The sequence below is a fragment of the Hyaena hyaena genome, unplaced genomic scaffold (genome assembly GCF_003009895.1).
Source record: "Hyaena hyaena isolate Hyena2069 unplaced genomic scaffold, ASM300989v1 scaffold_121, whole genome shotgun sequence".
Taxonomy (NCBI): Eukaryota; Metazoa; Chordata; class Mammalia; order Carnivora; family Hyaenidae; genus Hyaena; species Hyaena hyaena.
The window spans coordinates 2,183,442-2,327,620 of NW_024080753.1; the positions used below are offsets into that span (position 1 = coordinate 2,183,442).

Consider the following 144,179-nt stretch of genomic DNA (forward strand, 5'->3'; position numbering starts at 1 on the left):
CATCATATCTGCCATGCGGAGGCAAAAGCTACATTAGTGGGGAAAATCCTCCCTTGTTTTTTTTTTTAAATTTTAAAATGTTTATCATTTTTGAGAGAGAGAGACAGAGAGCAAGTAGGGGAAGGGCAGGGAGAGAGGGAGACACAGAATGGGAAGCAGGCTTCAGGCTCTGAGCTGTCAGCACAGAGCCCAACGTGGGGCTTGAACTCACAGACCGCGAGATAATGGCCTGAGCTGAAGTTGGCTGCTTAGCCAACTGAGCCACCCAGGTGCCCCTCCCCCCCATTATTTTTCTTAAAAAGTATCAATGAGCTATATAACACAAAGGGGCTGCTCTAAGACCCCTTGAAAACTTCATCAAATCTGAATGCATTCAGATCAACCCATACCTCTATTAAGTCCAGAGCCCTCCAATGATGCCCCAGTCAGTAGGATTCCAGAACTGCTCCAGCCAGTGGGACTCATCCCAGAAATAGAAGAGCACTGGGTATGGAATCAAAAGTCCCAGAGACAAGCTTGTTTAGTCCAATAATATATTTATAACCTAGAGGATTCACTGGTTATTAATTGTCTTATATATAAGAAAATGCCATCTACTTACTCTTTAGGACTTCTGTGGGGATTAAAGAGACAATTGTGTCCACCTTTGTTGTTGCAGTAGGTTGATAATTTAAGTAATTCTTTTCATGAGGTTCAGCCATCTTTGTGGGCAACTCAGACTCACTGCATGACTATAGAAACATTTATTCTACTGATAACAATAGAAACTGGAAGAAAGAACCCTCTGTCCTGTTAAGATGTTCTAACAACTCATCCCAATGTGTGTGTGTGTGTGTGTGTGTGTGTGTGTGTGTGTGTGTGTTAGGAGGTCCCTCACTCCACCAAGGTGCAATTCTGCAGACAGTATCTGTGTGTTCTATAGTTTAACTCAATTCTGACACTATCTACCTGAAGATAGCATCAGATCTCACAGGTTAAGAGCTCAGTTTTATAGGACCGCCCCTTGCCCACATACACAAAACTTAAGATTCCAATTGCAAGCCCAGGTTGTTTCCTATGCTTCTGAACAACTGGCTATAAATCAGAGGTTTCCATGTCCTCCTCCTTGCATTTGGTTAATTTGCTAGAATGGCTCACAGAACTCATCGAAACACTTTGTTTCATATAACTCAGGGACAGCCAGATGAAAGGTGTATGGGCATAGAGCATAGGACAGGGTATGGGAAAGGAGTGCAGAGTTTTCATGTCCTTTCTGACATCTCTCTCCCCAGATCTCCATGTGTTCACCAACCCAGAAGCTCTCCAAATTCTGTTATTTCATGTTCTTATAAAGGCTTTATTATGTAGGCATGATTGATTAAACCATTGGCCATTGGTTATTGAACTCAACCTCCCTGGGAGTCAGAGGTGAGGTGGGGAGCTGAAAGCTTCAATCTTTTAATGGTTGGTTCCTCTGGAAATCAGTCCCCATCCTTAGGTGAGTTTCAAAAGGCACCTCATTGACATACATAAGACATCAATTAGGAAATTCTAAAGGTTTTAAGAGCTCTGTGTCAGAAGTGGGATAACAACCAAATACATATTTCTTGTTATAAACCACAACATCAGACCTGTCCTACCCACCGTAATCTCAAGGAGACCCTCGTTTGTACCCTTACTTATATCCACCTCCATTTAGCAGCCCTGAATCTGCTGGCCTGCCTAGACCATAGGTCTTGGCTGAAGACCAACTAGTTATTTCCATCACCAGTGAAATGACAAATGTGAAACACCCATTATCTATCCAATCACTTTTGGCTGACTTTGTTTCTTCTTAGAAACTGTTTACTCAATACGGCTCAGAAATATGAGTTAAGATGTCTTTATGGCCCATCCAGAAGAGATCCAGTGGGTAGCCTGGAAATCCCAGATACAAGGCAAATACCTACAGAAGCTTAACCCCCAGAAACAATCAAATTCCATTCTTGTTCCCATCCCTTGAGTATAATCTCCCTGAAGTTTCTGGCCAGTGGTTGCCCTAACTCTGATAACAGAAGGGTGGAGGTCCCAAGGACTGCCTCACCAAAACCTCTGAGGGGTCAGTTTCTTAGGATGGTCACTCAGCAGGGACACCCAGCCACTTGATGCTGGGCCACTTCTTCCCTGCTCCACGCAACACTGTCTTCTGCCTTGCCTCTACAATCCAGGAAGAGTTTCCTCTAGACTTTAGAGCTGTTGGAGCAGGTCATCAAATCCTACCCAAATCCTACACCTTCACTTCATCTCGCGTCCATAGTTGCACTGGCTTCCATTGCCTCCCAAAGATAGGACACCTTCAACAGCTTCAGCTATGAGCTTATAAGTGCAGCTTCCTAGATCTCACCTTAAACCTATTGAATGAGAATCTTTGTATGTTGGGTCCAACAATCTGTATCTTAACTCAAAGAGCAGTATATCCTGCTCTATGTATAGCATATATGTGTGTGTACATATAGCTATATGTAATGCTCATAAACTGCAGACATTCTGTTTGGTTCCAGACTAGTGCTAGGGGTGGCAAGCTTCCTGAGGACATTGCAGCCCATAGAAAACCTAGTCATTGGAGTGCCTTCCATGCTTTGTATGGATCATGCGGGACCAGAGTCCCAAAGACCCTGTCTGGCAGCATTAGAGACCATGTATTAGATCAAGATTTTACAAACTGATGGGACCATAGGACAGTTTTAAAATCATCATGACTTATTAAGTCATTGATAGGCTATCAGGAAATGTGGGTGCACTTAGATTAAAATAAACAGCAAAAAATGGACTTGTTAATCAATCATTTGAAGAAATAAGCAAACTCTTATTTATGATTTTTTTAAAAAGAAAACCATTATATTAGAAGAAAAAGCAACTATTTAGGAAAATTAAATAATGTATTTTATTAAGAAAAGAAAGAAATAAAACAAACATGCTGCCAAGCTTAGAGCATTCGGCAGACAGCACACTCTCAACTAGCAAGCCCAGCTCTGTGCTCAAGGAGCTGGGCTTTCTCTTCTCTCTTGCTGTCACATCCAGGAAAGGCTGTCACTTCTTAAAAGCATCCATTGCATAATAAAAGAACAATAAAACAGGTTAATGTCTTCCATACGTTTTAACAAATGCTTTTCAAAGGGGAAAATGTTACTAGCATTGTTTTTGCCGCAGACCACATGAACCAGTCTTTAGTGAGTGCAGGAGAGTGCCTATTGCTCAGTGGTCATAGAAACAAGAGAGAGGGCAGGATGGGTAAATCTGGGATGGTGATCGTGGTGGTGGTGGTGGTGGAGTAACGCTTTATAAGCTCATGGAGGGCATAGCTTGACCCTGAGGTGCCGGGAGGAGGGTGGAATAAACAGCCTCCCCTAAACTTCCACAGGGCAGTAAGACTCTGGGAAGAGCTCAGTGTGAGTTATTAAGGACAGAAGTGGGCGAGGAGGCTGTTCTAGCACCAGAGTGTGAGTTAGGAAAGAACTGGAGGGAGAGGGCCAGTGGGCAGGCTGTTACTTCTCTGTGGTGATGTCCACTCTCATAAGAGTGTAAATTCTTCCTGAAAAAGAATGAGAAGATGGAATTCCCCTTTGGGTCCCTGGAAACTACCAACTTCCGTCGATTCACTCCAGAGTCCCTGGCGGAGATTGAAAAGCGAATTGCTGCCAAGCAGGCAGCAAAGAAAGCCAAAGATAAGCCCAGAGAGCAGAAGGGCCAAGAAGAGAAGCCTCGGCCCCAGCTAGACTTGAAAGCTTGCAACCAGCTGCCCAAGTTCTATGGTGATCTCCCTGCAGAGCTGGTTGGGGAGCCGCTGGAGGATCTGGACCCCTTCTACAGCACACACCGGGTAAGGGTGACGTGCTTCAAAGGCTGTTCTCAGCTCTGGGAGAGGAAGCCCCTGCCCCACTCAGCCTAGGGGGTTCTCCTGTGCCTGGATGATGGGGCTATCAGCTAGACTCAGTTAATGACAAATATATCCGACTCCCCTCTTTGGCACTCTTTGCATTTTTATAGTATTTATGGTAGGGGCTAATTAAACTCAAAACCTCAAACGCAGCAACGGGGTCCTGAAATCAGAACATTTGAGAACCACTAGTTTAAGTAAGCGCTGCTTTATGACCATTCCCCTGTTTGTATAGTGTCTTAGCTATTCCCTCCCGGGGAAGACAGTGTGCATATTTGGGAGTTGGGAGGAGCAGGAATTAGCCATCTCAGATCTGGTTTCTAGAGCAAATAAAAAGGCACTGGAATGTCTTTCTCCCTCCTCTCATGGACCAAGAGCCCTTACCTTCTCAGATGCTCACAGGGAACCAGTAGAGGGTTTCAAAAGCGAGACAGACGTAGGAAGTGGAGGGTAGAGGGAACACCCCAGCACCAGGGATGACCCGCTAAGCAGAAGAGGAATTTAGTGCAGCCAGACCCCACCTTCCTGCTGCCAGGATCCTGGCCGTGGGCCTGATGCATCTTACCAGCCCCAGGTCAGCTGCCTGCCCACTGGGCACTCTCAGTGGGCTAATCCTGATGCACAGTCAAGTGACTGTGGGTCTTGCTAGGGGGTGAGGATATGGCTTTTAGTCCCAGACGCCACTAACTCTGCCTCTCCGCTTGGCTCTCCGCTGATGGATGCGTGGTTCTCAGAGCGTTTCTTGCTCATAAGCCTGAGATGACACCTTCGTGCTTGACAACATGGCTGTGCGAGGCCCATGCTTCTCACTGTAGGCCCACCTTCTGCTTTGTTTTGTTGTAGACGTTTATGGTGCTGAACAAAGGGAGGACCATTTCCCGGTTTAGTGCAACTCGGGCCCTGTGGTTATTCAGTCCTTTCAACCTGACCAGGAGAGCCGCCATCAAGGTGTCTGTCCACTCATATCCTTTGCACTGTCGCTTCTCCCACACGGTTCCTTTTAGAATCAGGCTTTGCCCTGTGTCCAGTACCTTCTCCAGAGCTTAGCAATAGAGGTTTTCTCTGACTGAGCCCTGAGACAACGAAATCATTAAGTCGAAAGGAAAAAATGCTGTGGCTTTCATGTGTCCAGGACCCCAAAGCAGCCCGAAGACAGAGGAGGTGCTCGTGCAAGCCACAGGTGGGTTGGGGTTCACCCAGACTGGTCGGGACACACCTGCGCATGCATCACCCAGAAACCGTCCTCCGTATGAAGGAGCTTTGCTGATGTAGAGCCTGGCACACTTTTACCATATGAGGCCTGCTCATCTCACGACATAATAACCACCCAGAGGGCCCTGGGGGTTCTTGGGGCAGATGAGACAAGCATGGGCTGTTACCCTGCGCCTTAGCCATGCTGGGAAGTGGCAAAAAAGCAGTACCTGCCAGAGGACAGAGGGGACAGGCCACAGTGGGTGGAGCTAGATTGTGTCGGTGGGACCACGCTGGTCACTGGGCACTGCCAACCTCCCAAGTTACCCCCAAACTGCCAGCAGGTTAGAAAGGTCAGCAATGCAAAAACAACAACAGAAAGAAACCTGTCAACGGTGCGAGGCTCATGCCACTGGGGCGTGTAGTACTGATTAGAGACACATCAGTCAAATCCTGTGTTCTATTAACTGCTCCTAGGTAGCTTCGGAATCTGCCTTCCGTTTTTGTTTTGTTTTGCTTTGATTTTCAAGGCAAGCCAAACCAGGACGAAAAAGAGACTTTGGCTTGGTTCCCAAGGATCTTCCCTGGTGACTGTCCAAATTGGAAGTTCCTAATGACAAATTCAGCCCTGGCTTCCGGGAGGTTGGTTTGCAGGAACAGCCTTGCCTCAGCTGCCTGACAGATGGTAGCCAGCCCCTTCTTGGGAGGCTCTGGTAAAAGGAGCGCTCTCCCTGCCATTCTGCGCTGCGGGACAGCGCTCGGTGAGCTGGTAGCTCTGGCCCGGGCTCGCCCCGGTATGAAACCTTGCCGCCCCTTGTACTTGCATTACGTTTCCCTTCACATGTTTGATCTTTATGGCCAAGCAGTGGGGGTTATATTTCTTAATTCTATCTTGGATCTTCTGATCCTATATGTAACGATAATAGTAGGCTACCATTTGCTACATACCTCCTCACCGTCACAGGTACAGAAATCTTTGAAGAAGGGGTTAGCATCCCCATTTTACAGATGTTGAAACTATTACTCAAAGGCATTAAATAAGTTGTCCAAGGTCACACAGCCAGTTAAGAGGTCCAGCCTGCATCCTGCTTAGAACAATATCAGCAATAAATAAGTAGGCAGTTAATGGAAATGAACTGAGGTAATTTATTCTCTCAGTATGTCATCTCCACTTGGGTGTTTTTAAAATATATATATATCCAATTACATAAAAACTACAAATAAAGAAAAGCAGCAAATATACAAACTCCTCTCCATGCATCCTGGATGAGTTATGTCTCAATTAGCCGTAGGAAACACCTAATTAGAAATAAAATCCCTTTAAAGAATCAAGTGACCAGTGAATATTCTATTCACCTTGAGATTTGATGAATCATAATTGCCAGATGGAGTCATAGCTGGACCAAAAAGCTATTTAGTGTCGGCTTCTCACAAAAGCCCGCATGTGTATATTGAAATGTTATGAACTTGGTAGCTCGACTCCCAAAAGATACTCTTGAAGCTATGGAATTCTCGGTGTCCTATTATTAATATTTCACCAAATTAGTAATTCTAATCAACTTTCCTATGCATGTTTCCACAAGTAACATTATACCTAAGACATTGCTTTTAAAGGTTTGTGGAGTTGGAGATATGATTTTAATTTAATCCTTGGGTTAACATTTCCCCCCATGTGAACATATTTCCTAACTTAATTGCAAGTCAACAGGAAAATGTGGCTTAATTAGCAGAATTTCCCTTTTCAAAATAGATGTGTTCCTAAGTAACTGCAAAACAGGGCACATTAAAGACAGTTACAGAAAACTATAATAGCTTTAAAATACCTCTGCTCGAACTGAAATTATGAAAGATGAGTGGCTCGCGCTCTCTGTAGGTCAAGCTTATCTTCAGGCTTTGTTTTTCCTTTGCAAGTGATTGTTAGGAGCCCATGCTCGTCCTGAGAAAAATGTCCACTGGAAGAAATTTCTCTCTGGGCCTCCCTCCATCTATTTAGCCCTTTCCACTCACCTTCCTCACGGTCTCCTTCCCTTTGAGGTCATCCCTTGCCTCAACCTCGGAAACTCTTCCCTCTGGTTACCCGGGTTCTCTACCACAGCCCACTTGCATCTGGAGTCTCCCTTCCCCGCGCCTGCCCCCGCCACTCCTGGCCCGGGCTCCGCGTCCTCAGTGTGGCCGATCTCAGCTGAGTCGGGCAAACGGTCTGACTGAATTAATTCCCAGGAAAGCTGGCAATCCTCCCTTTACCTCTAACTTCTGAGGAGTATTTTCTTTGGCTTTTAGGAAAAAAGAGACCTTTGCTGGATGTAATTCCAGGCTGTATTGTAGAGGGAAACGAAGGCGTCAGGGCAGCAGGACATTTTGGAGAAAGGGTCCTTGTTTCTTGCCTGCTGGCTCAGGGTTCTGCTATCAGACAATCCGAGGACACATCTCAGCACCATGGCTGACTGGCTGTATGACCTAGGAAACCTTACGTAAGCGTTTTAAGCCTATTTTCTTGGGTCGGGCACGTAGATTGGATATCTACCTCTAGGTCCAGCTGTATTAGAAACAACGTGGAGTAGCCAGCCCGGGATAGGCGCTCTGTAAATGTTAGCAGCTGTTACGTGACAAAGCCGCAAAGCTGATCCTACCTAAAAGCTATGAATTTAATTGTTCAGCAGCAAGATGACGTCAGGGAAATACGGCGACTCTCAGCTTTTCCTTAACACAGTGCTCTCAGGTGGTTCAGTTTATTTATTACGGTCACCATTTTGGTCAACTGTGTGGGCATGACTCAGAACGAGCTTCCGGAGAGAATCGAGTAAGTAGACTTGCTGTCACTCTCATTCCTGTGCATCCTCTTCCTGCTCACTCCACCTCTCCTTCCTCTCCGTGGCTTTTTCCTTTTTTGCTCCTGCTAGTGAACTTTGAGGCTCGCAGACCTCATGATGGTTAGGTATTTCCTTCTCTGTGGACTTTGGTTCATAAGCACACATGCGATTCTCAGCTTTGAAGAACTGTAGATGGGTGGTGCTCAACCTTGGGATCCCCTGGGGAGATTTTTAAAATATTAATGCCCGGGTCTCAGTCCCAGAGGGTCTGACTTCGTTAGTCTGGGGTAGGCCGGGCAGATGAGGCTCCCCACCACCCACTCCCCACACTCACCTGCCAGGCACACAGGAACCAGGTTCAGGGAAGGCTTACTCTGAGAGGCAGGAGCAAAGTTGAGACAGAATGAAGAACAAATGGTTCTGGAACATATTCAGAAAATTACCCATGAATGAAGCTATTTATGTTATCATGGCTCATACACTTCAAAGTGCCCTTAATAGTCCTGAGAGTATTCTATTTCCCTGGGTTAGCAGAAGGAAACTCTGTAGTTTCAGAACCTAGTGGGGCCTTTCCAAAAGCACCAAAAAATCCAAGAGAGGTTCCCCCAGCTCAGCGCAAGACTGACATACCTTTGGTATAATAATGGGAAGTCTGTAGAGCTTTGTCTTTTCCACCTTATAAATGAAAAAAATATATTTTTGCTGATTATAACATTAAGACATGCCACGATAGAAAATACATGTAACCCTTAAACAATGTAGTAGTGGTGTGGGTCCACTTTTTACATGGATTTTTTCAATAATTATAATACAATATTGTAAATGTATTTTCTCTTCCTTGTGATTTTCTTAATAATATTTTCTTTTCCCTAGCTTACTTTACTGTAAGAAGACAGTCTCTAATACATATAACATACAAAATATGTGCTAATTGATGATTGATGTTATCGATAAGGCTTCCTGTCCACAGTAGGCTCTTAGTAGTTAAACTTCTCGGAGTCAAAACCTATATGTAGGTTTTTACTGTGCAAGGGTCAGTGCCTTTAACCCCTGTGCTGTTCAAGGGTCCACTATATGTTTTATTTCTATGACTAGATTAAAGAGAATAATCATGTAGTCATCTTAATTGATGCTGAAAAATCATTTGATAAAGTTTGGTATCTGTTTGTGATTAGAAATACCTAGAAAAAGAAGGAATCTAAAGGAATTGCCGTGCTCTGATGAAGGGCAATTACACTGAAGGAGGTAGCAAATATCATGCTTATTTTTTAAAAAAATTTTAATGTTTTTATTTATTTCTGAGAGAGAGAGACAGCGTGAAGAGGGGAGGGTCAGAGAGAGAGGGAGACACAGAATCCGAAACAGGCTCCAGGCTCTGAGCTGTCAGCACAGAGTCTGACACGGGGCACGAACCCATCGAGCAGTAAGATCATGACCTGATCTGAAGTTGGATGCTTAACCGACTGAGCCACCCAGGTGCCCCCAAACAATGGTTTTTAAAAAATACCATTTACACTGGCATTTTACAATAAAAGTATCTAGAAACAAGATTATCAAAGTATGAGTAAGATCTCTACCAAAAAAATTATGAAAAATAGCAAGTGAGATGATAGAAAATCCAATACATGGAGAGATGTATTATATTCCCGGATTCAAAGTCACAATATTCTAAGACTACTCAAAATGACTGAAGAACTTCATGTGAGCCCAATCAAGATTCCAACAAGTTTTTTTTTTTATTACTCAATGAATTGACTCTAAGATTTCTATAAAAATGCAAAGAGCAAATTATAGCCAACACTTTTGAGGAAGAAAAAACAAGATGGGAGAGGAAAACTGGCCCTACTGGATGTTAGAATGTACCGTAAAGCTCCAATAGTTAAACCATGTGCAGCGGAGGTGAGATTAGTCAGCCTCGTGGGACAGAATATTTGGCTCGCGTACAGCCATTGAATTTGCACCGCAGCACAGTGTGGAGAGGGCAGTCCTCAATAAATGGTGCTGAAGAATTCGGTATCTTTTTTTTTTTTAAAGAATGAATAATCCATTAAAAAAATTTCTTTTTAATGTTTTTATTTATTTCTAGGAGAGAGAGAGACAGCGTGACCAGGGGAGGGTCAGAGAGAGAGGTAGTCACAGACTCTGAAACAGGCTCCAGGCTCTGAGCTGTCAGCACAGAGCCCGACGCGGGGCTCGAACCCACGAACCGCGAGATCATGACCTAAGCGAAAGTCGGACACTTGACCGACTAAGCCACCCAGGCGCCCCGAAGAATTCGGTATCTTAATAGAAAAATTACTTTGAACATCCAACTTTCTGCCACATACAAGAATCAACTCTAGGTGGATGAATAGTTAAATTCTTTTATAAAAGACAAAAACAAAGCTTTTAGGGAAAAATAAAAGGAGAATTTCTTCATGACCTCAGGTTAGGGAAGGATTTATTACATATGGCACAAGAAGCACTAATCATAGAGGAAAAAACTGATACATTTTAGCATGCTAAAATTAAGAATTTCTGTTCATGAGAAGACAACTTTGTAAGAGTGAAAAAGCAAGCCTCCTGAGTAGGAGATATTTGCAACACACGTACCTAAAAAATGTTTCTATCCAGAAGAATGAGCCCCTACAAATCATTAGAAAAAGATCGAGCAACCAATTTTGAGGTGAGCAAAATATTTGTATAAGATACTTCACCAAAGGGGCGCCTGGGTGGCTTAGTCGGTTAAGCGTCCGACTTTCGCTTAGGTCATGATCTCGCGGTTCGTGGGTTCGAGCCCCGCGTCGGGCTCTGTGCTGACTGCCAGCTCAGAGCCTGGGGCCTGTTTCAGAGTCTGTGACTCCCTCTCTCTCTGACCCTCCCCGGCTCACGCTGTCTCTCTCTCCTAGAAATAAATAAAACATTAAAAAAAAAGAAAGATACTTCACCAAAGCAGAAACCCAAATGGTCAATAAACATATGAAAATATCCTTAACCAAAGAAATGTGAATTAAAATTACACTGAGCGGTTGGGACAGCTCAGTCAGTTACGCATCTGACTGTTGATTTCAGCTCGGGGTCGTGATCTCATGGTTTACGGGTTTGAGCCCCACGTGGGATTCTTTCTTTCTCCCTCTCCCTCTGCCCCTCCCACACTCTCCGTCTCTCAAAATAAATAAATAAACTTTAAAAATTTTTTTAAAAGTTACACCGAGAGGGGCGCCTGGGTGGCTCAGTCGGTTAAACATCCAACTTCGGCTCAGGTCATGATCTCACGGTCGTGGGTTCAAGCCCCATGTCGGGCTCTGTGCTGACAGCCAGCTCAGATGCAGGAGCCTGCTTTGGATTCTTTGTCTCGCTCTCTCTCTGACCCTCCCCTGCTCATGCTCTCTCTCTCTCTCTCTCTCTCTCTCTCTCAGAAATAAATAAAACAATTTAAAAATTATAACCGAGAGATGATTTAATTGTGACAATACCGAATATTAAGAAAGGTAGGGAGCAACCGAAACTTGTATACTGCTGGTGGGAACGTAAATTTGTACAACATCTTTGGAAATCAGCGAATATCCTCAAATAAAGGTGAAGACACACATATACTTTGATCCTTAATTATACACTCAACAGAAATATGCATAGGCACCAGGATATAGCTACAAGAAAGTTTACAAACACTGTCCATAAAGCCCCAAACTGGAAACAACCCAATTGTCCAAAACTTTTTGAATGCATTAAATATCTCTCTTATATTTTAAAAATAGGATAATGTATAGCAATGGAAATGAGTAAATTATTGTTCCAAAAAACAAGGATGAATAAAGTCAGACATAAAAGATTATGTAAGTATGATTCCGTTTATACAAAATTTAAAAACAAGCAGAACTTAACTATTTAGTTTAGAGATGCTTACTTAGGACATAAAAATATAAGTACAATCTATAGGGCAGAGGAGGGAGGACATAGTTGAGAAGGGGCTTGTGGGGTGCTCATGATGTTCCATTTAGTGACGTGAGTAGTTGTCACACCGCCACTATTGACTGGATTATGCCCCCCCCAATCCATATATTGAAGCCATGTGACTGTATTGGAGAAGGGGCCTTTAAGGAGGTGACAAGGTTAAATTAGGTCAGAAGAGCAGAGCCGTGACCCAGGAGAACTGGTGTCCTTGTAAGAAGAGGAATGGATTTCAGGACTCTCTCTTTGCCATGTGAGGATGTAGCAAGGAATCAGTCCTTAGCAAACCAAGGAGAAGGCTCTCACCACAGCCTGGCCAAGAGACACCTCAGCTCCCATTTCCCGCCTCTGCAACTGTGAGAAGTCAGCTTCTGTGCTTTGACCGCTCTGTCGATGGTGTGTTGTTGTGGTAGCCCGAGCTATGTGCAAGCTTTCATTTTACAATTAATTTATGGTCCGTATGTGTTTTTTATTATGCACATTACATATCATAATAAAAAGCTTAAAAACAAAATAACTTTTAAAAAATGGCCACTGCATAAAATACAGACTACTGAAAAATATAAATCAGAAAAGAGTTAACTAGGTCGAGAAATCACTGTTGATATTTTAGCTTATTCTCCCTCTCCTTCTCGCTCTCTCTCTCTCCCCATATATAAAAAGTTGGAGATCTAATTGGCTTTATCAAATGATTCATGAACCAGGCAGCAGCCCATCTAGCAAGTAGAGAGGAGGTGTACAAAATGGAAGGTTTTATAGGTAGGAACGTAAGGGTAAGAAAGTTATTAGCAAAGGAAAAGGATTCTTCCAGAGGGGGCAGTTTGCAAGGGGAAAAAGCGAAGTGTCTTCTCATGTAGATTACCTCAGCTTTCTTTTGGGGATGGAGAGGACCCAGGTGACAGACTCTTGGATGAAAAGAATAACTTCCTGACTGACCAGTCAAGGCCACATTTCTGGGGGAGGTTGAAACTACCAAAAGATTGGGTGTTAAGCCCCGGTTTGGGAACTCACTAAGTGGCACCATTTTGGGCCTGCGGTTTTCTTAACTATATATAGGCTGAGATCATATAGCATGTAAAAATCTCTATCCTTATTTTGAACTTTTAAGGCAAAGCATTTCTTTCAAAAGTAAGAGTTATTTGGGGATTCTGGTTAAATATGGAAGATAGCATGCATATGTTTTACCCCCACCCTCTCGGAACGCCAATAAAATGACAGCAGGGGAATAAGAATGGTATAAATACACAAGAACGAAAAGAAGGAGAAGCAAAGCACAGAGGACAAAGATGTCAAAACAATCTGGGAAGGACAAGGTGGGCGGAGGCCTGGCAAATGACTCGCACATCAGGACTTACTAGAGGGGTGAAGATGACAGTCGAGGCATTTTACCCCCTAAAACCACAGAGGCCCTGAAGCTGTGGACATGATCCAAACAGCAGTGACTGGGAGTGGAAGGAGGAAAGGACGTGGGAGCAGAGGATGCTCACTTGCTGCTGCTTCTATAATAGCAAGAAGTGAAAGAGTCGTCTTTCAAGTAGATAAATCAAGGAATGGAAATAATTCTACTAAACGGTATAAAGGTAAGCCCCCAAACTGCACCCTTAAGTACAATCAGGTGATGCGTAAAGTGGAGGGGCAAAGGAAGAGAGTTGCCAAATCGAAATAAGACATATTATATAGATAGTACACTAAGGACAATGAGCTACCCGGCTTTAGTTATAATTACGAATTTATACTTATAAAGGCAACCAATAGAACTAAAATAAACACTGTTTTAAATTTAGAATCATACACAAAAAGCAAATGATACATATCAGGTAAAATATATTTTTAAAAAATGAGGAAATACATGACTTATAGTTATATAAACAAAGATCAAACAATTCTCTTATGCCAATAAATATAAATGGATTTGACCCATCCGTTTAAAAAAATTCACACATACTCATATATTACAAAGCAACATCCAACGTTCTGTTGAATAAACAGTATACTGCTCCAGGTCATATGGAAAAATCAACATTAAAGAACGCTGTGTCCAACATCAAGTGTCCAACTCGTGATCATGGGTCATGAGCTTTAGATCCACGTGTGGCTCTGGGCCACCAGCTTGGGGTCCTCTTCCCCCCCGCTCTCTGCCCCTCCCCTACATGTTCTCTCTCTCAGAATAAATAAATACACTTAAACAAAAAAGAATGTATAAAGATATACGCAAAGGCATACAGGAAGAGAGAGAGAGAGATGAGATGTGAATATCAAAGAAGGTGAAATTTGAGCCAAAAATCATTAAACGGGATAAAAATGACACTTCATAGTGCAAAATAATCCAAAACAGTCATGTATGTCTTTGAAACAAATAATGTGGCAACAGTGTTCCGAAGTCAAAAATCACAAGAATATAAAGGTAAATAGACAAAAACATTACAAGGATCAGAGGGTGTAATTAATTTCAGCCTATGACAGGTCGAGTGTATAAAAAAGTATGTAAAGGTATAGATGACCTGAACATGTAATTCCTAAGACACATCTGGTTAATATGTATCAAACTATATTCCCTGAAAAACAGAGAATATACTGCCAAACAAATTGACCAAGTGTTAAATCACAACAAAACTTCAACAAGCTCCAACAAGCAAAAATAACACAAGAAACATTCTTCCAGCACACTGTAATAAATAACAAAATTAGAAGGGGAAAAAAAGGCCTCTCCATTTGGTAATGTTAAAATCCTTGAAACTCTTAGATTAAAAAATACTACAAACTTAAATTATAGAATATTTAAATCAGTGCAAAATGAAAAGAATTATTTAACCACCCAGTATAAAGCTAAAAGAAGAAAATAAATGAAAGGAAAATGAATTAATAATTTAAAAGAAAAAATAGCAAGGTAAGAAATAGGAAAACAGTAGGAACGATAAGCCCAAAAACTGTTGTAAAATATATATGTAAGACATTTATACTGAAAGATGACAAAACACTACTGAGAGAAATTTTAAAGTATAAAATAAATTTAACAATATCTCAGCGTGTCTGGGTGGCTCAGTCGGTGAAGCATCCAACTCTTGGTTTCAGCTCAGGTCATGACCTCATGGTTTGTGGGATCGAGCCCCACATCGTTCTCTGCACTGACCGCGCGGAGCCTCCTTGGGATTCTCTCTCCGCCCTTCTCTGCTCATGGATGCACATGCGCCCGCTCTCTGCCTGTCTCTCTCAAAAATAAATAAATAAACATTTAAAAACTTAACAATATCTCATGTTTAGGGATTAGAAAACTCACCAGCTGTTACAATACCAAGGCTACCCAAATTGATCTATAGAGTTCCAATTTACTGAAGTCTGAATAAAAATCCTAGCAGCCTATGTTCCGTGGAAATGGAATAGATTTCACTACATGGATGAAGCAAAATCTATTTAACTATTATCCTGTTACAGACATTTATGTTGGCCCTAATCAACACAACCCTCATATTTTGTCACCATGAGTCTTCAGTAAGTACCCTTCCTTACTCACGTATCTTTGCACAATAACGTAGATGTATGTGAGGGATGGATTCTCAGAAGCGGAATTACTAGGTCAAAGGGACATGCAGTTTTAATTTTTGAGGTATCACCAAACTGTTTTCCAAGGTCATACCAGTTTCCATTCCCACTATTATTAAATTCATTCTTTATCAGATTTTGTATGAACTGAATTGTTGAGAAAGCTTCTTTTATAAACCCAGGTGGAAAAATATAGACATAAAAGATAAGTCTACGTATCTGGTTTTATTTCTAGAAACTTATGTGGCAGGTACTGGAGGATGTTCAGCATCCTTGGCCTCGGGAAAATGATCAGAATGCAGATTCCATTTTTGAAATGCAAACTTATAACAGCCATTGGTTGCTGGGAGCCCAAAGGAAAAGGGTAAATGTCTGTGGGATACACTGGGGCTACAAAGATCACGCTGTGTATTCTTTTTTTTAAATTTTTAATAGTTTTTATTTATTTGTTTGTTTGTTTATTTATTTATTTTTGAGAGAGAGAGACAGCGTGAGCAGGGGAGGGGCAGAGAGAGAGGGAGACACAGAATCCGGAGCAGCTCCAGGCTCTGAGCTGTCAGCACGGAGCCCGACGCGGGGCGGGGCTCGAACCCACGAACCGGGAGATCATGACCTGAGCCGAAGTCGGAGGCTTAATGGACTGAGCCCCCCGGACGCCCCTACACTGTATATTCTTGACGAGAAATAAGATCATAGCCAGCGAGGAATCAGAAGCCAGTTCCTATCACCATGTTCTTGATACAATGCTTTGGACACAGCAGTTCCCATCTCTGATCGCCCTTCCCAGACATTACACATCCCTGAAACATTAGCTTTATACTGCTGCCTGCTGGCAAAGACTGCCTGCCTGCCTCTCTGTCTGCTTGTTGCATATATACATATATATATATATATATATATATATGCTGAGAAAGAAACTGCAGGGGCGCCTGGGTGGCTCAGTCAGTTAAGCATCTGATTTCAGCTCAGGTCATGACCTTGCAGTTTGTGAGTTTGAGCCCCACATCAGGCTCTGTGCTGACAGATCAGAGCCTGGAGCCTGCTTCCCAGTCTGTGTATCCTCTCTGTCTGCCCCTCCCCTGCTCATGCTCTGTCTCTCTCTCTCTCTCTCTCTCACTCACTCACTCAAAAATACTTAAACATTAAAAAAATTTTAAGGAAATTAGGGATTCATTGCGGTCACAAAGGGGAAGAACATATCAGACCGGGCCCCAGTTGGAGATGAAAACCGCAGGGGAATGTTCTACTGTCCCTGCCTCCTAGGCTCATAGAGAGTCACTCAGAAGGCCCTGTGATGGCCCTAAGATGCCCATCACTAACCACGCTGAGAATCTGAAGAAGCATTTGACAAAATACAGCAATCTGGTTGCAGGGACAAGCACAGTGGAAGATAAATATTTTCTCACCTGGAAAAAAACACACGAAGAGAGACTAAACCCATGGCAACAGGGGAATGCGTACCTGGCCACGCACTTTCCAAGTGAACACGAAGGACGCCATGTTGTGTGCACACTTCAGCTGATGCTTTTTTTTTAATTTTTAAAAATTAAAAAAAAAATGTTTTTACTTTTTAATTTACATCCAAGTTAGTTAGCATATAGTGCTATAATGATTTCAGGAGCAGATTCCAGTGATTCATTCCCGATGCAACTCCCAGTGCTCATCCCAACACGTGTCCTCCTTAAGGCCCCTGGTCCATGCAGCCCATCCCCCCCCAGCAACCGTGTTTGTTCTCCGTATTTAAGAGTCTCTTCTGTGTTGTCCCCCTCCCTGTTTTTATATTATTTTTTCTTCCCTTCCCTTATGTTCATCTGTTTTGTATCTTAAATTCCTCGTATGAGTGAAGTCACGTAATATTTGTCTTTCTCTGACTGATTAATTTCGCTTAACATAATACCTTGTAGTTCTGTCCACATAGCTGTAAATGGCAAGATTTCATTCTTTTTGACTGCCAAGTAATACTCCGTTGTATATATATATATCTTCTTTATCCATTTATCTGTTGATGACATTTGGGCCCTTTCCCTACTTTGGCTATTGTTGATAGCGCTGCTACGAATGTTGGCGTGCACGTGCCCCCTTGGAACAGCACACCTGTATACCTCGGATAAATACTTCGTAGTGCGATTTCTGAGTCGTACCGTAGTTCTGTTTTTAATTTTTTGAGGAACCTTCATACTGTTTTCCAGAGTCACTGCACCAGTGTGCATTCCCGCCAGCCGTGCAAAAGAGGTCCTCTTTCTCTGCATCCTCGCCAACATCTGTTGTTGCCCGAGTTGTTAATTTTAGCCATTGTTACTGGACTGGGGTGGTATCTCATTGTGGTTTTGATTTGTATGTCCCTGATGATGAGTGATGTGTCTGTTTTTCATGCGCATTTTTTCATGTGTCTGTTAGCCATCTGGATGTCTTCTTTGGAGAAATGTCTATTCGTGTCTTTTGCCCATTTCTTTACTAGATTGTTTTTGGGGGTTGAGTTTGATAGGTTCTTTACAGATTTTGGATACTAACCTTTTATCTGATGTCATTTGCAGGTATCTTCTTCCATTCTGTTGGTTGTCTTATTTAGTTTTGCTGATTGTTTTCTTTGCTGTGCAGAAGATTTTTATTTTGATGAGGTCCCAATAGTTCACTTTTGCTTTTGTTTCCCTTGCCTCCAGAGATGTGTTGAGTAAGAAGTTGCTGTGACCAAGGTCAAAGAAGTTTTTGCCTGCTTTCTCCTAGAGGATTTTGATGGCTTCCTGTCTTATGTTTAGGTCTTTCACCCATTTTCAGTTTATTTTTGTGTGTGGTGTAAGAAAGAGATCCAGGTTCGTTTTTCCACATGTCGCTGTCCAGTTTTCCCAGCACTACTTGCTGAAAAGACTGTCTTTATTCCACTGGATATTCTTTCCTGCTTTGTCAAAGATGAGTTGGTCATACGTTTGTGGGTCCATTTCTGGGTGCTCTATCCTGTTCCGTTGGTCTGAGTGTCTGTTTCTGCGACAGTACCATACTGCCTTGATGAATTCAGCTTTGTAATACATCTTGAAGTCTGGGATTGTGATGCCTCCAGCTTTGGTTTTCTTTTTCAAGATTCCATTGGCTACTGGGGGTCTTTTCTGGTTCCATACAAATTTTAGGATTGTTTACTCTAGCTCTGTGAAGAATGCTGGTGTTATTCTGATAGGGACTGCACTGAATATGTAGATTGCTTTGGGTACTACTGACATGTTAACGCTATTTGTTCTTCCTACCCAGGAGCAGGGAATATTTGTCCATTTTTTGAGTCTTCTTCAATTACTTTCATAACCTTTCTACAGTTTTCAGTGTATAGATTCTTCACCTCTTTGGTCAGGTTCATTCCTAGGTATTTTATGGGTTTTGGTGCAATTGTAAATGGGATCAGTTCCTTGATTTCGCTTTCTGTTGCTTTGTTACTGGTGTATAGGAATGCAACCGATTTCTGTGCATTGATTTTCTATCCTGCAACTTAACTGAACTCATGGATCAGTTTTAGCAGTTTATTGGTGAAATCTTTTGGGTTTTCTATATAGAGTATCATGTCATCTGCAAAGAGTGAAAGTTTGCCTTCCTCCTTGCTTATTTGGATGCCTTTTATTCCTTTGTGCTGATTGTTGAGGCTAGAACTTCCAATACCATGTTGAATAACAGTGTCTAGCTGATGCTTTTTAGAAATCAATATTGTGACTTCGAGATTGCTCTAAATGGATACATGTAGACTTATTTCTTTTATTTTTTTACTGCTGTGTAGTACTCCATAAAGGTTTTCTGTATTTTCTTCTAAGCATCATACTATTTCTTCCTACATTTAGATATTTCACACCACCCCCTAGACTTTAAAGGCATACACACATGGCTTGAGGTAGGCTTCTAATATTTTTCTTTATGGATTATCCCACCACCATTTTTAATGGATCATTGTTTCCAAAGCGATCCCTTCTACTACCTCTGTCATGCAGCAGGCTCTCATGCACTCTCAGGTCTGTTTCTCCCATTATTTATTTGTTACTCTGTCAGTCAACGCCACACTGATTTAAGTGCTTCATAATAAAATTTGATCTGGTTGATCAAAACACTCTTCCTTATTTACCTTCCTCAAAATCATGAGTTCTTGGGGCATCTGGGTGGCTCAGTCGGTTAAGCATCTGACTCTTGGTTTCAGCCCAGAGCATGATCTCATGGTCCATGAGTTCGAGCCCCGCGTCCGGCTTGGCGATGAAGCTGCAGAGCCTGCTTGGGATTCTCTCTCTCCCTCCTTCTGTCCCTCCCCATCCCTCTCAAAATAAATAAACATAAAAAAATAAAATCATTAGTTCTTCCTTCTCTTTACTTTTCTACATCAGTTAAAGGGTCATATTTTCAAGCTTTTTTCTTACCAATCTGTTGATTTTCATTGTAGATCCACTGAATTTATTTATTTCCACTCAAAGAATCACCACATTTATATCAAGCCTTCCCTTCCATCAGCATGGGGTATCTCCCAATTTATACAGATCTTCTTTTATATTCTTCTGTAACATTATGTCTTATGTAAAGTACTTACATTTCTTATCCCTAGGTACATTATCATTGTAGTTGTCCTTTTGAGTATTTATTTAAAATTTTTAAAAAATATTTATTTATTTTTGAGAGACAGAACACAAGTGGGGAGGGGCAGAGAGAGAAGGAGACACAGACTCAGAAGCAGGCTCCAGGCTCTGAGCTGTCAGCACAGAGCCCGACACGGGGCTCAAACTCACAAACTATGAGATCATGACCTGAGCTAAAGCCAGACGCTTTACCAACGGAGCCACCCAGGCGCCCCTGAGTATTTATTTTTATTGCTAAAACACGTCAATGTTATTAGTGTCTACATATTGGTTTTGTACCCAACAACTTTGCTGAACTCCTGAACAAGTTCAACGTTTTTCTGTAGATTCTCTTGTGTTTTCTATTGAAACAATTATATCATCTGCAAATAGTGATGCACGGGTTTTTCTCTTTGTGAGTCTTATGCCACTTGTTTGTTTTTCCTGTCTTACTGAACTGGCTGGGCCTTCAGCACAATGTTGAATTGAAGCAACAAAAATGAGTATATCTCTTTTGCTCTTGATTTTAAAGAGTATGCTTCTAAATTTCACTATTATGATGATTATGGGATTTTTTTAGAATTAGCCTTTATCAAGTTATGGAGATTTCTTTCCACTTCTGGTTTGTTAAGAGTTTCATTATGGGGCATCTGGGTGGCTCAGTCAGTTAAGCATCCAACTCGGTTTCAGCTCAGGTCATGATCTCGAGGTTTGTGGGACTGAGTCCCATGTGGGATTGTGCTGTGAGCACAGAGCCTGATTGGGATTCTCTCTCTCCCTCTCTCTCTGTGCCTCCCTTGCTCGTGCTTTCTGTCTCTCTCTCAAAATAAATAAATAAGTTTAAAAAAGAGTTTTGCAGTATGGAGGCTCCTCAAGAAATTAAAAATAGAACTACCCGATGACCCAGTAACTGCACTACTAGGTATTTATCCAGAGGATACAGGAGTGCTGATTCTTCAGGCACATGCACCGCAATGTTTATAGCGGCACTGTCAACAACAGCCAAAGTATGGACAGAGCTCAAATGTCCTTAGACAGATGAATGGATACTGAAGGTGTGGTATACACACACACACACACACACACACACACACACACACACACACACTGGAATATTACTCGGCAATCAAAAAGAATGAAATCTTGCCATTTGCAACTACATGGATGGAACTAAAGTACATTATCCAAAACTAAATAAGTCAGAGAAAGACAAATATCACATGACTTCACTCATATGTGGAATTTAAGAAACAAAACAGATGAACATAAGGGAGGGGAAGCAAAAATAGTATAGAAACAGAGAGGGAGACAAGCCACAAGAGCCTCTTAAATATAAAGAACAAACAGGGTTTCTAGAGGGGTGACGGGTGGGGGAAAGGGCTAAAGGGGGTGGGCATTACGGAGGGTATTTGTTGGGATGAGCACTGGATGTTATATGTAAGTGGTGAATCGCTAAATTCTATTCCTGAAATTATTATTATACTATACGCTAATTAAGTTGGATTTAAATTTTTAAAAAATGAAAAGTGTCTGAAGAATATTAAAAAAAAGAGTTTCATTATGAATGGGTCTTGGTTTTTATCAATGTTTCTGTTTTATTAAGATGGTCCTTAACTCTTTCATGTGTTAGTATAGAAGGTACATTAATAAATTTGCCAATCTAGTTTTAGTGGCTCCAGCTTGATCATTGCTGGATTCAACTTGCCAGTATTTCATTTGATCTCTCCTGGTAAATGAGGCTGACTTATAATAGTCTCTTGTAAATGATCTATTTGGGTTGCTTTTCCATGTCGCCGCCTCACCGTCTTCCTTCTGTATTGTTCCCAGAAACTCCAAATTCTTCTCACTTTGTTTTGCACGGTAATTCAGGTCTCTCCCGCCCCTACAACGTTTCTCAGTAAGTTATCCAGGGATCTGTGCTGGTCACTAGTCTCAAAATCATTTGACAGATGGAGAAAGAAAAGCAATGCAATCATTTCATGCACAGATAATTTAAAAGTCTGAAATGTAAGACTGACTATAATTTTCATAGAATTTCTGTCTTTCATGTTCTTAAAAACTGACAGTTCTTACTGGTTAACATGGACTTCATCGTGGGTAGTTTATTCCACCTAATGTGTTTGTTGTCTGACAGTCACTGTGTACATTTGCTGGACTTGCACTTGTCGTTACCATCGCATTGCATGACATCAGTTCAAAGAAATGAGTCATTTCAAAAGCAGTTTGCAGAAACACAACCATAGTGGTGCAAATAGAGAAAGTAAACCTCACAGTATGAAATAAGGTCACAGATGTAAATAAGGAATGGACTCTGTCATGAATTCAGAGCTGGGACCTTCAGGTCATGAGACAAGTAGACGATGGATGTGGGTAATCTCACAAAGGCAGATAAAAAACAAGTAAGAAAACAGGCAGCGTGACAATGAGAGGTGACCACTGAATGTCATTGGATCAATGAACCTTTGGCCCTAGTACCCAGTTTATTATCTGCTAATAACATTTTCATCAAATAATAACACACAGCTACCAAATCTGCCGTATCATTTTCCAATGAAGCTTATCGACCTCCCTTTTAAACCAGGGGACTATTTCTAGTACAAAAGCAAAATTAGGTTTTCCAGTACAGATTGCCGATTTGATGTTAGAGGTTGAAAAGAATCGAAACCTATAGTGTCCCCGTTCCTCCTCATAGCAAAAACAAGTACAATTATACCCTTGCTGGTAAGACACGAATCCAGCTTCCAAATCAATGACAATATTGTGTTGGAAAGAAAGCAGGAAAAGATTGGTAGAATTCCTTTAACAGAACCACTGGATTTCTTATAACGTTATTGCCATTTAAAATCAATGACTGTTATGGGGGCGCCTGGGTGGCTCAGTCGGTTAAGCTTCTGACTTTGGCTCAGATCATGATCTCACCACTTGAGAGTTCCTGCCCCGGATCAGGCTCTGTGCTGACAGCTCAGAGCCTGGAGCCTGATTAGGATTCTGTGTCTCCCTCTCTCTCTGACCCTCCCCTGTTCACGCTCTCTCTCTCTCTCTCTTTCTCTCTTACTCTCTCTCTCTCTCTCTCAAAAGTAAATAAACATTAAAAATTTGTTTTTTAAGTCGATGACTTATGTACGTAAACAAGCAGTTTACTTTACAGTTTAATAACACTATAGTATATCAGTTTTCAGTAGACATGTACCATATATGTGAGAGAGAAGGGCTCAATGACTTTTTGTCTTATTCACCATATGAAGCTAATTTTAAAAGAAGAGATTTCTGGCTTAATTAATTACAGATCAGCTTGGAAACTTAAAAAGGTATGTTAGCTTGTACACCGAGGTTCATAGTGGCATTGTTCATGAGAGCCAAAAGACGGGAAGCAACCCAAATATCCATCAACAGATGAATGGATAAACAAAATGTGATATATGCATTGTATGGACAATGGAATATTATTCAGCATTACAAATGAATGAGATTCTGATACATGCTACAGCATGGATGAACCTTAAAACGTTATGCTGAATAAAATCAGCCTGACACAAAAGAACAAATTGTATGATTTGTATAATTCCATTTATATGAGGTACTAGAGTAGGCAAATTTATGGAGACAGAAAGTAGAATTGAGGTTGCCAAGGAGGAGGGAGGGAGGGGTGAGGAGCGGTTGGGGGGGGTACAGAGCTTCTGTTTGGGATCGTAAAGGAGTTCTGGAGACGGAGAGTGGTAGCGATTATGCAATATTGTGAATGTACCTAATGCCACTGAATTGCATACTTAAGATGGTGACGGCAGGAAATTTTATATTATGTATATTTCACCGCAACTGGGGGGCAGGGGGAAGCCACACTGAATTGGTATTGAAGAAGCTCCAGCCACGTGGCCGGCAAGGAAAGACGTCACTGCACAAATAAAAGATGTTGCTTCCAAAGGCAGTACACCCTTTATCCGTGGAAGACAGTGGGGGCCCGTAGCATGCGTTCAGACCCTGCCTTGCCTTCGAGTGAAACGCCGGAAATCGTGAATACAAACTAACCGTGGCCACTGAGTCTGAGTCTCCTCAGCCCGCAGGGCCAAGACGAAAGTGAGTGTAAGTGTCTGCGTTCCCGCACTGAGTTGCTCTGGCTGGCAAACCAAAAAGGCTTATAGTGTGTTTTAAAATAAGCAATAAAACCTTTTAAAGCTTCCGCTTCCGCAAATACACGGTGCGTCTCAGTAATACCTTCAGGATTTTGAAGTTTGGATCTTTGACATTAGGACCTAATACCAAGGTGTTTTAATGATTAGACACCAGGATATCTTTTTTTAAAATGTAATTTATTGTTAAGTTTGTTTCCATACAACACCCAGTGCTCAGGCACCAGGGTATCTTAAAACAGCAGTGGAGCAAAGGGCTCCATGGCTTAGAGTTTGACTTTTTCTCAACACCCAGTGATTTTCTCCCTTCATCAGGAATATCTCCTGCATATTAAAAATCACATCAAAATGCGGCAACAGAACATGAAGAAATACCTTCGGAGCCAGTGCCACCAGAAAGAGGACGCGACTCCGTCAGCTACTGTCCCCGAGTTGAGACCTTTATCCGTCCAGCTTTGGGTGGTGTTGAGCCTCGGCTGGCGTTCTCTGGTGAAGCACTGAAAATAGTCTTCAAAAAAAAAGTCTTCCATAATTTCTGGATCTGCATTTGATCTGAAAAGCCAGAAATATCCGTCAAAGCTTCCCAACAACCTATAATTCTGAGTTAAGATTTTCTAATTTAGAAAACATAAGGGGGGGGCCCACAAGATATGGAAGCTGACAGCTCAAGAGCCATCCAGCCAGATACAGATTTCTTCGTGAATAATTTCACTCTTTCTCTTGCGCAGATATGAAAAGGCATGACTGCTATTCTCTTTTTAATGCGATTTTTACTTTTATGTAAGATATACAGGTTTATGGTTTAAAAGGTCACAGAGTTCTACGAAGATTCTAACAAAAACACCAATTTCATGCTCCTCGCCCCTTTACCCCTAATCTCGTATTTCCAGAGGCAAGTCCTCTCAGATTTTTTGTCTCTATATTCTGATACCTCCCTATCTCTAGTAATATGCTCATACTGCATGTTTTTATTCTTCCATTTTGGGTGTTATTTATTGGCTTTCTGTTATGGAAAAAAAGAATTAGGTCCATATACCCACACTCTTTTCCTCTCACACTTACCTTCCTACTGCAGTTATATTATCATTTTGAATTAGGTAATCAGACAAGACGTACATCGACTGACTACAGACATGGTTATGTAATAGTTATTGCTGAGCAAATGACATGACAGCTGTGTCATGCAGTGTCCTTTGATGACATTTTCCTTTAGCACAACATTTTTGCTCTCTCTGGAGCCAGTAAGGATTTCATTGCTTCATTTGCTCAGCTTTCTTTGCTACCAAGCTACTACTTTGCTCCTGAGCTCTTCTCCAGAGGTTTAATCCTTGCCTCAATTTATTTGATCGTATCAGCTTATCCATCGGTTCCCATTTTTCTTGGGGAAATCACTCCTGAGTCCTCCATTTCCTGTCTCAATCTGGCCTCGGTGCTCTCGAACATGATGTACAGCTCTCTTCTGGAGCTTTTTCCTTCTCTATTTTCTTTTGGATTCCACTGGTCTCTCCCTTGCATCCCCAGATCTTCCTCTTTATTGGTTGCTTCCTTATGTGGGTGTAGCGTCCTATGGTAACTTTCGTACGTGGAAAGCACATTTTCTGAGACTTTGCATATCTGTAATAGTCTTTATTTTACCCTCATCCTAATAGTTGAGCTTGGGAAGAAATTCTATACGAGAAATTTTGAAGGCAGTTTATTCCATTGTCTTGTATCCTCGAAAGTTGCAATTGAGAAATCTGATGATATTTTGATTCTTATTCCTTTGGCTATGACCTGTGATTTTTCACTCCCTCAAAAGCAGTTGGGGTCTTCTGTCTGTGCACAACGTTCTGAAATTTGGTGATCTTATGTCTTGAAATTCATTTTCCTGAAATTTGTGGGTGTTTTTTACCTGAATACTTTAGATTCTTCAGTTTGCAGAAATTTTCTTGAATTATTTCTTTGATAATTTTCTCTTGTCTCTTTCTGTGTCTATTTTATTCTAGATCTATCAGTCAGATAGATTGTACCTACTGGTCTGATTATCTCTAATTTTCATGATTTTTAACCACCTCTCATCATTTCCCTTTATCTCACTTCCCATGAGATCTTTCACCTTTATTTCCAGGTTTCCTGTTAATGGTTTACTTTCACTGTCATATTTTTGTTTCCAAAAGTTCTGTTTTGTTCTTTGAATAGTCTTTTGAGCCTTCTGTTCTTGCTCTGTGTATCTGGTATCTTCTCATCTCTTAGCACTTTAAAAATATTAATGATAGTTTTTTCCCAACTTTTCTTCTGCTCCCTGTGTTGTCCTTTTAGCTTTCCGTTCTTTCCTGTTTGGTTGCTTTAGTCTGTGGTGCTAGAAGCATCCTTCCAATTCCTGATGCTCACATTGGCTAGCGGTTTACATTAAAAGTACAGCACGTGCTTGGGCTATTAGCCTGACTACAGGCTTCTAGGAACTAACTAAAAAGCAGAAGGGAGCGGGTGGGTGGGAGGGCTGTGTGCCTTTCAGTATATAAAGTTTCCTTTCTACTCTTGTTTCAGCATGCAATGTCTCTTTCTCTGTCTCTGTCTCTCTCTCTGTGTCTCTTATTCGACTCTTGCAAGAGTGAACATCCAAAAGAGGTTTCCACTGCAGAAGAGGCAGTTCCTCACTGCATGGCTGCTTCTTGTAAAGGCTTTCAAACAGTATCCAGCTCCACCTGATACCCTTTCCCCAAATCCCACTTTCAGAGAGAGGTAGCGTCTCTAAGTCCCGAGCAGTCCTGCGGTGTGGGCTGCTTGCTGCCGGGAACGCCTCACTTCCCGGCTCGTTTCAGCCTTCTTGGGTCCGCGTTGTCAGCTACTACCCATCCGTCTGCTCCCTAGTTTCCAGAATGCTGTTGTTGTGTTCTCCGTTATCTTTGTCCTAGTGGGTTGATGCTTTCAAAAAAATCCTTCTGCCAACATGTAAGAAGCATTTCAGAAAGGATAGGGGTAAATACATATGTTCAATCTGTCATGTTTAATCAAATCGTTCCCTTTTTAATGCCAGTGTTTATGTTTATGATTTTATAATTTAAAAAAATTTACTGTACCCAAAATTACGTGTGCGTCTGAATCGCTTTGGTCCTAGAAGGGTAATTCCCTCAAGCACTAACATCAGCTGGGGACGCGTTAGAAGTGCACATCCTTGGGCCCTACTCCTGACTTACTAAATAAGAAACCCTGAGGGTAGATTCTAGAATTCTGTGTTTGAACAAGCCTTCCAGGTGGTTCATATTCTTCCTAGAGTTTGAAAACTACTCCTCAGTAGGTCATTGAGGGATTCTAAACATGTCAGAAATACTGCTCAGCTCCAGATCTGTCTTCACCTCCAAACCCACAAGTACCCAGCAGACTCAAGGACTGTGTGAGATGACTTCCTCTGGCAAATCCGTCCTCCGGAGAAAATGTTTGTGGATTCAGACGCTTTCTTCTTCCATGACGTCTAGCTGTTTCCCACCTCATATGGCTCTTAGCCTGGGATTCCCGAGTCCAGAAACGTTTGCAGGCCCGGCGTGGGGGGAGAAGACACCGTTGGCAGTTGACAAGTGTGGCGAGGAGGGTGTGGCGGCGCCTTATCCTTTCCCACGTGTCAGCCGACAACAGGTTGGGAAAGGGGCCGCCAGCTTCCCGCCGGGCGCCTCAGCGAACAGCAGCACCCTGTTCTGGACCTTCTGGCGGTTCTGCACCTGACACTGCTCTCTGCCCACCTTCCGAGCTGAAGATGCTGCCAACCATCTCAGCCACACCCATCTGTCTCCAACCCCCATCTGCGTGACTCCTGAGTCCCCCCATCTGTGTGTCCCCTCCTTACCTTACCTGCTTCCCTTTCCCGGCCTCGCTAATGGTGTGTGCGTGTTTTCCTTTGGAGCCATTCCAGGGGCTCCCCTTTGAGCTCTCTCCATGGCACGGTAACGCTCCTTTCCACCTTCCCTCTCAGGTATGTCTTCACTGTCATTTATACCTTTGAAGCTTTGATAAAGATACTGGCAAGAGGATTTTGTCTAAATGAGTTTGCTTACCTGCGAGATCCTTGGAACTGGCTGGATTTTAGCGTCATTACCCTGGCGTGAGTATTTCTCCATGCTGATGTTAATGTTGGCATGGGTGCCTCGCACTCTGCTGATACCCCCTCATCTCGGTCCAGCTTCCTCACTCGGAACTGCATGGCCCCGGGTTTCCTTGCCACTAAATGTTGCTTCGGGAGTCACTTTCTAGAGTTAGTCTGATACCTTCAGGGAGAAGTCAGAGCCCTCAACTCTGAGCCTATAAATGGCCTATCAAAGTGAGCAGACACAGCTCAGCCTTGCGCCTACCTGACCTAGACATGTTTGCCTAAGAAACCAGTGTCTGAGGAGACTGGAGGGCCAAGTCCACGTGCTTGACTACTCACCCACACACGTAGTACACAGAGGGGTCCAGATCATAATGCGGCTTCTCGCAGGGGCCATTCTAAAAGATATCACAATAATTAAATCTGCGTGTCAGTCTATAGGTGGATGTGCCCTTAGATTTTGTGTCTATTCTGGATCCTACCTCAGTAGGCTCTTGTTACCCCAAATTGTCATTTATGCTGCATGTGTTCCCAGGACCCCCTCCTTGAAGAGATACTGACCGACTTCTGGTTCTACAGATACATCGGTGAAGCGATAGATCTCCGAGGGATCTCAGGCCTGCGGACGTTCAGAGTCCTTAGAGCTTTAAAGACCGTCTCTGTGATCCCGGGTGAGCAGCTTTCACCCCCTCGTGTACTCATAGAGCGTACGCCGGTTTCCACAGCCCGATGCCCTTCTTTGATTTTTGCAAGAGCACATAAAGCGCCGGGGCATGAACTGTGGTCGCCTTTAAAAGACCAAGGAACTGAGGCCCAGAGACTAGAAAACACAAGCCCAAGTCTTTGTCACTAGTGAGAGGCCAAGCGTGACCTGAAGACCCGAAAGTCCCGATTCCTAGCCCAGTGTCTGTGTGCAGCACCTCATGGTCTCACATCGATAAATGACAAGAAGGTCATGTCCTCATTTTATGCTCCTGCTGTGGGGTTCAGACAAGCTCCAGTTGGAGGTTCTCGTTTACATCGTAAACCAAGGGCCTAAACTCAGAAATAGGGAGGAAGGGGGTAGGCAGTCCCAGGCTCTAGTGAGTGTGTTTGTCATTTCCATATACCTGAAAGCTTGAGCTTCAATTCTATCTTTGGACCTACAGAGAAGAGAATTGGGCAATTCTTGATCAGAGAATTCAGAATCAAAAGCAGCCCACAGACCTCATCTTACCTCTAGACCTCCGTTGTCACCGGTATCTCAGGGGCAGGCCTCATCCTCCGCTGCGCTGGTACGCGATAGTGAGGCCAGAGACCAGGAAAAGCATTGAGACAGCCCCCACCCTGCAGCCTGCTGGATTATCTCCCTTCCCTCACCCCTGAGAATCCATGCTCTCTTCTGGAAACCAGAAACGCTCACGCGATGGGCGAAGTCCTTTCTAGTGTTCTCTGTCCAGCTCTGCAGGGAACGGTTGGGAAGTCTTCGCCAGCTTCTGCTGGACAAGCTTCCTCACTTAGTGCTGCCGCTTAGTCCCTCTCTCACCTAGTCTTAGCCAGGAAAACCCGGAGTCTTGTTTATAAGACCCGTTCTGTCCATGCTCCCTGTCTTGTCTCATCTCTCTCCGATATCCACCTTGCATAGTGTTCTAGAATCTACTGTGGTTCTACAGATACGCCTGCCTCTGCTCCTCTCCCAGCCTTTGGCCGTGCTGCTCCTCTACCAAGAGGGGGCTTCCTCTCTTCACTCAACTAATACTCCTTCCTCAGTGCTCTGCCAGGGTTTGACTTTCTCAAGGAAACTCTCTGGACTCCCCCAACTTCCCCACACTCCATCCCATCCCATCTCATCCCCACCCCACGCTTCAGTTAGGGTTTGCCTCTATGGGTGCCCACCTGCTCGATAATGCTATGGCATTTCCCCTCAGTTGCCAGACAATCCCACCACATGCCAGTGCCTTAGCCCCTGCTCAGCGCCCTCCCCAGGGCCAACGCAGGTAGTGCTCAATGCGTTATTTGTCAACCAAATAACAAGACAAGGTTCAGTGTCAGACTGCTTCCCTCTTCAGAGCTCTTTCTGCCACCTGTGAAGCTGCTCTCTCAAAGAAGCTGATTTCACTTGCCATGGCCACAAATCCTCCCTCCTTAAACAAGCAGGGACCCCAACTTTACAGTCAGCTGTGCTTGTCCCTGAGGCAGCTCCTTCTGACTCTCTGTTTCTGCCTTGCAGCTCTCCCTCTCCCTCTCTCTCTCATTGCCCTCTCTCTCTCAACACACACACAAAGGTCCACGTGTCCCCAGCCTCAAGCTGCCTCCCAGAATTGAAGTGAGGGTAGAAAAACAGATGCCAAATTGCTAGAGTCAGGTTAGTAGCCTCATGTCTGGTTTAGTGCCCCGAAACATACCAGGTATTCAACAATTATTTTTAAAATTGAATTGCTACCATCAGAAGCGTATTAGCCTTATGATGATAAGAAATCTATCAATTGGGTCTCAGTTGTCTCATCTTTACAATGGGACAATAATCTCTGCCTCCCTCTCACGGTTATTGCAAGGTTTAGATGGGGGTCTGGGCTTGGAACTGCCCTAGAGTTTGTAAAGGACCTCACACCTATATGTAGTCAAGGGATAGGATGGTTAAGATGCAGACATGCCGCACGCTGCGTGTGTGGTCCCTCATTCATGTGGAAGTGTTGCTATCATCTTCCCACAGGGCTGAAGGTCATTGTGGGAGCCCTGATCCACTCGGTGAAGAAACTGGCGGACGTGACCATCCTCACCGTCTTCTGCTTGAGTGTCTTTGCCTTGGTGGGCCTGCAGCTCTTCAAGGGCAACCTCAAGAACAAATGTGTCAAGAATTGTACAGCTCTCAATGAGACGGGCAATTACTCCTCTTACAGAAAACACGAGTGGAATTTCTGCCGTGAGGATGAAGGTAGAAATATATTTTGATTCCTCTTTCCTGCTTAAATGGTCCTCTTGAGCTATATTTTACTTTTGGGTCCCCATTTTCTGTTGCCCATATCCTATTTACAAAAAATGAGCTATGAACCTGGTGCAAGTCATTCTGCTGGGGGAGGCCCAGACTGAAGTCACTGCTCAGCTTTTCTCTTCCAAGATGGAACTTTTCTCCTTCTGAATGTCCCAGGGTACCCACTGAGGGCACATAGCCAAGGGAACGCACCTTTTGCTCAGGCAAAAGATTTAACAAGTGTTGCCTTTACCACACAAGGCGTGAACTAAAGGGTTCAGAACCATATGCAAGGCTTTCATTTCTTCCTCTCTTCTGCAGATTTCTACTACAACAAGCCGGGCACTTCCGATCCCTTACTGTGCGGCAATGGCTCTGACGCAGGGTGAGCGGCCATCCCGTGAGAAAGCACCAATGCCCAGCAGTCCTTTCTCTTTGTCATTACCATTTCCTAGATAGGGGCTGGTTTTCCGATCCCAAGGAAAGTGTAGAAATGAATAAGTCATGACTTTAGTCATCCCAGGCTCATGGGGAGGGAGTGTATGAGTTGGCATGTGCCATGTAACAAATACCCCAAGATTTCTGTGGCTTAAAACACCAGCCATTTACTTAGCTCAGGACTCTGCACATCAGCATGTTGAACTGAGATCAGCCTGCTGTTCTGGCACTGACATCTGCAGAAAATGGACAGATTAGCAGGGGCCAGCAAATCTAGCTGGTTTCAGCTGGAATGGCGTCTCTGTTCCATGTGCTCTTACACCCCAGCACGGTCTTATTCTCATGGCAAAGGCAGAGTTCCAAGAGAAGAGGGCAAGTATGCGACGTCTCTGGGGACCCACGTTTAGAAGAGACACAGCGTCACTTCTGCTGCGTTCTATTGACCAAAGCAAGTCGCTGGTCAGTGCAAACCCAGGGGATGGGGAGATAAACTGCACCTCTTGATCAGAGGAGCTGCAGCATCCTATTGGAAAGGGATATGGATACAGGCAAGGAAACAGTTGTGGCCATTTTGGTAATCTACCCCAGGAAGAAACTGATACTTATTAAATATGTTTTGTGTCAAATGTTTTACATGCAATCATCATAACTCCATCACATGGGTTTTATTATCCACACATGACAGAGGAAGAAGCCCATGTATCAGCCTTTGCCATTTCAAATTCTTACAGAGGCCAGAAACACGACAACAAATGAGAAAAGAATTCGGCTGGGTAGGAACCAAGCGATGATAGTTGTGTCCCATCTGAAAGAGCCAGCCGCCACTCAAGGCAGCTTTTGGTTGCCACGTGGAAATGTGGGTCCATTGCCTCCAGCTCTTCTAACTCTTAAAAGAGAGATAAGGAATTTAGATTTTTATGTGAAATCTCCCAACTACAAACATTGGCTACCAATTCCAAAAAATGTCTACATATTGTGGGCCAAACAAAATATTTCTGCAAGCCAAATTCAGCCTGCAAGCTGCCAGTTTGTGAGCTCTGATGCATATACATAAAGATGGTACCCTGTGAAGAAGCAGTGCTGTGCTCAGGCTCCGTGGGCTGGGGAAACAAGTAAGGCGATGGTGGGGGGCAGGGCAACAGGTCAGGGAGGGTTTCCTAGACGTGGTGGTTGAGTTGAGCCCTGAAGGGCAGGCAGGGTGTCTCCCGTTTGGTTGGACAAGAGATGGTTTGGAAGGAGGCCATTCCAGGTGGTAGAACAGAATGTGAGACAAAGCAAAGGGCCAGTGGTGCCTCAAGCGTGCCTGCTGCTTTGACCACTGGAGCCTGCGTGAGCAGCAAGAAGAGTTCAGGTGACAGATCAGCAAGGCTCATCTTTCCCATCTCTATAGTGGGGGATCTGGAGCCCTGATCCCAAATGACCCCACTCCCTGAATGGCTAACAACTCCATATATTGCCCAAGTGGAGCTGGGTGATACTAGTATAGAGCTTTGCCTTAACCTGCTCACTAGGAAAAGCAATCTCAGATACAGCTGAAGGATGGAGAGAGAGAATTTGATCAACATCAGCTCCTTGGCCTCTTTCTTCACAAATGCACATGGCATTTGCTCCTTTGGCTCAGGAATAGCATTGTTCTGATACCATTTACCTTTGGCTTCTAACCTGAAGACCCCCTCAATTCTTTTTATTGTCTGGATAATGGCATTTCTTACAGCAATGGCTCCAGAGTAGCCCAAGCACTATCTGTGGTAAAGTTATGGGGTCTACCTAGGGCCCCCAACGCAGCTCCAAAAAAGGCCAGACATCCAGCTGGGCAGGTCCTGGTCGGGAGATCAAAGGAATGGAAAGGTCTGGGAAGGCAAGAGAGGCCAGTTCAGGGTGGTGGGTGGAGCGGCCCTGAGGGGCATCCTGTGAAAACGGAACCTGCGTCCTGTGCTGGGCCACAGAGAAGCCAGAGCCCTGAGCGAAGGTCCGCGCTGACCAGTGGCGCCGTGAGAGGACAACTCGGGGTCTCAGGGTTGTACTCGAGAACAAGTACCAGGAAGCACTTCGTGATTCCCAGCATTCTTTCACGTATGTTCTTCCAGCCCATTCTTTTGGTCAATGCAATAAAAATAATGGGAATTTTAATCTGCATTTTACATACAATATTTATTATGCTGAAAGCGCCACACAAGAACCTTTGCACTGTGGTCTCATTTAATTCTCAGAGTGGTTCATTGTAGATGTGTAGCAGCTGTAGTGGGGTTTAGTGGAAGCCATAGGCATAAGGCTACCCTTGGCGTTAACTAGCAAACCTACAGGTAATAGGTTGATTAGCTCCTTCGGAGAGCAAAACAAAAGATGGTCTTTTTTTTTTTTTTTAATTTTTTTAATGTTTTATTTATTTCTAGGAGAGACAGAGAGAGAGACAGCGTGAGCAGGGGAGGGTCAGAGAGAGAGGGAGTCACAGACTGAAACAGGCTCCAGGCTCTGAGCTGGCAGTCAGCACAGAGCCCGACGCGGGGCCCGAACCCACGAACTGCGAGATCATGACCTAAGCGAAAGTCGGACGCTCAACCGACTAAGCCACCCAGGCGCCCCCAAAAGATGGTCTTTAAATGTGGGCCTAAAGAATCTAGGAACTCACAAATCTCCAACCAGATTGAAGATAAGAATTGGGATTAATTACCGTGAAGTTGCTGGGACCCTAATCAATTGTATGGGTCCCAGGATTGTGTGTTAGCAGGGAAGTCTGGGATAAGGACAGCCCCAGAGATTGATGTTGGTGAAGGCATCGTGGAGTGGTAGAATCCCATGCTCCAAACAAGGAATTACTGTTTTCTCAGCAGAGCCATCCCACTGGGGTGGGTGAGAGCACTTCACGTGCCTTGAGCTTAAAGATACTTCTTTCCAACAACTTACTTCCTTATCATGAGAGAGTAAAGAGTCAGTCCAGCACTGCCCACCTCAGTACTCACCACGAGGTCACCTTCAATTAGGCCTTCCTTCATTAGTCAGTCTCTATAGGCTATTTGACAGCTATATTTCTCCTTTTAAATAAATATATTGACATCTGTATGGTTTCAGGCAACTGACTTCCCTTCTCTGAACCTCAGTTTCCACATCTGTAAGAAAGGATTGTTAAGATAATTAAATTAGAGCATTTGTAGAGCACTTAGGAGAGAGGGAGGCACACAGTAAGTGCTCAGTAAATGGAAAGTGTCATTTTCATTATTACATATAATTGGGGAGTGAACTTGACTAATGTGAGTCCTGTGGTGGACAGGTTGGCAGGTGATGCCAAACGACTCAGGTTTTAAGTCTGCATTACTGATATTGACTCTCCCTCCCCTGGTATGAACTTGCAAAGAGTTTGCCACCTTACGGGATCAGGCCTGGGCAGTCAGCTGGCCTTCCCTGGCCACACCCCTCTGCATGAAACTCTGAAGTGAAAGTATTATCTACCCCATTTAAATATGCAAGAGAAACTGAGCCTTCGAGAGATCAAGGTCATTCAACCAATAAGAGGGAGGCCAGGCCTTACATTTCAGTCTTTGACTTGAAACCCTGTGGTCTTCCTAGGGCTCTGGGCTGCCTTGCCCCCAATAAACAGGGAGGCTGTGCAATTGATGACCTTCTCTATTCTTGCTGCAGCCACTGCCCTGAAGGTTATTTCTGTCTTAAAACATCTGAAAACCCAGATTTTAACTACACCAGCTTTGATTCCTTTGCTTGGGCTTTCCTGTCACTGTTCCGCCTCATGACACAGGATTCCTGGGAACGCCTCTACCAGCAGGTATCGAGCTGTACGTCCCCCTACAGACTTGGCTGGAGGCTGGGGAGTCAGGTGCATGCCTACATTTTTCTTGGAGAAGCCTGGCAACGTCAGGGGCCCGTGAACTCTGGATACAGATCTCTCTCCTTTCTCTCGAATCTGCAGACCCTGAGGGCTTCTGGGAAAATGTATATGGTCTTTTTCGTGCTGGTCATCTTCCTGGGGTCTTTCTACCTGGTCAACTTGATCTTGGCTGTGGTCACCATGGCTTATGAGGAGCAGAACCAGGCCACCATTGATGAAATTGAAGCCAAGGAGAAAAAGTTCCAGGAAGCCCTCGAGATGCTCCGGAAGGAGCAGGAGGTCTGTGAGGGGCGGACGCTTTGTGAGATCTGTTGCGGCTGCACATTCTTGGGCAGAGGCCTGGACAAGCCACTTACATTAAGGCTGTCATTCTAAGGAACTGTAAGAACGATTTATTGTACTTAAGCACCATCTTAGGTCGGGTTTTCTCAAGAAAGACCCTGAATCAAGATCCTGTGCAAGTGATTTATTGGGGGTGTTCTCAGTAAAAGGAGAAAGAAGGAAGCAGGATAGGACAGGAGATGAATTAACCAAGAAAGTGGCCTCAGCTGGAGGCTACTTTCAGCCTGACCCCATGCAGAGTCTGGGCCCTGACTTGTACCACAAAGTTAGCTCTGTCTTGAGGCAAGAGGCCTGGCATTTTATACCCTTGGACCCGCCCCAGCCAAATGCACAATCAAAGGAAATATTCTGCAGAACGCTGTAGCTGTGATCCATTAGCAGCTAGCACTCCGGCTGCTGCTGCTGAGGGTACTGAGCTGGTAAAAGGGGTTTGGGTGGGGCACCAGCGGGCATACAGGGTGTAAGTGAAAGGGACGGCCCAGAGGTGGCTCTCCCCGCCATGCCTCAACCCCACCACCACCCGGGTCCTAATCTTGACCTCCTCTGTTCTAGATGCCCTCATCTCTGTGACATCCCACGTCTGGGGGGCTCATTGATGCAAAGCTCAATCACATACTGCTGGCCGCAGCTGCTGTTGTCTCTCTTCAGGTGCTGGCCGCACTGGGGATTGACACGGCTTCTCTCCATTCCCACGATGGATCCCCTTTAGCCTCCAAAACCGCGGGTGAGAGAATGCACAGGCTGAAGCCACGGGCGGCAGAGGGCTCCACAGATGACGACAAGTCACCCCGCTCTGATCCTCACAACCAGCTCGGGATGGTAAGGAGCTCACGTTTGTGCTCTCAAGATTACCCACCTTGGCAGCTGCCACGGACCTTAGGTTGGACTGGGAAGAGGTTTGTAGCAGGGAGACAGCAGGAAGCTCTAGATTAGGAAGATTAGACAGCATGTCGACCCCCCACAAAATAGCCTAAACTAGGACAGGCCACTGTGGATACAGAAAAGGGGTGGATTCTGACTTTTACCGGGGGGAGGGTCACCGAGACCGGGAGTGTGGAATGTGAAAGACAGAGGAGCCCGAAATGACTCCCAGTGTCCAGAATTGGGCGCTGAGGTGGGTGGCGAGTCTAAGGCAGGAGCACGGGAGGGAGAGACCAGGTTAGTGGGGGGGGGGGGGGGGGGTGAGCCCGTACCGGGCATGCTGACCTTGAGGTGTCCGGGGCCTTGGACAGGACGCATTGGCTTCCTTCTTACACTCTGATCTGTGAGTCCATTCGTGGTGCTGAGATCATTTGCAAGCTTCTTTCTGACTTTTTGCCTCAGTCCCCACAACCCAAACTCTCACCTGTTGTTGGCAAAGAAGAGTACAGCCCCCATGTCTGTGATACAGTCCGGCCTAGGAATAACTTCAGGACCTCACCGGACCCCGTAACAATTCTGTCCACCACCCAAATCTTCTGCATCCCACATCTATACTCACCAAGCTTCCTTACACCACCTCTCTCTCCAAATGGACAAAAGAGGAAGTGTGTCTCCTTAATTCAACAATACTAGGTGCATGATGTAAAGAGATGACTAATGGTCCATTTCCCATTTGGTGGAGGAGGCAAATCTATAAACAACTGTGTGCTATATACTATATTAGGGAAACAGATATGGTATTTTGGGAATAGAAGAGGAAGCATCCACTCTTACGGGGGTGGAGGTGTATCAGGAAAGACTTCGTGGCGGAGGAGATCGTTGCAAAGAACAGTCAATAGTGAGTAGGGGTTCCTCTAATAATTGAGGACTGTGGGGGAGGGGGCAGGAGTATTTTCCAGGCCTAAAGTAGAATGTGTCTGTGCAAAAGCAGAGAGGCACCATTGGGGTACTTCTTTACTGCTAACTAAAGGACTGGAATTCATTCAGGGGCATCCCCTTCCTCTTTCCCCGGGTGCATTCCTGTGGTAAACAGACCATAAGCAGTTTTTGTATAAAGTCATTTTCTAAAGGGCAACAATGGGTGAGAGGTTGGGGGTAGCAAACTAGAGGAGACACAGCAAAGATTTCAGCGACCCCAGGACACCAGTTGACCTGCTTGGACGATGCGTTTTAAGTCAAGTCTTAGATTCAGAAGTCATTGCCCACCATTTGTCAAACAGGGAAATTCCGAAAAATATTAACTGGTGGCCAGGGAAGCACCACCTGTCAAACATGGGACCAAAATTTTCTTCTTGGTTTTTTCATTGGTTTGCTTACTGCCCAACTGCAAATAACTCGGCCATCCCCCCTTTTAATAAGGGTTTGTTAATTCTACTAAAGTAGAATTAACAAAAGTGGGAAGTACTTTCCCAAAGTGGGAAAGATTTGTGGGATTTTATGAGTTTCATAATCCTCGGACATATATTCTAGGCAAAGAACGCTCTGTTTATGGTATCAGGATTGCAGTGATAGTTGCTGAACAGGGTCGGGCTCCAAATAATCCAAAAAGGAAGCTTCAGTTGTGTGGGCTGGGGGACAGGTGAGGAGGGCTCCAATTGACAAGATGTCCCAACTTGAGTGGTTTGGTAAACAAGAGGAGTTAAGGAAGGCGGAACATTCAGCTGTATGACGAGGTTTGGTAGGAAGTCGGTGTGTAGATCTTTAGCTACAGTTCACGTGGCCTAGAACTGATAACTTGTTCTGGTCAGGCTCCCACAGTGGGGATGGGCACTCGCCAGGCCGGCGTACTCGCCCCCAGGGGCTCCGGGCCTGTGAGTGAGCTCCTTTTCTCTGGCAACGCCGTTCCCTCAGTGGAAGATTTTGATGGGAAATGTTTATTGATTTGGAGGGATGGCATGATTCTTCCAGGAAATTAGGCTGCAACTCTCCCCATTGTTGACTATTCAAAGTTTGCCTCAAGGGACCCTGGAAGCTCATTACATTACAAAGCTCTTGTCTCCTCACGCACAACACACTCTCACATTTGTATCGGCTGGATCTAATGAATTGCAGAACCTAATTTCCAGGCACTGAAGTGCACCTGTTCATTCAACGACCATTTCCCGAGCTTGTTCCGGTACTGGTGTGCATGATAGTCTCCTTGGGTCACAGCTTCCCCGTGGAGCAGGGAATCTGAGACAGCTTTGTGCGGTCCCGTGGGCCAACAGCTGACTCCTCTGGGTGACAAGATCGTCCTCTGACACCCTTGGCCATCAGGACCTATTTGCTGATCTTAAGCACCCTGTGATCTCTTGTCTGTCCTGGCCTTTTCCCAGGCATGTCAGAAATATTCTCTTCCCCTGTTCTCTTCCCATGTTTACCCAGAGTACCCCTTACATCTGTGTCTTTCATTTTTTTCTGCAAGTTCATGAGAATGAGGGCAGGGAAATAGGGGTGGGCGGAGCAAGTGTTGAGCTCCAGAAACGCTTGCGGGACGAGCTTCCAGCCTGCCTTTTCTCCTGCTCCCCCGGGGCAATGCCCAGTCCCTCCTAGGCATCACCTCTGGGAGGCGCCGGGCTAGCCACGGCAGCGTGTTCCATTTCCGGGCCCCTTGCCCGGATGCCTCGTTCCCTGACGGGGCCACAGACGACGGAGTCTTTCCTGGAGCCTGTGACAGCCATCGCGGCCCCCTGCTGCCGGGTGGGAGTGCCGGCCAGCAGGGTGCCCTCCCCAGGAGCCCGCTGCCTCAGCCCTCCAACCCTGGCTCGGGCCGCGGAGAAGACGGCCCCTCCGCAGTGCCCGCGGGCGAGCTTGGCCCGGGAGGCATCGAAGTCCCGGTAAGTCTGTCAAGGCCCCGGACTCTCTTGAGCTGCCCTCCAGGTGGAGGCCAAGGAACACCGAGGGTCACCCATGGAAGGCTCCCTCACACAACGTTGTGTCCAGCACTTCCCCACTACCCCCGTTTTACAGGCAGGGCAGGGGAGGGGCAGAGACGCTGGGTTTACCAGGGGTCAAACAGGTTTTCTGGTTTAGTCTTCAGTCCGATGATACAAATTATGTTCCGGCTGACCGCTGCCCCGTGGTTTTCAGTGTTCCTCTGTCTCCCCTCACCTTCACTGTTTTAGAGGCAGGTCGGCCTGTTCCCTGGATGGGTATGAGAACAAGGGAAGGTGCTTCTCTTTCCGCCTGGAATCTCTGCAGACGAGGCTGGGTTTGGCACCTGGGACCCAGAGAAATCCCGGGAGGTGCCCCGGACAGATATTAGCAGAAGCAAAGTATCCCTTGCTTCACTCAGTCAAGCAGTTAAGTTGCCAAAACGTACAAATTAGGCAACAGTGACTAACTGGCAAGCGCTGTTAATAGAATAATCGCGGAGTGCGATGGCAAACCAGGGACTCCTCGTTGGATTGAGAGCTGTGATTTAATTTGAGCTCTCCCTTTCGTTTCAGAAATGATGCTTCTAGTGTTTTTCATTTGCCCTCTGTGGCTAGCCAGGGACCCAGAGCAGTTTGCAAACAGACTTGTAAAGTGAGCAGGATGCGGCTCTACTGACTCGGAAAAGTCCTACAAGGTTTCCTTAGCTCCATCTCTGACTGGATGCCATGTCATCCCAGTAAGAAACAGATACCACTCGGGGCGCCTGGGGGGCTCAGTCGGTTCAGCGTCCGACTTCGGCTCAGGTCACGATCTCCCGGTTCGTGGGTTCGAGCCCCGCGTCGGGCTCTGTGCTGACAGCTCAGAGCCTAGTGCCTGTTTCAGAGTCTGTGTCTCCCTCTCTCTCTGACCCTCCCTGCTCACGCTGTCTCCTTCAGAAATAAATTTTAAAAAACATTAAAAATTTTTTTAAAAAAAGAAACAGATACCACTGCGACGGGCAGGTGGGCTCTGAACTAAGAAGGGACAGTGAGGCACTTAGAGGTGAGCAACGGTGGGTGGCTGCTCTGTGCTCACGCTGAAGAGCTGAGGAGAAGGACCAGGACCGGAGCCCGGCGAGAGCTGGGGGGTGGCACAGAACTTGCGACCCAAGTGGCAGACGCACCACAGCCCAGCAGGGAAGAAGCCCCTCTCCCTCCAGACCCGGGCTTTCCGTTTGTGCCCCCCGTTGGCCAGGCCTGACCAGGACAAGAGGGTACAGACCACCTCCCCCAGGCACAGAGCAGGGTAGAGAAGGTGGAGAGTGGGTCTCCAAGAGCCAACAAAGAGACATCAACTCAGAGCCCAAAAGTCAAAGCCAACCTGCAGGCCTCTCTTGGAGGGGCTTTAACGCTCTAGAAAACCCCTCACTCAGGAACTCCTCCCTAGATGACCACTTCCTAGGGATTCGGTCTTTGATTCATTTTAGTTAAGCTAGTCGGCTGGTGTAAGATTAACTCTTTAAGCCCTTCTGCGTCGCGTGGACGTGGATTTCAGTCACAGGGTTGCCAGTTACCAACTGAGTCACCTGTAACAAGCCCCTTAAGTTCTTCAAGCCTCCAGCTCTCCCATTAAAAAGGTTTCTAAATAGCTGAAGGGTTCAATGGAACCGTAAAGTGCCTGCACTGATACGCATTGGCTTGAAAATAACCAAAGCTGCTAGCGTCTCTTGTTGAGTCGTCATGGTGAAAATCTTCTGAACACTCTTCATATGTACTCAAGCGCTATCTCCCTGTGAACTTCGCCTCTGTGCTCATACCTGTTAAAATTGGATTCTGGATGTTAGTGCAGTGCCAGAATCAGCTGCTGTGGGCCCCGGACACCCCCATCTGGGGTAGTATGTGGCTAGAGTTAGGGTACTGAACCCAGACAGAACTTCCCGGGAGGGCCCGGGAAGGCTCAGAAGGATTGTGTCAAACAACTAACACCGGGGAATCAAGACACACAAATATGCCCTCAGAAAGAAAAGGACCGTGTGGAGTTGGGACTGAGTTGTATGCTGGGGAGAGAAATGGGCCCATCAGAAGGGAGGTCAAATAAGCCTGCTCTGGGAGAGGAATTCTGTGTGAGCACCACATGCACAGCCCAGACGGGGTCTGGGGCTGACCGCCTGACCGCTGCTCCTATCACTTCCCTTTAGTAGAAACCTCAGAGGCCCTGGAGGCAGCCCCGTTCCCACGCTGGTGCCCAGGGACTCTGTCCTCGGGCAGGAATTAGCAGGCCCTCAGGTGAGCCCAGGTCACAGCGTTAGCTACAAGCCTAAGCTCTGCTTGCACCCCCATATCTATGTCCTGGTCTCCATGCCTAAGCTCTTACCCCAAGTTCAAGAAGCAGCCCCATTTCCCAAAGCACAGCTGCAGAGGATCATAGCTTCACCAGGCAACTCAGCCACACGAGACGGGCCAGGAAGAGGCCGAGTGAGCCGTCTCTGCCACAAAAATCCTGACTGTTTGTGTCCCAGCAGGCATTTGATGCAGAACAGAAGAAGACTTTCTTGTCAGCAGAATACCTGAACGAACCTTTCCGAACCCAAAGGGCGATGAGTGTTGTCAGCATCATGACCTCTGTCCTTGAGGGTAAGTCCTGCTCTTTGGAACGTCCACAAACTGTGCTGTGATGAGTCTGCATTTGAGCAGCAGAGGGGACGCCCCAAACCTGTGTCAAATATGTCTCCCATCTGTGTCCCGGGACCCGACGTACGCCTCTTTTTTATGCCCTTGGTCCCGTCGCCCTTTATCAATGTGTTTTTCCTTGATGTGGATAATTTTTATAAAACAATAGAATCCAATGAGTTTGAGATGCTCTAGGCATCTCTTGTTTAAATGAGCCTCTTGAATGCTGAGAACACACTGAGGGCTGATGGGGGTGGGGGGGAGGGGAAAGGGGGGAGATGGGCATGGAGGGGGGCACTTGTGGGGATGAGCACTGGGTGTTATACGGAAACCAACTTGACAATAAACTGTTTAAAAAATAAATTAATTAATTAACGTCAGCCTGATATGTATTCATCAAACTAAATTTTAGAAAGTGGTCTGGCAGGCACCAGAGAATTTCAAGCTACCTCAGCTATGCAAGAGATGTTACAGTCCTTAATTTTCAAATATGGTGAAATTATCCTGTCATTTTTCATGGTTGTAACTCGGACGGTTAGAACTTTTCGTCTCAAGCCCACATTATGCTGAGCATTGGAAGATAATTTAAGTAAATTAATCAGTCAATTTAACTAAATTCTTGTTAATTCAGGGCTCGATCAATCAAATGGAAACCCACTCAGCCTCCTCAGGGATGTGTCTGAGTTCCAGATGCCTGCATCAGGCCAGGGGCTGGAGGAAGACCCTGGCACGGGGTCACGGTCAGCCGACACATGGGTTCCCAGAGCATGACTGCATCCTGTGTAACGCCTGGCTTCTTAGCCGGCCTTTATTTTGCCTCAGGGCGTGGAGAATTTGGTCTTCATCTTGTCCAGCTATGTACCTCCCCTAGACAAATTTAACAGGTCCTGGGCTGAAGGAGGGAGGGGGAGCTTAGAGCTGGTGTGTCCCTGAGAAAGGGCTCTATGTGCTCCCTCCCAGCCCAGGGCTGAATCCTCGCTGTGGGGGAGGGCATGGCGAAACCAAGAAGGAAACCAAAAAAAGATGTCTGAGGGATTTGAAAACAGAACCGATCTATGCCTTACTTTCTCGGTGAAGTGAGAGGTGGCAAGTCTTGGAAAAAGACCCAGATGCCCGACGTGGCCCAGAACTGTGCAGTAGAGCACAGGTGACCGGCCTGGGTAGAGAAGGCCGGAGGCAGCTTTGGAGGGTGCCCTCCAGCCTGCAGAGCAGGAAAGTAGCCAGGTGATGACCTTGCCCCACTTGAGGGCTATGGAAGGAGGTGAGCGAGAGGCGGGAACAGCCGTCTCTGTGGCTCTCCCACCAGAGACCACATGGGAACTATGATGACTCTAGTAAAATACACTTGGCAATGACCAAGGACCAGCTCGACACTCCGTCGATCCTGAGCTCCCCAGAACCCAGACACAACTTCAGATAGTGAAGTAGTAGCAGACGCTGAATTAACCAAAACAAGGTCCCCAGGTTGGGGACTGCGGTATATATTGAATTCAATTATGGGGGGAAAAACCCTCAAGTTACTTTTCTCGCACGCATGAATCTGTGTTTTGTGAAATGTATACACATTTCAGTAACAACAGTGTGTACATTTCTCTCATATTATTGATCCTCATTATTTAAAAACCATTTTTCATTGTAATCGTGTCTGTATACCTAACATTTTCTGTGGCTGCCTGGAATCTAACCATGCTATGCCCGTGATTTTTTTTGGCCAGGTGGGTTACTTGGATTCTTTTTCCTTTTTGCTTTTAGCCATCAGACAGTTAATGTTAAATACAAACAGCTTGCTTTTTCATTTATTCCCCAGAATTATCAAGCTTCCTCCGCCTCTCTTTTTTCCCCATTTATTTACTCTTCAACAAGCATTTGCCGAACACCTGCTATGTGTCTGGCATCACTCCGGTGCTGGGAATTCAGTGGTGAACAAGAAAGAAGCCTGCACACATGGAATCTGCGTTCTAGGGGGTGGGGTGTACAGATAAACACAGATATTCAGGTAGCGATAGTAAGCAGGAGACGGGGGAGGGGGGCTACACAGGGGCTGTTTCAGATAAGGGGGGGGGGGGCAGAAGGCCAGTCTCTCTGAGGAGACCAGAAATATCAATGAAGTCAGAGAAGCAGTCTTATGAGAATCTAGGGGACAGAGTTCCAAGATGATGAATGGCCCATGCGGTGTAGTGAGCAGGAATGAGACAGCAATGAGCCAAACAAATGTTCTAAACATGTCCCACTTCAGGCATGAACAAAAGAGGCGTCAGAGTCCATGAGAAGCAGCAGAGGCTAATAGTTAAGAGCACAGGCCCTGCAGCCTGACATCTGGCTTTGCCACTCTGGGGGAGCTGTGTGATTTTGGAGCTCCTTGAACTCCTCCGTGCTTCAGCGCCTAACCTGTAAAAGGGTGAATATGTATTGATCTTCTTGTGTTTTGTGAGGATTAAGTGGGTTAGCTAAGTAAAGTGCTTAGATCCATGACTGGCACTTAATAAATATTCAGCAGATGTGGGCTATTCTTTTTCTTTTTAAATACTTGTTTGTTTGTTTGTTTGTTTGTTGGGGGGGGAGAAGGGCAGAGAGGGAGGGAGAGAAAGAATCCCAAGCAGGCTCCTTGGGATCGAGCATTATGCAACGTGAGCTCGATCTCACAAACTGTGAGATCATGCCCTGAGCTGAAATCAAGAGTCAGATGCTTACCCGACTGAGCCCCCCAGGCGCCCCAGATGTTGGCTATTCTTATTTACTCCGTTGTAAATGAGGGCAGAGATATGTCTGTTTTGCTCACAGCTGGATTTCCTGCACCTGAAAGAACCGTGCGTGGCATGTAGTAGGCACTCAACAAACAGTTGGTGGTGGATGAGAGGATGTACAAAGGTGACATTTGCAGGTGGTGCTAATTACAGTGACCTGAACTGATAAACAGGAAGAGAATAAGAAATGGTTAGATATCTCGAGGTAGGACAGACTTCCCCTCAAGAAAGATGCCGTGAGAATAGACGGAAAAGCAGGAAACACACTGACGTTTTTAAGAGAATCTGGGTACGGACAACCTCAGATTAGGGCAAAGAGGTCAAAGTTGCTTGAGTGTAGGGCGGGTGACCTGTGATCTTCTCTGGTCTGATGTTATAACCACCACACTCACGGGATACAGGAGTGCGTGGCACTGTCGGGGGCTGTGATGGGGTGTACAGAGGTCACCTCTCTGGGCGTGATCGTGCCTGGGAAAGTCTGGCCCAAACCAATGAGAGCTTGGCAGTGCCCTGAGCTCAGGGCACATGAGCCATCTTTGCTTGACACGCAACCAAGGACTTGACAGTCATCCAGAGCAGAAGGCCAGAAGCACACAGCGTGGGCACAAGGCAGTCTCCTGTGCCCTCGTGCTGAGTGGGAGAGACGGACATGAGTGTCGTGACGGAGAAGTGCAGGATGCTAAAGGAAATATGGTAAGTTTAGCCTGGGGTTAGGGAATATTCCAAACAAAAAGGACAGCAAAATCTCTGAGGCAGAAGACAGAAGACAGCATAACATTTGAAGAAATGAAAAAGCCTGGTGTGGCAGGGACGCAGAGAGCAAGGAGAGGGGCTCAAAATAAGGCTCGAGAGACGGCCTGGGGCCAGGCCCGCGGGGTCTCCTACACCAGACTACGGATTTTGGACTTCATCCTAAAAGCAGCGAGGTGCCGTTAAAGGATCGGAGGCAAGGGAGCTACATTTGCATTTTGTAAAGGTTACTCTGAATACGTGCAGAGAACGGAATTCAGAGGGGAGACTGTTGGCAAGGAAACCAGCGGGGAGGAAACCAGCGGGGAGATGGCAGTGCCTGGACTCGGGTGGTGACAGTGGGGTGATAGGAAACGGGAGGGCTGAAGAGCTAGTGACGTAGGATTCGGGACTTGGTTCTCACGGGTCTGGCATAAGCAACTTACTGGTGCAAGAACTCATAAGGGGAACATGTTAGGGGGGTTCACTGGGGAAAGATGAGAGGAAAGATCACCAGTTGAGTCTGGGATTGAGTGGGTTTCGGATGCCCTTGGGCTTTAGTCACATGGACATCCAGGTAGGGATTTCCGGTAAGAAGTCAGATTTACAATACATGGGCCTAGAACTTAGAAGATGAGGGTGACCTAGAGATACATATTTTAAAGCCGTTTGAACGTAGATAGTAATTTTGGGAAGGCGCAAGTGGAGTAGATGACACTGAGGGGCCTGAGGAAGAAGAGAAGACCTGGACAGAGCTCTAAAGATACTGTAATGTTTGGTGATTGAGCAGAAGGCACAGAGCCGGCCCTGGAGGCTGAGAAGGAGTGCCACCAAATAGGAGAAGACCCAGAAGCACACAACACAGGCCCAAGCGTCTGAATTCCTTCAGGAAGAGCAGAACGGTCAAATAAGGCAACGCTGTAGAAAGACCAAGTAAGATCAAGCCCAAAAAGAGGGGCGCCTGGGCGGCTCCGTCGGTTGAGCGTCCGACTTCGGCTCAGGTCAGGATCTCTGGTTCGTGGGTTCGAGCCCCGCGTCGGGCTCTGTGCTGACAGCTCAGGGCCTGGAGCTGCTTTGGATTCTGTATCTCCCTCTCTCTCTGCCCCTCCCCTGTTCATGCTGTCTCTCTCTCTCTCTCTCTCAGGAACATTAAAAAAAAAAAAAGAATCCAGGGCTTTAGTCACATGGATGCTTTTGGTGATCTGAGCAAAAGAGGGCTGGCAGAGTAGGGAGGAGGGTGAAGAGCGGGGGTGCCGCCAGGGTGTAGGTAGCTTTGAAGGAAGATTTTGTTGTGGTTGTTTCTTGCGTGGAAGCTTTTAAAAGCATATTTGCAGCAACGCGGTTCGAACTCGAGGGTGTTATGCTAAGTGGAATAAGTCAGGCAGAGAAAGACAGGTATCATATGTTTTCACTCATGTGGATCTTGAGAAACTTATCAGAGGACCATGGGGCAGGGGAAGGGGAAAAAGTAGTTAGGGAGAGGGAGGGAGGCAAACCATAAAAGACTCTTAAATACAGCGAACAAACTGAGGGCTGATGGGGGTGGGGGAGGGGGGAAGGGGGGTGATGGGCACTGAGGAGGGCACTTGTGGGGATGAGCACTGGGGGTTGTGTGGAAGCCAACCTGGCAATAAATTATATTTTAAAAATAAAAATAAAATAAAGTCCATTTTGACCTAAAAAAAAAAATAAAAATAAATAAAAGCATATTTACATGCTAAAAGGCAGGATCCATAAGAACGGGAAAGATTGGAGATAAAGGAAAGAGAGAGAACATTCCATCAATTCCTGAAGTGACAGGAGGGGATGCATAAGTGGAGACTGTTCATGGGAGGAGGGACATCTCTTTAACTGTAACAGAAGGAGAGAAAGACGTTCTTTCTGGATTCTCTTTGTGCAGGAGGTTCTTCTAGGGCAAAGAGCTGTGCTCATGTTCCAAGCTTGCAAGCGCAGATTCTCTGAGGCTCTATATCTCCCCAGACAACCGAGGTCAGCGATATTCAGACGATTTACAAGGCTGGGCGTTTTCCTGTCCTGTTTTTCAACTAGAAATGGTTGATCTTGCCCCTGGGGTGTGCCCCCTGCGTTAGAAAACCATGCTTTGCCAGTTTACATATCTGTCATTTACAGTGACCTTTCAGAACATTCTCCTGACTGACTGACCTGTGCAGGATTTGATAGCCTATGCACATAACTTATGATTTGAGCGTACATAGGTTTCTGACTTTCATCAAAAATAGAGCTTGCATGTCTATTTCTGAGTTTCCTTGATGCCTTTAGTGGTTTCTGGAAGTAGACGGGCAGCACATTCTTTTCTTTCCTTTTTTAAAATTTTCATCTGTTAAGATGCCTTCCAGCTTTTGAGATATGATTGACAAAATTGTAAGATATTTAAAGTGTACATTGTGATGATTTGATACGTGTATGTGTTGTTAAAGGATTTCCCTAACTGGTTTATGACCACATCCCTCACAACTCACAAGTTCATCTTTTTTTTTGAGATTCCCCATAGATACATGATACCGTGTAGTATCTTTCTCTCTGACTTATTTCACTTGGCATAATGCCCTCAAGTTTGAGGGCAGACACCAAGATTTCCTTCTTTCGAATGGCTGAATAATATTCCAATGCATGGGCGGGAGTGTGGGGGTGTTAGTGTGTTTCACATCTTCCTTATCCATTCGTTTATTGGCGGACATTTAGATTGTTTCCATATCTTAGCTATTGTGAGTAGCGCAGCAATAAACATCAGACTGCAGATGTCTCTGAGATAGTAGCTTCATTTCCTTTGACTATACACCCAGATGTGGGACTCCTGGATCATGTGGTAGTTCTATTTGTAATGTTTTGAGGAATCTCCAGACTGTTTTCCAGAGTGCCTGCACCAATTTACATCCCCCCCCCAGCAGTGCACAGGATTCCCTTTTCTCAATATCCTCACCCACACTTACTGTCTCTTGTCTTTGATGATAGCCATTCTAACAGGTGTGAGATGATATTTCATTGCATTTCCCTGATGATTTGTGATGTGAATATCTTTTCACGTACCTGTTGGCCATTTACACGTCTTCTTTGGGAAAAGGTCTATTCAGTTCCTCTGCCCATTTTAAAATCAGATTATTTGTTTTTTTGCTACCAATTTGCAGGAATTATTTACATATTTTGGATATTAACTCCTTATAAGATACATGATTTGCAAATATTCTTTCATTAAGTTGCCTTTTCCTTTTGTTGATGGTTTCCTTTGCTGTGCAGAAGCTTTTTAGTTTGATGTATTCCATGTGTTTATTTTTGCTTTCGTTGACTTTGATTTTGGTATCAAATCCAAAAAATCACTGCCAACAATTTGCATTTCTATTTCTCAGTCTCCTTGATGCTTTTGTTGATTTCTGGAAGTAGAAGGGGCAGCATATTCCTTACTTCATTGCTTTAAATAAAATCTCTCTATCAAATTTTTATTTAGAACGCTATTGTTTGAATAAGCAACATGTTATATAGAATTTAAAAGATACCAAAGGGCACATTAAAAAAAGGAAATATTTGTCTGTCCCCCCAACTCTCTTCTCCGGAAACAATGTCCAAACCAGTTGTTTTGTGTTTCCCTCCTGAAATTATGTAGTATGTTCAATAAAAAATATATAGTCTTTTTTTTCTCTCCCTTGCAAATGGTAGCATACCACATATCCTATTCTGTGCCATAATGTTTTTTCGATGAATCTATTTTGAAAATCATCCTACATTGTATCCTTACACTTTGCAATAAATGTTAGTATTTACACTGTATAGATGGTTCTATAATTTGGCTAATCATTCCCTTCTTGATGGGAAGTAAATTCTTCAGTCACTACATCACTTTCCACATGTACTACAGGTTAAATGCCTTGAAGTGAAATCACTTTGTCATAGGGAAAAAGGCATTTTCGGGCACTTATCGAAAGATAATGGGTGCTCTATGTAAATATATCAACTCTTACCCACCCAAGCAATGGATGATACTGCCTGTCAGTGCACACCCTCCCAAACACAACTATCAAACTATCTTTATCTCTGCAAATCAGATCCATGAAAAGATGTCTTAGTATAGCTTTATCTTACATTTCTCTCATTTTGCGTGTCATTGGACATCTTTTTGAATATTTATAAACCATTCGAATTTTCTCTTTAGAAATTGCCTAATCATTTTTCTGCTAGGTTGGTCTTTTTTTTCATTAATGTTTAAGAGTTCTTACATATTAATGAAATGAGCATTTTGTCTACGACATGAGCCACAATTATTTTTCTCAGTCATTTTTTCACTTTATTTGACAAAATGTTTTAAAGATCTTAAAGACTTTTAAATATTATAAGTCATTACAACTGTGTGATATTGAAAAAATAGTTTGATCTACGTAAGAGAAATGGACATGTGCATATAAAGACATACGGATACATGGAGATAACTTGTGATCAAAATGAAACTTCAAATCCTTTCAAAAGTGAGATATTATGCAACAAACAGTGGTGATATAAATAACAAGATGTTGGGAAAAATAAACTGGATCAATATCTCCTTACTCAAAATAAACTCCAAATGCACCAAAATTTTAAAGGAGAGGTAAAACTACAGAAGAACTAGAAAGAGATGGGAATAGGAATTTTTCACATCTTGTGATGAAAATGGGTTCTTTGCAAGTCACAGATGCAAGAAAACATAAAGAACAATGTGGACAAATGTGACTACATATAAATTTCGTATCTACCTACAGGAAAATAAAACCGCAAAATGTGGGAAGATACATTTATTTCTATGGATTCATTTCTTTTGAAATAATACGTACAACCAAAAGTTCAAGTGCTGCAAGTGCACATTTAGTGGGAAACGTGTATTTCGCAGTAAAGGGCCTTCCTGCCCCCAGTACCCCCGTCTTTCAGTGTGCTCCTCTAGTTTCTCTGACAGCCTTCACGCCGTATTCTACGCACGCACACACGTGCACGCACACACGTATATAAGGTTGTGTTTTTTTACATCTCTATAAATAAGTCTGCCTCATCTTTCTTCTTAATGGACTTTATCAATGGTTTCTGTTATTACTATTATTATTGTTATTATTATTATATAAGCAATGGACGTCATCTTTCCTTGCCTTGCGGGCTGGTATATCTGCAGAATGCATATCTTACAGGTAATTTTATAGATAGATCTAAAGCTATGCGGTTGCTTTCTGTAGAAGTGGCTCCAGATGCACATGTACGTGGAGATTTAATGGAAGCAGCTAAAAATGAGCATGGTGCTTAGGGAAAAAATCAGTAACTCAACATACAATCTGGGGGAGATCATATACCGATGGTGTTTTAGGGCCATGAGGCTCAATGAGATTACCTAGAGAGGGGGGGGAAAAGAAATATCAGGGAGAAAATGCTTGAGATCTCCCTCATTCAGAGGGAAGAAGATGAAAGACACGACCTGAAATTAAGAAGAAGCAGTCACTGATATGGGAGAAAACCCAAGAGATAATGATGTCCTGGAAGTAGACAAGGGAATTCAGGGACAGTGTTATAACTTCTGTCAAATGCTGTGAGAGGCAGAGCAAGGGGTAATTGGGAAATGATCACTTAAATGGGGACGAGGTAAAAGCCTGATTCCAGGGGTCAGGTAGGTAACAGGAAGTGAGAAAATAGGGAAAATTCAGTGTAGAAAACTCTTACAAGGAATTTTGCTGCTGAGGAGTCAGTAGTTGAAGGATAGCATGTGGTCCACGGAGATCTTTTAAAAAGTGGACCTACACTTAAAGCATGCTCACATGCTGATGGGAATAGTCCAGAGGGGAGGGAGAGGGGGGACACAAGCCTTGGCCAGGTGCACAGGCAGGAGTAGAGCGAGCTGTGTGCCGGGGGGGTGGTGCAGAACATGAGGGGGGTGGACTTGTGGATTCCTTGGAGACTCAGTGAGAGGAAGAAGAGGAGGTTCTTTTATGAGTGATTCTATGCTCTGAGGGAAGTCAAAGGGAGCTGGTCAGGAGAAAGCGAGGCATGGATGGGGGGTTGGAGGAGAGAGGGAAGGTGAGAAATGCTGGTCTGCACAACTGAAGGAGGGGCCCGAAACGGAGAAACGTGGCAGGATTTCTTACCACGACCGGCTGGGACTCACGACTCCCTGGTGGGGCCGGTCAGCACGGTTGTGTAGTTTTCCTAACCCGGTTCGCCTGGCTGGCGCCGGGGCAGGGAAGTCTGCCTGTTGAGGGGAGGCGAGGAGGGGAGAAGGACAAGGGAGCCAAGGGTGTCTGCAAAGGGGCACACAGCGGGGGCACATGAAGTCTAAGCTGGGAGCATTAAGAACTAAGAGCGTGACAGCGGCAACGGGCAGTTAAAAAGTCCGCGCTTCGGGGGACTGAGTGGGGACAGAGACTGGACCACGCTCGCTGCACTGAAGGAGCTCAGAAAGTGGGAAACGGTCACCAGAGCGAGCTGCTGGGGTGGGGAATGCAAGTGGTAGCTATTAGCAATGACAAGGTGCCCGGGGGTGGGGTCTGAGGAGACACAGGACTGACGACCGGCACTGACCACAACTGTGATACAGAGTTCGAGGAGTCTGAACGGAGGTGCCCGCCCTGCTTGGTCAGCTTGGCTAAGAAGTACCTGATCTGGGAGTGCTGCCCCACGTGGGTGAAGCTCAAGACGCTTCTCTTCGGGATAGTGACAGACCCCTTCACGGAGCTCACCATCACCCTGTGCATCGTGGTGAACACGCTCTTCATGGCCATGGAGCATCACCGCATGAGCCCCGACTTCGAGGCCATGCTCCAGATAGGCAACATCGTGAGTGCTGTGGTGGCAGGGGGCTCGGGTGGGGTGGGCGCATGCCCTCAGCCGCTGCAGTGTTGGTCTCGCTAGCAGAGGGGCAGTGCTGGAGACGTGTGGGCAGGAAATCGAGTCTGGAGGGCCAGGCCGAGCCGGTGGGAATTGCACTGGGACAAACCAGTGCAGGGAGATGGACCCAGAGTCCTGCCCAAGGGGAACTGGCTCCCTCTTTATAGGACTCAGGTCAGGCTCTTGAATTCTCTGGATCTCAGCTGCCTCCACCTTGAAATGAGGATAAATGTCACTTTCCCATCTAAAGACAGTCTGTGGAATTGCAAGATTCCCTCATAGTTTTGTTGCTTTTATGACTGCAAATCACAGTGGTGGTAGTTTTTCCGTTGATGCCATTGAAGGGCAGACAGTCGGAGGGGCTGGGAAGGCAGTGAAAGGGAGGGGACACGGAAGCACCAGGGAGCCAGAGCTTTTCTTTTGTATCTGGTTTAGACAGGACACTACTTTGAATGGTCCTCCATTATTATTCCCTTTTGGTATTATTTGCTTCTAACAAGATACAGCACATACTGGACTTGTTACATGATAAGCAGAAGCTGGGAAGGTCAGGGTCCCGCCTCCGTGTCCACTGCAGCGTCCACCCCCCTGGAAATGCCAACTGGGTCCACCAGGACCATCCAGCTCTTCCGACTCCTTGTAGGCTGCAGACTTAAACAGAAAGAGGGGTCTCAGGGGCAGTGTGATGACTCTTCCCTAGAGCCCTCCCTTCCCCCAGAGTCCCCGGAAGTCTCCAGCAGGTTCTGGGACACTGCGGCTCCCGCGTGCCTTATGTTTTGGCAGCACCTGGGCTGAGAAGACACATTCTTTTATTTTTATTATTTTTTAATGTTTATTTATTTCTGAGAGAGAGAGAGAGACAGCGTGAGTGGGGGAGGGTCAGAGAGAGCGGGAGACACAGAATCGGAAGCAGCTCCAGGCTCTGAGCTGTCAGCACAGCGCCCCGTGCGGGGCTCGAACCCACGAACAGTGAGACCAGACCTGAGCTGGAGTTGGATGCTCAACCCACTGAGCCCCCCAGGCGCCCCGAGAGGCCACATTCTATTCAAAGTTGACATGAAGAGGGGAAGTGGAAAGAGGAGGAAGAGTCTATTTCCAAGAAGTCAGCACAGACCACGGAGGGTCTCACGGAAGAGATCTCTGGGCCCACACCCTCACTTTAGAGCTGAGAAGTTGAGACGAGAGAGAAAAAAGGCCTTTATGGCTGGGCCGGAGCAGGGCGCCACGCTTCAAAGGCAGCAAGAAGGGCAGGCAGCGTTTGGTGCCTCGTAAGCGTGATATCCACCACACAACCGTGCTATGAGGCTCTCGCCACCCTCACGGCCCCAGAGAGGGCACGGAGACTAAGAGAGGTTAAGCATCCTGCCCAACATGGCACAGCCAGTGACAGTGGAGCCAACTGACCCAGGACTCAGGTCTCCGTAGGACCCAGGACCTCAGCCCCACCCCGGCCACGCCTCACTTGCCCACAAGTGATACCCAGGGCATGCTCTCTGAATTATACAGTTGCGGTCTGTGGTATTAGGCAGGTCACTTGCCAACCCAGGCTGGCGAAAGGCTTTGCTGAGAGCAAATGAGAGACTGGCACCTGACCCTCTTCCTGACCCGTCTCCCTTCCGCTGCTGGTCCTATGACCTGAGCCTGGGCCTGACCTCTCTCAGTGTCAGAATCCTCTCCTGTTGAAGACAACTAAAGACACTCAGAACTGAAAGAATCTTAGATAATGTCTTCTTCTTCTAGTCCAACAGCTATTATTTATTAATGCGTTATATTGGCCAGGACCTTTGCTAAGAACTGCATATGCATTATCACATTTTATGCCCATTACACAGATGAGGAAATAGAGGTACAGAGAGGGTGCATTACTTGTGCAGGCTTTTATAAGCTAGAACACGGCCAAATTGAACTTTTTTTTCAATGTTTATTTCTATTTGAGAGAGACACAGAGACAGAGACGAGCCAGGGAGGGGCAGGAAGAGAGGGAGACACAGAATCCGAAGCAGGCTCCAGGCTCTGAGCTGTCAGCACAGAGCCTAAAGTGGGGCTCGAACCCACAAACCGTGAGATCATGACCTGAGCTGAAGTCGGACGCTTGAACGACTGAGCCGCCCTGGCGCCCTTGAATTGAACTTTTATCTAGGTCTACGTTGCCCCGCAAGCCAAGCTTGTAGACAGCTCACCCAGACTGACGTCTCATTTAGACAGTTATGCAATAATTATTATCCAAACGATCACCCACCTCTGCTTCCATTCCTGTGGAAACACTGAGCCTGGTTCTAATGCGTCCCCCAAGCACATTCCACGGAGGGTCTTACTGGCCCGGAGGTTACTCTGTGCTGCCGCTAAGTGTTCCCACCCCAGTCCCTCAAGAGCCCGCAGATGATAGAGAAACCGAATGAAAACAAGGCAAAAGACTTTGCTGCTTCAGTTTTAAACCAGACGTTTGCCTGTTGCCCTGTTTGCCATGATGCCCTGACCCCACAGACCCTGATGGACCCTTGTTTCCAACCACAGGTCTTTACTGTGTTCTTCACTGCTGAAATGGTCTTCAAAATCATTGCCTTCAACCCCTACTATTACTTCCAGAAGAGATGGAACATCTTTGACTGCATCATCGTCACCGTGAGCCTGATGGAGCTGGGCGCGGCCAAGAAGGGCAGCCTGTCGGTGCTGCGGACCTTCCGTCTGGTACGTTCTCTCCCAGCACCCTGGGGACGCTCCCCGCACTGAGGGAGCCACAGCCCTGGGAATGGACACTGTCCTTTGGGGGACCCAGCAGCCAGCAAACTTTCTCTGTCCTGTGCCTGGGGGCGGGGAGGCCGGGCATGGCTCCAAGGGGCTGGAGACTTGGTCCTTTCTACTTACTCAAAGTAGGGGTGTGCCCTCTCCTCTGCGGGCCTGGGCACCCTCGTCTGCGCCCCCCTGTTCGCTTACCAGACAACAATATTTATTATCGATGTTTATAACATCAATATTTATCAATATTAAACGATATTTATTATTAACCTCTTCGCACACCCCCCACCCCCGTTCTCTTATCAAATAACAATCACAATGGTAATCATAGCAGCCACTGTTTCGTGAGCACTGACAATGTGTCAGGCACACTGCTCACCCCTGACGTGACATGGCGTGGCTTATTAGCCGGGGCTAGCCACCGTCCTCGGCATTCGCTCCATGCCTGCGGGGTCCAGCGTCCAGCTCCGGAGAGAGAGGACAGAGTGAAGGAGACATGCCTAGCAATCTCACCGAGCCCACTTGTACCCAGAAAGTCTGCTTGGGGCCCCAGCGGGGGAGCCAGCACACCGGCGCTGAGCTCCCGGACCTGATTCACCTGTAGTGGGGAGGCAAACTCAGAGGCCTGCAGGAGCCAAGCAGGCGATGACATAAAGCTGGCCAAGGAAGAGATCCTGGTGCCGGACATTTGTCCCGTGTAGGCAGTAGGCAGACCCAGCCCCAGAGCACAACTCCAGGGAGGGGCATTTACATACGACTCGGGATGACGTAAGCCAAGGAGGTGGCCCTATCTGTTATTGTCAGAGTTTGCCATTTTTCACGAGAAACCAGAAATCCAGATTTTAATACTGGCTACTCATCCAATTTTTTAAAGAGCATTCTAAAGGCCGAACCTCTGGAAACCCAAGCTTGTGCTATGTGCCTCCAGTCAAGGACATCTGCTTGAAGTGATATATCTTGCTGTCCTGATGGAGAGAAGGGCACGGTGGGCCTCCAGGCCCTTTACCCATAACCTGAAAACCTGAGAAGGTAGGAATTAAAACACATTTTTAGAAGGACAGATTTCTCTACATATCTAGAAAACGGTATCAAGAGACAGGCACCTAAGTTAATGGCCAATGGGGGACACCCATGCACAAACATTGAGAGAAGAAGATTCCATACTCGCTATCCCCTGAAAGGGCCGCAAGTTAGTTTCCTAATAAAATAGGACCATTTTTGGTACCCTTGGGGAAATACAAGCTTAGTGGGTTTTTTAATTTTTTTTTAATGTTTATATTTTGAGAGAGCGAGACAGAGTGCAAGTTGGGGGAGGGACATAGAGGGAGAGAGGGAGACACAGAATCCGAAGCAGACGCCAGGCCCTGAGCTGTCAGCACAGAGTCTGACGTGGGGCTCGAACTCACTAGCCGTGAGATCATGACCTGAGCCGAAGCCGGACGCTCAGTTGACCGAGCCCCCCAGGCGCCCCACAAGCTCAGTGTTTTAAAGTCTACATGCTTCTTTAGCTCTGATTCTGCGAAGCCTCTATTCTCAGACAGCCGCAAATAGGCAAGTTTCCTCCACAGCCAGGGCCTACGGAATTCTCCAGGCGCCTGCCCCTCGGCCCCCACCTCCCTGCCCCTGATGTGCTGCTCACCCGCCGTTCCCTACCTACAGCCAGCACCCCCGTGCTTTGCTGGGGGCCCCTCCGCCGTCTCCCCACTTCTCATCACCTGGCCTAGAGACCATGGTCCGTTAGGACTGTTACGCCCTCGAAACAAATCCAACCCCCTTTTGCCCCTTGCGCTTCACATTTTTGTCTTTGGCAAAATCCCGCCAAACACTGAGGTTAAAGCCAAACCTCCCCTCTGCCGTGCCTACACCCGAGCTGGGGACATTACCCCAAAACCTCACACCGCCCAGACCGCCCAGAGCTCTTACACAGGCTTTAGTTCTTAGAACAGTTAGAGTTTTCAGAAGCACAGAGCGGGCGGTACACACAGCTGCACACACTCCCGCCGGCCGGCCGCGCACACGCGGGCACACCCTTCTCCTACCGTTACCATCGTGCTGGGCGAAGCGCATCGCTTACGAGGGACTGCTCCGTGTCCCCCGTTGCTCTGAGAACGACATCCAGGGCCTTGTGCCGGCCTCCAAAGTGTGGCAGAGCCTTCCTGCCTCTGGGCCTGTGCACACTCCTTCCCTTGAGCCGGAGCGCTCTTCGCCTGTCTTTACTTAGACCATTCATTCTCAGCCCACGCCTCACCTCCTCAGAGAGGCCCTCCCCAGCCACATTCCCTAGAGTTGGCGTCTGCCAGCAGATTCACCCGTTTTACCCGGGTTATTCGTGACACAAAACCCAGGGTTTCCTTGCCTGCCGTTCTATCCCAAGGCCCAGCACATAGTAGGAACTCAGTAAACACTTGATTGAAGGCAGGAAGGAAAGAAAGGAGGGGGAAAAGCAAAGAAGGAAGAAATGAAGATGCCATGTCTTCTTTCTTGCCTTTTGCTCCCTCTCAGAGCAGCACTGCCTCCTCTCCCGTCATTCAAATCCTTGCTGCATTAATCACTGCTCTGTCTTTGTACCAACCACGTGTCCTAATTACCGCAGTTGCCTTGAGAGTATCTGTGTCCATAACGCAAGTCACCCGCCTCGTTTCCTGTCTTTTCTTTTTTTATTTGAAATATTTTTAATGTTTTATTTATTTCTGAGAGAGAGAGAGAGACAGCGTGAGCAGGGGAGGGTCAGAGAGAGAGGGAGACACAGAGTCTGAAGCAGCTCCAGGCTCAGAGCTGTCAGCACAGAGCCCGACGCGGGGCTCGAACCCACGAACTGTGAGATCAGGACCTGAGCCGAAGTCAGACACTCAACCGATTGAGCCCCCCGGGCGCCCCTCGTTTCCTTTCTTTAAGAATGTGTCGGCCCCTGAACCTCCATATTCATTTTAGAATCAACTTGCCAAGTGACATCCCCATGCGCACACGAGCCTGTTGGCCTTTCTACCGGGACTGTAATAATTTATGTATCAGTTTGGGAAGAAATGCAACCTTTACATTATGAAGTCTTCTGACTTATGAAAACAGCACACTTCCCATTTTTTAAAGCTTTCAGCAGTTGTATAATCTCTCCATAGAGTTTTATAATTTTTTCCATAAGGAATTCTCTCCGTCTTTTGTTAGATTTATTCCTAGCTCATTATGCTATTCTAAATGAAATCTCTTTCTAAATGTATTCTTCCAGGTTGTTGCTCTGTTGGCTTTTTTTTTTTTTTTTTGGATATTTAGTATTTTTGCATCCAGACAATTCTTATTAATTCTGATTTATCTATATAATCCCTTAAAATGTTTACCACAATCATGTCATATGCAAATAAGGAGTTTTCTTTCTTTTTTTTCCTAATCATTACACCATTTGGTTCTTTTTACTACACTATTGTGCGAATCAGGACATCCAGTAAGCTGTTGAAAAGAAGTGTTAATAGCAGACATCCTTGCTGGTTTTTTGATTTCAAAGGGAGTGCTTTCAATATTTCCCGAAGTCTAATATTTGTTTCTTGAAAGATAAAAAGACAACTTTACCAGTTTAGGAAGTTTCCTTTGTTCAGAGTACCCATCATGAAGGGATGTTTAATTTTATCAGACAATTATTCTGCATGTTTTAAGATAATCAAGTGATTTTTGTCCTTAAATGTGTTAAAGTGGTGAATTATATTAATTGATTTTCTACTGTTAAATCAACTTTGCCTTTCTGGGGTAAACCCGACTTGATTGTGATACGTTTTTTAAATACATTGGAAGATCCAGTTTGTTAATAGTTTGCTTAAAATTTGAGTCCATATTGATGAGTAATACTTGGCCTGTAATTTTCCTCCCTACATTCCTTTGCTGGGTTTTAGCATCTGGGTATCAAGGTTGTGCTGATTCTAATAAAAAGAGGTGAGAAATGGTCCTCTTCCTCCACACCCAATCTTTGGGTTAGATTGGAATTATTTATTCCTTATAGAGTGGGTAGGATTCACCAATGAGGCCGTCTGCGGTCGAGATTTTTCATTACTGACTGAATTTTCTTATTGGCTCTGGGACTAGTCAGGTTTTCTGTTTCTCAAATTGGTTTTTGATAAGTTATATTTTTCTAAAAATTTCCCTTATCTGAATTTTCAAATTTTCTTGGCATAAAGTCATGAATGCTATGCCGTTATATTTTAAGAATCTATATCACCTGTACTTGTGTTACCTTTTTCTTTCTTTAAAAATGGTAAAATACTACAAATTGTGCTTTCTCTCATCTTATTAGCCTTGCCAAAGGTCATCAATTTAGCCTTTCCGAAGAACCAACTTTTAGCTTGTCGATCTCCTCTTCTTCAATGGTGTTTTCTCTTTCAAGGAATCCTGCATCTTATCTTGACTGCATCCTCTGTCCTACATATTTTACACTTTTCTAACTTCTTAAGATGGAATTTTCAACCTATTTTCCTTTCCAATATATTCGTCGAAGACTTCATTTCCTTCTAAGAACTGCCTTATTATGTAGAACTTTCCTTATTGTTGGCTTCTAAATACTTTCTAATTTCAAGTTTGATTCATTCTTTGACTCAAAAGTTAATTAGAAGCTCAGTTCTTAATTTCTGGTTATCTCTATGCCATCGAGTTCTAGCTTAATTCTATTATAGCCAGAGAATATATGCTCCACGTTTAACGCTTTGACATTTACTGTAATTTTCTTTTGGCCCACCGTGTTGAAAATGTCCCTTATTTGCGTGAAAAGGTGTCTTCTGCAGCCATAGGGTATAAGACTCTGCATATATCCATGGGGTAGAGAAAGTTCATTGTGTGGTCCAAATATTCTGAATCCCTGCTTATTTTTATCTGCCTGTTCTAGCAATTACTGAGATGGTAGTGTATAAAAATATCTCCCACTATGATTATGGCGTGGTCTGTTTCTCCTTATGGTTCCGTCTTGAGGCTGTGTTATTAACTGCATACATATTTTAAGTTGTTATATCTTCCCTGTAAAGTGAAACTTTCATCAGTAAGACTTGACCTTCTTTCTCCCTCCAAGTGTTTTTGGCCTTAAAAAAAAATCTCTTCTGCCTCACATTAATTAACTAACCCTATTTTCTTTTGGTTTAGAATTTGAAAGATGTATCTATACCCACCCTTTTACTTTCAACTTTTGTATGTCTTTAGGGTTTTTATATGTATCTTATAAATAGCACACAGTCAGATTTTAGATTCTTACTTAGTTCTGGCAATCCAATCTTTATCTTTTAACCAAAACATTTAGCCCACTTACTTTGTTGTGAATACTGATGTGTTTGGATTTGTGTCTATAGTTATATTTTGTGTTTTCTATTTGCTTCATCTGTCCTAGTATTTTGTTTTCTCTCTCTCTCTCTCCCTCAATTCTTGATTTATTTTGAACCATTTTTATTTCCTGTTCCATTTTCCCCCTTTGTTGGTTTGGAAACTACTCTGTTTTTATTCTTCAAGCGGTTATCTTAGAAATTACTTAATTAAAGTCAAAAGTTAGCTGAAACCTTTACTTTCCAAGGTCGCTTTCCACTCCAGTAACCCCTTCCCAACTTCCCACTGTGTTCAGCATTTTCATTTTATCTTGTGTTTAAAAAGCGATATGACTTAATCAGTAATAAGGAATTCCCAACTTACTATGAGGTAAGTATTTTATTTTTATCTTGTTTAAAAAAGTTATGTAACTTACTCGATGATAAAATCAATGATTGTGGCAACAATCCCCAAAACTCCATAGCTTAACCCAGTAAAGGTTTATTCCTCACTCGTGTCATAGTCTGAGGCAAGCCAGCCAGCTCTAGGTAGAACTTCTTTAAGAAGTGATGTTCCTGGGGCCCCTGAGTGCCTTTGTCCGGGAAGCATCTGACTCATGATTTTGGCTCAGGTCTCCCGGTTCCTTAGTTCAACCTCCTGAGTTCGAGTTCAAGCCCTGACAGTGCAGAGCCTGCTTGGGATTCTCTGTCTCCCTCTCTCTCTGACCCTCCCCTGCTCACTTGCACACACTCTCTCTCTCTCTCTCTCTAAAAAAAAAAATAATAAGTAAACAACAAAAAAATTTACGAAGTGATGTTGCCACATCCGAGGAAAGTCTGTACGTCTTCAGAGCTTGCCTCCTGCTCATGGAAAGATGGCCGACGCTTGTTTTCAGCTTTAAACAGTCAAAGGCTTTTTCAGTCACGGCTCGTGGTTTCTTTTGCAAAGCAAATCCTTCAGGACAGAGATGGCTTCAGACCTCTCTGTACTGTGCACTCCCACAGTGCTGCCTTTGACAAAGTTCTCAATTCTCCGTTATTTCTTTGCTTTTTCGCCTCCATGCCTTTTCTGTCTCAGCTTGTAGCTCTCAAATGGTGGCCGCAACATCAATATAATCTTTGCTACTATTTGCTTTATTTCATTGACAAATTTAGTTGGTCTTCAATACTTAAAGACTTGATCCCATTGCTTAACTAAAGCAGCATATTTTCCTAAAGTTTCAAGGCTCTAAACATCTGGATTCTATTTCCGTTTATTTCTTATTAATCAGCCAATATTCTCCAAGTTCATTTCTTTCTTGTAACCTCTTGACAAATGTAACCAATTGCAGCTGACCCACAATACTCAGGTTCTGTTTTATAAACCCCTCCCTTAGGGCTACGGGCCCCTGAAGCTCGTGACCTGCCCCAGAATTATTGCAGGCCACAGTTCTGCCATGCAACGCGGATCAGCACTTTCCAAGCTTCCAGTTTCTTTTCTGTCCATGACAAGACCGCTAAGCCAGCGCCACACATCTGATGTCTTGAAATGGTGACAGCTCTTTTCAGTGTACCAATTTCTACATTCCTTAAGATAAGTACACCAGTTACGGTGAGAATCGCTATGTCTGTGATTGAACATAATAGAGGTTTCTGCTTCACAGACCGGTTAGTGCTAGTTGGGAAGCTCTCCTGGAGTGGCTGCTCCAAGGAGCGACCCAGGGATCCAGGATGGTGTGATGTCACCATCTTCACTGGGTGGCCTTTATGGTAGCCGTGGGAGGGAATGAGAAAGTGCATGTTTCGTGGCTATGCCTGAAAGTGGCGTACTCTACTTCTGTCTCCATCTGCATTGTATCAGCCAGAATCCAATAACAACCTCAACTATTTGCAAGTAAAACTGGAAAACAGTCTTCGTTCGTGCCTGAGATGAGCAGAAGTGAATGAGAACCATGCAACCGGTCTCTGCCTTGCCCCATGAGACCTTATTGCTGTATCCAGATTCACACTCATGCCTGCTCTTTTTACATTCGTGCGAGCAATACTTTCCTTCTGGGATCACTTTTCTTCGGCCTGGAGTAGATTTTTTAGCATTTCTTTAAGTGAGTGTCTTCTGGCAGTAACCTCTCTCAGTTTTGTTTATCTGAAGTTTACCATTCGGTCCGCCCTGGTGTTTAAGAGAAATTTCTAATGGATATAAAATTCTAGTTGATAGTTACTTACCCTCAGTCCATGAAAGATGTTGTTCTACAGTGTTCTGGCCTCTGTGGCTGCTGCTGAGCACTCAGCTTTCAACTTAACTGTTGTCCCTTTCTGTCTGGGTGCTTTTAAAATCTTCTCTTCGTCTTTACTGTTCTGTAATCTCATTAGCATGTGTCTAGGTATGGGTTTAGCTTTTTCTTTATAATGCTTAAGATTCTTTGACCTCTTGAATCTATAGATTTATGCTTTTGTTCAGTTTTGGAAAGTCCTAAGACATTATATGGCCAAATCTAGTCTCGATTCCGTTATTTTTCTTCTCTTGGACTTTGATTAGATGTATGTTACACTCTCCCACTCTATTTTCAGTGTTCTCACATCTCTTTGATATTTTCCATCTCTGTCTTTCTGGGCTACCTTCTGGGTAATTTCTTCTATGATAGCTGCGATACATTAATTCTTTCCTAAACTATATCACATCTGATGTGAAACTCGTCATAGAGTTTTTTTAATGTTGTGTTGTAGTCTTTGTTTCTAGAGGTTCCATTTAGTTATTTTTCAAAACTTTTTATTGTGTATAGTTTCTTGTTCTCTGCAAGATATTTGCAGTTTGTGTTTTATTTCTTTAAGCATATTATATCTATTATACTATCATCTGGCTAATAATTTTATTACCTAAAGAAATTGAATGACAGTTTCCACATGCACATCCCAGATCTCATTCACTCATGAGGCCTCATTATTTACGTATTTGTTTTACTGCAACTCTTACACACCTTTGATGGGAGTGCTTTGAGGCCTGAGAAGCACGCTGGTTTCTTCAAAGAGTATTTGTACTCATTTCTGCGAGGCACTTTGTAGGATTGCTCTAAATTAAATGCTCAGCTTGAAATAACTAAGTAGTATAAAACCCTGTGTGAGTACCACTCTGGGGGTCCAAATTCTCAGTATCCGTTTCCCCTCCTCTGCCTGGTATCTGACACCAGACATTTCATTTTCCTGCATTTATTTCTGGTTTGTCCTTCCATGAAAGTTATGTCTCTTTGGGATCTAGTGTTAAAGGGAGGAGAGATTCCTGTACGATCTTCTACCTTAGCCAGCCCTGAGATTTTTTCCTGCTCTCCGTACCTCATGAGACCATTAAAACCTGTCCCAGATTCACTCAGTTTTGCAAATGTCTTCAGAGAAAAAGTTAGCGTCAACAATCTCTTTATATATCTGAGTTCCCATATTTATTTAGTTTTTGGCCGAAGAACCTTATTGACAAATCATCAATGTGTCTTAGGTTTTATTATCAACATTTTTAGTAACTTTTTGATGGAAGGGGACCCAGTATATTACCCTGTCTGTTGATATTTGTCACAAGCCCTATTTCATTGCCAAGGGGTAGCCTCCCTGGTAGAAGACAGACTTACCTTTAGACTTACTTTTCATTCTATTCTAAAAGTAAAGCATCTGCGTTAAAGTAAATTGGAAATATATAGACAACTTTAACTCTAAGATTCAAAATATTGGGATATGTTTCCATACAAATATGTCCATGTTGCCAACTTGATTTATTTCCTTCCAGTTCCCCTCCATTAGAAGTTTTTACATTAATTATGAGATTAACTGAAGAAATGGGTAATTAAATTTGAAGCAATATTCAGCAACACTTAAAAGAAACAGCTTAGAAATGTTATGTGATATCATAAAGACATTCTTCTCGATGTATTGCTAAACTGGCCAAAGTGTGCAGAAATCAACTGCATGGGGGTGAAGATGAGGGTCGCAGGAATCACTCTCCTGGACCACTCGCTCCAGGAACCAGCGAGAGCCAGCCAGCGCGTTCAAGAGCTCTACATCAGGCACCCTGTAAACATGTGTTGACTGACAGCTAACGCTAGGGGCCCCCAAGCCCGGTATCTCTGGAACAGCAAGTAAGAAGATCTTGTTGTCTTGCCCTCTATAAAGACTACAAAAGAATTCGTAGAAGACCACTCAATCCACTCCTTGTAATGACAATGACACACAGTTTGCTTACAGTTTAACATAAGCCTCATAATGCACAAAAATGGCTACCTAACTGGACTCTATACTAATTTCTAAACTCTCCATCCCCACCCCAACTAAGGAACCAGTGGACACTTAGTCATATTTGATTAAGAGTCAACACCTGATCCTTTTGCTTAGGTGCCAGCGAACACGCCTGTGTGTCCCTCACTGTCCCCATTCATGCCCCACGAGTCTCTGTGGTGTGGTGGGTGGCATCAGGGCCCCACTCCAGCCTCTGCCTTTGCACTTATCCAGAGTTTACTGTGAGAGTGGAAACCTGCAGGAATCATGTTGCTAGGGAAACTTGGCATTCTCCCAATACCCTCTGCAAAAGGGCTCCATCTAGTTTCCAGTTCTCAGTGTTTATTTGCACTTACTTCCTGCCTCTATGTTTAGTCAACAGAACTAGTGTTTTAAGCTCTGCTTCCAGGATGAAGAGAATAACTTCCAGGTGAGGTCTAAGGGGACATAGCCCATCGTAACACCTCCTCTGCCCTGTCACATAGAGACGTGGGTATGGAACTTCCTGTATAAGACAATTAAACCTTCCTTGGGACTTACTGCTGTGTGGCTGATAAAACTATTGCACTGTTCTGTTCAACATTGCATTTTAAACCCTAAGCCAGAGCCAGGCTCTCAGTAGGTGCTCCATGAGTGCTCATGACAGCTGAACCCAGATATTTCTTTCCAACAAATTAGAGAACCACACAAATGTATTTTTAATGTTTATTTATTTGGGGGGGGGCAGGGACCAAAGATCTGAAGCGGGCTCCACACTGACAGCAGAGAGCGCGATGCAGGACTCAAACTCACAAACCATGAGATCGTGAGATCATGACCTGAGCTGGTCTGACACTAAACTGGCTAGCCACCCAAGCGCCCCTAAATGTTTAGACATCTTTTTGCATAGTGTTTATGCTCTCTTCTGGGACTTAGCGTGTTCGGGCTTACGATGAAGGCCTTTTGCATCTTTGCCTCGTCTTTGTGACTAAGCGTGATACTAGTTCCGTGACGGCAAGAGCTTACATATATCTCTGTCCGTGTACCTAGAGGTTCACACAGTGCCATGCACATGTGTGGCTGGCATTCAGTGAGTGGTTTGGCTGGTCAACTAAATAAATATATGAATGCTGGGTCTGTGAAATCACATACTGGAGTTTCAGACTGGTGGGGGCAGCCGTCTGTGGCTGGCTGTCCATGGCCCCAAGATGAGAAATGCCCTAAGATACAGTTCACCAATACCCCTCGAATGCAGTGGGCCCTGACCTACCTGCAGAGGGCTAACATTTCTTCAGGTCAAAAGTGGGCCATTCTCACTTATTTGTGATCTCCATAATACCCCCACTGCACTCCCCAAAGAATAGGCCAACATTCAGGAAGCCCGTGGTGACAGACTAGAGTACGTATGGCCAGACCACAACCCCACTTATAAAACTTGCTGAAACATGTTGATATATAAAGATCGTAGAAGGCCATTGGTATTTTTGAGTGACTGATCACAGAAAGAAAAGTCTCTAAAAGCAGCTTCCTGGAAGCACCCTTATCAATGAAATAAGCTGCCTGGTGGTTTTCCAGTATCAAGACTTGAGATGAGAGGCAACAGGACCCGACCGTGTCTGTTTCTCTGCAGCTGCGGGTCTTCAAGCTTGCCAAGTCCTGGCCAACCTTAAACACGCTCATCAAGATCATTGGGAACTCCGTGGGGGCGCTGGGGAACCTCACCATCATCCTGGCCATCATCGTCTTTGTCTTCGCTCTGGTTGGCAAGCAGCTCCTCGGGGATAACTACCGTGATCACCGGTACAATATCTCTGCGCCCAACGAAGAATGGCCGCGCTGGCACATGCATGACTTCTTCCACTCCTTCCTCATCGTCTTCCGGATCCTGTGTGGAGAGTGGATTGAGAACATGTGGACCTGCATGGAAGTCGGCCAGAAATCCATATGCCTCATCCTTTTCTTAACAGTGATGGTGCTGGGGAACCTGGTGGTGAGTGCTGAGCCTCTCTGGGGGCGCTGTTTCAGGGGCAATGGGGGAGACTTCTGGGTTATCCGAAAAAGCTTGGACATTGCACATTTCATTCCCCCATCACACCTCCCTGGCTGTAAAGCCTTCAAACTGCAGAGTCATGCGGGGCACATTTTAAGAACTGTCCCTCGGGAGGCTGCCTGACTTGCTTGAGTGAGCATATAGGATAAGGATGAAAAAACCTGTTTAGAACTCCCCAGCTCTATCACTAGTGGCTGGATGACCCGGCACAAGAGACAGTCTCCTCAAGCTTCAATTTCCTTAAAACCAAGAAAATAGTGCTTACTCATAGGCTCGCCAGGGGAATTAAATTGCAGGAGATGACATATGAAAATTGCCTAGTGCAGTGTCTGGGCCACAACAGGAACTCAGCAAATGTTAGCTGTTAGTTATTGAAGAAAAATTTCCTTCCCCACTCTAGGGGGTCTCAGAAGATAATTTTCTCCAAGGGAGTGAGAGCTGACTGATGTCTCTAAGCTACCCATGTCCTAGCTAGGAGCAGGAGGGCCGGCGTGGTGAGGCAAGATGAAAGAGAGAAGCTGGGTCATGGACGGCATCCAATGCCACAATATCAGTAACAAAATCCACTCCCACATTTGGGGGATCCCCCCTGCAGATCTTCCTGTCCATTGGCCCAGCACCCCCTCTCTGTCCCAGCCTGGCTCCTCGCCCCCAGCTTCCCCCCACCCACTGTGGTCCTGGGCACCCTTGCTGCCCAGTGCTGGCTGTAGAGAAGCCTGTGCAGTCCCAGAAGCCTTTCTTACAGACCTGGAAATCAACCAATTTGAATTCTTCTCCTGTAAGAGTTTTACAGACACAAGAAAGCTAAACCGAGAGAGGCAAAACAACAAATCCAGGCTCTTCAAAGTCTTGCCCACCCAGGTTGTGGAGGCAGAGATGCCTTTTCCCCCCATTCCCAAGTGGGAGGCTGTGGCTGAAGATCCTTTCTTCCAGGCTGAGCTCAGCATCCCTGCAGAGCCACAGGGGCCCCTAACCCTCAGGCAGGAAGTTTGCCTCTCTGAGCACTTTCACAGCCCTCGGGTCATTTCCTTTTCACGTCCCCTCTCTGCTCACACTCATGCTCATGGGTGAAGAACACGAAGTTGGAAGCAGGGAGGAGATTGCCCAGGATCCCAGGGATGCGAGGATCCCCAAACCCAGGGCTTTGGCAGATGACAGTGGCCCCAGGGCAGACCCACACGTGCTCCTCTCCATTGTCCCCAAATGTCCCTTGGTTCAGGAGGGGTGATCCTCCTCTATGGTGGAGAATGTGCATCTAAGCCTTGCCCACATGAGGCAGGTCACTTGGGACATCCTCAAGACTCCCATCGGTGGCTCTCCAAATGTCCATTCCCCGGAGAGGGAAAGCACGAGGTCGGGAGAGGCCCAGGGGTGGCCATCCTGCCGTCTGGCTGCTGAGCTGGGGGGCGGGCCACGGGGAGGCCCCGCTCGTCGCCTGAACCACCTTTGCCTCCACTCCTTCCCTCCAGGTGCTCAACCTGTTCATTGCCCTGCTGCTGAACTCCTTCAGTGCTGACAATCTCACGGCTCCAGACGAAGACGGGGAAGTGAACAACCTGAAGACGGCCCTGACACGGATCCAGAAGTTTGGCCAACACACCAAGAAGGCCCTTTGCAGCTTCTTCAGCAGAAGGCCCAAGGCAGAGCCCCAGCCGCTGGCGAAACCCCCACTCCCTAGTGCCAAAGCTGAGAACCACATTGCTGCCGATACGGCCACGGGGAGCCCCGCGGGGCTGCCCGAGCCCAGAGGCCCCGGGGACGACCACAGTGACTTCGTCACCAACCCCAGCGTGTCGGTCTCTGTGCCCATTGCTGAGGGTGAATCTGACCTCGATGACCTGGAGGAGGAGGATTCTGAGGAGGATGCTCAGAGCTCCCAGCAGGAAGTGATCTCTCAAGGGCAGGTGAGAGCTCTCCCACGGGAAAGCCACGGGAAGTCGGGAGGGGCCTCAGGGACGGAGTGACGGGGCAAGAGGGAAATTGTAAGAAGGAAGTTTTCCAGCATCAGGACGGGCACAGCCTTGATAAGCACCGGGCCAGCCAAGCACAGAAGCACTTGACGTCAGGAAGCAAAAGCCACGCCAAGCTTTCTGGGGAAGGCGGTATTTGAGCAGGGCCTGGAAAAAAAGATCTGAATTCCCTGGGCAGGCATCAGGGCAGCACTTTAGTCCCAGGCCACTTCATGGTGCTTGGGAGTGTCTCTCACACAATCACCCCATTTTCGTTGCCCGGCGCAGCCTCTGTGCCCAAGGCACTAATGAGATTCCTCTAAGAACAGATGTTGTCCAAGAGCAATGCTCCCCTGATCTTCAGCAGAAGCCTGGGGAGTCCAGATCATCGTGTGACTCACTTATCCAGCTTTTTCCAACAAAGGATGTCACAGAGAAATGACACTTGTTCCTTTTGGCACCAAAGAATTTAAAGCACATTTAAGCCTTTCGGTAATATATATTTTTAAACACTTTGCACAATTCCCTACTGCCTTTAGCTGACATATCAACTCTGTTAGCCTCTTCTCAGTGACTCAGGGTATGCACTTCTGACCATGTGGGAAGGCAGGGATCCCTATGGGGCCTGGCCACATGTAGGGCTGCCGGCCAGGCCGCTGAGTGGCCTCAGACAGCTGTCTTCGTCCCTGCAGCTGTCACTTCTCTGTGTCCCAGCAGCTGCTATTATCAGCTGCCATATTTTACATGCCTTTGTATGGGTGACAGCCAAGGGAAGAGCATCACCGTCCCGAGAATAGAGGACATGAACTCTGTGATGGCTGCCTGTACTCAGAGGCATTTTCAGGGACTTTGGGTTCTTGGGGGACTTTGCATGGCCACGTCCGCTACCACTCTGACCTCTGGACAAGAAATAATGGGTATGGCTAACATCTACTGAGCCAAGCACTTCATGCAAAGCATTTTACAAGCATCACATATCTAGTCATCAAAATCACTGAATGAAGTTGATCTCGCCTTCTCAGTTCTGCAGGTGGGAGAACGAAGATCAGACAGGTTAAATTTACTTGCCTGAGGTCACACAGCTTGTAAGTGATGGAGCCAAGAGTTAAACAGATCTGGATATAGGACTCCACGCTCACGCCACACAAGTGTGTATGTATGTATGTTGCATATATTAGGTCCTTAGTGCTGGCAGACTCCGAGGTCCAAGATCTCTTCAGATTGAGAGGCGGTCAGCTGAGGGTGGGCACAGGCACCCAGATGGGACTCTCTCTCACCAGCAGGAGCAGCCACAGCAAGTCGGGAGATATGAGGACGACATGGCACCCAGGAGCCCGGGCTCTAAAACGTCCTCTGAGGGCCTGGCTCCATACCTGGGTGAGAAGCAGAAAGACGAACCTGCTGCCCAGGTGCCCGCAGAGGTAGGTATGTGAGCTTCCGGGAGAGGTTGGTCAGCCTGCCAGACACTGACTGGTGGGGGGCATAGGGGGTGGAGGGTGCGGCTGCGGGGGAGGTGGTTTTCCACACTGTGCTCGACCACGGAAGCTCACATCTCATCCTGAGAATTGTCAAGGCCTGTCCTAACCTCCGGGCTGATCGGCACTATTTTCAGAGCGAGGTTCCACAGGCTGGAGGGTTGCGGGGGGGAGGGACTGGTGACGAGGACCAGATCCTCAACTTCCCTGAGTCTCCTCGTCTTCGTCTATGAAAGTGAATCGTAATGCCTACCCGGTAGGCTGCGTGTGAAGCTTAAATGAGATGCTGCTTGTCAAGTGTTTAGCTCCTGCCTGAAAGGGAATAAGTGCCCAGAAAATGACAGCCAAGAAAAAAGGGAACAAAAGACAAGACACAGAGAAAGCGCCTTTCTGAGCCAGCAGATAGGAAGTCAGAGTTGCTCGTGGGTGAGGAAGTCATCCCTGTGACTCCCCGCCCCCACTTTCTTTTGTCCACATCACATCTTCCAGCCAGAACCCTTCTGCTGCTCTGGAGAGGCTGTCGGTAGTGAGTAGTGTACTGACAGCCTCATGTAGCCTGAGCAGGAAGCAACACTGGGGTTTAGGACTGTATTATAAAGAGGCAGAAAGAAACATGGTGGTTTCATTACAAATCTCTGAAGAAATCGAGCTGCAGGGAAGAGGTGTCTAGAAAGATTTAGCATCCTTAATACCGCTGCATTGAATTTAGGAATTTAACTTGTCACCTAGCCGCTGAGAGCCGAAGCCGTGACAGGCACCGGCTGGGCAAAGATAAGGAAGGCATCATTCATGGCCAAAGTTATCAAGCCCTTTAGCTTGAGGAACGTCAGGCCAGCTGGCTGTGTGCCCCTGGGTAAGGCTGACCACAGCAGGGAAAGATCGGAGGGTGGGCTGAGATGGGGGGGTGGGTCCGGTGAACACAAGCCACCTGCTAGGTGAGGGCTGCCCTTCCACCCGTGGACACGATGTTTCCTGCCGAGCACTCTAAGAATTCCCCTGGCTGGTTTTTCCCACGCAAGGTTTTCAGCACACAGCTGCTGGGTGTTGGTTTGGGTTTTGCTTTTGGTTTTGTTGTCCACGAGCCTGGCCAGGCAGAGAAGGGCCTGACAGTGACAGATGGGGACCCACCCCACCATTTGGGTCCATTAGCCAAGCTATCAGGTTTACTAATAGGAGAGCAGCCTCAAGTCCTAATTGAATTCATCTGCAGACATTACAGGGCTGGGGCTGCCAGGAGGGGCAGCAGAGCCCCGCAGGATCGCTCGGAGATTCAATACTCGAGCCCGGTGGCCACGAGGGCGGTTACGGGTGTCATGGCGCATCCCGGGCCCTCGCCAGCACCCCATCAGCGGCCTGGAGGCGTAGAGCCCCACACAGCGGACCTCCGGGGCCCCACAGAGAGCATCGCTGTGCTGGGCCTCAGCTGGCAAAGCGCCAGGCGCACAGGGGACGGTGAAGCGGGTCCGGCCCTGAGGGGCTCTCCCTGCACCGGGGAGCCCGCGGCCGGGCAGACAGTGTGCAGACTCACTGGGCCCCTCCAAGAGCTGAGGTCACTGCCCCGGGCTTCTGCCCCTGCAGGGGGCGGACGACGCGAGCTCCTCGGAAGGCAGCACGGTGGACTGCCTGGACCCCGAGGAGATCCTGAGGAAGATCCCCGAGCTGGCAGACGACCTCGAAGAGCCAGACGACTGCTTCACAGAAGGTAAAGCCGCGGCCCCTGGCCTCCTCGTGTTGACATTAATTAGGGTCAGAATCCAGTCCAGCACACTGTCCTCCGGGCCCCTATGTGCCCCCAAGGCCCCGGCCTGGGGTCTGTGGGACACAGACAGACAGGGTGCCCCGCTGCCTTGCCCCCAAGTCTGAGGGGCCAGCATCAGGCACGAAGGCCACAGCTCGCGGCAGCCAGGTGGTGCCACGGCAGACACGGCCACGGCAGACACGGCCACGGATGCCGGGCCTTCCTTGTCACCTTTGAAACACCTCACTGAGTGATAAACCAACCCTCTTGAGCTTGAGAAAGGTAAACACTCTTGTTTGGGGACATAAACGACCCAGAGGAGGGCCATGCCACATCTGTGTCCCTCTAGCTTTTGTGCGACTCTTAAAGGGAGAAAAATTATCTACAGCTGTATCCCCTGAACGCGCCCTCTGTGGTCCTGAAGGCAGGAAATGCATCTTACTCTTCTTCCCCTCGGTGTTTGGAACAGGGGGCCCTGCTCTGTGCTCAGTAGACATGCGAGCAGCAGGTGGACGTATGTGTATAGTTCACACGATGAAAGTCATTGTGGCTTCAATAATGGAAAGTATGTAAATTCGGAAGCAACAGCACTTTGTTGAGTTTTCGGTTCCACATGACGCTGGGCCGGACTGGACCTCTCGGGTCAGGGCAAAGTGCCTCCGCACCGGGCCCAGGCCCCGCGGCTCATCAGCCTTCCTGAAGTGGGGGCGCAGAGGACAGGGTCACCCGTATCCTCTCCAAGAAGGACAGTAGTTGGGGAGGAGTTGAGAGAGGGTGAGGCCGATGGCGGGAGGGACCCCCAAAGGGCAGGAGCGAGAGGCTGGCTGAGAAGGGCCGCCACGACTCTCGTATTCCAGGGAAGAATTCCTTTCCTAAGGGGCAGCAAACGGTTGCCCAGCAGAGCGGTTTCTCAGCAGGGCTAGAGCGAAAATACTCCTTGTGCCCCAGGCGGACGTCCCTCTCCATCGGTCACCTCCCCCCACAGGCTGCATCCGCCGCTGTCCCTGCTGCAGAGTGGACACCGGTGAGTTTCCGTGGGCCGTGGGCTGGCAGGTGCGCAAGACGTGCTACCGCATCGTGGAGCACAACTGGTTCGAGAGCTTCATCATCTTCATGATCCTGCTGAGCAGCGGGTCCCTGGTAAGGGGAGCCGGGGTCCCTGCCCCCAAGCCCTCCGGATGGCGTCTCCCACAATCCCAAGGCCCTGGAGCCGCAGCAGTGAGCTCCCCTGGTTCCGAGCGCGGAAGCCCGCGAGCTGTGGCTGGCGGGAGAGCTGCGGCCGCACGCGGGCCCCTCAGCAGGGTGGGTGCTGCTGGTGCCCACGACTCGGCCTGCTGAGCCTGGCTGCCGGCGTGTCAAGCGGCAAGGGCATGCGTCCCACTTTATAGATGGGGCAGCTGACGCTCAAAGGGCTTGAGGCACTTGGCCAAGGTCACCCAGCTTGTCAGTAGCAAAACCTACCTTCGTCCTCATCAGATCCCCAAGCCCCTGGCTTTCTACCCCCGGGGCCTCCCAAACACTGGCCTTCTCTGAAGGCCCGGTACCAGGACGGCCGTCCTTCTGTATCTTGCAAGTTGAAGCCACTTGCAAACACTACCACCTACTCAGAGCTCACAGCAAATGCTCACATCAGCCCTTCTCAAGATGCAGTTACCTGGAGAGCGGGTCCGAAGGCAGGTCCTGAGTCAGATCTGGGGCGAGGCCCGAGAATTCGCATTTCCGACAAGCACCAGGAGCTGCTGCTGCTGCCTGGACCCCACTTTGAGTAGCAGGCCCGGCAGGCACAGAGACTCCCAGGGCTTCCGGAGTCGGGAATTCTGATTAGGCTTCTCAGGCCCCTTGCTGAAAGCCCAGCTTCGCAGGGCAAGGGAGGAAGCTTCTGACACTGTGCTCTCACGCTCCCTGCACAACCTCAGCTCAGCTTCCCCACGGGCTGTGGTAGATGTGGACGCAGGGAGGGACTCGGCACCCCTGTCGTCTGCACCTTACGGATGAGGAAGGCACGGCCCAGAGACACAACGGGGCCCAGCTAAGTAGTCAAAGGTAGGGCGAGAGCCCCTCTCTCTTGACTCATGGCTCCAACGTTTTCACTTGTTTTGCTCTCCACGTGCCATTTACTCCCTAAACAGACCTACTGGATAGGTGGGCACCTACTTAAATGCCAGGTTTCCCAGGAAAGGTGCCAAATCCGCTGAGCGCGGCCGCAGCCCTGGGGAGGAGCAAAGGGAGGGAGGAGACGGGATGACTAGAAGACGGGTGACAGGCAGGCGATGGCACCAGGCAGAGGGAGAGGCCCCAGAACAGGGCTGCCACCACGGGGGGGGGGGGGTGCGGCAGCCTCGGAAGGTGCCACAGGGTGGCGATTGTCCCCTGCTATAGCCGTCTCTGTGGAGCACTGGCGCCCAGGCCACGTGGCGGGGCCAGAGGGGGCTGCGTGGTGATTTCGCCTACCCTTCCCTCCCTCCCGTCCTCCCTGATGAAGACAGTGGTCACATTTGCTGTTGACAAGGTGCTTTCCTCATTACCTCGGAGGCTCCTGTCTTTCCCCATGGGCCTCCTCTCCTCATTTCTCTTCTCCACGCGCCTCTGCCCTTGCCCTTCTTTCTGTTCCCTTCTCCACTCACCCCAGCTGCTCCCCTCTCTCCCAGGAGGGAGCGCAGATCCTGCGCCAGCTGCTGGGCCCTCACCTCCCCATCTCCTTCCCCCAACGGACCGAACAGGCTGGCACCAAATTTAGTCTTCCTTATGCTTTTACTTTGAGTACTTTAAAAAAAAAATAACACAAGTTTTCATCTGACAAAGTAAAGTGCAAAAAATAAAAAAAAAACCTTGGAAATTATGGGAAAAGGCAAAGAAAAAATATCACCCATTTTCCTATCATTCAAAGAGAATCTCACTTTGAAAACATTTTGGTGTACTTCCTTCCCATCGTTCTTATGCGTATAATACATAAATATTACAAAACTGAAGCCACATTTATGCATTCTGTAACTTCTCAGTAAATTCTCACAGTAAATAGACTCCTACTATCTGGTTTAGTGGCTACAGCGCATTCCATTACGGAACGTGCCGCCATTTATTTAAATAATCCCCGTGTTTACTTCTAATGAGCGTTGAATAGCCCATGTAGATGCCTTTGAACACATTGGCTTCTTTCCTGTCTTAGGTCCAGTTAGAAGCAGAACCAGAAGCAGAGATGTTGTGCAAGCAGCTCTGGAGGGCGCTCCCGGATGGGGCCCAAGAGGGAGGCAGGATGGAGAGAGGAGCTAAGAGGCTCCCATGAAGTCCAGCCTCAGCCTGACCCCACAGGCGTGATGAAGCATTAAGGGTGTCACAGAGCTGTCCCACCTTGATGCAATGGGGACAGTCGCTGGCCACGGCTGCCTGCAGGTGTCCTGGGCATTTCTGCAGGTGGAGGCAGCTCCCCTCAGCCCAAGGGGGCTTCAGGAAAGGGGGCACCTCCAGCTGTTTTAGTGGCAGCTGGTGGACGGGCGCCCTGGCCCCTTGGACCAATAATGCCTAGTGTCCTTGGGCTAAATTCTTTTTTTTTTTTTTTAGTGTTTATTTATTTTTGAGAGAGAGAGAAAGACAGAGCGCAAGCAGGGGAGGGGCAGAGAAAGAGGGAGACGCAGAATCCGAAGCAGCTCCAGGCCCTGAGCTGTCAGCACAGAGCCCGACGCGGGGCTCGAACTCACAAACCGTGAGATCATGACCTGAGCCGAAGTCGGACGCTCAACTCGCTGAGCCCCCCAGGCGCCCCCCTTAGGCTAAATTCTTGAAGGGAGCTATGCTGGGTCTCTGGAACCTTTGACTCCCATTGCCAAAGTGGCCTCCCAAAAGACGGAAGCGGGTTCCCACCCCCAGGCAGGTGTGAGAGTAGTGCCTCCCCGCAGCCACAGCAACCCTGGCCTCACCCTGCTTCTTTTTTTATCTTCCCCAGTCTGATAAGAGAAAAACGACATATTTTCGTTTGAATTTCCTTAATTACCAGCGAGCTAGAACATTCTTTTTCAGAGGTTCATCGGCGATTCTTACTTTCATTTTTGTGAACTGCCTGCGAACATCCTTTGATGCTTTTATTTTTAAACCAAGACGCTGGTAGGATCCCTTTGGTTCACTTCCAAGCCCCAATTTGAGAAGGTTTCCTTTCTCCTTTGCTTTCAGCGTCCCTGCAAAGGCTAAGCCAGGCTGCGTGCCCCGTGGGCTCTAAGGGGTCCTGGCTTCTCTGTCACGGCGCCTTTTCCACCACGGCGCCAAGCCCCCCACCCCCACCCCAAGCAGAGAAAACAAACTGATACGGGTGACACCGGGCTCCATGGCTGTGGGTCCAGGCAGCCGACCATTCTGCCCCCTTTCATTCTTCTCCCAGGCTTTCGAGGACTATTACCTGGACCAGAAGCCCACAGTGAAGGCCTTGCTGGAATATACTGACAGGGTGTTCACATTTATCTTTGTGTTCGAAATGCTGCTCAAGTGGGTGGCCTACGGCTTCAAGAAGTACTTCACCAACGCCTGGTGCTGGCTGGACTTCCTCATCGTGAACGTGAGTGGCCCGCTGGCGCATGTGGGGATTGGGGCCCTCACCTGTGACCGGTGGCTGCGCCTAACGCAAAGAAAGCTTGCGGCCTCGCCTCACGGGCCACCCCCCTTGGGCACTTAGCAAGGCATCTGAGAATAGCCCTGCATACCGGTGAATGGTTAGATCAGACAGTAGATGGTTCTGGCACAGTGGTGGGGCTCAGGTGAGCTCCCAGTTCCCAGGTCTCCCTCCAGAAAGACCACTTACTGCCCTCCGTATTTTATGTCCAAAGCAAGATGACACACGTGGCTCCCAGGGCCCCTATGCCCTTGCATCCCCTGACCCGGCTTCTGGACAGATGGGAGCCGGGCACCGCCCAGCACGGAGGACCTTCCCGCCTGCTGACTCAGTGGTCCTCAGCCCAGGCTATACTTTAGAATCACCCGGGGAACTCTTAAAAAATACAATGAACAAATGCTACGACTCCCAGAGGCTCAGATCTCTCTAGCCCTGGGGGAGTCCAGGCTTCAGTATCTTAGAAAAGCTCCTGGCCACGTCCCGTGTGTGTGTAGCCAGACTGAGAACCCCCGAGCTTGCCCCACCGGCTTCTCCCCGTGGGCACTAAAAGAGACAAAGCGTCCCTTTGGGAGGTGTGAGCAGGAAGCTTGTGTGCTCAGGCCCCTTCTAACCTGTGGCCACTAATCCCCCGCGTCACTAACCCCTGCGTCAGAGGGGTTACCAAGTGCCTCCCATAGGATGGGATTCTGTCTCCTCACAGCTCCCAAACCCAGGAGTGATCTGTCCCTCGTCTTAATACCAGAACCCTGTATCTCTGTCCAGACCTTTGCCCCCTTGGCTTTGCGGGTTGGCCGCCTGCGCTGTGGGCTCAGTGCAGCACAGCTGCGGGGGCTGCCAGCCAGGGGGGGCACGTGCTGTGCACGTCTCCGCCTCCCCCACTCTGAGAGCCACCGCACCGAGGGCTGCGTGTCAGAGGTGTCAGGATCTGTGTCTGTATTTGGCGCTTGCCTCATGAGGCTGGATGGCGTCCAGTACAGAACATTCTGTCCGGTCTCCCGCGCTGTCAGGGCCCCCACAGCAGGTCTGTGCGCTCCATTCTCATCTTTCCTGATACCAACGTGCTGGCAGCTTCCGGACCCGGGACCACGGGGATCAGCTATGAGGCTGGACTCTGAGTCATGGGTGATAACTTTGTGCGTATGAAATAATTACTCATAGACGAAGGAAAAGTGTTTTATTGGCTTCCCAGCCCCGTTAGGGGCACAGCCACTCTCATCGACGCTGGTTTAAGCCCCCGCCACCGTCAATGGTCACCCACTCGTTCCGTCCATCCTCCTCCCAATTCTTCCTCTGACCATCCATCCTCCCTTCCATATGCCCCTCCTTCATCTATCCAGCCGTCTGCCCTTCCTTTTTCCATTCTTCCAAACGCCCACTCACCTCTACGTCTTCCATTTACCTCCTGTCAGTCCTCTCCCTCCTTCCATCTATTCTACTTCTTTCTTTCTTCTTTTCCGCCCACGCATTCATCCTAACCTTTCTTTCATCAACCAACGGGCCCTTATTCCCTCTACCTTTCTATCTTCTGAGTCACCTTTCTATCTGACCATTCAACCATCTAACCTTCTATTCACTCATTCACGCACCTTTGATACAAGCGCTCTCCTATCCGCTCGTTCTTCCGTCTTCCCATCCTTCGTTTAACTGCACACCTACCCTTCCTCCTTTCCACCCTTCTGCCCATGCATCCCTCCACCCAACCAGTCAGCCTCCCATCCCTTCTCTAATCTCTTTCATCAATTTATTGTGTCCAACTCTCTCTTCACATCATCCATCAGTCAACTTACCTGGCCGCCCATTCTTCTCCCCTTCATCTGTCTCATCCATCCACTATTCCATATTCTATCCTTTCTTCCATCCTTCCCTTCAAATGTCTATCCTGTCCATCCTTGTATCCTTTAATCCATTCTTCATATCCAACCAGCCTCCCATCTCCCATCCATCTTCCTTCTTTCTCTCCTTCCTCTCATCCCTCATCTGTCTTTTCTTCAGTTTCTCAAATGTTTATGTGTGACTACCGGATATAGGATTGTCTTACGAAGTGCTCTGGGAGAGACAGAGGCCAAGAAATAAGAGCTCCCTTTCTCCAGGAGTTTACTCTATAATCTTCCAGCAGATGAGACACACAGAGAGAAATAAACCTATTATGGGGGTGGGAGTGGGGTGAGCCCTGCTGGAAATAGTTAGTGTCTTATGGACACGGAGACATGAGCCTGTGGGGGTGGGTGGCTGGGAAGGCTTCATGTAGGAGGTGATATTAGATGTATGGCTTAAAATGATCAGGAGCATTGAAGTGCAAAGAGGACTGAGGGAGGCCAATCTTAATTAAAGGATGACTCTGAGCAAAGGCACAGACACGGGTACATTTAGGGACTAATCTTATTTGGGTAGAATATATAGGTGAGCCGTGACTGAAAAAGTAGTCTGCAGCTCAGGAGTCTGGAACTTAACCTAAGGGTGATAAAACACCAGTAAACATTGGGAGTAAGAGACGCACATGATTATAGTCAAATTTGCAGTGGAGAACGGATGAAATGAACGCAATCCTAGAGACCAATTGGGAAGCTAGTGGCCTAAGCAGTGGGAGTGGTGGTGGGCTTGGATGGAGAGACCCAAGTCTTGACTGCTCCAACTATAGATTTTGCACATGAGGCAGCCTTCACAGAGGGCTGGGGGAAAAAACTGAATAGGGTCCAGCATGAAACTGGCCCCAAACCTCCCTACCCTTTGTCAGCCAGACAGCTGGATGCCACCTGCTGGTGTTTGGAGCCTTGCATGGAAGAAGAAAGGCAGTTCTTTCCATTCCAGTTTCTTGTCCTGGTGGAAGAAGCCACTTATTCAGAGAACAGACATTGCTTGAGGCTCTGTGTAACTCAAATGTAAACCCCTTTCTTTCTGAAGGTCTGGTGTACATCCCCACCTAGTTGCCAGGATAAGCCAAGCCTGAATTCAGCCCACCAGTCATGGTGCAGTTGAAGGTCTTCCAAGATTGGGACACGGCCTCTGGCAAGTTCAAGCCTATGCCTGTGGTACCACCCTAGCACCTTCAAAGCTCCTGGAAGGTGTACGATTTGTCCACATTAATTTGTGTCCTTTGTAGCCCTTGGCCAACACTTTAAAAAAGTGAAAAGCTGGCAGGCCAACAGGGAGTCACAACCCAGTCATTGTATCCCAGCCATCTGTCAAACCTGTATTTCATGGATCATGCCACACTCTTACTCTGACCTGGGTGAAGGTATGACCTGCACGAGCAAGGCACTGACCCAAGGCCACGAGAAGAATCAGGGGTTGAGAAGGAATTAGACCCCTCCCGGACCAAGACTCTTTCCACTCCACTTTTATGAGCAAATACAATTGGGACTCACTTCAAAACAGACTTTCAGCATAACCCCCATGAAGGGACATCATCTCTCCAAGTCTCTGAAAGTCAAGTTTCAAAGCTGTTGGAGCCTGACTGATGCCCCTAGGGAAAGGGAAGGTAATATACAGGGAGCTTGACCACCTACAAACCACAGGGTCATGGTGTGCAAGACTGTTTTTCTTTCTCAGAGATTCAGAGAAGTGATGAATGAAATCTGTAATAAAGAGGAAGAGATCAAATTCTCTCCAGACCTTTCACTGGAGTTCAGAATAAGATGTGAGCCAGGATGATGACTTGGACAGACTAGAGGATAGGAGGGACTTCCTGTCTCCTTTTACCAGGACCTTCAGGAACCTAGAGTAATGCTTTTGCTCTCTGCTTGCACTCAGATCTCCCTGACAAGCCTTATAGCGAAGATCCTGCAGTATTCTGACGTGGCATCCATCAAAGCCCTTCGAACCCTCCGTGCCCTGAGGCCCCTGCGGGCTCTGTCTCGATTTGAAGGCATGCGGGTAAGACCTCCCTCCAAGCTGCTCTGGTCGGCGGCGTTTAGCGCCTCCTCGTCCCCGCCGTGCCTTCCGCGCCCCCGACTCTGGACTCTGGGCCTGGGCCCACCCCCACAGGTGGGCGCTGGCTCCTCACCTCGCCCTGCTGGGACTTCGGCGGCACTGCCATGTCCTAATGCTCTGGTTCTCCTTCACACCCCTTCGTGAGCTCTCTGTCCTTCTCACTCAAGCGCCACATCCACCCAGCACGCAGACTCACCCTTTCCTGCTCGTAGCGAAGTGGTCCTGCCTCAACATCTTCTACCTCCATCTCTCCATCCTGCCTCTTCTCCTTATTGCCAAATTTTGGAGTGCTCCAAACTCTTCATCCTTCCAAGACAAATGAGCCTTCACTCTGACACTTCATTTAAATATGGTGACACCATCCGTTCAGCACCATGGCCACCATCCACCAGAGAGCATCTGCCCCACCCAAGGTAGTCGTGGGTCCTATGGACTCTTCCCTTTCATCCACTCCTTTCCTCACCCATTGTCACCTCCACCTGCCCTCGCTGTCTTCCTCACAATGGAACACTCACAACCCACACCTTTGAATTGGGGGGGGCGGGGGGGACAAGGGACTCTTATTTGTCCTCCTCCTCTTCCTCATAATTACAAAAGGTAATAAAAAGGTACTGAAAGTGAGGTTTTGCTTTCTTCCACTACTGACTCAAAGAAGACATCCTGTCTTCAAAAACAAAAGTAGACTTTATTTTCGTTTTTTAATCATTTCTTCTATATTCATTAGCATGGAATCTTCTGTAAAAAAAAAAAAAGTAGACTTTAAAAATTCATTTGTACCTTTAGAAACACAGGAGATTAGGGTTGAAATCGTTTGAAATTTATTTTATTTTTTTCTATTCTATTTTACTTAATTACTTTTGAGGGGAGGGGAGGGGGCACAAGAGGGGGAGGGGCAGAGAGAGAGGGAGACACAGAATCCAGAGCAGGCTCCAGGCTCTGAGCTGCCAGCACAGAGCCCGACGCGGGGCTCGAACCCACGAACCGTGAGATCATGGCCTGAGCTGAAGTTGGACGCTTAACCTACTGAACCCCCAGGTGTCCCCGAAGTTTATTTTCTTTTATCTCGAGGTTGCTGCTCTACAAATAAGCAAGTTTGTGAATATGGTTTTCATTGATTCTTGACTGAAGCATACCTTAAACTGTATTTGTTAAGGCTCTTTTGAAATTGCATTTAAGAAAAATAAAGGAAGGCCCTAGAAGTCTGTATGTGCAAGCACAACACACACATTCATGCCCTTATATGAGCATGTAGGTACTTGTAAGTTCACTCGTCTTCTCAATCCTGGGGAAAGATCCAAAAACCTGCGGAATGAAGTTTAGGGAGAAGATCTAAGCCCATCTTCAGCTACCAAGAGTCTCTCTTGGTCTTCTGAGTCTGAACTATTGCCCTAATTAACCTACTTCTCTTTCTGCTTCCAAAAGCCACTCGTCTTGAAGCAGGCTGAGTGAGTGTAGCCAGAAGTAGGCTCCAGCAAGAACGGCTCCAGATCCTTTTACCTTCCCCTCCAGGTGGTGGTCGATGCCCTGGTGGGCGCCATCCCCTCCATCATGAACGTCCTGCTCGTCTGCCTCATCTTCTGGCTCATCTTCAGCATCATGGGCGTGAACTTCTTTGCTGGGAAGTTTGGGCGGTGCGTCAACAAAACCAATGAATACCTTTCTCTTGTGCCTCCGTCTATCGTGAACAACATGTCTGACTGTAAAAATCAGAACCACACTGGCAGCTTCTTCTGGGTCAACATGAAGGTCAACTTTGATAATGTTGCAATGGGTTACCTCGCGCTTCTGCAGGTGGTGAGTCCCGAGACCGACCTTGTTTCTTCCTCTGGCTGCTTGAAAATGTGGAGGGTCTGGGGTCTTCCAGAAGATGCTATGTGGAGACTTTGCAAGGGGTAGCACTCAGTGTGAGCTGAGGCCACTCCCCACTCCTACAGACTAGTGCGAGGCTAAAGGGCCTCACCACTTAGTCCAATGTCAGAGTGGGGCAACCGGACAAGCGTGGGGTGGCAGACGAGAACAAAGGGGTGAACCTGCAGTGGCGCTGGATCGGTCAGCTGATGACCTAGGGTTCACTACGTATACAAGATAGACACGATATAGCCCCCCGCTCAGTCTTCTACTGCATATCCCCTCCTAGATGGTAATAAGTTATATTCCATGTCTATTGTAATGATAGAAAATGCTGGTGGTGATGAGAGGCAAACACATCTACACTTCCATTCGTTCATGCATTCACACCTTGCCTTCATCTTCCGGTTCACTCAGTCCTCCATTCAGCCAAGTGTTGATGCAGTTACTTGCTTGTCACACAGTTACCCACACCTTCCCGCATGCCACTGTTTGTCCATGCACTTGTTTGACAAACAACCCCTGAGTAGCTGTGGTGTGCCAGGCACTGTGTTAGCCCTGGTACTCACGGGGAATTGGCTCCAGGGGACCCCTGCTCTATGAGAAAAACCGACAAATAAGTGAATCAAAACAGAGTTCAGTGTAGACGATGGGCAGACACTGAGTGGCCTCTGCTCCTTGTTTCCAGGCAACCTTTAAAGGCTGGATGGACATCATGTACGCAGCTGTTGATGCCCGAGATGTGAGTCAGCCTGCTATGTGTGCTTCCCGCCCCTCCGTGCATCCCCCTCACACCAGCCTATTTGAAATGGACTGAGGGTGGCCTTGGTACCAGAAGAGGGAGTCCCCCAACAGCCTGGCCCTGGCCCTCCCCGGAGCACTGTCCAGCTGGCCCGCTATTGAATGTTTAAGCCAACTTCACCTGTTCCCCTACCAGGCACACTACCCAGGCTTTCGAAGCTCTTCTGCTCACCATTGAGGAAAGTCTCAGACCCCACTCCAGGACCGTGTAGGAGGGCACTCGTGGGCAGAGGCAGCAAGGTGGTGACTAGAGCAAGGGTACTGTCACACCAGCCAGGTGGAGGAGACGGGTGCTGCTGGGGAAAGACCAGTTGCTGCTGCGGCAGACAGTGCCGATGCCCTGCGCCAGATCCCCTCAGCCCGCCTCTTGAGTTCACTTGCTACATTTCTGATTCTCTACCTGAGACTTGACTTCCTTCGGTGCCTTATGGCTTGCTCAGCAGCCCTTCCCCCCACGGGTGGGGTTGGAGTGTCCACAGGGGCAACCCTCGCAGGGAAGTTTTGGGAGTCTGTGGGCAAATGTTCCAGCTTCACTGGCCCTTAGAGGCACAATTCTGAGGTGTGTTCCACACAGTTTATTGGCGAAGCCCAACAGGTGAAGTGCCAGTTGCCCCCCAGAGATGGTCTGCTTAACGACACCCCCTTCATCAGCTTTTCTCCTGCTTAACCCCCCCACTCCTGCTTCCTGGGGTCACCTCCCGAATGGCCACCCACACTCATGTCCTTGTCTCAGGGAGGAACACAAACAGACCCCCACCTGCTCTCCGTGCCTCACTTTGTCTGTTCACAGGTGAACCTGCAGCCCAAGTGGGAGGACAATGTGTACATGTACCTGTACTTCGTCATCTTCATCATTTTCGGTGGCTTCTTCACGCTCAATCTCTTTGTTGGGGTCATAATTGACAACTTCAATCAACAGAAAAAAAAGATAAGTGGGGCTCAGGTGTTTTTGCAGTGGTGGTGAATCTTCCTCTCCTTGTGCCCTGGCCTCATGACTACAGCCAACGCTATTCACAGCCCTCCTGTCTGACCGGGAGCCCAATTTTTGGCCTTTAACACCACCCCCACCTTTGCACCCTGAACACAGCGCTCACCTCTGCTCCTGCCTGAGCCCCCACCCTCTCTCCCAGAGTGCCAGGGTCTTCCCAGCTAAAACCAGGCGTGTTGGGTATGTCCCAGGTGACCCTTGGGAAATATCAACAGGGAAAGAAATATCAACGGGCAGCACTTGCTGCCTCTGTCTGGGGCTATGACCCCCCCCAGAGCAATCAATCCAGGAGGCCTCAGGAAGGTCCAGAGCTTCAGTACTGGCGGAATCCAATCTCCTTGGGACGGGGAGGAAGACACTTGCCTCCACGGATGCTGGCTCTGATGAATAGGAACCCAATCCCAGATAACCTCTCATATTTACATTAAAATATGAGGGCATTAAAAGTATAAAATGCTTTCTTGCTACCCTCCATTAAGCCTTTCATTTAACCCCCTCCATTCCTTTGCGGTAGAGAGAGCACCACTTTAGACGTATGTAAGCCAAGATCCAAAGAAGGGTCACATTGGCTAAGTCACATAGCACAAGAGCCTGGCATTGTTTGTGGCAAAGTACAAACCCGAGCTCGCATTCGCTACTCAGCTATTCACTAGATGGCTGACCCTGGCAATGTTAAAAACTTCTCTGAGCCTCAGCTTTCTCGTCTATCCAATGGAGTTAATAGTACCTACGCAAGGATTCTGGTAAGAGGTTAAGTAAAACCCTGTGCAAGAAGCACCTAGTTTAGGGCTGAGCTGTTGCACTGTTAATGTAATTTAGAATCCATGTCTAGTGGCACAGGCATGCTGCCTACAGGAAGTCCTCAACTAGAGTTCTGGGGATAAAAAGTGGGGCCCCTCTCTGTCCCAGAGGGGCTCAGCAAGATGGCTGTGAAGGGCTGGCCGGTGTCATCAGCACCCTAGAGGGTTTTGAGACCAGTCGAGCAATCCCTTCTCCCATTTTCAGATGAGGAAGCTGGGGCCTTGACAGGGAGCTGTCCGTGTTAGATGATAGAATGAGAAAAGCCAGTGATCAAATTGGGGGAGAACTGTGTTTGCTGACTCCTTGCCCCGGGTCTTCAGCGTTCCCGAGTGCTCCCAACCTCCAGCCCCTGCCCCCAGCCCCGCTGAGATGTTTCTCCCCAGAAACCTTCTGTGTCCACAAATTCTCTAAAATCTCTGAAATCCCACAGACCTCCACATATCTCAGCCCACATCGCCATCATTTGCAGTGACTGGTTCACACAAACATGCTATTGAAATGGGAAGATTTCAATTACGTCAGGAAGTGAAAGGTGAGGGGTTGAAATGAAGGAGGTCCAGAGGGTCCTTAAAGAAAGTCCAAAACTCAAGGAGGAAGGCATTTCCAATGGTGGAATTTAACTGTAACTGTGGAGGACAACACAAATGGCAGGGCCTTAAAAGAACCAATGAAGAATTCTCCAAGGACCCTTGGATACATCAGTAACTATCCTCAGCTCCTCTTCAGAAAGGGGTTAAGTGGCTGGGTCTCAGGGTCTTTGCTCCAGAAGGCCCTGAGGGAACGTCTTGCCCCTGGCAGGAAATGTGATTCTAGAAGCCCAGTGGATTTGACTGTAATGAGCAGGCTAGATTTAAGGCTCAGGTTCAAACTGATATTTACCTTTTCCTTGGGTTCTACCCTCAAATACTCCCTACCCTCTGTCGAAACAAACCTCTGGGTTCTTGCAGAAGAGAAACAGACTTTGGTCCAGAGATTCGGGCAGGCAGTCAGAGCCGGGGCTCAGGCCTACCCACTCTGTCACTTGTTTGTGGCTCCCAGGCAGGAAGGACACTGCTTGATTCTGGCCTTGACGTGTCTTTCTGCAGAAAAGGGAGGAGGTGGACATGTGCTTCTTCTCCAGCCTGCATTAATTTGCTTTTCCTGAAATTTTTCATTGCTGTCATAACAGTGGTGTGTGTTATCCCCTCTCATACTTAGGGGGCCAGGACATCTTCATGACAGAGGAGCAGAAGAAGTACTACAACGCCATGAAGAAGCTGGGCTCCAAGAAGCCCCAGAAGCCCATCCCTCGGCCCCTGGTGAGCCCCAGAGCTTCCCTCCAGCACAGTGTGTCTGGGAATCCAGCTGACAGCCTGTGCTTGTGCTGGGTAGGGGCTGGCCAGTGCTCTCTGTGAAGGATCTGGGTTGAGTTTGGGGTTAAGGTAATGAGAGCTCCAAGACCCAAGGAATGAGAAGTCTGAAAGAAGCAACGTGGTCTGCTGGAGTGAATATACAGTTATTCCAAGTTGACATGTTTTAAGGAACCACTTAGTTCCCCAACCAGTTTAGGGTTCAATCACAAGACTGGGAACTGGCTAGGCTAACTGATAGCAGAGGTGGTTAAAGCCCTGAGATGAAGTGTTTGTGTGGCTATGCATCATGATCTAGCCTCCATACATAAATCTCCAGCCTCACTCTACATTCCACCCCATGCCTATAGTAGACAGAGAGGAAATAGCCAAAACCCAACTCCGTGGGCCCCAGTCATGGTCATGGTCAAGTGGCACAATAGGAATAAAAAGTTGTGTTTACACTAACCAAAACTTAGAGCCATACTTCACTTTTATTCTTTATTCACAAGGACCCTAAGAGACATGCCATTTTATTTCTCCATTAAATGCAATACCCAAACCATACATGCTATCACCTAAGCTCTTCTCAGTCCTCCACCAGAAGACAGAAAATGTCAAAACTCTACTTGGCATCTGTTGAGAGTGGATGAACAGGTCTGGGAGTGGGAGTATTGCTATGTTGGAAATGTACAACTGAGCTTCTTCCAAGAATTTCTGAGCCATCCACTCCAGTGAATGGAATTGGCATCTTGTCCCTTTACTTAACCTTTCTGTGGTTAAGATGCAGTATTTGTGGAGAAAACTACAGGTGCTGTATAGAGCACAATGCCATTAGCCCTTCCCCCCGCAGCAAGGCAAAATCTAAGAACCTGCAACAAAGGAGCAGACCTTCCCTAAAATTAGGGAGACATACATTCTGTTGGCCACAGCATTAGGATTTCTAAATCAGGCCATGGGGTTTGCATAAGTTGCTAAAAACTTCATGAGCACATAGCCTTGAAAACATTTACAGGAGGAAAAAAAATGCTATGGTTTTTGGTTATACTTTACTTGGAAACAGTGGTCACAAATGTATCACTATACTCAATTCTGATAAGAAGGTTATAATGGGGGTGCCTGGGTGGCTTAGTTCGTTGAACATCTGACTCTTGATTTTGGCTCAGGTCATGATCCCAGGGCCGTGGAATTGAGCCCTGTGTCAGGCTCTACACTGAGCATGGAGCCTGCTTGATATTCTCTCTCTTCTTCTGCCTCTCTCCCCTGCTCATGCTCTCTCTCTAATAAATATAAAAAATAAAAAGAAGTGATACAGTGAGGGGTGATAGGACGTTCAAACCTCTGTAGGGGCAGAGATTTCCTTCCAAATCCCCCATAAGATCAAGATGACTGGGGTGGAATGAGCCTAAGGGACAGTCCTTAAGGCTCAGGAGTATCCCTCTGTCAGTCAGTTCAATGGGCAGGAACAGGCTCAGAATTAAAAGATGTAGGTAAATGGCTGAGCCCAACCAATCAGCATCAAGTGAACGGAGAAGGATCCTGAGACTTACAGATAAGAAAGCAATTGAGTCCCTGCTGGCCTTCACTGGTGGCTGGACTGATGCTGAATCCACATTTGAACCAGACACTAAGGAGTCTGTGCTAGAGACATCCCTTGGCAAAATCATGTTGGTACCTTGCCCTATACACTGCTCAATCTCTCTATAACATCTCAGCTTCTCCCCTTTATCAACCAATCCCATAGGCCACCATAGCTTCCTCCTGTCAAGGAGGACAGTTTCCCTGGGATAGGATGAACTGAATTTCAAAAAAGGACCCTGGAGAGGACACTATCTTAATACAAAAATAGGAACCTAATGTTAAAATTCCAGGCACGACAATAAGAGTGTAAGACAATGGTTGGGCAGGGAGGCCTACAATGAAATCACCATTTCTCCTGCTTAAGCCATAACCAAGACCCTCCGAGGTTGGCATGCAGGGAAGCCCTCCACAGGGATAAGGCAAGTGAGACATCACAGCCCACCTGTATTTCTGAGACTCGTCATCCATTTGGATGGGAAGGGGGTGTACTACTAATGAACTATCAACACTGTCTTAGCTTTAGTGGAGGAACATGGCTCTCTCCTTAATACTCTGTTCCAAGCACAGCCAACATTGTTTTCCTTTTGTTCCCCTTACCATAGCTGAGGCAAGTCTGGAACATTCAAATAAGACTTTGAAATCTTAGAGGTCCCAAAGAGAAGCATCTCTGCTGCTTAGCAGAGCAGGGGCCCAAGCGGCAACTGCATATGGCTGCTCCCCAGGGCCCACTAGCCTTGCCCTGTCCTAGCTCCTGGCTGGCATCCAATATGGCAGAAAAAATTTTGGCATTCACCACCCAGTGGGACAAGCATGATCATCTGCCCTCCTCAAAGGCCAGACCCAAGCAAAAAGAGAAATTCCCACTCCCACCTAAGACTCACCTTCCCAGATCCAGCTCTCTTTTCACTGGAATGCTCACCTTCTTGCCTTAGTAGTTCCAATAGGTTGAGCTGGTCAGCTGGTCAGATAAAAGCTGAACATTGACACAGTAGTTCTGCCCCACACGCATATGGGTGCCATTTCACAGCAAGGCCGGTGCAGGATACACACACACACACACACACACACACACACGCACACACACACACCTCTTCACTACTGGCAAAGCTCAAGTTCTAAATTTTATGCTCTATCCATAGCAAAGACTAAGACTTCCACAAGACTGGGAAATTTTATTCTATAACATTCCCTGCTATAGAAATTACTAAACACAGGTTTCATATACTCCACTTTATAGGAAAATCATATCATCAGTCATCCACTTCATCACCTCTGAGAACACTGAGGGTTGCAAAGAAGTTGTCCCTGCCCACTGGCTAAGCCAACAGCAGCAAGCCACTCCATTCCCCAGCATACAAATATCTGGGGCAAACTCAATGCCCACACCTTAGTAATGCTGTCACCGGCTCTGTTCAATTACAAGGTGTGTAGTCATAATTAGGCCTTTATTTTTCTTGCCATTTCCAGTGATAAAATGTAAGTTATTCGTGGCTCTGCAATCCTCCCCTCACTCCAGGAAAGACATGGACCAGCAGTTACACCCAAATCCAGGTCTACTTGGGTCTGATCCTTTACTCCAACCCCACAGAGTTGCAATCCCTCCCCACCAGGAAGTAGAAAACAAGACCCAGCCTCTGTCACAGCCCTTCTTCCCCTTGTCTGATTTGCAGCTTCTGTGAGCTCCCTGGTGAGACTCATGACAGGGTCCTCTCTGCCTCCACTCATGCAGAGCCCCAAACACAGTGCACATTCAGTAAGTGCCTATTATACACAATAAAGTGGCCTTCTAATTTTATTTGAGATGTGGGTAATTCAGAGCTATCCATTCATCTATTTATTGAGGATCTATTGCATGCCAGGTACTCTGCAGACGCTAGGGATAGGGAAGTGAGCAAGATAGATGAAGTCTCTGTATGTCAGAGACCACAGTCCTGTGACAAGGGAAACAACTAGGGAAAATCACACACATACCAATTCACAGGCTGGAGAGGTGGCTAAGAGAGAAAGAAGAGGGGGAAGAGTCCTGCCTAGGACTGAGCCTTGAGGTGCTCTAACATCTGTGGGTTGCATAAAGAAGACTCAGAACAGAGCAGCCAGAAAGGCAAGAAAAGAACCAGGAAAGTAAGGCATGATGAAAACCAGGAAAACATAGTTTCAAGGTGGCATGTGTGGCAAGCAATGCTGAACAGGTGCCCATGGACTTACATGATGGAAGTCGTTGGTGATCTGAATGAGAACCATCTCAGTGGCAGCTTGGGGTCAAAAGTTATGTTGGAGTGAACTGAGGAGTGAGTGGGAACCAGTGATTGCACAACATCCCTTCAAGAATATAGCTGTAAAAGTAAAGGGGAGGAGTAGGGTGGTAGCTGGAGGGAGATGTAAGGTTCAGGAACATTTTTTTTTAAGCTAGGAACAAGTAGGTCATTAGAGATTTAACTAAGGAACCAAGACGTAGTAGACCAAAGAGGCCATGTCTGACCAGAAGCCTCACTCCTCAGTAATGAAGCCAAAAGACCAGGAGGTTGGTAAGTGTCAGCAACGAAGAAGAGGTGAAGGTGGGCTATGTAGATGACACAAGCTTCAGAGGAGGAAGGATTTTGCAAGATGCAGGAGGAGCAAAGTTCTGGAAGATAGAATGAGGAAAGATAAGGACCCCAGGCCCGTCCCTTTGCCTTGGGGTACCTGGGGTGAGGGAGAATGAGCAGCCACTGCGTGTGCAGTTCTTTGTTTGTTTCTTTGTTTGTTTTTGAGAAAGAGAAAGCATGAGTGAGGAGGGCCAGAGAGAGAGGGAGAGAGAATCCCAAGCAAGCTCTGCACTAACAGTGTGGAGCCCAATGCTGTGCTTGAACCCATGAATCATGAGATCGTGACCTGAGCTGAATTCAAGAGTTGGACACTCCATCACCTGTGCCATCCAGGTACTCTTAGTCTGCAGTTCTTGAATTCATGCTACGCAGGCACTATGGGAGCACAGCGTTAAACAAGACATGGCCCCATCCTCAAATTGCTCACTGTCTAGCAGAAAAGAAGAGAAGCACACAGGAAATTCTAGAACTTGAGACTGACTACAAAGGCTATGAGAGGAAAGATGTGATTAGGGAGATCTCCCTGGAGGAAGTGGGGCTTAAAACAATGGACCACTCCAGACTATTGGGATTTAGATAGCCAAGAGAAGGGATGGGAAGGACTTGGCAAATGAGCACCAGCAAGGACAAAGTTCCTGATTTCTTCAAAGGGGTGAGAAAGGTAACAAGGACTTGAATTGAGGCACTGAGGTAGAATCAACTAAGGAAAAGATTTTGGAAGGAGAAAGGACAGGACTTGGCTTCTCTTTGGATGTGGAGTGTGAGGAAGACAAAAGAGGCGGACTTTAGGAAGCCATCTGTGGAGAGCACAGCCTCTTTAGATGCCTCGCGTATGTTGGCCAGTAAAGGCCCTGAGGTACCATCTCTTGTTTTCTCAGAACAAGTACCAGGGCTTTGTCTTTGACGTTGTGACCAGACAAGCTTTCGACATTGTCATCATGGTCCTCATCTGCCTCAATATGATCACCATGATGGTGGAGACCGATGACCAGAGCGAAGAAAAGACAAAAATCCTCAACAAAATCAACCAATTCTTTGTGGCTGTCTTCACGGGAGAGTGCGTCATGAAGATGTTCGCCTTGCGGCAGTACTACTTCACCAACGGCTGGAACGTGTTTGACTTCATTGTCGTGGTCCTCTCCATTGGGAGTAAGTGGGCTCACAGCTGGCGGGGAAGCCCAGGCTCTGCTTGGGGTTGTTCGGGCTGGTTTGTTTTTTTCAAAACCAACAGACTTTTCTGATACACATTATGTATTATAGGAGCCCAATATTTTCTGCTTTCCAAGAGTTGCAGGTTTAAAGTGTCCCTGGGCCTCTCAGTGAAATGGAGTTTCCAGTGGCCTTCTCCATGCTGTCATGAAGTGTTTTTAGGCACCTACTGTGTGCATAGCCTATTGCATCAGCTTTGGGGGCTATTAGGGATAATCACTCCTCCAGAAAAAATAAGATGATGGAGTTTCCAGTGGGCCTTATCTTGATGGCCTTCAAAGCAAAGGTGGTGTGATTTGAGGTGAGTCATTATATACTTTCTGGAAAAGGAGGTGGCTGCCAGAAGAGTGGGAAATATAAGTGTTCAAAGGAGATTCCTAAGTCAAGGATCTGGAATTAAATCTCTATAAAACTGTCCACTTAGGGAGTATGAGTGATAGAAAAGTCAAAGGATCAATGCCAAGAGATCTATGCTCTTAGGGCCTACTCTGGGCACTGAATGATAGGCCCAGTTTTGGGGGGCCAATGAGTGTTCAGAGAAAAATTAACAAAGTCAGAGGCTAAAGTGGGTAATGGAGCCACCATAGCTGAGTGCTCGCTGACATCTGAGTACTGGGATGGGTCCCCTGGACCTTCACAACAGCTCTCTGAAGGAGTGAGTTCTTATCCTCATTTTATACATTAAAAATTGAACCTCACAGATTAAGAAAATGGTACACGATCACACAGTTTGTAAAGGGCAGAGCTGAATTTAGTCCAGGCTAATGTTCTTTTTGTTGTTGTTAATTTTTTATTGTTTATTTTGAAGAGATACAGCATGAGTGGGGGAGGGGCAGAGAGAGAAGAAGACACAGAATCTGAAACAGGATCTAGGCTCCGAGCTGTCAGTGCAGACCCAAATGAACCCATGAAATGCGAGATCATGACCTGAGCCAAGATCAGATGCTTAACTAACTGAGCCATCAGGCGCCCCAGACCAGGCTAATGTTCTTCTAATGAACTAGCTGCTTTCCAACAACAACCAAGAGAATGTCCCTGGCCTTCTTGTGGTTTAGGCCAAGTTTGACCCTACAAAGCCCAAATCCCAGTGTACCAGCTTTACTTTGCATTATAAATATATCCTGACCTGTTAGATCATGACCTGCTTACTTTTCATGTCAGGGAGTAACTGTGGATTTCATTTTCCATTGATTTACCATCAAAAGCTAACAGCATCTAAATACAACTTGGCAGCATTTAATCAATCTCCCCACACCGGTGCTGAAACACAGCCTTGGGTTGTGTTTATTTGTCGGTGAGTTTATATTTTTTGTGTGTGTTTTGTTTTGTTTTCCTGCTGCTACTGTTTTTGTGGGAGGTTTGTTTTGTTTGTTTGCTTTCCCAAAGTGAGAAATTCTAAAGGTCATTTTGATTTTACAGTGGAGAAAAGAGCTTGCTTATGTGAGTTCCCATATCAATACTATAGAAATAAAATATACTCAAAGTACTCCAATTTATGATGAGGACACCTTGACTGCCAGTTCCTATGACCTACACAGCAACACCATCCACTGGTGAGAAATCAGGCAAAGAGGCAACTAGAAAACTAGTTAAAGGACCCACCGCTCCATCCTTCTGCCCCCTTCTCTCTCTTTCTTGCTTCCCAACAGCAAGAAATGTATTGAGTACCTAATTGCTACAAGTACGAAGACTCTTTATCCCTTGAAGTACTAGATTATATAGAAACATAATATACCCCACACTGTGGAAAAATATCCCAGTTAACCTGGCTTTAAGAGAGGGGCTTTCATAAAGCTTTTATAACACAATATTATAATTCCTTCCCAAATCTCTTCCCATTTCCTGGCTCCACCCAACACAATACTATGACCACCCATATTCATACAAAAAAAAGCAAGTAGGGGACAAAGGTCAAGGGACCCCTGGCAGAGAAAGAGAGAGAGAGACAGAGAGAGAGAGAGAGAGAGAGAGAGAGAGAGCTTGCCACCACAGCCCTCACCATTTGTCCTAAGAGTTTTCACATCCTGTCTGACCTAAAGGCCTCGCCTAATCCTTGCTGGGTCCTGTGTCCCCTAGATCAAGCTTCACAAATCTTCAAGTTAGATATCATATAGGGAGACATATACATTCTTCCTCTTTCTAGCTTTGTTCATAACTATGAGTGGGTGGGAGGGCTATAACTGACCCTAAACAAGCCTATCTCCAGGCCCTAACATAGAGTTCAAACACAGCTGGAAATGAAAGAGACAAATACAAGCCATTATGTAGACAGCTGGCCATTCAAAGCCATTCTGCTTTAGCTGTCAGCAAGTTGCCCGACTCCTCAAGCCCCCTTATAATTAACACCAGGCTATGTACAATTATCCACAGGACCATGTGCCAGGAACTAAGTCAATCTTCACAGTAGGAGATGGAGAGATGAATCACAGGGGACCCTGGCCTTCACAGAGCACAGGACAGGGTGGAGGAAAAGGCATATCCCAAGGCTGAATTCTCAAGGAAGAGTAGGGTCTGTGTCATAGACAGAGATGGACAAGGACTGGTATGTGTGGAATACGGTGTCATCACCTCCAGCTAAACTAGGCTGCAGGAGATAGGGCTTTGGGCATGGAGGCTGACTGGGAAGATGACATTCTGGGTGGAAGGAAAGAAAGATAAGAACATGGTGAGAAGGGTGGGACTTACTTCAGAGACAAGAGATGTATGCAGTGAGCAGGTACTGAGCCCCTGCATTATGCCAATCACCGTTCAATGCTCAGGAGGCCCAGAGGACTTGAATACAGATCCTCACATGGAGGTCCATACAGAGCAGAGACAGGAGAGTGTGGCTGCAGCCAGCTTTGTCACAGCTCAGGCTTGCAAGTACTAATCCGATCATTTCCCCTCTTCTAAAGGCCTGGTGTTTTCAGCGATTCTTACCTCACTTGAAACTCACTTCCCCCCGACACTACTCCGAGTCATCCGCCTGGCCCGAATCGGCCGCATCCTCAGGCTGATCCGAGGGGCCAAGGGCATCCGCACGCTGCTCTTTGCCCTCATGATGTCCCTGCCTGCCCTCTTCAACATAGGGCTGCTGCTCTTCCTCGTCATGTTCATCTACTCCATCTTCGGCATGGCCAGCTTCCCCCATGTTAGGTGGGAGGCCGGCATCGACGACATGTTCAACTTCCAGACCTTCGCCAGCAGCATGCTGTGCCTCTTCCAGATCACCACGTCGGCGGGCTGGGACGGCCTCCTCAGCCCCATCCTCAACACGGGCCCCCCCTACTGCGACCCCAATCTGCCCAACAGCAACGGCTCCCGGGGGAACTGTGGGAGCCCAGCCGTGGGCATCCTCTTCTTCACCACCTACATCATCATCTCCTTCCTCATCGTGGTCAACATGTACATCGCAGTGATTCTAGAGAACTTCAATGTGGCCACACAGGAGAGCACCGAGCCCCTGAGCGAGGACGACTTTGACATGTTTTATGAGACCTGGGAGAAGTTTGACCCAGAAGCCACTCAGTTTATTACCTTTTCTGCCCTCTCAGACTTTGCAGACACCCTCTCTGGCCCCCTGAGAATCCCAAAACCCAATCAGAATATCTTAATCCAGATGGACCTGCCCCTGGTCCCTGGAGATAAGATCCACTGTTTGGACATTCTTTTTGCCTTTACTAAGAATGTTCTGGGAGAATCTGGGGAATTGGATTCTCTGAAGGCAAATATCGAAGAGAAGTTTATGGCAACCAATGTTTCAAAAGCATCCTATGAACCAATAGCAACCACCCTCCGGTGGAAGCAAGAAGACATTTCAGCTACTGTCATTCAAAAAGCCTATCGGAGCTACGTGCTGCACCGCTCCAAGACGGTCTCCAACCCTCCAGCTGTGCCCAGAGCTGAGGAGGAGGCTGTGTCACTCCCAGATGAAGGCTTTGTTGGATTCGTGGCAAGCGAAAACTGTGCATTCCCAGACAAATCTGAAAGTGCATCCGCTGCTTCTTTCCCACCATCTTATGACAGTGTCACCAGAGGCCTTAGTAATCAAGTCAGCATGAGCACATCTAGCTCAATGCAGAATGAAGATGAAGCTACCGGTAAGAAAGCAACTGCCCCTGGGCCCTAGTGAGGACACTCTGGCACGGACCTAATCAGTTCTGATATGACCTTCTGCTCTGTGATAACTTTCCCACTACAGGTGGCACCCAGCTACCACTTCACCAATGCATGCCACCGGTCAGTGTCAGAACTGGGCAGAGAATGCAATTGGTGCCCACCTTTGCAGAGGCCCTCATACACCCACGGGAGTCAGAAGCCAAGAGCATCTCCACTGTGACTACCCTTTTGAATTTCAGTATCAGATGACGTTTTCTCTTACTTTCCAGAAAATGTCCCTGGTCCTTTTATTTTAACCGTGACCAGAGCTTACACTTACTGTGACAAACTTCTCAGGACCAGAACTTCCAAAGATGTATGGCAAGGATGTTGCTGAAGGTCCAAGGCAGTCCTCTGTGAAGCAACACATGGAGATGGACAATGCTATTTAGGATTCTGCATGACTGCATGTTGAGAGTTGCCAGACAATTGTTCCTGCCCAGGGTAACATCTGTGGTCTGTGTCATGACAGGCCTTTCAGATATCCATTAAAATTAATATTTTTAAAGGTATATGAAGACCAATGTTCTATCTTATGGCATCATTTAAAAAAATTCTATGATACTAACATGCGTCATAAACCATATCTTCACTTTCGGGTTTCCTGATATGATTTTGAGCTGGAATCTGGATGGGGCAGGAAGTAACACTGTCCTGAAAGTTTGTTCTAATCCCAAACACTCCACCAGTTGCCGTGCTACCTGCACCACACTCCTTCCCCTCTGAACCTCAGTTTCCCCTCTTGTAAAATTGGTGGAAGGTGGGAGACAAAATGGATACCCTCTATGGCCCTTGTACTTCCTGCTACAGGACTCAGTCACACTCCGTTCCAATTAAACGAGGAAAACACTCTCTCCTGAAGCTGCAATGGCCAGACTTTTCTGCTGTGTGGCTCAGGAGGTGGCTTTCCGATACATTCCAAAACCTGTTTCACATCCCATAGTCAGACCTTAAGAGGGAAGGTTTTCACATTTCCCTTGGGCCAAGACTCCATTATAAGTATAATCAAAAGAAAAGGGACATTTTGAAAAAGATGATCTGAGAGATAAAAGGTATGGTCACTGTTCTCTGAAATTTGTCCTACAAATGTTAAGTAACTGTCATATGACAGACATGCTCTAACTACAAGAGATAATGGCAACTAAGCCTCAAACGATTAATTGGACTTAAGCAGTGAGTGAAGAAAGGGTTGTCAGAAGATAATATTCAGACCAAAGAATGTGAAGGGTCTTAAGATGAAGGTGAGGAATAGGGGCGCCTGGGTGGCTTAGTCGGTTAAGCGTCCGACTTTCGCTTAGGTCATGATCTCGCGGTTCGTGGGTTCGAGCCCCGCGTCGGGCTCTGTGCTGACTGCCAGCTCAGAGCCTGGAGCCTGTTTCAGTCTGTGACTCCCTCTCTCTCTNGCCTGTTTCAGTCTGTGACTCCCTCTCTCTGACCCTCCCCTGCTCACACTGTCTCTCTCTCTCTCCTAGAAATAAATAAAAATATTAAAAAAAAAAATAAAAATAAAAAAAATAAACTTTAAAAAAAAAAAATTAAAAAAAAAAAAAAAAGATGAAGGTGAGGAAGGAGCTCATGTGACAACATAGGATATAAAGGATCTTAATCACAGCCATGATCTATTAGCCCTGGGATGTTTCCTGTCACAATAACAAGGATCAGGTCAATTTGTTGATATACACATTTAATCCCTTCTTGAGATTTCCCACTTATATAATTACAAAGCCTGGAGACTAGGCCTCCATACTTGCCTCATGGATACAGATTTTCTGAGGCCTTGATCTCCTTTCTCTGTCACTGTTGGCCCGTCAGAGGCCAAAGTGGCTTTCAAGATGCTTGTTGGGGGTTGCCGGCACCTACCGATGGAGGTTAATGAGGTAATGATGGAATAGCGGAGGGCATGGGCTGTCCCAGTACAGATCAGATGTTCGCTGGGTGTGTGGTTTGTATCTGAAGGGTGGTTCAACAAAATGGCTCTTCCTCCCTGGTTTCTCTGAACCAGGGAGCACAGATGTTGATGGTGCCACTTCTTCAACATCTAAATCCCATGAATTCAGTTAAAATGCCATCTAAGACAACTGGATGGACAGAGAACTTGGGGAATGGTTTATGTTCATATGTTATGTGGAAGAATTAAATGTACCCAATCAACAGACTAGTTTTATTAAGTAGATGATACTATTCTCAAAGTATCCATTTTTTGCCCCAGGCTGTGAGTTGAATTGTTCCCCACCCCCACCCTTGAAAAAGACATGTTGAAGTTTTAACCCATGGAACCTGCAAACATGGCCTTATTTGGAAATAGAGTCTTTGTAGATATAATCAAATTAAGATGCAGTAATAATGGATTTAAGTGGGTCCTTATGCAATGATGAATATCTTTAAAACATGAGGGAAATTTGGATATAGACACTCAGAGAGGAGAATGCCATGTGAAAACACACACACACACACACACACACACACACACACGCCTTATGAAGACAGAGGCAGAAATTAGAGTGACGTGGCCACAAGCCAAGAAATGCCAAGTATTACTGGTAACCACCAAAAGCTAGAAAATGACATAACATAGCAGTGAGAAAAAGATGACCTTCCTACAAATGGCATTAGGACAATTGTATCTTCATGAGAAATGAAACAAAATTGGATCCCTACCTAAAACTGTATTTAAAAATCAATTTCACGTATACCAAAATGTGAAAGGCAAATCTATAAAATGTTTAGAAGATAATAAAGGAAAATAACTACATGACCACGGAATAAAGAAAAGACTTATATGTTTGGCTACATTAAAATTTAGGACATCAGGTCATTAAAATAGATATTAAAAAAGTGAACAGGCTGTGGTGCCTGACTGGCATAATGGGAAGAGCGTACAACTCTTTTTTTTTTTTTTTATGTTGATTTATTTTTGAGACAGAGAGAGACAGAGCTTGAGGCAGGGAGGGGCAGAGAGAGAGGGAGACACAGAATCTGAAGCAGGCTCCAGGCTCTGAGCTGGCTGTCAGTGCAGAGTCTGATGCAGGGCTTGAACCCACAAACCGTGAGCTCATGACCTGAGCTGAAGTCGAACGCTTAACCGACTGAGCCACCCAGGTACCCCGTACAACTCTTAGTCTCAGCGTCATGAGTTCAGGCCCCACGTTGGGTGTAGAGATTACTTAAATAAATAAAAAACTTTTTTAAAAAAGAGCAAAAACACAAAGTATAGAGTGGAAAAAATATTTAAAACACTTAGATCCAATAAAAATCTAATGTTCAGAGGAGACTTCCATTAATTTCTACAAATCAATACAAAATAGACAACACTGTAGAAAACTGGCAAGAGACTTAAAAACATACTTCATGAAAGAAGAAATCTGAATAACTGAGAAACATTAGGGTGCACAACCTAATTAGTAATCAGGGAAATGCAAATTAAAACCATAGCGAAATACCATTTATCAGATCTGCCAAGCTTTTAGAGTCTAACAAATATCAAGTGTTGGCAAAGATGTCAAGCAACAAGAACTGCACCTCTAGAAAGTAATTAAATTGGCACAACCGTTCTGAAAAGGTTTAACTTTGCCCGAAGAGTTGAAGATATACCCATCACTCAGGTTTCCCGCCCTACAGTATGAAACCCTGACTTTTTAGTCCATTAAACGTACAAGCGTTTGCAACTGGGTCTTTGCCATCGTTCTAATTCACCACCTAGGTGGTTCTCTTTGAGTGTCGCCTTGAGTGTTAAGATAAACATATGTAGCTAATGTTCTTTTCTGTGTGTATGTTAAAGCTCATCATCTAAAAAACATAATGGTTTCGTTTAGATTCTCCTCCTTCTTCACAGAAGTAATTACTATCTGCTACTCTGAATTGTGGTGTTTCTATCTTGGACTTGGATGATCTGAGCTGAGTTATAAAAGAAGGAGTAGGAGTCCCTTACAGGCTTAGCTTGTTTTGTGTGTGTCACTTTATGGCACTTCACAAACGCTGGTGTTTGGGGTTGGGTTTGTGTGTGTGTGTGTGTGTGTGTGTGTGTGTGTGTGTGTGTTTGTTTTTACAAATTGAAGGTCTGTGGTAACCCTGCATCAAGCAATCTATTGGTGCCATTTTTCCAACAGCTTTTTCTCACTTCATGTCTCTATGTCACATTTTGGCTTTTCTCGTGACATGTTCAACTTTCTCATTGTTATTATCTGTGTTATGGTGATCCTATTCAGTAATCATCAATGCTACTTTGTAATTGTTTTGGGTGTCACCAACCGTGCCCATAGAAGACAGCAAACTTGATCAATGTGTGTGTTCTGACTACTCCGCCGACTGGCTCTTCCCCCATCTCTCTCCTCCCCCAACAACAATATTGAAACTCAGCCGCTCAGTAACACTTCAGTGGCTTCTGAGTGTTCACACGTCTCTCACCTTAAGTCAAAAGCATGATTAAGCCTAGGGAGGAAGGCATGTTGAAAGCTCAGATGAGCTGAAAGCTAGGCCTCTGGCATGAAAAAGTTAGTCAACTTGTGACTGCAAAGGAAAAATTCTTGAAGGATTTTAAAAGTGCTATTTTGGTGAACATAGGAATGATAAGAGAGCAAAATAGATTTATTGCTGATATGGAGAAAGTTTTATTGGTCTGGACAAAAGATCAAAGCAGCCACAACATTCCCTCGAGCCAAAGCCTCCTCCAGAGCAAGGCCCTAACTCTCTTCGATTCTAGGAAGGCTGAGAGAGATGAGGAAGCTGCAAAAGTTTGAAGCTCGCGAAGGTTGGTTCATGAGGTTTAAGGGGGGAAGCCATCTGCATAACATCAGAATGCAAGGTGAAGCCGCAGGTGATCCAGAAGATCTAGCAAGATACTTAATGAAGGTGGCTACACTAAACAGCAGATTTTCAATGTAGACAAAATAGCCTTCTACTGGAAGAAGATGCCACTTAGCAAGAGTGCTGACTTCCATGGCAAGAGAAGAGAAGTCAGTGCCTGGCCTCGAAGGACAGAGTGACCCTTATTAGAGGTTAATGCAACTGGTGATATTAAGTTGAAACCAATGCTTATTTACTATCCAAAAATGCGAGGGCCCCCAGGAATGGTGCTCAATCTACTCTGCCTGAGCTCGTAAATGGAACAAGAAGCTTGGGTGACAGCACATCTACTTACAACACAGTTTACCGACTATCTGAAGCCTCTTGTTGAGACCTACTGTGAAGAAAAAAAGATTCCTTTCAAAGTATTACTGCTCCAGTGACAATGCACCTCGTCACCCAAGAGCTCTGGTGGAGATGGACAATGAGATTAATGTTGTTTTCATGCCTGCTAACACAATATCCATTCTTCAGCCCATGGGTCAAGGAATGATTTCATCTTTCAAGTCTTATTATTTAAGAAATACATTTCAGGGCACCTGGGTGGCTCAACCAGTTGAGCGTCTGACCTCAGGTCATGATCTCACAGTTCATGAATTCAAGCCCCGCATCGGGCTCGCTGCTGTCAGCACAGAGACTGCTTTGGATCCTCTGTAACCCCTTCCTCATCCCCTTCCTCCCTCGCTTTAAAAAAAAAAGAATGAAATACATTTCACAAGGCTATAGCTGCCGTAGACAGTGATTCCTGTGATGGATCCAGGCAAAGTAAATTTAAAACCTTCTGGATAGGATTTACCATTCTAGATGCCATTAGGAACATTTGTGATTCATGAGAAGAGGTTAAAACATTAACATTAACAGGAATGTTGAATCCTGGAAGAAGTTGATTCCAGCCCTTATGGATGACTTTGAGGGATTCAAGACTTCAGCAGAGGATGTACTTGCATATGCGGTGGAAATAGCCAGAGAACTAGAATTAGAAGTGGAGCCTGAAGACAGGGCTGAATTGCTGCAATTTCATGATACAACTTGAACGAGTGAGGAGTTGCTTGTTGTGGATGAGCAATGAAAGCAGTTTCTTGAGATGGAATCTACTCCTGGTGAAGATGCTGTGCAGATTGTTGAAATGATAGCAAAGGATTTAAACTATGACATTAACTTAGTTGATAAAGCAGCAGCAAGATTTGAGAACACTGACTTCAATTTTGAAAGAAATTCCACTGTGGATAAAATGCTATCAAACAGTAACACATGCTACGGAGAAACCATTCATGAAAGAAAGTCAATCCATGCAGCAAATGCCATTGTTGTCTTATTTTAAGAAACCACTGGGGCACCTGGGTGGCTCAGTTGGTTAGGCGTCCAACTCTTGGTATCAGCTCAGGTTACAATCCCAAGGTCGTGGGATTGAGCCCTGCATCAGTGTGGAGCCTACCTGGGATCCTCTCTCTTTCCCTCCATTCCTTTACCCCACCCGTACTCTCTCTCTCTCACTCTCTCTCTCTCTCTCTCTCCCTTTCTTTCTCTAAAATATAAAAAAAAATGAAAGAAATCACCATAATCACCCCAGCCTTCAGCAACCATCACCCTGAGCAGTAAATGGCCATCAACATTATGGCAAGGTCCTCCATCAGCAAAAAGATGACTCACTGAAAACTAGAATGAAAAGTCAAACTTTCACTTTTCACAGACGACATGATACACTACATAGAAAAACCGACAGACTCCACCATAAGCCTACTAGAGCTGATCCATGAATTCAGCAAAGTTGCAGGGTACAAAATCAACGTACAGAAATCGGTTGCATTTTTATACACCAACAATGAAGCAACAGAAAGAGAAATCAAGAAATGGATCCCATTCACAATTGCACAAAAAAAAAAACATAAAATACCTACGAATAAACCTAACCAAAGATATAAGAGACCTGTATGATGAAAACTATAGAAAACTTATGAAAGAAATTGAAGAAGACACAAAGAAATGGAAAAACATTCCATGCTCATGGATTGGAAGAATAAAAAAAATAAAAAAAAAATAAAAACCAAAAAAAAAAAAAAAATAAAAAAAAAAACAAAAAAAAATAAAACAAAAAAAATCTCAAAACTAGAACAAACTATCCTAAAATTTGTATGGAGCCACAAAAGACCCCAAATTGCCAAAGTAATATTGAAGAAGAAAACCGAAATGGGAGGCATCACCATCCCAGACTTTAGCCTCTACTACAAAGCTGTCATCATCAAGACAGTATGGTATTGGCACAAAAACAGACACATAGACCAATGGAATAGAATTGAGAACTCAGAATTGGACCCAAAAGTATACAGGCAACTAATCTTTGACAAAGCAGGAAAGAGTATCCAATGGAAAAAAGACAGCCTCTTTAACAGATGGTGCTGGGAGAACTGGACAGCAACATGCAGAAGAAGAATGAAATTAGATCATTTTCTCACACCATACACAAAAATAAACTCAAAATGGATAAAGGACCTGAACGTGAGACAGGAAACCATCAACACCCTAGAGGAGAAAGCAGGAAACAACCTGCTTGACCTCCACTGCAGCAATTTATTACTTGACACATCCCCAAAGGCAAGGGAATCAAGAGCAAAAATAAACTATTGGGACCTCATCAAAATTAAAAGCTGCACAGCAAAGGAAACAATCCATAAAACTAATAGGCAACTGACAGAATGGGAAAAGATAGTTGCAAATGACATATCAGATAAAGGGCTAGTATCCAAAATCTATAAGGAACTCACCAAACTCCACACCTGAAAAAAAAAACAATCCAGTGAAGACATGGGCAGAAGACATGAACAGACACTTCCCCAAAGAGGACATCCAGATGGCCAACAGCCACATGAAACGATGCTCAGCATCCCTCCTCATCAGGGAAATACAAATCAAAACCACACTGAGATACCACCTCACGCCAGTCAGAGTGGCTAAAATGAGCAAATCAGAGGACTCTAGATGCTGGCGAGGATGTGGAGAAACGGGCACCCTCCTACACTGTTGGTGGGAATGTAAACTGGTACAGCCCCTCTGGAAAACAATGTGGAGGTTCCTCAAAAAATTAACAATAGAACTCCCCTATGACCCAGGAATAACACTCCTAGGAATTTACCCAAGGGATACAGGAGTGCTGATGCATAAGGGCACATGGACCCCAATGTTCATAGCAGCACTCTCAACAATAGCCAAAACATGGAAAGAGCCTAAGTGTCCATCAACAGATGAATGGATCAAGAAGATGTGGTTTATGGGGCACCTGGGTGACTCAGTCGGTTAAGCGTCTGACTTCGGCTCAGGTCATGATCTCGTGGTTTGTGGGTTTGAGCTACGCGTTGGGCTCTGTGCTGACAGTTTAGAGCCTGGAGCCTGTCTTCTGATTCTGTGTCTCCCTCTCTCTCTGACCCTCCCCTGCTCATGCTCTCTTTAGAAAAAAAAAAAAGAAGAAGGAGAAGAAGATGTGGTTTATCTATACGATGGAATACTACATGGCAATGAGAAAGAATGACATCTGGCCTTGTGTAGCAACATGGATGGAACTAGAGGGTGTTATGCTGAGCGAAATAAGTCAGGCAGAGAAGGACAGATACCATGTGTTTTCACTTATAAGTGGATCAGGAGAAACTTAACAGAGGATCATGGGGGAGGAGAAGGGGCAAAAAAATAGTGGGGAAGAGACTCTTGAATGCTGAGAACAAACTGAGGGTTGATGGGGGGGAGTGGAAGGGGGGTGATGGGCATGGAGGAGGGCACTTGTGGGGATGAGCACTGGGTGTTATATGGAAACCAACTTGACAATAAACTATTAAAAAAAAGAAAGCTAGAATGATGGTTAGCCTTTTTTAGCAACAAAGTAATTTTTAATTAAGGTATGTACGTTTTTAAAACATAATCCCATTGCACACTTAATAGACTACAATATAGTGTAAACATAAGTTTTATATGCACTGGGAAACCAAAAAATTAATCTGACTCACTTTATTACAATATTCACTTTATTGTGATGGTCTGAAACCAAACCTGTAACGTCTCTGAGGTATGACTGTAATGGGTAATAAAAAAGGAAATTGTAGAGAAAATGAATAGCAAATGCAGAAGACAAAGGAGATGTGCAAGAAGGTGAATAGTTTGAGCAAATGTAACCAAACTAGCTTGAGCCAAGCCCAGCAGGAAATGAGGGCGTGATATGATCACAATGGGGACAGAATTGTGCAACTCTCTGAATTCTTTTGGATGGTACCACGGGTGACATTAAAACACTTACTAGCCTGTGTGACACAGGGCACCAACCAGGACTGGCCATATTGCTAAAGCAGCCTTCTGGAGGCCCCTGTTGTGCCAGGTACTAACCCTTCAGCTGTCGTATCAAGGAAAAGTCTAGAGAAAGGTCCCAAAAGAAGGGCCAGGGCAGCCAGGGAAGGGGTGGGGAGCACTTGAGGCAGCAGCTATTTACCAATAGGTGCAGAAATGTTTTGTTACACTCATGCATACTGGTAGAATATTATCAACCCTGGTTACAAGTGATAGAAATCCAACCCAAATTAGTTTATGGGGATAAAAAAACATTTTCATCTACCAAACAGGAAGCCAAGCCTTTGGATTCAGACCGACCTGGGTCCAGGAGTTCAAATGATGCAACAGGATATTATCTCTCTCCTTCCGGATTCTGCTTTCTTCTGTATTGGCTCCGTCCTCAACAATCTCTCTCCATGTAGTGGCAAAATGTTACCCTGCAAGTCCTTTACATCTATGACCTCAGAAGGGAAATGACTCCTTCACAATAATTCCAGCAAAATTCCCATGGAGGTATGTCATTGGCCAATGTCATGTCCCATCCCTTTCCCTAAGCAAACACTGTCCAGGCATGCAACTCATTGACCATGACTGGATCATGTGCTCACCCTGGGAGCCACAGCTGAGCTGGGAGCAGTTCCCAAATAGAAAAGTTATGTGGCCATAAGAAGAGAGAATGTATGATGAACAGGATTAAACAATAGCTCCCACCCTGTCCACCCCTGAACTGCCCAACATCAGCATGCGTTCTTCTTTCCAGACATGCAGTGTCAAAAACGCCTTCCTAACATAATGCAGCCATCCCACGTGTAACTGCACTCCCCCTCTTTCCAAAGAAAAGCAGCCCAGAGCCTTGTCCTATTAATGCATCCAGCTTCAACTGAAGTCTATTTGAATAATAGGAGATCAGCAAATCCTGACAACTTTACTTCCAAAACATATTCAGGATTTGACCACTTCTTACCACCTTAACTACCGTCAACTTTATCCAAATCATCACCATCCCTCACAAGCGTTATTCCCATAGCCTCCCAATTGCCCCCCCCCCCATTTCTACTGTTATCCTGAACAGTCTATTCTCCCCAAACAGCAGCCAGGGTCAAAAAATCCAACCATGGCACCTATGCTGGTTTTCCGAGTAGACGTCATTACAATGGTTTTACATAATCCGGTTCTCACTCCTCATTCTCTGTGCTTCAGCCACACCGTCCTTCCTGCTCTTCCTTAAACACACCAGGCATGCTCTTGCCTTGGTAAAAAGGTCCTTGGAATTTGCTTTTCCCTCAGCCAGTATATCCACACGGCTCATTCTTACACTCTCTTCAGTTCTTCCCTGACCACCTGTCAAATTACCAGCTATAATCCATAGCGCTCAGCACCCTCCTGGATATCATATATGTACTTGCTCACCGTCTGTCTTCCCCCCCGGAATGTAAGCTCTGTGGGAGAAAGGACTCTACCTACTTTGCTCACTGATAGATCCCCTGGACCTAGAATGGTGTCAAAGTAGATTCACAACATTTGGAAAATGAGTGACATGCTTTCTTCTTGATCAGTCCATAGCTAGCTTCTCATGGCCCACCGCCCAAAGGTTAGTCATCTGATATACAATAATATAAGAGAAACATGTTATCCCTCTTCAGAAAAGTAGAAACCACATCCAAAAGTACAAGCTCACAGTATACCTTGAAGCATGTTCTCCCAGTTCTGACAGTGGAGGGATTTCCTGGTTCTATTTCTAGGAGAATTCCTCACCCACTGTCCTACTGTGTCATAAGAAGGAGCATTGGAAGGAGACTTCTAAGGAATGGGCAGCTTATTGCACTTTCCATGACATCAGTGTACTACAGAAATTGTCTTCAGGTTTGAGCATTCATGAGGCGCCATTTGCCTGGACTGAAGTGCCTCTGACAATACAAACCCCTTAAAACACTGCTATGACTTCCATCTTTTGCATTTTACCAACTCAGTAGTTTTTGTTGGGTTATGGTCCTTCAGTCTAAACTTTGGATTGGATACCACTGCTCCCCACCACCACTGCCATGTGCAGTCCTCAGCTGAATGGCCTTCTTCCTAGTCTCACCCAGCCACTGCACACAGATATTGAAAAACGATTGTCGTGGGTGTGGAGGCACATCTCATCTGCCACTTCCCAGTCTGTATCGCACTGGGCAGCTCTAAAAGTTGGAGTCGTGTCTCCTTTGCTCTCTAGGGAGTGCAGGGGCAGGGTCATTCAGGGGGCGAGATGTGGGAAAGGGTGTCAGGCTTCTCCCAGCTTCCATTCTTTCCCTCATCTCTATGTTTCCGATCACTGGTATGCTGGTAAATGTTTAACAACTAGCTCTTTAAAGGGAGTAATCTCTGATTTGTAGCACTTTCTGATATATCTGGTATAAATACTCCCACTATGGCCCGTGTCAAGATACCAACATGACATCCCTGAAGGCAGAACTGGGAAGAGGTGTGCGCAGTTGACCTGAGGCAGTATGAACTGGCTCCAGCACACAGCAGTTTCCAACCCCCCTGCCCTTTCTCTAGCAATATTAGCCTCGGACAGAAATTTGTCTTTCCACTCTCCAAAATCTAAGACTCTAAGACCTTAGGTTACTAGTCATAGCCAGAAAAGGCCTCCCTTTCTGCTTTCACGTGGGCCAGTTGAGGCGAAGTTTGTCTTTCTTTATGTGCCTCTAGCAAGCCTGCAGGAAGGAGCCCGTGTCTTTCCAAATCCTAGCGTTTTTCTATGCAGTCCCTTAAACTCTTGCTGCAAAGGGCAGTTGATCTGAGTCTCCACATACAATATGGTGTAGTTAAAAGCATAACAGAAACTTCCAAATTCAGATCTGGTCATAAGAGAGTCTCAGTATCCTACCACATCTCAACCTGGCCAATGCCACACTTTGAGGTATATTAATAGTAACACTCATCTCCAGGTATCAGTTTCTATGTCAGAATTACTTGGTTACAAGCAACAGACATCAATTCCAACATCAAACAAATTTCCTGGAGGGCCACAGAGTAGCTCAGAATGGAAGTAAATGCTTAACCAGGTCTGGATAGATTTCTGGGCAATAGACACCTAAAGACAATCTCTTCAGGAGGTCAACACCAATCAGTTCCAGTCTTTTTCCTGTGGCTGTCCAGTCAGGGATTTGAGTGGCCCAGCACCAGCAAGGGAGGGGAAGAGCACTTTGATTGACAGCTCCAAAAGCCGGAAGTCAATTACCTCCTCCCGCCCCCATCCCCCCAACCCCCATCCCCCCCACGCCCCCACCCCCGCTCCTGAAATGCACACACACCAAAAACAAGTTAAGGCACCCTTACCAAATAGGAAGAAGGTTGCTGGGCAGGCAAAAATGCCCGATGAAGGCTCAAGTTAGTTGGATTTGTGTTTTCTAGAAATCCCTTTGGCTACAGTGATAAACCACGGGGAAGCTGAAGTTGGGGGCAGAGAGACTGGGGGGAGGCTGTGCCAAATGGGAACCTGAACTGTGGATTTTGGGGTCTCTCAAACAAATTAACTAAAGTCGCTAAGTACGCTCAGATAAAACCCCCAACCACGGACTAGGATGTCAGCTCCCATCTTCATCCGTGGTGACAAGTCCAAGTCCTTTTCCTCCAGACAAATAGTTCCCAGAACCTAAATATCAGCAGTGCCCTCTGTCTCCAGAAAATCACTCATACATTCCCTGAGGCAGAAATATGAAGTGTGTTCTCTTCAGGGACCCCAAACGAATCATCAGGAGTTGAGGCAGAGAAAGGCAGGGTTTGCCTGTGGACAGCAAATCTATACCAAGAACATTCATGTCTACTGTTGACTCTTTGAAACACCGATTCTGACAACAGAGCCAACAGCAACAACAAAACTCGGTCTGTATGACTCACTGCACAAAGATAACGCACGCTAAAGGGGTATGCATGAGGGGCACCCTTTTCTTTCCTGACCAGAACTAAATTATTAGCTATGTGGCTGCTCCTGCTTGCAGATTCACTTACATTATAAAGCAATATAAAGGCATGTGTCTGTGCCTGTTGAATAATGATGCTTCCTGTAGTTAGAACAGGAAGCCCCAGAATCACTTGGAAGCTGAAAATGTCTGCAAATGAGCCACACAAAAACACGCATCTCATCAGGCAAGCAGTATGGTGCTCTGGACTGAGCTCTGGAAGAGAGGGCCGAGGACTCCAATTTGATTTCAGGCCTTCCCTTGCTCATATGGCACAACCGCTCTGAACAACTTTCCTTGTCTGTACAATGGGAATAAAGAGTTCTGCCTCAGGATCTACCAAGTGAGTCTGAAGGGGATAAAAATGTCCTCTCTGCCCACTGAGAGAAGCAGAAAAATAACAGAGGAGCAAATCAGAGAACCCATCCTGCCACAATGTGCCCCAGGGTAGTTCACAGAAAGGGCAATGCTGTGACCCCTCCCCATTGAGTGTAGGCATTTGGGGGGGGGGGGGGACGCTGTACTTCACGTGCAGAAGAACATCTACCACATACAGGTTCCTCCCTGGACACATTCAGCACTCTGACCGGTTCACAGACTGGAGGGCAGCCCCTCCAAAATCCATCTGGGGTGGGGGGCCATGCTTGGATCCTACCATTGTGACCCTAGAGCAGGCGCTTACTACACACTACACAACAGTCCTTGCCTCATCTGACTTTGAATACAACCATGCAGCTTTCTTGTCTCAGGGTTTTCTCCAAAGTCACTGAGCTTTTTCTGTGCACAGGCACAGCAGCCCAGATGTGCAGAGAGAAGGGAGATGTTGACAGCCTTGAGCACAACTCTCAACCAGTGCCAGACAATAGTTGGGAGACAAGTAAATACCCAACCTCCTAGGCCTCAGAGGGACATTTCCAAGTCAGGTTGATCAGAGAAGCCCTAGAAAGTCTGAGCTCTGGTCGTAGGGCCAGCTTTTCACAAACCTGAGAGTAAGTGCCCCCTTAATTTTTGTGCATTAGGTGACTCTCTCAACTCACCCAACCCCCTGCCCTGCCCAGCTGCCTACAGCACTACCCAGCTTTTATGGGAGCTTCTCCCTTCCTTAGCTCTTTCTGCTTCTTCACTTTGGCCTCCTCGAATCACATCCCAAATACTACCTGCCACCAAATCTTTGTCTCAGCTCCTGATTTGAGGAATCCCAAATGAAGATAAACTCCCAGATACCCTATGGTTCAGAATTAAGAAACTGATTTCTCATACTGTCCACATACCCCTTACACCATCCGCAGGCTTGTTACGTATGGTTCCTGGATAAAGGGCTGCAGGAAGGGCATCGCTTCCCCTCGGTTACGTTAGGCACATGCAGGGTCCTACCCAGAAGTGATGATGTCATCTCCCCATCCTAGCTTCCTGCCCATAATCAATCCCCCTGCTTCTGATTGATGGCACAGGTGAAGCTCCTCTCCCACTCTCTCAAAGCACTACTGAGGATTTGGTTTTGGTGGTAACTGCCCTAGGACCAAGCAGATCCTTGCCTCCCCTTCAAAACTGTTCTGTGATGAATAAAATGTTCATGACAAGCTCAAGCTTTGGTTTCTCAGTGCATCTTGTAAACTGACAAGATTCTTGACAAGTTCACAACCACCTATGGGCCCCCTTTTCCACCATTATATTGTATTGGGCTGCTTGGAATTCCACAATTTGCAACAAGACCCTCCAGATTGGGACTTTACCCAGAAACTGCCATTTCCCGACACACGGCATTAAGGCACATGGTTCATGCTAAGTGGCCATCAGTTAACAAGCAGCTTGGTTTGTACCACTCAGCAGAGGACTATGGGAGAAACTTCCTGGTTTCCCCCTTCGTTGTCCACTCCATAAAAGAAGTCAATGAGCATCTGAAGCTGTCTCCTGAACACCAAAAAGTAAGAAGCCAAACTTGCTCCTTCATTCCAGCGGCATCATATGTGTAGACTGTGATGTCCAACTAACCCACCCACCATCCTGCCTTTGAGCAGAGCCTGCACTGTGTTCTACAAAGCTTCAATCTCTGAATACGGATCTCCTTGAGGATAATAACACTTTCAGATGTCATTCTCCTGCTAGTTGAAACATTTCCTATAGCAACTAGTTCTCGAATCTCTCCCTGGATCTCTCTCATAAAGACTGTAACCAAGACAAACCTCTCTTACACGGTGGTGGGGAGACGACTCTTGTGTCACTCTCGTTCCTCCAAGAGCTAAGATCAAGCCATAACTAGACGTGCAAGAGATTTATTGAGGAAGACCCTTATGAAGAATAAAAGAGAGGGGGCAGGAGTCTGCAGGAAGAGCCTCAGACTGTGATACAAGTCTGATGTTGTGGAAGGAGGAAGGGGAGGAAGTAAGACTGGACAGGAAGTGCCACAGAGAGCGGTGCAGCTGTGAGCGTTGGCGGGGAGTAAGGCTGCCCAGTGGAGGCCTACTTGTTGGGCAAGAATGGCCTAACTCTGGTTCCCCGACCGTCTTCAGTCGTTGGTGGGAGCAGCACAGAAACAGCAGAGCTTCTACCTAAACCTGCAGTAGAGCCTGAAGGTGCCACAGCTGGAGCTCAGCAGAGCAGATGTCCAGCGATGGATTGTCTAGGAGCCTTTATCCATGCTGGGCCAGAAAAGGTGTTTTCTAGTTAGACTAGCAACACCTCGCACCAAGTTCCCACAGTCCTCGGGGGTTGCCTTCAGTACCCCTGAGCAGGGTTGGTGAAGCACAGCCCCATTCAGGAAGCCCCGACCCAACACTTCTGGCCTTTCACAGTGTGCTGAGTACTCAGAGAGCAGCTTGCCCGCTCCCCTCCTGCAGGGTGTGCTTTTCCCTCTAGTACCGTCTACCAGGCTGGAACCACAGTGAGGCAAGCCAGGTGTCCTGAGCACAGACTTTAAGGAAGGGCTCATTCTCAAGTGTCGAACTTGGCCTTGCATTAAGCTGAGAGTGAGTGCATCCTGGCACCTGTGTTGCCTCACCCTCGTCCTGACCTGACGGCCAGTGCTTCTGATCCATCCACCGAACTCTGGGTGTCATCAGCGGTGAGTCTGCGGTTATCGCTCACCGTTGGCCAATGTCGTGGCCTCTGGCTCACCTCTCCCTGTCCTGTTCCTGTTTTCAGTCCCAGAGTGATTCGTCCAATACACAGGTTTCTCAGGCCCAGCAATGACATCCCGCACCCTATATCCACCACCCACTGGGCCGGCTGTATTCTGCCCCTCCCCATCACTCATAGGAACACCAGTCTCCTAATTTTGTCAGCCCCCCCCGCCCCCGGCACACTCACCTTATTATTTCCACGGAAACAATTCTCCCAGTCCCGTAGGTGTTCTGCAGGTCTTCGAGTTTCCTTCGCTTCCATTCTATCCTTACCTACTTTGATCTAGCTTTATGCTCACATTTTTGTGAACACTTTCAAATCTTTTGCCACTTTCTACATGTCTGGTAAAACCTTGAACTGCTCCAGTTAAACCCAAATTCTACCCTCGCTGCTCCTCCTCCAGATAATTGCTGGTATCATTTCAATTTCATGAGCACAAACTTTAGACGGGTTCTGAATACTGTCCAGTGATCTCATTGCATTTCCCCGAAAAGTTCCTTTTCCTTCCCACCAAAATGATATTTTTGTGCCTCTTTCTCTCTTCTCAAATCTCCGACCCTCCCAGCCCCTGCCTTCTTCCCCTCCTTCATTCTCAGTTGCTGCCCCCAACTTTTACTTCCTTATTCAGTGACACAACTTCATTTGTATCATTCACTCTCCCTTAAATTTTATATGGGTTGGAAGTCGCAACAGTTCTGAATGAAATCTTGATTTGTCCCATAACTTTTCTGATTACTTTTGTGTAATAAGAAGTCCATTGATCACTTTAAGTCCCGAAATACAGTTGATTTGGTATTTAGAATCTTGGTCCCATGTCATAGCCAAGGTATCTAACTTCATTCAGAGTTCTGGCTACTCCCCCTCGCTTAAGCTGCGGCTTGCTGCACAAACTGCCCCTGGGGAGGGGGTGCTGATTGGTTCCTCACTCACTTGCTTCTCCGTCTCCTGTAGATGCTGTGTCTCACTCTTACAGGGCTTGGGATTAGAGCGACGAGAGGAGTGGAGAATCCTCTACTCTCTGAGCCTGGGCGATGTTTAAAGATGACTCTCTGCGAGCCTTTATGAGTCCATGTAAAGGCTTTCCTTCCTGGAGATCTCTCAGCTGCGTTCCCTTTGTTTGAGGTAATATGCTCTTCTCCAGCTCATCTGCCCACTCACTTCCTTCCACAGCCCCGAGAAACCCTGAGGTGGTCCACCTCCGGATCCTGTCTGTTCAGAGGCCGTGCTATTAGGTGATCTCTCTCTCTGTCTGTCTCAGAACTCATATCTGATGCCTGGGAACACACAAGGTCCTCTACCCGGACAAATCCCGGGATGGTATGTCTGTCACAACACAGCCACCCCTCCGTCAGCTTCTCTGTCAGCAGTGAGACAACCCGTCTTGAGCTGTTTAATGTCCCAGGCAGGAATCAAGCACTAGCCACTACATCTCCCAACCCCAGCGCTCTCAAAATGACTTCCTCCGAAGGTTCAGATCAAAGACGGGCACCTCACAAAACACCTCTCCAACGTACACTGTCTCTGCACCCTCCCCGTCAAAACCTCATCCTCAAGAAACCTTCCGCCTTTATCCTGACAACCGTACTTCTTCATCCCTCGGTGTGGGTGGAGTTTAAGTGTCATGTTACAATTTCTTCAGAAATTTGCATCTTGGTCTAGCACCTCACTTTAGCATGTCAGTTCTATTATATTTGGGTGTCTCAATCAACACTTCCGATTGAACATCCTGTTACACTTCATTGAAAGAATAAAGTTATCAGATACATTCCCACCAGCAAGTAATCAACTCAGCTCTCTGGGCATAGTCTCTGCATTCCCTGCTCTTAAAATGGAAAAAGAGAGTTTCAGCTCCAGTGAAATCATTTTGTGCTCCAATCACATCACACCCTCATCCAACCTATAGTTATCCCTTCTCGTTCATCATCAATGTTGTCATTCCAATCAGTCTTCCAGTATGTTCTATGTACCCCATGTTAAAACACACACACTCAGGGCACCTGGGTGGCTTAGTCGGTTAAGCATCTGACTTTCACTTAGGTCATGATCTCGCGGTTCGTGGGTTCGAGCCCCGCGTCGGGCTCTGTGCTGACTGCCAGCTCAGAGCCTGGAGGCTATTTCGGAGTCTGTGTCTCCCTCTCTCTCTGACCCTTCCCTGCTCACACTGTCTCTCTCTCTCTCCTAGAAATAAAATAAATAAATTAATAAATAAAGACTGTAACAAAAGATGAAGAAGGGCATTAAATATAATTAAGGGGTCTATCCATCAAGATCTAACAATTGTAAATATTTATGCCTCCAATGCAAACATCCAAATATATAAATCAACTAGTCACAAACATAAAGACACTCATTGATAATAATACCATAATAGTAGGGGACTTCAGCACCCCACTTACAGCAATGAATAGATCATCTAAGCAGAAAAGCAATAAGGAAACAATGGCTTTGAGTGACACACTGGGACACAAGGACTTAACAGATATATTCAGAACATTTCATCCTAAGACAACAGAATATACATTCTTCTCAAGTGCACATGGAACATTCTCCAGAATAGATCACATACTGGGTCACAAATCACCCCTCAACAAGTACAAAAAGATCAAGATCATACCATATGTATTTTCAGACCACAACTCTATGAAACTTGAAATCAACCACAAGAAAAATTTGGAAAGACCATGAATATTTGGAGGTTAAAGAAAATCCTACTAAAGGATGAATGGGTTAACCAAGAAATTAAAGAGGAAATTTAGAAAAAGTACATGGAAGCCAATGAAAATGAAAACATAACAGTCCAAAACCTTTGGGATGCAGCAAAGAGGGAAGCATATAGCAATCCAGGCCTTCATAAAAAAGAAAGACAGGTCTCAGATACGCAATCTAATCTGACACCTAAAGGAGCTGAAAAATGAACAGCAAATAAAGCTGAAAAACAACAGAATAAGGGAAATAATAAAGATTAGAGCAGAAATCAATGATATCAAAATTTTAAAAAAGTAGAACAGATCAATGAAACAAAGAGCTGGTTCTTTGAAGAATTAACAAAATTTATAAACCCCTAGGCAGACTGATCAAAAAGAAAATGATTTGAATAAATAAAATCACAAATAAAAGAGGAGAGACCACAACCAACACAACAGAAATACAAACAATAATAAAAAAAAATCATCGGCAATTTTAGGCCAACAGATTGGCCAGTCTAGAAGAAATGGATAAACTCCTAGAAACAGACAAGCTACCAAAACTGAAATAGGAAGAAATAGAAAATTTGAACAGACTCATAGTCAAGAAATTTTCAGAGACTTATAATTCAAAGAAATTGAATCAATAATCAAAAATCCCCCAACAAACAAGAAACCAGGTAGGGATGGCTTCCCAGGGGAATTCTACCAAACATTTAAAAATAGTTAATACCTATTCTTTTGAAGATATTCCAAAAAAATTGAAATGGAAGGAAAACTTCCAAACTCATTCTATGAGACCAGTCATTACCTCGATTCCAAAAACAAGAGGAAGACCCCACTAAAAAGGAGAATTACACACCAATTTCCCTCATGAACATGGATGTAAAGATTCTCAACAAGGTACCAGCAAATCAAATTCATCAGTACATTAAAAGAATTATTCACCACGATCAAGTGGGATTTATTCTTGGGCTGCAGGGCTGGTTCAATATCTCCAAATCAATCAACATGATACATCACATTAATAAAAGAAAGGGTAAGAACCACATGATCCTCTCAGTTGATGCAAAAAAAAAAAAAAAAAAAAAACATTTGACAAAATACAGCATTGTTTCTTGGGAAAACCCTCATGAAGGTAGGGATAGAAGGAGCATATCTCAACATCATAAAGGCCATATATGAAAGACCCACACGTAATATCATCCACAATGGGGAAAAACTAAATGCTTCCCCCACAAGATCAGGAACATGACAGGAATGTCCACTTTCACCACTGTTGTTCACAATAGTACGACATCCTAACCTCAGTAAGTAGACAACAAAAAGAAATAAAAGGGAAACAAATTGGCAAGGAAGAAGTCAAACTTTCACTCTGTGCAGACAACGTGATACTCTATGTGGAAAACCCAAAAGACTCCAACAAAAAACTGCTAGAACTGATACACAAATTCAGCAAAGTTGCAGGATAGAAAATCAAATAACAGAAATCATTTGCATATCTATACACCAATAATGAAGCCGCAGAAAGAGAAATCAAAGAACTGATCCCATTTACAATTGCACCAAAAACCATAAGATACCTAGGAATAAATCTATCCAAAGACATAAAAGATTCATACACTGAAAACTATAGAAAGCTTATGAAAGAAATTGAAGAAGACCCAAAAAATGGAAAAACATTCCATGCTTATGGATTGGAAGAGCAAATATTATTAAAATGTCAATACTACACATTTAATGCAATTCCTATCAAAATAATACCAGCATTCTTCACAGAGCTAGAACAAACAATTATTTTTTATTTAAAAAAAATGTTTTAATTCTTTATTTATTTTTGAGAGAGAGACAGAGCACGAAGAGGGGAGGGGCATAGAGAGAGGGAGACACAGAATCTGAAGCAGCTCCAGGCTCCAAGCTGTCAGCACAGAGCCCAACACAGGGCTCGAACCCACGAACTGTGAGATCATGACCTGAGCTAAAGTCAGACACTTAACCGACTGAGCCACCCAGGTGCCCCTAGAACAAACAATTTTAAATTTGTATAAACCACAAAAGACCCTGAGTAACCAAAGTTATGTCGAGAAGGAAAACCGAAGCTGGAAGCATCACAATTCTGGATTTCGAACTGTATTACAAAGCCATAAGAATCAAGACAGACTGGTACTGTCACAAAACCAGACACATAGATCAATGGAACAGAGCAGAACAGAGAGCCCAGAAACAGACCCACAAACGTATGGTCCACTGATCTTCGACAAAGTAAGAAAGAATATCCCACGGAAAAAAGACAGTGTCTTCAGCAAATGGTGCCGGGAAAACTGGACAGCGACATGCAGAAGAATGAAACTGGATCCCTTCCTTACACCATATACAAAAAATAATTTCAAAATGGATAAAAGACCTAAACGCAAGACAGGAAACCACCAAAATCTTGCAGGAGAAAACAAGCAGCAATCTCTTTGACCTTGGCAGCAGCACCTTCTTACTAGACTTGTCTCCAGAGGCAAGGGAAACAGAGGCAAAAATGATCTATTGGAACCACATCAAGATAAAAAGCTTCTACACCGCAAAAGAACAAATCAACAAAATTAAAAGGCAGCCTACAGAATGGGAGAAGATGTTTGCAAATGACATATCAGATAAAGAACTTATCTATAAATAAATCTATAAAGAACTTCTCAAATTCAACACCCAAAAAAACAATCCAGTAAAGAAATGGGCAGAAGACATGAATAGACACTTTTCCAAAGAAGACATCCAGATGGCCGAGAGATACATGAAAAGATGCTCAACATCACTCATCATCAGGCAAATACAAATCAAAACCACGATGAGACACCACCTCACACCTGTCAGAACGACTAAAATTACCAACTCAGGAAACAACAGATGTTGGCGAGGATGCGGAGAAAGAGGAACTCTTTTGCACGCCTGGTGGGAATGCAAACTGGTGCGGCCTCTCTAGAAAACAGCATGGAGGTTCCTCAAAAAATTAAAAACAGAACTACCCTATGACCCAGCAATGTCCATCAACTGATGAATGCATAAAGAAGATGTGGTGTATACATATTGATGTATGTATACAAACACACACACACACACACACACACACACACTGGAATATTACTTGGTGATCGAAAAGAATGAAATCTCATTTGCAGCGATGTGGAAGGAACTAGAATGCATTATGTTAAGCAAAGTAAGTCAGTCAGAGAAAGACAAATATATGACTTCATTAATATATGGAATTTAAGAAACACAACAGATGAACATGGGAAGAGAAGGAAAAATAAGATAAAAACAGAGAGGGAGGCAAACCATAAGACTCTTAAATACAGAGAACAAATTTAGAGTTGCTGGAGGGCTGTTGGGAGGGGGATGGGCTAAATGGATGATGAGCATTAAGGAGGGCACTTACTGGGATGAGCACTGGGTGTCATATTTAAGTGCTGAATCACTAAACTCTTCTCCTGAAACTGTTACGACACTGTATGTTAACTAACTTGGATTTAAATATAAATAAATGAATAAAGGGGCCTGGGTGACTTAGTTGGTTGAGCATCTGACTTCCGGTCAGGTCATGATCTCTTGCTTCGAGCCCCGCGACAGGCTCTGTGCTGACAGCTCAGAGCCTGGAGCTGCTTCGGGTTCTGTCTCCCTCTCTTTTTTTTTTTTTTTTTTTTTTTTTTTTTTTTTTTTTTTTTTTTTTTTTTAGTGTTTTTTTTTTAATGTTTTTTTTATTTATTTCTAGGAGAGAGAGAGACAGTGTGAGCAGGGGAGGGTCAGAGAGAGAGGGAGTCACAGACTGAAACAGGCTCCAGGCTCTGAGCCGGCAGACAGCACAGAGCCAGACGCAGGGCTCGAAACCACGAAACACGAGATCATGACCTAAGCGAAAGTCGGACGCTTAACCGACTAAGCCACCCAGGCGCCCCTGTCTCCCTCTCTTAAAATTAGATAAACATTTTAAAAAATTTTTAAGTAAATAAATACTCAAATGATTAATGATGCTGAACACCTTTTCATGTTTTCATTTGTCATCTGTAAATCCTCTTTAGCAAAATATCTGTTCATGTCCTTTGTTCATTGTTTTTTTTTTCTGGTGTTTTTCAGTGTTGTTCAATGTTAGTCTGTTGAGATTTGAGAATTCTTTTTTATTTTTAGTTTTTTTTTTAATGTTTTATTTATTTCTAGGAGAGAGAGAGAGAGAGAGCGTGAGCAGGGGAGGGTCAGAGAGAGAGGGAGACACAGACTCTGAAACAGGCTCCAGGCTCTGAGCTGGCAGTCAGCACAGAGCCTGACGCAGGGCTCGAAACCACGAAACACGAGATCATGACCTAAGCGAAAGTTGGACGCTTAACTGACTAAGCCACCCAGGCACCCCGAGATTTGAGAATTCTATACATATTCTAGGCAGCAGTCCTTTGCCAGATATGTGGGGTTTGCAAATATTTTCTCCGTGACCATTAGTTTGTCTTTTCATCCTTTTAACAGGGTCTTTGGGGCTGCAAAAGTTTTAAATTTTGATGAGATGCAACTTGTCACGCTTTCCTTTTATGGATAATACATTTGTTGTCAAAATCTAAGACCTGAAATCCTACATATTTTTCTGTTTTTAGACCTACATTTGCATGTATGTGTGTGATCTATTTTGAGTTAATTTTGCAGTTTAGGTTCACATTTTTACCTGCAGATTTCCAATTGCCCCCAAAACCATGTGTTAAAAAGTCTTCCTGGAGTGCCTGGGTGGCTCAGTCACTTAAGCGTCTGCCTTCGGCTCAGGTCATGATCCCACGGTTCATGGGTTCAAGCCCCACATTGGGTTCTCTGCTTTCAGCACAGAGCCCACTTAGGATCCTCTGTCTCCTTCTCTCTCTGCTCTTCCTCCCTCCCTCAAAAATAAATACTTAGATAAATCATTTGGACATATTTGTATAGGTCTATTTCCGAGTTTTCTGTCCCATTTGGTTGATCCATGGATTTGTCTCTCTGCTCCTGCTACACTGCCTCAATCACTGCAACTATGCAGTGAGCCTTAGCATTGAGTAGAGGGATTCGACCCATTCCTTTTCTCAAAGTTATTTTAGCTATTCCAGGTCCTGGGCCTCTCCGCATAGAATTTAGAATAAGTTTGTCAATGTCTACAAACACTATTGCTGAGATTCTTTATAGGAATTGCACTCAATTTATAGATTAATTTGGCCAGAATTGACAGTTTAACCATTTTGAGTCTTACAATCCATGAATAAAGTACGTCTCTCGACTTATTTAGATCTCAAATTGTTTTAATCCATCATTTTGTAATTTTCAAGATGTAGGCCCTATACATGTTTTATTATGTTTATACCTGAGCACTCCATTTTTAGAGTAATTATCATAATATTGGGGTTTTAATTCCAGTCTCCAAGTGCTCTTTGTTAGTATATGGAAATATACTTGAAATTCATGCATGTGTGTATTGATCTTGTAGCCTGCCATCTTGCTTAACCCATTGATTAGTTCTAGGAGTTTATTTCTGTAGATTCCTTGAGATTTTCTACTAGACAATCATGTCACCTGCAAGCATGGACAGTTTGCTTTTTTCTCTCTACTCTGCAGGCTTTTTTACTTGGGGTGGGGGGGGGGCGGGTGCTGTGTTATTGCCTTATTGTACTGGCAAGGACTTCCAGTATTATGCTGAACAAGTTTGGTAACAGTGGACATCCTTGCCTTATTCTTAGTCTTGGAGGAAAAAGTATTTGGTCTTTCACCATTAAATAGATTAGCTGTAGGGTTTTTGGTAGATGCTCTCTATCAAGTTGAGGAAGTTCCCCTCTATTCCCAACCTGCTGAGAGGTTTTGTTTTGGGTTTTTTTTTTTTTTTTATCATGAATAGGTGTTAGATTTTGTCAAATGCTTTCTTCTGCATCAGTTGATAGGATCACAACATTTTTCTTTTTTAATGCCTGTTGGTATGGTGATCACATTAATTTATTTTCCAAGATTCAAATTATTTTTCACCCATCTTTGAATACCTGGAAAAAAATCACACTTGGCAATGGCGTATGATAATTTTTACACATTGTTGGACTAAATTGTTAAATTTTTTGAAGATTTTTGCAACTAAGCTCATAAGAGATATTGGTTTCTTCAGTTTTTGGTACTATTTTTGGTTTTGATATCGAAACAATACTAGCTTAATAAAATGAGTTGGGAAATGTTCTATTCTCTTTCATTTTATGAAAGATAGGTAACCATGATTCCTTTTTAAAAAAAATTTTTTTTTGCCATTTGGGGGCACCTGCTTAACAGTCAGTTAAGCATTTGATTCTTGGTTTAGGCTCAGATCATGATCTCATGGTTTGTGGGGTCAAGCCCCTCGTTGGACTCTGTGCTGACAATGTGAGGTCTGCTTGGGATTCTCTTTCTCTCCCTCTGCCCCTCCCCCCTTCTCATGCTCTCTCTCTCTCCAAAATAAATAAACATTTTATTTCAGAGAGAGAGAGAGAAAGAGACAGAGCATGAGCAAGGGAGGAGCAGAGAGCGAGGGAGACACAGAATCTCAAGCAGGCTCCAGGCTCTGAGCTGTCAGCACAGAGCTCAACATGGGGCTCAAACCCACAAACTGTGAGATCATGACCTGAGCTGAAGTCAGAAGTTCAACCGACTGAGCCTCCCAGGATCCCCTAAATAAATAAACTTTTAAAAAATTGCTATTTGGAGTTTCTCTTCTGTGGACTGCCTCTTTGTATTTTTGTCCACTTGACTCTTGCATTGTTTGTCTCCTAAATTTGTGAGAATTCTTTGTGTATTCCAGATATAGATTCATTATCTACTATATAAATTGAAAACATCTTCTCCTGGCCTATTTTCTCTCTTTCTAGTCTATTTAGAAATTAAGAGCAGCATACTATGGTGGTCATGTATATGGCTTCTGGCACATGACTGCCAAGGTTCAAGCCCTCCTTCTACTACTTACTAGGCCTATGACTTGGGACAAATGACATAAGCTGTCTGTGCCTTCATTTCCTCATTGGCAAAAGGCAGATAGCAACGGCACAGACCTCACAGCATTGTTTTATCCATAAACATGTGATAACTGAGAAGAGAGAGAGAGGGAAAGCGTGAGCAGGGGAGGGTCAGAGAGAGAGGGAGTCACAGACTGAAACAGGCTCCAGGCTCTGAGCTGGCAGTCAGCACAGAGCCCGACGCGGGGCTCAAACCCACGACCGCGAGATCACGACCTAAGCGAAAGTCGGACGCTCAACCGACTAAGCCACCCAGGCGCCCCAGGAAGAATCTTGATAACGCTCCCTCCCTAGTGCTGGCTGGGGAAGGGGCCAGCAGCCCCAACTCCACCCAGACCAGTCTTCCCTTATCACCCCTTAAAAACAAGGCTTTATTCTACAAGGGAAAGAACAATAAAACAAGAGCCTCCGAACACGGTGGAAACCCACTGTAGGTGGGAGAGGCAAAACAAACAAACACCAACAACTCTCTGGGGATGGGGGTGGAGACAGGAATATATGGGCAGGAACATTTTTAGAGGTTACATTCCCAAGACCCAGGTTCACATACCCTCCCAAGACTGAGGATAAGTCAATATATCAAAGAATGTTTCCCTTCCTGCCCGCACCACCATGCCAGCAAGTGCCCTATAAAAACAACAGTGGAATACAGCTGACAGCTTCAGGACACTGACCCCCTTGGAAGAGCAGAACAAAGGGAAGACCTAAGCCTGAAGAAAGCTTCAAACTCAGCCCAACCACTGATTAGACTGCCACCACCCCCTGCCACCTCCACCGGCCGATAGCCCAGCAAAAGGGAAAAAACGCTCGGCTGTGCCACTAGGAGTCAATGGTGCCTACATTTAATAAAGTTGAGATGATAGAACTTTCCTAACATAATATTAGGAAGTTCCCTAACATGAAATGTTGAAGTAGATTTATTGCGCGTGAGCTGCGTATCAGCCCTTTCCAATCTAACCCTCAAGATAGCCAAAGAGCCCTCCCTCCTCTAATGTATTGAAAAATACACTAATGACGGGGAAAGCAACATCTTTGAGAAGCTTTCTGGTGTCTGTCCCCTGCAATCCAGGTATAATGATGGCATATGCTATCAGTGACCCGGGTGCCTTGATTTCAGTGGAATGATGAAATTCCATAGTACTAAAGGCCAAATGGCAGTGCGTAACTACCTTAATTAAAAAGACAGGTGACTGTAATAGGCAGCAAAGGAGAAGAGGTAATCAAAATAATTTGAAACATACCAATCACTGAGGATGGCTTATTGATGGAAATGAAATAGATGGGAAGCCCACCAAAATTCACTTGATGTGCTTAACAGGATAAACTCCAGATCCAGTGACCAGAAACATAACTTGAGTCACTATAATTAAGAGTCAAGCTTCTCCCCCTTAAGAGCTTTGCAGACTGAGATCCCTTTGCTTGGAGGCAAGACAAATTCTCCTTAAAAAATGGTATTGCAGAACTCCCTTAAGTATATACTGTAAATCTTCTACCAGGCTTTCCCCAAAGGGACCTGAAACCCTTTTCTATAGTAACTGTGCACTGGGGAAAAGAAAAGAAACACACAGACCTTTCAAAGATTACAAAACACTGACTGAACCGACACTAATTTGCTTCCATGCCCTACCGGTCAAAATGGGGGCTTATGAGGGTCAAGTGATGAACAAAGCTATGACCCAAGGTCAAGTCCCAGTAAAGCCAGTTGGTCCAGTGACCCAGTCTGGTCAGTGAATCTAGGTCTGTGCGGTTTGCTGTCGTCACTACTAGCCACATGGAGTTCTTTACATTTAAATTTCCACTGTTGCTAGAAGCTCCTTTGGACAGCACTGGGGAGACCAGGGATTGGCAAATTATGGTCTGTGAGCCAAATCTAGCTTTTTGCCTTTTTCTTCTATTTGTTTTTGATGTTTTTTCATTTTGTTTTGTTAGTTTTATTTGTTCTTTGGTTGGGGCGGTGGGGGGGCAGGGCATAGCCTACAAGCTAAGAAAGTTTCCAACCTGTTTTTGTTTTTTGTTTTTTTTTTACATTCCTGGAGTAAATCCCACCTCATCATAGTGAATGATTTTTTTTTAAGTTTCTTTTTAACATTTATTTATTTTTGAGAGAGAGACACACACAGAGTGGAAGTGGGAGAGGGGAAGAGAGAGGGAGACACAGAATCTGAAGCAAGCTTCAGGCTCTGAGCTGTCAGCATAGAGCCCAACATGGGACTCAAACTCATGGACTGCAAGATCATGACCTGAGCCGAAGTTGATCGCTTACCCGACTGAGTCACCCAGGTGCCCCTGTGGATGATTTTTTTTTCATGTATCGCTAGATTCAGTTTGCCAATGTTTTGTTAAGGATTTTTACAACCATGTTCATGAAAGATATTGGCCTATAGTTTTCTTTTTTGTAATGTCTTTATCTGGGTTTGGTATCAGGGTAATGCTGGCCTTATACACTGGATTTGGAAGCTTTCCTTCCCCTTCTACTTTTTGGAATCGTTTAAGAAAAACAGGTATTAAGCCTTATTTAAATCTTTTCTAGAATTCACCTCTGAAGACATCCGATCCTGGACTTTTGTTTGTTGGGAACTTTTTGATTCCTGATTCGATTTCATTGCTAGTAATCAATCAATCAATCAATCAAATTTTATATTTCTTCCTGATTCAGTTTTAGAAGGTTTTGTGTTTCCAGGAATTTATCCATTTTTTTCTAGGTTGTCCAATCTGTTGGCTACATTTTTAAAGGGTTGGGAAGGAGGAGGAGACAACTGGCTGTCCCACAAAGCCTAAAACATTCGGTAACTGGTCCTTTACAGAGAAAGTTCGCTGACCCCTCACGATTGACACCAGGCAAAATCCCCACACTGCCTCTTTGACATATGGTGTAAGAGCTATTATAATGGACAGGGCAAAGTAGAAGCTCCTTGAATTTGTTGTCTTTATCCAGAGAACAAGCAATGTCACGCCCTTCGGGGAATTAAAAAGATTAGTACCACCAACAAAGACATGAAAGATGCAGAGGTAATGACATCTATCCCTTCCGTCTAACTCGCTGGTTTGGCCTATGCAAGAGGTAGATGGATCCTGGAGAATTCCTGTGGATTATAGCAAAGCTAACCAGGAGGTGGTTCTAAGGCAGCTGTGGTTTCAGACGTAGTATCTGTACTGGAATAAATCAACATAGCCCCTGGGGCCCATATGTAGCTATTGACTTTGCAAATACTTTGTCCCCCATATCAGTCTGTAAGGATGACTGGAGGCAGCTTGCTTTTACCAGGCTTGGCTAGCAGTACTACCACGTGGCTTTGTTGTGGGGCAAAGAAAGTGCCATGTTCTCTGCAGTATAGTCTGCAGAAACCAGCCTCATATTGGCATTCGCCACAACAGCGCACTTCATGCTTGGTATTATGCTGACTAGATCTGATCAGCGAGAAGTAGCAGGTTCTTTAGTTGGCTTGGCAAGGCAGATGTGAGCCGGAGGATGGGAGATAAACCCCATTAAAATGCATATAACCTCAGTAAAATTTCCAGAGGATCTGGAGCATGTTGAGAGATTTCCTCCAAAGTGAAACACAAGTTGAGTTTTTGAAAAAAAAAAAAAATGTATAATAGCACCAACACTAAATCCATGGTATAAATATAACAAAATTGGATATACTCTGGTTTCTCTTCAGATCGAATAAATCTTTCGCCACTTTTACAAAATTGGAGCGCCGGGGGGGCTCAGTCAGTCAAGCGTCCGACTTTTGGCTCAGGTCATGATCTCACAGTTTGTGGGTTCGAGCTCTGGACTGGGCTCTGTGCTGGCAGCTCAGAGTCTGGACCCTGCTTTGGACTCTGTGTCTCCCTCTCTCTCTGCCCCACCCTCACTTGCACTCTATCTTTCTCTGTTTCTCAAAAATGAATAAACATTTTAAAAATTTAAAAATATGTAACACAATATGTACAGGAGATGTAAGTTGAAAACTACAAAACACAATGTAAGAAATCAAAGAAGAAATAAATAAATATTCATGAACTGACTTGTTCATGAATTGCAAGACTCAATATTGCTAAGATGTCAATTCTCCCTCAGATTGATCTATAGATTCAACACATAGTCAGTCACAGTATATTTTTTTCAAAAGTTGACGAGCTCGCTCTAAAATTAATATGAAATGGCAAATAAACTAGAATGACCAAACCATTTTTCAAGAAAAACAAAGAAGAAAGTTGGAAAATTCTCAGTACCTGATTCATTTACCATAAATCATTAGCAATCAAGAAGTGCAATATCAGGGTGCCTGGGTGGCTCAGTCAGTTAAGTGTCTCACTTCTGCTCAGGTCAGATCTCACGGTTCGTGGGTTCAAGCCCTGCGTCGGGCTCTGTGCTGACAGCTCAGAGTCTGGAGACTGTTTCGGATTCTGTGTCTCCCTCTCTCTCTGCCCCTCTCTCACTCATGCTGTCTCTCTGTCTCAAAAATAAATAAACTATAAAAAATTAAAAAAAAAAAGAAGTGCAATGTTGATAACAGAAGACACATGTAGATTAATGGAACAGAACAGAGCCCAAAAATAGATCCATGTAGGTATTGTGTGTGTGATGAAGTAATTTTTGACAAAGGCAATTAAATGGAGAAAAAAAAAGAATTACAAATGGTGCTAGACCAATTAGACATCCATATGCAAAGAAAAAGAACCTCAATCCATACTTTGTATCATACATGAAGATGAACTCTAAATGGACCGTAAACCCTAGACATATAAAACTCCTAGAAGAAGATACAGAAGAAATATTTTCTGACCTTGGACTAGACAAAGATTTCTTAGATACAACACAAAAAGCAATATGCATAAAAAGAAAATAAATGCATTACACATCATTAAAATTTAATGCTGCTATTCTAAAAAAGACATTTAAGAAAAGACAGTCCTCACACTGGAAGAAAATATCTGCGAAACACAAATCTTATAAAGGACTTGGGTCCATAATATATTTTTTAAAAACTCTCAAAATTCAATAATAGGCAAATAACAACCTAATACCAAAAAAAAAGTTGGCAAAAGATTTGAACAGATGCTTTACCAAAAAAAAAGATTTAAAAAAACATTGCAAATAAGCACATAAAAAGATACTCTACATGGTTAGTCATTAGGGAACTGCAAATTAAAACTATAATGATTTAGCATACATACAGAGTTAACATTTTAAAAGACCACATATTAGTGAGTATTTAGAGAAAGTAGAAATATCGGACACCGGTGGTGGGAAAGTAAAATGGTACAACCACTTTGGAAACCAATTTGATAATTTCTTACAAAGTGAAATATACATCTTCCATATGATCCAGCCATTTCACTCCTAGATATTTACCCAAGAGAGCATAATTATACAAAGACTAGTATCAGATATTCAGAGCAGCTTTATGTACAAAAGCTAAAAACTGGAAACAAACCAAATGTCCATCAACAGGTGAGTGGATAAACAAACTCTAATACAAGCATACAGTGGAATACTGATACGTACAACAATGTGGATGAATCTCAGAATAATTATGCCTCAAGGAGCCAGACACCCCCCCAAAAAAAGAATATGGCATGAACCTCTTTTTTTATAGACCTCTAGAAAAACGCAAACTAATCTATAGTGAGAGAAAGCACCATCAGTGGTTCCCTCGTGATAGGGTTGGTTATACAAAGGGTTAAGAAGAAAAGATTGCCAAGGGACACAAAGAAACCTTTCAAGGTAATGGATATGTTCACTATCTTAATTGTGGAAATACTTTCACGTATACATGTGTCAAAACTTACCAACTTGTGCACTTTAAGTTGGATTCTATGTAAATTGCATCTGGGTGTTGTATGTAAGCGATGAATCATGGGAATCGACTCCTGAAGCCAAGAGCACACTGTATATGCTGTATATTGGCTAACTTGACAATAAATTATACTGAGAGAGAGACAGAAAGAGCTCATCACAACTGTGATCCAAGGATCAATGTTTGAGTTGTCCACTGATAAGTAACACCCTAGCTCAAAACTTCATGGGCTTAAAACAATGACCGTTTAATTTGTTCATTAATTCGAGGATCAAGAACGTGGGCAGGGGTCGGCTGGCTGGCTTGCTCCCTGTGCCAAGGGCTGGGGTCATTCACTCTGCTACATTCAGCTGGTGGTTGGAGGACAGGGAAGACCCAAGAAGGCTTTACGCGTGTAAAGCATCTTGGCGCTCCTTCACACGGACTACATCTTTCCACCTGGCGATCTTGGGCTTCCCCACAGCATGGGAGTCGGGCTTTTTACACGGTGTTTTGTTTCCAAGAGAGTGTTCCAAAAAATTAAACAGAAGCTGCAGACCTCTTAAGGTGCAGCCCCTGAGGTCACACGGTATCACTTCCGCTACATTCTGTTGGTCAATGCAAGTCACAGGACAACCCATACTTCACAGGAAGGAATACATCTACCTATCTCGTGAGTTTTGCAAAGAATGTGCCGCCATTCTCATCCACCACAATGAGGGAGCCACTGTGTGCTTCATGTGCCTCTTCACACCCACACATCTGGTCACGGGTCTGGTCACGGGTCGCTGGAATGCTGACGGAGAAAAGCCCCCCACACCCCCCTGACCGTGCTTGTCAGCAGTAACAGCCAAAGCCCTAGGAAGATGGTTTCTGCTATTCACATTTCCTGGAGCACAGCTCATTGCTGGAACCTAAACTCAAATCCAGAACTCTGTCTGCAAAAGAATCTGGGGAATCTAGTTTCTGGCTTGGGTACGGAAAGGAGCACCAGAAAACTGCTAAAGTGGAAGCTCGGGGCCCTGCTCGCTGTGTCCATCACAGCGGGAATGGGAAGGCACTAGAAACCTCCAAAGGCTCAATTTCGCTCCTCAGTGCAGGCTGACAGGTGTGTGAGCCCGGAGGCAGATAGGAGCCGCTTCCCCGCTCGCCACCCGCAGAGGCCTGGCTACAACCCTCGAAGGTGTTGCTACTGGATGCTTCTCTGCCTGGGAAGGGCATCCCAGCGGGAGGCCTGGGTTATAGATGGAAGAGATTCCAGCCGAGGTCTGTAACCAGTGAGAGCTGGGGACAAGTGAAAGCCCTTCAACAGGGATTTCTGCAAGAACAAAAGCCAAGCCCTCGCTCACCCTTATCTGCCCTACAGATCTGCTGATAAGAGCGTGGCCCTGATGTCAGTCCGGGCTGAAGCCAAGCCCCCTAGGAAGTGTGATTGGGACCCCAACACTCCTTTCCCAGAATGGGGGTGGCCATAGGGATCCTGTCTCCACAGCCCTTAGAAATCACAAGGCTGCCTCCGTCCACAGCGGATCCAGAGCAGCCCCACGACACGCCTCGGGGTGCCCGGCAACCCCAGCGCTTCCCCCTGGGGCCCCAGCAATGGGCACAGCCACTCACGGCCGGAGGCAGGCCGCCGCGTGTCCTGGGCCCGTCCCCCACGGCCGGCGGACCGCCCGGATGCCCTGAGCCTCCGCTCCTGCTAACACCCCTCCAGGAGCCTGCAATCAGCCCCTGCCTCCCGCTAGGCTGGCAGACAAGGGGTGGCTTTTGTCAGCCGATGCCAGTTCTGAGTGTTTTTCTGGCCCAGAGCATTGACTTCCGGTGAAAAACCCAATTTCCCTTCAGGTTTCTGAATTCTCTTTTTTTTTAGTTTTTTAAGATGTTTTATTTATTTCTGAGAAAGAGACAGCGTGAGCAGGGGAGGGTCAGAGAGAGAGGGAGACACAGAATCTGAAGAAGCTCCAGGCTCTGAGCTGTCAGCACAGAGCCCGATGAGGGGCTTGAACCCACGAACCGCGAGATCATGACCTGAGCCCAAGTCGGACGCTCAGCCGACTGAGCCCCCCGGGCGCCCCCAGGCTTCTGAATTCTCTTGTCAGGGTTGCACCTTGGTTCATCCGCTGCCCTTGGGAGCCTGCAGACGACGCGAGGCGGGCGACCCGCCGGCCAGGGTCGCCAGGGACCGTGCCGCTCAGGGCGGAGACGAGGCTGGTACCCCGGGCCCGTCCCTCCTTGGTCCCCGCGGACTTAGGGTCTTCCTTCTTCACTGCTGGGACACGCTTGCCGAAAGTTAGAGGAGGGTTTCACAGGCCCGTCTCTTCGAGATGGGGAAACTGAGGCCCAGAGCAGTCTGGCCGTTGGTCTGCTCGGCACCAGTCAGCTGGAGCTGCTGTGGATGCTGGGGCGGGGCAGGTGCTGGGAGGCTCCGAGGGTCCCGAGGTGTGACACAGGGGCCACGAAGGGGCTGCCTCCCCTCTTCTCTACACTGCAGTGCTGGGGAGGGAAGCCTGGCGCAGAAACACCGCCACAAAACCAAACAAAGCAGAACCAAGAAATAAACCAAAAAAAAAACCCAAAAAAACCCACACACAGTCTTTCGCTTCAAAGTCCATGACCCTGTTTCTGGGCAACAGGAGCCTCTGGTTCAAGCTCAAATACAGAGCAATAGAGATCGAATACCTGAAGCCCAGGACCGACCCCGCCCTTCGAGGCTCCGAACAGCGGCTCTGACCACCGTCTCTTCAAATCCACCATACCTGTTTCCCGCCCGCCCGCACGCCCGCGCGCCCGCGCACACGTTCCTGCGGGAAGTACCGTTTCTGTCCGAAGAGGTGAAGACGTCTTCTTTTTCATTTGGGGATTTTTTGTTTACTTACGTTACTTCACACGCAGGCAAATTCATCCTCCCTGGCGCCCTGTGCGCCCTGACAGAGCCAGGGCCGCGGCTCCGTCTCCCGTGCGGCCGCTTCGCACGCGAGCCCGCGCCCCCCGCCTCCGGGACGTCGGACAGAGGCGGCGAGAGCGTGCGTGTAACCTCGCGAGGCTGGCTTCCCTCACCTGGCGTGACGCGTCTGAGGTTCGCCCACGTTCTGTGTGTGGATAAACGGATCCGCGTATGAAAACACACTGGCGAGTCAGCGCCCCGGGGGGGGGGGCGCCCAGCAATGGGCGCGGCTCCCCGGAGCGCCAGCCCGGCCCCGCCCCCTCCCCGCCCGCGGCCGGCCAGCTCCAGCGCCTTCTGCGCGGGGATGGGGCCTGAGCCTCTGCGCGGCCCGCCCGCCACACGCTGCTGCGCCTCGACCCTCCAAGGGCATCCCTGGACCCCGCTCGCACACAAGCCTCCACCTCGGAGACTGTTTCTAGGGAACCCAACCCGAGGCAAGGGGTGAACAGGCTTTACTTGGTATAAATATCAAGTTCACCTGTAAAGTACTTATTCCGTCTCTCGATTTTCCAGACATTATTTCGCCTGAGCCTGTAAACAACTCAAAGAGGTGGGTGGGCGTTCAGTCACTGCGTTTATCCACGAGCACAGTGAGGCCCACAAGGCTTCGAGTCTCATCCAAGGTCAGTCACGCGGGCGATAATAATCCGGTCTAAGCTTCTGACCCCCAAGCCCTGCTCTCCGGTTCACTGCAATGGCCAGAGCTGACGGCAGAAGGACAGCATTTTATGGGGACGAGAGGGGACAGGTGGGGGCGGAGCAGGCTGCCGCGTACACTCGGGTTTCACACAACCGTGGGGCGCGACGCACGTTCCTAGACATCAGAGCTTCGTGTCTATTTTCTCTCTTGTCTCCAGCAGATGGCAGTCAGGTGACTTGCGGAAGGGGTAGCTCTTCATTCGCTGACCAGCATCACTTGGGCTAGTGGGCAGCCAGCAGCGGCAAGGGCGCGCGTGTGTGTGTGTGTGTGTGCGTGTGTGTGAGAGAGAGAGGGAGACTAGGGCAGAGGGTACACGTGGGAGGCAGCCTAACCCACCAGGCACAGTCCCTCAGCTGTAAGAGTCAGCCTGCTCCTTTAGGTAGAGGACGGATCACGGCACGTCTCCGTGAAAGCACCTCCTTGCCCTTGACCACGAATCCGTTTCTCTCTTCTCTTTCCCTCATCTCCAACCACTCAAGCTTTGAAATAAAACGAAGTCTCTTCTGAGGAGAGCACGGACAACCCATGACGGTAACCTCTAATTACTTCTTAAAATGACTTGGAGTGAAAGCTGAAATGGAGGACAGTCTGCAAAATACAGCAGGGGCGCCTGGGGGGCTCAGTCGGTTAAGTGCCCACCTGCAGCTCAGGCCATGATCTCACGGTTTGTGACTTTGAACCCTGCATCGGGCTCTGCGCTGACAGCTCGGAGCCTGCTTGGAATTCCCTCTCTCTTGCTCTCTCTATCCCTCCCTTACTCACTCTGTCTCAAAGTAGAGAAGTAAACATTTTTTCTTAATTTTGCAAAACACTGCGGAGTAAAGATACCTCTTAAACTGTCACCAAAAGGGCTGTGCAATGATCTGAAGAGGCATAAGCACCGCAAAACAGAAGTGGGGAAGAGGAGGCACAGGAGTCGTGATGACTTTGGAAGCTGGGGCAGCAAGTGACCCAGCAAGGCCCGGAAACCGGGGTTCGAAGCACTCATAGTGGGAGGGGAAGGACACCCTCCACCCCCTCCTCGAAACCCTAGAGCGTTTCTGAGATTCTGGCACTGACCCCGGCGCCTCTGGAAGTGGGGAGGGGGACGGAGAGGGCTGGCCACAGTTCGCATTCAGGGCACCTGGCTTCCAGGTCCCTCGCCGCCAGACACGATCTGGCTACAACTTCAGAGAATCAGCCTCGTTCATTCCCACACGGAGGGAAAGACAAGTATGACGTGTGGGCTTGCGGCCGCCCGTCGCTGAGGCCGCCACCTGCACACCTGCTGGCCTCACCTCCATGCTCTGCAACGGCTTTGCCAGCGCCAAGCACGGCGGCCTCGTTCAAGGCGGGAAGGAGGGGAAGAGGGGAGACAGCACATCCAGCTGCCTCTGTCGTCTTTTTTCCGGAAAGCAAATGCCGCCCCCGCCAAACTCGGCCCAGGACCGGTGGCCCTTGTCCGGTCACGTGGCCAGCCCAGGTACCGGAGAAACGGGGAGGCAAGTACTTTGCTCGTAGAGGCTTCCTGGGAGAGCCAGGCAGGGAGAAAGCATGGGGTGAATGTGGCGCTGACAGGCGAGCTTTGGGTCGGTGGGGATGGTCGGGTGCCCAGCGTCAGAGCTCTTTCCTCTCGGGCTGGTCATTTTCTCAGTGTGAAACCCCCCAGTCCTTTTCCAGAGTCCCAGCGCCTCGCAGAAGTAGGAAGCCAAGGGTCTCACTAGATCTCCCTACTCTCAATAAAGCCCCTCACTTCCGCCCCGTCCCGGAGTCATATAGTTGGCCACAGATGGGGGGGGGGGGCGGCAGCCTCTGCCTGGGAGGAGCGGGGAGAGGCATCTCTGGGTCCTCCGGGCTTTTGTGTGAGCTTTCCACCAAGCCTCCCGAGTGTTTGTGGGTTCTGAGCCCCAGGCCAGCTTGCTTCTTCACCTGCCCTTACCCCAGGCATTAGCAGAGTGAGGAAAACAGAAGCACAAGCCAGCTACCGCTCTGGCCCCCAATTCCCACCTCCGTTCCTACCTGTCGTCCATCTCTAGGGGGGTGGATAGACAAGGTGCGACGAGTGCGCAACACAGAACGCCTGCAGCTGTCAGAAGTGAGGGATTAACTGCCCGCACCACCATGTGGACAAGCTCTGACGCAGAGCGTTGGGGGGAAGCAGAAGAAGAAGAATGAAAGTTAGAACAATACCCATTTATATAAATGAAAAGCACATAGACACAAATGGCCAATAAACCATGAAAAAGTGTCCAATTTCATTAGTCATCAGGGGAATGCCAATTAAAACCACAACGTGAAACCTCTGCACACCCACTCAAGCGGCTAAAAGGAAAAAGATAAAAATACCAAGTACTGGAAGGTGCTGGAAGATAAGCCAGAATTCTCATAGTCACTGCTGATGCAGCACACACTGGTAGAACCACTCTGAAAAACTCGTCGGCTTTGTCTGCTAAAAGGGAAAATAGTCTCCCGTGTGACCCAGCAGTTCCCTCCCAGAAAGGCCTGCCTACGTGCACAGAAATCCGTATGGTAGAATGCTCATAGCGCCCGCGCTGTTCATGGGAACCCGCATGAGAAACCGCCAAACTCCCATGAGCGGTAGAAAGGATAGACTGTGGTAGAGTCGTCGGTGGGATTCTAAAGAGCCACGGGAACAAACACTCCGTAACTACAAACAGCAGATGGATGGATCTCACAAACCCAAAGTTGTCCAGAAGAAACCAGATACTAGAGTTTATACTGGATGATTCCTTCTGGTTTTTTAGGGTTTTTATTTTTTTATTTTTATTTTTTTTAATGTTTTTTTATTTATTTCTAGGAGAGAGAGAGAGACAGCGTGAGCAGGAGAGGGTCAGAGAGAGAGGGAGTGACAGACTCTGAAACAGGCTCCAGGCTCTGAGCTGGCAGTCAGCACAGAGCCCGACGCGGGGCCCGAACCCACGAACCGCGAGATCATGACCTAAGCGAAAGTCGGACGCTTAACCGACTAAGCCACCCAGGCGCCCCATTTAGGGTTTTTAAATTTATTTTTTATTTTTTAATGTTTATGTATTTTTGAGAGACAGAGCAAGACAGAGCGAGAGCAGGGGAGGGTCAGAGAGAGAGGGAGACACGGGATCGGAAGCAGCTCGAGGCTCCGAGCTGTCAGCACGGAGCCCCACGCGGGGCTCGAATTTACAAACGACAAGATCATGACCTGAGCTGAAGTCAGATGCTTGACTGACGGAGCCACCCAGGCGCCCCTCTATGATCCCATTTTCTAAAAAAATATCAAAACTAGGCAAAACTGACACGGGGAGTCCCATTGGAGAGCGCACAGCAGTCTGGAACAGGAAGAGGGGAAGGTCCGGGCTCTGGGGCGCTGGGGACATTCGGCTTCTTGCTTCGTGAGCTGATAATACAGACGCTTTCAACTAGTGACCACCCTTGGGCTGAGCGTGTTTTCCACATGTGAGTTATAATTCAGTAGAAACAACACAGAGAAAGAAAAGCCTGGGACAATAAAAACCAAAAACACATAGGTGCAAACAGTACACGTTTTACAAAGATGGGTGCATGTTTATTTTTTTTTATTTTTAAAAAATGTTTTAATGTTTTATTCATTTTTGAGAGAGAGAGACAGCGTGAGCAGGGGAGGGTCTGAGAGAGAGGGAGACACAGAATCTGAAGCAGCTCCAGGCTCTGAGCTGTCAGCACAGAGCCCGGCACGGGGCTCGAACCCACGAACCCGGAGATCATGACCTGAGCCAAATCGGCCGCCCAACCGACTGAGCCCCAGGTGCCCCAGATGGGCACGTGTTTAAAGCCCTCCTTTTTCTCCTAGGAGGGAAACTGTGGGCCAGGGAATGAGGTGACGAGAGTATAAGGAGGCGATACAGGAGAGGAGTCTCGAACAGTGCGGGGCTGCAGCTTGGCTCCCCTTCTGCACCAGAGCAGGGCTGGGGGGGACTAGGAGACACCAGCCAAACACTTGGGTTGCTCGCCGGCTGTGACCGGACGCCCCTGCTTTATGAATGGGGTCTGGGGAAGGGAAGAAGTCGCCCGGGTCTCGGCAAGGGCGCCCCGCGGAAGGTGCGGGCCTCGCCCCCGCGGCTCTCTCGGCCCCCCGGTCCGTGAGCGCGTCCCCACGGTCCGAGCGCCGCTTCCTCCTCTGTTCTCTCCCCCTGCAACTGTGGCGCGTCTACATTCACGCCTTGCCTGCCCCTTCGCGCGGCATCGCACGCCCACTCCGCTGGGGAGGCCGAAGCAAGGGACCTCAGGGCCCCCCAGGCCTCCCTTCCGGCTCCGCCTCCTGCTGGGCCCGGGGCGCGTTTGTAAGTTCGAATCTTCATTCGAGGGTCGAGAAGCCGGTGGCGAGGCCCTCGAGCACCACCGTCTCGTCCCACCGGGGAGGTGAAAGTTCAGGGAAGGGCCCCCCCTGCCCCCCGCTGCCTTGGCACCGCCTGCACTTCCCGCTCTGGCCGCTAGTGGGAGACGCTGGCCAACCTGAGGCCCGTCAGGCGCCGGCCTGCCCCGTCCAGGCCCGGACAGCGTCCTGCGCCCCACACTGTCCTGCACACGGGCTCCGTCACCCCCCCCCCCAGCCGGCCTGCCCGCCCCGAAAGCGGAGGTGGCTGCTCGTGTATGTACAGAAGGCACCCAGCGACGCCTGAACCCCGCACGCGGGTCCCAAAGGGACAACAGCCTCACGTGACTCCCCAGAACCCCGGGGGACCCCAGGTCACAGCCTGCGAGCTCAAGCCCGGCACCGGGGCTCTCTGACACACCCGGACCCGTTTTGCCCTCCAAGAGCAATGCTTGCATCTAGGAGATTTAAAACGTGTGCGTGAAGTGATAACGAGAACAAAGGCTGCGTGTGTGTGTGTGTGTGTGTGTGTGTGTCCGCGCGCGCTCCTGTGACAGCTCTGGGCAGGGGCCACTGCTCGGGACAAAGACGCCCCCCCTTCCGATTCCGTCACTGGCCTGCGGGGGAAAGCTGGTGGCCTGTTTTGTTTTAAAAAGGTGTGTGTCCCTGGGCGTGTGTCCCCGGGGTCAGCCTGGGTCCGAGCCGCACTTCATCAGTGCCAGGTCTCTGTGTCCGTGGGAGAGGCGGGGTGTGTGTGTGTGTGTGTGTGTGTGTGTGTGTGTACACGTACACACACGCATGCGCCCCAGCAAGGTGTGCGCACGTGCGCCTGCGCGGGAGTCCGTTCCAGGGCGGGCTGAGGCCGGGGGTCCCGCGTGCGTCCGCGCAGGTGCCGGGTGGGGTGCGGAACTGTGTGCTGCCGTGTTTCTCCAGGCGACCCCTGCGCAAGTGTGAGCCTCCGTGTCAGTGTGTCAGCGGATGTGCGTCCCTGAGTCACGTCCCGCCGAGTTTGTCGGAGCGTGCCCGCCGCGGTGTCGGGGTGCGCCAGGGACGTGCCCGCCGCGGTGTCGGGTGCGTCAGGGATGTGTCTGCCTCTGTCCGTGTGGATGTCTGTGTGTCGGTGTCTCTCACGGCGCAGGTGTGCGCATGGCGAGTGTGTCCGCGTGTGTCAGTGGGCCAGCATCAGGGCGCGTCCCTGTCCAGGGGGCTGAGTATGCGGGGCGGGGCCCCCGGGTCGGTGGGGGGGGTGCCAGTGCGAGTCCGCCGGTGCGCGCCGGCGTGTGTGCCTGTCCCCGTCCGCGTGGGCGGCTGCATGTGGCGAAGCGTCCCCGGGCCGGTGAGTGTGTGCCCAGCGTGTGCCCGCGGCTGCGTGTGACCGTCCGGGTCCGCGTGGGCGGCCGCCTGTGGCCCGGCGCCCCCGGGTCGGCGTGGGGGTGCGCGCCCCGGTGGGGGCCCGGGGCTCACCCTCGGAGAGGGCGAGCGGGCGGAGCGCCACGTGCGGAGTCCGGGGCGCGTCGCTCTGGGGCGGAGCCAGCCCGGGGCCCCGAGCCCCAGGCCGAGCCCAGGCGGGGCCCGCCCCCGACCCCGCCCCCAGCCCGAGCCCGCGCCGCCCGCCGAGCCCCGGAGCCCGAGCGGAGCGGCGGAGCCGAGACGGCGGCGGCGCCCGTGGGATGCGGGGATCGCGCCCCCGGGGCCGCTGAGCCTGCGCCCAGTGTCCCGAGCCCCGCGCCGAGCCGAGTCCGCGCCGAGCCTCAGCCGCCCATCCCGGGGCCCGGGCCGGGGCACCAGCAGGTGAGCGAGCGCCCCCGCGCCCGGCAGCCCCCGCCCGGCCGGAGCCCCCCTCCGCCTGCCGCCGCCCAACTTTCCTCCCCGAGGGTCGGACCCGGCGGTTCCCTCCCCCACCGCTGCCCCCCCCGCGCACCCCCTCGCCTGCCCCGGGTGCGCCCGGCGGTTCCCTCCCCCACCGCTGCCCCCTGCGCACCCCCTCGCCTGCCCCGGGTGCGCCCGGCGGTTCCCTCCCCCACCGCTGCCCCAGAGGCCGGGAGGGGGAGAAGAACGCGTGCAGATTCGCCGGGCCGGAGGGGATCCCCGGCGGGGGGGTGGGGGGGGCGCCTGCAATCGCCTGGCGCCCCCTCCTCGTCCCTTTCCTTCCGGGTTTCCCGGTGCGCTGTCGAGGGCCGGGGGAGGAGGAGCCGCGGCCCCGGCTTCCCGGCCGACCCTGGCGCAGGCTCTGGGAGGGTCTGGGATTGGGACCCGGATTCCCGAGGCCGGAGACCCCAAGGTCAGAGCGGCGTTAGGCGCGCAGTGTGGTTCCAGAGAGCCGGGGAGCCGACCGAGTAGGGCTGGGAATGGGGGAGGGGGCCAATCATCCCCTTTCTCTGGGCCCCGCCGAGCCGTCCTCTGAGGGTATCGTCTCTGGGACGAGATCTCTGCCCTCCCTGACCCGGGAAAGATCTCTGCGCCCTGAGGGGGCAGAGGTTTATATGTGTGTCGGGTCTGCGCGCTCGGACCACGAAGGGATCTCTGCGCCCTGTGACGCCCTAACGGGGCCGCGTCTGGTCTCTGTGTGCCTTGAGGAGGGAGAACTCCTTGTGTGCCCAACAGAGATCTCTGTGCGCCGGGATTGGGGAGAGTTCTCTGCCCTCCTGGCTCTGACCTGGGCAGATCCACCCCCCTGACCGGAGGGAGGGAGGCGGCCCTCATCCCCTGTGTTATCCGATCGTCTTTGGTGGCCCCGGGAGGAAGTGGTGGTGCCCCGGGGAGAGCGTGGTGGCGAGGGATGCCGGGCACAGGCCTGGCAGAGGCCCGCAGGCGAACACCTGTTGGCGGCCGGGGCACATGAGTCAGGAAGCCGTGGCCGAGGTTGGGGCAGGAGGCAGGCTTCTCTCCTTAGAGCCCTGAGGCCAGCGTGGGGAGGGCGGGGTCCCTCTCCTCTTCGTCCTGGGCTGGCGTCCCACCCCGCGCCCCCCGCCTTCCCCTCCCTCCCGCCGAGTCCCTGGTCTCCTTCCTCAGTGAGCCTGGACAGCCCCGAGACTGACCCCACGTGCCCAGCACCTCCACCCTCTCCCTGGTTCCCATCAAACCCCTCAGGGTCTGCAGGACCCCTGAGTAGCAGACGCCCTCGACCCATCTCCCTGCCCTCAACTCCTCCCGTCGGAATTGGGCAGGTGCAGTGAGCGGCTGGTAACGGAGCTGGAGGGCGGGGTGAGGGTGGCACAGGCGGAGAGCTGAGCCCGGCTGCGGTCACAAGCATGGGAAGGGGGGGCCGGGGGCAGCCAGACCGTGGGCCACAGGTTCTATGCCAGCATGCCCAGCTCTGTGCTGAAATGACCTCCTTGGATTTTTAATCTAATCCTGTCATCGCCGCCACATTGTGCCGGGGGAAACTGAGGCTGGCCGTGGGTCAAGGACTTACCCAAGGTCATCTAGAGAGTCAGTGAATTTGGCACAGCACCCAGGGTGAAGACTCCTTCAGAACTGCTTCCTGGGGGCCAGAATGACCATGGACTGCCCGGGGGGCCCGTCTCTGTGTGGTGATCAGAACTCCTTGGGGAAAGTTCCAAGATCGACTCACTAGGCGTGAAGGCTGAGCTCGGAGTGGTGGGGAGCACAGAGACAGCTGTAAGTCGTGGAGCAGAGGAGGCCGGTGCCCACGCAGCCCAAGAAGGCGGCCTGGGAACGTCCTGGGGCAGCGGGGAGTGGCGGCCTCCGCTCTGTTCACGGGAGCCTCGTTCCCGCTGGCCCTTGGGAAGGTTATTGGAAAGGTATGTAACGACAGAAGCGTGTCCCCATAGCTCACCTGAAAGAGGACCGATGACCTTCTGGCCAGAAGCGTCAAGATTATCTATCTAACAAAACTAACCTTCCACATGGGTTTTGAAGGATGAATAGGAGTTTTCTAGGTGAGGAAGCTATAGTCTAGCCATGAGGACCAGCTATACAGGGCAGATTTGTGAAACAACACAATTGTTAGTCCCGCGACTTGTTGGGTCTCATGGTGTGACGGAGGGAAGAGCAGAAGTGAAAGCCAAGGTCACAGTCACGGGGGCCCTTGTGAGCTCTACTCAGGAATTGAGAATTTATCCTCAGTAATGGTACTAAAAATAGCCAACATTCACTAAGTGCTTTCTGCCAGCCGGCCGTGGCGCTCCCGCTTTGTAAGGCTCACCTCCCGAATCCTTGCGTCAACCCTGAAGGTAGGGACGTGCTAAGGACAGGATTGCAGGTGGTGAAACGGAGGGCCCAGAAAGGTTAAAGAACGTGCTCGCTGCCGCACGTCTACTAAGTAGCAGGCCTGGGGTTTGAACCCACGTGTCAATGTGTCTACTCTGGGATGTAGGATCCCTGTAGTGTAGACCGTGGGAGCCACCAAAAGTCTTTCGACTGAAGGAGAGGAGCAGCCAGGTTACCACAGGTGGCGGAGCTTGTGGTTTTGCAACTTTCTTCTCTGTTCAGGGACAGGCCGCTCTCCCGTCCCCAACTTTGATCTCATTAAGTGAGACTCCCCAGCGCCCTCCCGCACTGTGCGTGAAGTGTAGGTTGGGAAGCTTGATAAAGGACAGAGGAGAAGCGACGGAGGTTTCTGGGCTCTGACCGGAACCCTTCAGTGCTTCCAGAGAGAGATGCCAACATCTCGCAGTCATTTGGAGGGGAGGGCCCAGCGTTCGGGCAGGAGACCTGGGCTGGCGACGGAAAACTCGGAATCTTGTGCAGAGGCCACGGGAGCCGTGGCCGTGAATTAGACCGTCCAGCAAGAGTGCAGACCAGAGGCTCTCACCCCTGGCGATGTTAGCGTCTCTTGGAAAGCTTTTTAAAATTGAAAAAAAAAATTGTTTTTTAAGTGATACTCAGGCTCCAGCCAGAGGATCTAACTCACTTGGCATCAGGGATGTGGAAAGCACCCGGGTGATGCTAGCTGGAGTAGAGGGTGCGGCCGGCAGGGTTGGGTCCGGAGCCCCGAGGCTCCCACCGTCAGGGCCCAGGGCCGGAGAAGGAGCAGTCCGCGGGGTGGGGGGTGGGAGGCAGGTCAGCAGTGGGCGGTGCCACAGGAGGCAGGGAGGCCCGGCAGCCTCTTTCTGCCCAGAGAGCGGAGAGCGTGCCGTCTGAGAAGCTCAGGAGAGATCCAAGAGAACGCATCATTTTAAAGCGAGTGTCTGTTGGATTGAGCAACAGTAAGGGCGCCTGTGACCTTGACAACGGAAACTTGCTTAACACCTACAGAATGTGGCGCCAGCACAGACGGGTGGTTGTTGAATGAATGAATGAATGAATGAATGAATGAATGAATCGCTGAGGACAGGAGCTAGTTTGGAGTGGGTTCAGGAGGAAGCACGAGGTGAGGACGTGGAGACAGCATGTGTAGACAGCTCTTTGCAAGAGTTTGATGGTTTAAGAGGGAGAGGAAGATAGAGGGGAGCTGGCGGGGGTGGGGCCGGGGGGCGCTGTAGGGAGAGCCTGAAGTGCGCGTTCCTGCCCTGCACCCACGGGCGGTGCTTATAGGGAAAATACCGTTTCCTCACGGGAGGAGCCAGAGGCCTGTGCGGTGACGTTGTGCCCAAGGGGGCTCAGCGGCTCTCAGAGGGGGACTCTTGAGGGCAGGGACTGTGGTCCCTCCTGGGGGTGGGGGACAGGAAGGAGAGGGAAATCTTGCTGTGGGGAGAGGAAGGTGTTCCGGAAAGCGGTATCTGGGGACACAGCGAGGCCGGACGGAGCAGGTGCCCAGGAGTAGAGGGGCTAGAGTAAAACGAGTGTGGCAAACTCTACATACAAAGGAGGCAGAGAGCGGAGAAGGGGTGAAGCCGAGGGCAGCCTGTGGACAGAGGCTGGACGCTGCAGGGAGAGGAGCGGGAGGGGCAGGGGCGGCTGCACAGGAAGCCGGGACTGGATGCCCGCTGCCTCCTGGCCGCCCAGATTGGCCCGGGCTGGAGGTTGAGGCAGAGTTCACCCTGAGGTGGTGGGGGAGAGCCTGGACAGGGCATTCAGGACCTACTCTGTGCCGTGGAAGATTCTAGAAGGTGTACAGTTCAGATACGATAACTGCTCTCATGCAGTTTACCTGCTATTGGGGAAGGACAGTCTGGATACCATAAACAAAGAGATACAGAAGATAATTTTAGGTCATGAGCAGGACTATGAAGGGAGTGACACAGGATGATGTGACCCTAGCCGGGCCGGCCGGGGAAGGCCTCTTGAAGGAGGAGACTGCACTGAGACCTGAAAAACGAGAAGGAACCAATCCAGAGGAGATCTGAAGGAAGAATGTCTTCTAAAGAGGGAACTGCTTGTGCAAAGGCCCTGAGGCAGTGACAAGCTCCCGAGGCTCTGGGATGAGGCGGAGATTGGTGCGCCAGTTCCTAACCCCCACCCTTTGCACCGGCTGCCCCCTTCAGGCCGCCCCTTTTGTCACACACGGGCTGTACCGCTGCTGGGACTGCCAGGGGCTCCTGGGAATGAGACTAATTTTAGACACAACTCTTCTCTCTGTGGGTCTAGAACATACTGTGTCTTTTTAAGTTGATCAATACAGAATGGGGGCTATTTATAGAGCCCCGCGTCAATTCTCGGGGTCTGGGACCCTCAGATGGGGGAGGGAGCCCAGGAGCAGGCTTTTCAGGAGCAAGTCCCATGGCTGGCGCAGCTCTGGGCCGGGTGACTCATGGGCTCCCTAAAACTTGTGTTGCCTCCCGTGCCAGACCACCCTCACGCCGTCCCTGCGGAGTCACAGCCGTGGGTGGGGAGCGGGGTGTCCACCTCCTTCTCCTGGAGGAGTGTCTGCTGTGCCCCAAGCCCCACGGAAGATTTCCTGGTTCTGGAAGCTAGAGTCTGGTGGGACAGGTCTGTGAACGCCTCCTGTGCGTTCCTCACTCTTACTCCTCGGGACAGGCAGGCCAGGGTACCAGGGGCCCCCGGGGCTGGGCAGGCGCACCCCCAGGGCCAGAGGGAAGGCTGCTCGGGACAGGAGATGCGTGCTTGGAGCTGGGGGCCCAGCCTCCCCAGCGGAGGTCCGTGCGGCCCAGAGCCGCCAGGGGACGGCGCCCGGAGGAGGTGGGGTTGGAGCCCATCGGACGCACAGAATTCAGAGAGGTGAGGGGCCAGGCTGTGTGTACGGGGCTGCTTTGGGGAGCAAGCGTGTGTGCTCTGGGGCTGGAGTGCAGTTCTGCCTCCTCCTTGGCCTCTCCTTCTGGCAGCATCCGCAGGGAGGCCGTGGCGAGCCGCCCCCGCCAGGTGTTAAGGTCGCGGAAGAACAGGGCGGAGGGGCTCTCTGGCGGCTGCGTGGGCGCGGGCAGGTCCCTCACCCGCTCGGACACCCCGCTGTTGTTGTGTCCAGGGGCCGTCCCCAGCTCGCAGCCCTGGAGGCCGCGGGCCTGTGCCGGTCAGCCTGTAGGCTCAAGGTCACACCGGCCTGCGGGCAGCGCCAGGCCCGGGCCCCTGTGTCCCCGGCCCCACCCAGGCCCTGCCCGGGCAGTCCCCGTGCTTTCTGGGAATGGACTTTAAACGGTAGAAAGGCTCTTCCTGGCATCAGGAGGATGGTAAATGCCTTTCTGGCGGGTATCGATTCCTCGAAGTCCCGTGTGAAGGAAGGGCCCGAGTCCGGAGGCAGGGTTCAGAGGGACGGCAGGGAGGGAGAGGTTTGGCTCGAGGCACTGATTTCAGTTCTCGGGCTGCATTAGCCGTCCCTCCCTCTGGCCAGGCTGGGAGATCTGAGATGGGGAGAAGGTCGGGCCATGGGAGGGACCTGCCCAGCCCCGTCGATACTTACTGTGTGGCCATCAGAGCCCCAGCCTCATCGACCTGGGCCAGTACTGGAAAGTGGTCCAAGGAGCTCCTCAGAGCCCGAGTGCCTGCCCTCTGCTGCCCAGCGCAGCCGCCAGCCTCGGGGCCCATCCCTGGGGAGAATCCCGGCCCTCGAGTCCATTCTCCCATGCCCCGACTAAGGGACACCCAGCTGGTGTGGGGGTGCAGGGAGGCGGAGGGACAGAGGCCTGCCTGCCATCGCCTGGGAGCCCGGCTGGCCATTTGCAGTGCCGACCCAGCCGCCACCCCCACCGTGGTGGGCCTGGGTGCGGCACAGGCTGCCAGTTAAATAAAGCGACAGCTAGTTGCTAACAAAACTGGAAACCCAGGGAAAGCCCCCACTCGCTTGCTGAGCTGGGTGCCTGTTAGATGTATAATTGCTGAGTTTCTGTTTCAGGAAATGTCTGAGGGAAGGAGAGAAAAATACTCCCTAAGGATCCCCCGGGGGCGGCCGTCCCCGGAGATCGCTGGACTTCGGGGCCTTTCCAGTCCTCGCCCTCTATGATTGAGTTAAGGGCTTGTCCCCCAGATGGGTGGGTCACTTATGGTCACTGTGCATTGCAGAGGGGACTTAGATGCCTCAATTCCAGTCACCAACAAATACGCAGTAAAATCTCAGAAGCGCTGTGCCGAGCGAGAACATTCAATGCCAGCAGCCCAGGCAGTGTGCTTCTGTATATGTGAAGTTCAAGAACAGGCCAAACTAATGTGTGCTGACAAGAAGCAGTAAAGTTGACCCGGAAGGGACGTTAGGGAACTGTCTGCAGTGATGGGAGGGTTTAGGATCTCAGCCGGGGCGGGGGATGGGGAGAGGGAGTTACACAAGTATACAGATTCCGTACTACTCATTCCCTATAAAACCTGTGCGTTTCCCTGTGTGCGTATCATCCCTCAGTGTCAGAGCACTCAGGTAGAAGGACCGCTCTGTGGCTGTACTGTGTCCGGGGACACTTCCGAGGCGTAGATTTGGTGCATCTGTCGGTGGATTGGCTTATCTCTGTCTGAGGAGTAAGGGACCCTAAGCTCCCTAGGTTTGGCCGCGAACACTTCTGTCTCCCACAGTGTACACAGTAGGT

General features: G+C 47.4%; 1 protein-coding gene and 1 long non-coding RNA gene across 4 annotated transcripts; both read left to right on the forward strand.

Moving 5' to 3' along the window:
- Positions 1-3,568: 3,568 nt before the first annotated feature.
- On the forward strand, positions 3,569-96,118 carry SCN10A (sodium voltage-gated channel alpha subunit 10). Of its 3 annotated transcripts, none has more exons than XM_039237171.1 (27): positions 3,569-3,838; positions 4,739-4,866; positions 7,806-7,886; positions 28,011-28,139; positions 28,704-28,795; positions 30,817-31,008; positions 31,393-31,459; positions 35,149-35,290; positions 35,435-35,632; positions 36,344-36,514; positions 39,139-39,432; positions 41,973-42,084; positions 52,150-52,388; positions 54,954-55,127; positions 66,282-66,641; positions 68,171-68,605; positions 69,931-70,071; positions 71,704-71,827; positions 72,849-73,003; positions 76,233-76,406; positions 80,211-80,333; positions 81,900-82,184; positions 82,927-82,980; positions 83,830-83,967; positions 86,022-86,126; positions 91,201-91,471; positions 94,426-96,118. In XM_039237171.1, the coding sequence occupies exons 1-27, from the start codon at positions 3,569-3,571 to the stop codon at positions 95,637-95,639; spliced, it is 5,868 nt and encodes a 1,955-aa protein (XP_039093102.1). In that variant the 3' UTR covers positions 95,640-96,118. The 3 variants fall into 3 exon arrangements, with proteins under 3 accessions (XP_039093102.1, XP_039093103.1, XP_039093104.1); XM_039237172.1 differs by having other exon boundaries at positions 69,934-70,071; XM_039237173.1 differs by lacking the exon at positions 39,139-39,432.
- Positions 96,119-104,797: 8,679 nt separating this feature from the next.
- LOC120235058 lies at positions 104,798-106,752 on the forward strand. Its single transcript, XR_005529287.1, has 3 exons — positions 104,798-104,867; positions 105,109-105,331; positions 106,561-106,752. It is a non-coding gene; the product is annotated as an uncharacterized LOC120235058 (long non-coding RNA).
- The last annotated feature ends 37,427 nt before the right edge of the window (positions 106,753-144,179 follow it).

Excerpts from the sequence above, each read along its gene's own strand:
- SCN10A (XM_039237171.1), top strand. The coding sequence starts at position 3,569 with ATGGAATTCCCCTTTGGGTCCCTGGAAACTACCAACTTCCGTCGATTC. Across the intron at positions 31,009-31,392 it reads TTACTCCTCTTACAGAAAAC|CAGATTTCTACTACAACAAG; the intron begins ACGAGTGGAATT and ends TCCTCTCTTCTG. Across the intron at positions 82,185-82,926 it reads ACCTCGCGCTTCTGCAGGTG|GCAACCTTTAAAGGCTGGAT; the intron begins GTGAGTCCCGAG and ends CCTTGTTTCCAG.